General features: G+C 41.5%; 1 protein-coding gene and 1 long non-coding RNA gene across 3 annotated transcripts; both read right to left on the bottom strand.

The window, feature by feature from the left end:
• Positions 1–38,325: 38,325 nt before the first annotated feature.
• On the bottom strand, positions 38,326–133,079 carry epha7 (eph receptor A7). 2 transcript variants are annotated; one of them, XM_062411225.1, is made up of 17 exons: positions 132,934–133,079; positions 131,266–131,330; positions 129,976–130,645; positions 111,325–111,480; positions 102,819–103,154; positions 59,472–59,596; positions 57,674–57,842; positions 55,126–55,234; positions 52,350–52,405; positions 49,666–49,791; positions 49,021–49,206; positions 48,598–48,659; positions 48,168–48,377; positions 47,431–47,580; positions 44,303–44,496; positions 43,521–43,676; positions 38,326–42,629 (listed from the first exon to the last, which is right to left on the bottom strand). In XM_062411225.1, the coding sequence occupies exons 1-17, from the start codon at positions 133,025–133,027 to the stop codon at positions 42,515–42,517; spliced, it is 2,979 nt and encodes a 992-aa protein (XP_062267209.1). In that variant the 5' UTR covers positions 133,028–133,079; the 3' UTR covers positions 38,326–42,514. The 2 variants fall into 2 exon arrangements, with proteins under 2 accessions (XP_062267209.1, XP_062267210.1); XM_062411226.1 differs by having other exon boundaries at positions 49,666–49,779.
• Positions 91,521–94,723, bottom strand: LOC133973393 (uncharacterized). Its single transcript, XR_009924571.1, has 3 exons — positions 94,248–94,723; positions 91,829–91,905; positions 91,521–91,623 (listed from the first exon to the last, which is right to left on the bottom strand). It is a non-coding gene; the product is annotated as an uncharacterized LOC133973393 (long non-coding RNA).
• Positions 133,080–144,179: the final 11,100 nt, after the last annotated feature.

Below are 144,179 nucleotides of genomic sequence, written 5' to 3'. Positions count from 1 at the left end.
TCCCACAGGGCCCAGGGCTGTCTGTGGGCAAGAGTGCAGCTGACAGATAAAGCATCTGACAGTGACACATTGCTATGGGGTGACAACAAAAATGACTAGAATTTTAAATCACACTTTGACTCTTCCCACTAGCCTCCTCTCCTCCTTCTCTTCTACTGTGTCAGTTTCTTTTTGCTGTTACTGCCCTTCCTTGAATTTAACATAAATAAATCGACGACAGGAAATTACATTGAGGCACAGACATTAAGGTTCTGTCTGTGGGAATTATTCCATCCTTATTTCATCTCACAGACATAATTTGGCTTATTTTCTTTCACGGAAGACCACTTTTCACTCATCCACCCTCCATAAATTCTCCATTTACTCATCATTACATTTCCCTAGAATGCTCTCCATTAAGGTTATATCCTATTGTTACCAGACTAGACAGCATGTTTTTCACCTTGTCTGCACTCACATACATATACGTGTGTGCGTTTTTGTGCGTGTGTGTGTGCATGTGTGTGTGGGTGTTTATGTGTGAGTGACATCATAGCAAAACATTGTGGAGACATTTATTCTAGCAGGAACTTCCACATGGCGGTTTGCTGGCAGGTGTTTAAATGCCTCCGTCTGTCCACTTCTCTTCTGACATTTTCTTTATTTGTGATACACTTATAAAGAAACATTGTAATTATTATTTATTAGATGAGCCTCAAGTGCCTGACCTGTAAGTAATTAAAATGAAATTGTTTCATTTGTTTACATTTCATTTAATGACTTGTGTTGCTTAATGCCACATTAATTACCTACTACAGATGATTGGATTACTGCTGCATAATATTCTCGGCATGAGGGAACTAATATAAGTTTGTCTACCATTTGAACATGTGCTCGGTTAGAGTCGACTATTTTTGTATGTGTCAGAGCTGCGTCCATGTTCTCTGGTCAGAACATTATCATCTTCAAGCTCTGCCTACATTTTGAATTAAAGCACACACTTTTACATGGTATACATATTCCTTTGAGAAGTACTCAAAACCACCTCTGTGGTACAGTAGGTCTTTTTTCCGAAGAGGTTTGCATTGACGCTCTCAAAAAAACACACACACACACACACACACACACACACACACAAGGTGAAAACAAAACCAGCCCCCCTGTCTGCAGCTGGTGATAATCTTAACACCGCTGGCAACAAAGTAATACAACCAATTAACAGACCGGCATTACCTATATGTCTTCATTCTACATCTGCTACACAAAACTGAACCCCTGATTCAAATGACACTCAGTAACATAGACGTATGAGAACTCAAACTTAAGTGTAATCTCAGGACTTCTCTGTTTCTTTTCATTCGGAAACGCATAGATAAGCAACCAGAGTAACATCTTACATCGTCTCAATTTAATTTACAGCTTTGAATAGACAAACTCGACAAAACTATATAATTTTCAAACCATTTCAAGGTGGAAAACCATTTAGTAAATAAGTCTACCAAGTGTGTTTATTCTACTGCGAAAGAAGAAAAAGTATCAAGTCAGACACTGTTCATCTCCCACCCAATAACCAGAGCATGCAAGCATGCAATGCTGTTATTATGCCTCATTAAAGGAATTAATTAATGATGAGTTCTAAAAACCAAAATGTAATGAGTTCACCAGTGTGGGGGGACTATGGCTGCTTAAAAATGTTTCATTTTCAACAATCCAATAATTATCTGATTATTATCAGGTGGACCATGGTGAACAATGAGTCATTATAAGTAAATAATAGTTTTATTTATGAACATTTTGATGCTTCTCATATGCGCAATGCTTTTAAATGACACTTACCATAAACAGTAAGCAGTATTCTAAACATTTAACCTTTTTCACACTCTAATATTTGATTTTATTTACCATCTTTGTACACAAATTTTTTCTTGGAAGATTCCCTCATCCGACTAGATGGAAAGCATCTGTCTCTCCACAGATGTTTGAAGAGGTTTGAGTCTAAAAAATGTTTCTGCCACTCAAGGAGAGTTGTGCTGACGCCACTCCAGCGTAAAACATGGCTGTAGGCTTCGGGTCACTGTCGTGCTGAAAGGTGGTTCACTGCCTCAGGCTTAGGTCATGTGTGCTCTTCAGCAGGCTCTTCCTCCAGGTCCTTTCTGTGCATTTGGCAGCATTCATCCTATTCTCTCACTTATATCATTGATCCATGTTTTGCCACAACGGTGCGTACAGAACAAACGTGGAACAAATTTGTACATCCCTTGCTGAAGAGAATCAACAAAAGCTGCAAATATCTGCCCAATAGCAGGAGAGGATCTGGAGGCTCAGTTAGCTCAGGGAATTTGAATGTTTTCTCCAGGAACTGTGTCTGGAGGACTGTCCCAGCGCTACCTGATGCTTACCAGTGGCCAGTTGGGAGAACGTCCACTCCGATTGGCTTTCAGGACATTGTGTTCCATGAATCTTTTGCTCAAGTTCAAATATCCCAACTCGAACCGGTGAAGCGAATACACATCAACTTCAGATCGACCAAGCCTGGTCATTGCATTGACTTTTTATGTAATGTCGTTTCTTGGAAATAGTGGTTTGGATTTGTCACACACATCTGGACCTTTCTAGAATGTCCAGTCAGCTCAATTTGCCACAGTTAGACTCTAATCAAGTCCTAGACACATTTCAAGGATAATTACAGCAAAAATGATGCACCTGATCACAATTTGGAGAGACACACTAAAGGATCTGAATATGTTTGTAAATGAGAGATTGGATTTTTTTTATCTAACTGATATTCTATAAACTTTCTTTATTTCTTAATAACAGGTTACTGGATGTAAGTTGATGGGTAAATTAAGGCAGTCTTACCCATTTAAAATCTGCATCATATTAATAGGTTATGCAAAAACTTTAAGGGTTTGAATACTTTATGAAGCCACTGTAAAACATCACAATAGTTTATATAGCACTCTGATTGCTCTTACTTTTCGAGTCATAGTTCATTATACATTATTTACATACAATGCTAATTTTTTTTAAAGTGATACATTATTGTTGTTATCTTTGGATGTGTCCCAATGTTTTTATTCAATCAATCAATCAATCAAATTTTATTTGTATAGCCCATATTCACAAATTACAATTCATCTCATAGGGCTTTAACAGGGTGTGACATCCTCTGTCCTTAACCCTCAGCAAGAGTAAGGAAAAACTACAAAAAACCCTTTTAACAGGGTAAAAATATGTAGAAACCTCAGAGAGAGCCACATGTGAGGGATCCCTCTCCCAGGACGGACAGAAGTGCAATAGATGCCACGTGCAGGACAACATCATCAATAATCAAAGTCTCTAGCAGGATTGATGAAGCACAGTCCATGCTCAGCAACCATCTAGACCACGATCCACCATCCAGACCAGACGCCACTCCAGTCCTCAGTCACCGTCCATCGCCGCCCAGCAGGAGGGCCCATCACAAGCCACCACCGCAGTCCTGGTCCACCGCCCGTGCCCAATGCCAACGCGACACAGGGTCCGCCACCAGCACCACGATCAGCCCACATGACTCAGAATCCGCCACACTGGATCCAACACCGCGACCCCCGGTGCGCGATCCACAAACCGCAATCCATGGTGCGGCCACAGAGGCCCTGGATCTGCGGGTGATAAAGCAAAAACAAATAAAATTTGATTGATTGATTTATTCTGGTCTGACATTTCCAAGAATGATTGTTTTAGCAGCCCCCACAGACAGGACTGTTTGCAGTGCAGACAAAAAAGTATAGTAAGTAACTTCCACCTGCTGCTTAAAGTCAAAGAGGAGAGAATGCCTGCAAGTGTTCATATTAAAACACAATTAGCTTCGGAACTTTGGATTGGTTTAGATTGTCCTTTAACTCCACCAGTGTGCAGGTGCAGGTGTAAAGTAGCAATTAGGTGTCAGATTAGTCTTAGTTTCATTTCAGCCCTGCCAAATAAGCACTGTATCAGTCAGCAGTCAGTTGACAAGGTTAGCTCGACACGGCGCCAAAGCAACGCAAGTTTCTCTTTCCAAAATGTAATCAGTTTGGAATTTGTTTAATCCCGGATTCATAGGGCGAATAGCAATATGTCTTTTCCTTAATCATTGTGTCTCCAGCAGAGTTCAATAGCATGCTACATTCCTCCATCCGACGTCTCAGCCTGTGTGCACAGAAAAGCCTTTCATTCCCTGTCACATCACTCTGACAACAGTGTAAAATGCACGGAACATCGAAGCACAGCCCGGCAGTCCCACACAGTGTTGGTTCAGCCCCAACAATAATCCACCTCAGATCCTCCTAATACTGTTAAAACAACAGATCAGGGCAGCCACGTCTGACGGGAAGATTTCAACAGCTTATCTTCCAACTTTCCTACGATAGATGAAATGCATAGCTCCCTGTTTTGTATTATTTGAGTTTGTATGCCTCTCTGCAGGGATTCACATATAGTTTGCAAGTTCTGCATACATTCTATCGAGGCAGCAGAGTAAGCCGCTAACCCAACCATACACTTAATGGTGCTGCCTGTTAGCACATTAAGCCGACACAGAGCAGCGTTAGCATCTATGTAGAGTTGTGTTTCTATGGATATGTTAAAGTAAAGTAAAATACTTTCCTTGTATCTCTCGTTTGGCCTCCACCAACTCCTGAGAAAAACAAATGGTTGTGTACCTGCTCAATGCTCCACTGTGTTCACCAACTACAGGTATGGATATAATTTGTAAAATGGAAAAAATGAGCCTAAAGAGGATAGGGATATTTTTATAGATTTATTTATTATCAGTCAAATGCGATTCAAACAGGTATAATAATAAAATTTCGTGTTTTGCAAATATCACAGGTATCATAAATACTGGTCTATCTTGACACCCCTGAAAGTGTTTCACTGTGAGATCTTTAGTTAGATGGTTGCACTGATGAGTTTTCAAATGTCGTGTTTCCACTTTATTTTGCATTCCATTCAATGCCTTCGTAGGGTTGCAAAACCACGAAAAAATAAGAAAACAGAATGGAGGATTTTTTTTCCCCGACTTTTTTTGTATTTGGGGTGAATCAACACTTTTGTGGTCAGAACAGAAAAATGTTAATTGTGAACAGCAGACATACACAGACATGAAATCAGCCCAGATTAACCTGGATGTGTTCTGTTGGTTTAACTGATTGCATCCATATTTTGACTCACAGCCCCTGGCATCCTGGTTCCCCTCCCCTGATGGAAACATTTTCTCTGTGTTTGTTCTCATGTAGGATCCTGGATTCTCTCCACGTTGTTTCAACCGTATGAGAATCAAAGCTGAATAGCACCTCAATGCACATGCAGTGGACAGATAGAGAAGCTGAATGTTTGTCCTGAAATCCAGTCCTGTTCATAACCCCTCCTCTCCCTTGAAAGAGGAATTATGTCTCCTAAGGGGCCTCTAACTCTCCAAAGCCCAATTACTGTGCAACCAGTTGATTTATGGGTTTATTTTTAATGCTACATTAAAATGCAATTAGCATCTGTGTCCAGAACAAACTGTGTGCATCCAATGAAGGACTTTCAGATAAAAAAAATGACATGGATTCCCTTTCACTAGATCTCCACCAGCCTCTTCCGCCTCGCAGTATTTTAGCCCTAACTTCAGATGAAACAGCATTCAATTGCAGTCTATTAATGCCATGTATATTGATGTTATCTTACAGTAGAGAGTAGGAGCAAAGTCCTTCAGACGAGAGTTATCGCAGACTGCAAGCAAGACAGATTTATTTGGCCGACATTCCTCCTCTTGTTCTGCTCTCCTCTGTAAATCAGCCACACATACACTGTACAATTAATCCGTATTGGCCTTGTCCTGGCACCCTGATCTTTTTTATAATGTATTCAGACCAAAAATGGACATCTTACATCCAACCATGACCTCAGGAAGTGTCACTGGATGTAATATGCCTTAGAACTCTCTTGTTTCTTACTGTGACTGACCCACAGAGCACTGTAGAAGACAGTGTGCTTTAGAAAGTCAGCTTTAGACAGCAGAAGGCAGAAATAGCAACGAGATCAGCAGCATGCTGTGCCGAATGCTGATTGAGCTGACAGTATTGTATTCTCATAAAAAATGGATATGCTTTACTCAGGCCAACAGATAATTATTGTCCTTTATTGTTTAAGAGCAGTCGTATGGGCCCGCTGGTACCACTTCAGATCCAGGTTGGTTAACCACAACTAACTTAAGTCTTATGTCCACTTTAAAGCTGCTTTCAGACATGCACTGAACTCCAGATAATCTCTTGAAAATATACAGAGGGGCTGTCTTTGCTAGAACGCAAATGTCTGAGTGAGTTGCCGCATATTGTTGAATCTGCATCAACTCACTCACCAGGATCTTTCTGGCCAGGCCCTTAGTACAACTATAATAATGTCAGAGTTAGCCCATGTGTGAACAATGATGGACAATATAAATTGATGAAGTTTCTAACATGCGACCGATGCAAACCTGAAAAAGAGACCTGAACGCTCCAGAGTTTTTTGAACGGTTGTGAAGGCGTCTGACCCAAAGTTTTTCCTGCTGTGGCTTCATACTGTATGTGAATGGCAAACTCTAAACAGAGTCTAGACCCCATTGAATGGACATATCCTGGAGTTCATGTCTGAAAACAGTTTATATTGTTATTATAATGTCAATTATGTGGAAAATTCAATTCATCAAAACTCACCCATCCTCTTATTTGAAAGTTCATCAGCAGATTTGTGGCAATAACTGATCATTTTTAGCCCTCAGTACCCTCAGTGTAAGGGCCATCGTGTTGTTGCAGCTTTGCCAGTCATTACAGCATGTCTGCACAGAAGGCTTAGCGTGATCAGCAGCAGCCCCTCTGCTCCGTTTGTCTGCACAAGCTGCGTTCAGGCACAATACTGAACAGTAGGTCACCCGCGTTGTGGAAACACTTAGAGTCTGAACACATTGTCGCTAGAAACACAGGAACATTCATTTAGAGCATTACAATGGGTTTCCAGTCATCTCCATGGACACACAGCATGAGTAGACCTCCTGCCGCTGCACAGTTTGAGCAGACAGTAAAATAAAGAAAAAAGGTGGTTGTTCAGACTATGTTCCGACCCTTGATATAGAAGACTGAAATACACTTGAGAAGCATGTTTACTGCTCTTTGAGAGAGTTCATGTTGGTGAATTGTCAGTACATAGGGCCGCTGTTTATCATTGATCACGCAAGGTCGACTGTTTATCATCCCTAATGAGTTGTTAAACCCTGATAGCCCAATTATCCATCTCCTCCATGTGTTGTGTTTAACTGCCATCGCAATGGAATAAATCTTGTTCATGTATGATGTTGTCTATCTGCCGCCGCTTGTCAACACAACCTCAACAAATTGTTCCAGTCCAATTGATAACATAATGAAGAAGATCATTTTCAACAGAAATAAAGCTATTTTGTTAGTGTGTTATTGGGAAAATTACAACAAACAATAATCTATGGGATTATCCACAAGGAGAAATGAAGGACACTGTCATAACTAGCTGTCTTGCTCCCTCCAGGTTCAGTTGATGCTCCTTTGCTGGAGTATAAAGAGCTACATGTTAAGAGATGCTTTTTTGAGAGAGGTAAGACACAAGGGTTACATGTCTTGTTATATAAATGTAATGTCCGTTTAGCAAATTAACTTTGTAACCGACCCTCAAGAAGCTTGCTATTGTCTTCCTCTATAACTGTTAAATCATGTACATGTCTACTTTAAGGTTAGCCTATTAGCTTTTATTCTCCAGCAACTGCCGTTCACCACTCTGCCTTGCAAATAGCGATTACTGCTTAGCCTTGAACTAGCACTGTATATTCTGTGCAGAACTTAGCTGTGCTACTTTCTGGTCTAACCAGCCATTACAATGGCAACTTTACCTTTGGCACTGGGTCTTTATTAGACAGTTGACAATGAAGATATGCTAATACATGCGGGCAGGATAACCGGGACCCAAGGTCCCTGGCTGGACTTGAACCAGAAGGCTCCAAACAAAGTTTGCTTTGCTGCATTTTTCCATGGGAGGTTCACCAGATCAGTCAGCTTGTTACATAGAAGTAAACAAAGGGAGTTTAACACTGCCAACAGTGCTGTTGCCATGATGAAGAATGAGTCACCTCCCTGAAAAGATACAGTCTTATGAGTAATTTACGATAAAAATATATCTTCTCCGTGTTCACTCATAGGCACAATCATTCTGTTAGGCTACAGCAGCAGGCCTATTTGGCTGACATCTAAACAAGGGGAAGCATAATCACACATCATTGGAAAAAGAAAGAATATGAGCGACCATGAGGAGAACGAGACAAAGAGAGAACCTGGTATCTCTGTTGCATCGTGTGGGTGTCCTCAGAGGGACAACATGGGAGAAAGAAAGAGGGGTTGTAGCTTGATGTAGCTATGGGCAAGGTTCTCCCACATCTGTGCTTTCTCACAGGCTGCACACCCTCTGAGGAATGAGTTCCACGTCTCAACTACTTCCACTGTTCATCAATACTGATCCCAGCTGAGGTTCTTAAAATGGAAACCTCCATCTGAGATCAGTTGGTTGTTTTTATCTCTACCAAGAGTTCTTTTTCTAATATCACAGAACTGAATACAATTTCACAGCTGAACAAGCTAAAAGAAGCATTTCGGCCCATGTTGCTTTCCGGTTCTTTGAAAAGTCTAAATTAATCCATGAAATATCTTGTTTCTTCTGCGTGAGGAGCGTTTTCACACAACCCCACATAATATGTACAAAATACAAACAGATTGGTCAGGTAATATGTCCCTGTAATCCAGATACACACTTTCAATCAACTGAGTCATGTTTGACTTCTCATTTACTGGCTGCATGTGTGGAAGATAAAGTTCCTCAATGTCTCCACTGATTCGTTCCGCCTTCTCTGATCTGAGCCCAGCACATGTGGCCACATCAGGTGAGCACATCATTTGGTAAAAATGAAGCGTATCATTCCTGAATGAGAAATCCACCCTTTGAAAGAAAGGAATGCTACAAAAACCCAAAGACATACATGAGTGAAGGAATAAAGATTAAGGGAGATTTACTCCTAATGGAGAGATGCAACAAAGACCAAATTCAAAGAGGTTTTACCAGCAATCAACAACTTCAAAATGTCTTATTTGTAGTATTGCATTATGAAACATTACTTTAAACTACTTCATCTACCCTGATAGATGCTATATTTGACATCCGACATTAATACCAGCCCATTAATTAATCTGTTTAATTAAGTCTAGTATTCATGCACTCATACAGGGTCAGTTCAAATACCAGATCTCTGTTAAAATCTTGGGATAATTATTGCTGAAGTCAAAATATAATGGACATTGAAAAAGCAACTGAGTACAACAATGTTGAGAAATGCTCAGAATGTCTGAAACTATTTAATTTCTCCATTGTCTGCCATTTCTGGAGGAAAAACTACCTTCTCGTCAATAAAGATGCTGTCAGTCATTACCTTAATCCACATTGTATGTGTAATTTGTAATTTATGATTTGTTTGTGTTGTTTTATTTATTAATGTGGATTGTGTGTCCCGTAATGTTTTATCTTTTTCATTTGTATGTGCTTTGGTGGTAGGGGGCAATTTGGTGGTAGGGGGCAATTCTCTGTCTGGAGTAACAACAATGATAATAAGCTTTAATTTTGTGGCTAATTTCATATGAGAAATGCAGCGCAAAGTCCTTTACAATAAATGATGTGCACAAAGTGCTTTACAACAGAATAAAATAAAATAAACAGTCCCACAACTCATGTAAACCAATATGTAAACAATAATGAGTTCTGGCTCCGCATGCTTGAGAGGCCTCCCTCAGACTTTTCAGAAAACCATCAACACTAACCTGTGACGAAGGTCATATAAACAGACCTATGTTATACAGCAAAACATGCAATACATACAACTCAACTGTCACTTCAAACTGCAGCTCTACCTCAGAGTTAGCTGTTAGCAGGCAGCTATGTATACATCCCAACCTACCCATACAGCACAAGGCTGGCTTGTACTCTGAATACAACAACGTTCTACCAAACCACACCAATAGGTGAGCTTTAACTGGTGACCTTCATCATGCAATCATGTGCAACACAACGGCCTCTTTGTCCTGCATACACACCTGAAATGATGTTAAAGAGGGGACATACAGTATGCTGCTGTTGTTTATCTGAAGGTGACAATTTCAGTGGTTATCGGAAACAAATTAGATTCATCCAGGAGTAATAACATGGGTGAATGTGCAGGAGAGCCAGAGGATCCCCACACAGCTGAGTTAGTGTGTGGTGACAGCTCGAGCAAGTGGACTGACCTGCTACAAGACAGCAGCGTCAGCGGAAATGACATGAATGCAATTGATCTTGGCTCCGCCGCTGGAGCCACCTTGTGTATAAAGTCTGACAAAAGGTCAACAGCTTCTTCCAGTGAGGGGCATTTTGCTCTCAGCTCCAGAAGTAAGAAAAAGAAAATAAACTAGACAAAAAAAAAAACGCTGCATTGTTAGATTTGAGAAAACACTGCAGGGTGCTTCCCCTGCGAATGGAGCTCTGTCTTTAGTCCCAAATCCCCCTGTGCTATCATTAAGCAATTAACACAGGTGGAACATAAGGCTGCCGCAGACTAACGTAATCGCTTATGCAAATGCACAAAATCAAATCCGGAGGATTAATTGCAGCCCGAGCACGTGCCGAGAGAGATGTCACAATCATCCCGTGTACAGATGGAGATCAAGGTAATGTTTGTCTCACACGATCACTGTGAAACAGCCCCCACAAAGAAAAACTGCACTTACATATGGGATCATGGTTCAGTTGTATACGAGTAGAACCGACATTCATCTTGTTAAATAATAACAAAAAAATTGAATATTTATAGCATAATAATGAAAAATCTGTCCCTCATGAATACAACTGTAATGTGATTATCCATGCGGTTCAGAGGGAGGCGGACTTAGTCAAGTAGACAAATGCTGTCGGTCTGAGAACTTAATGTTTTTGATTTTGAGCGGCGAGTGCTGCTTGTGTATCTAATGAGGCGCCATCTTTAGATGTTTAAGGACAACTGTTCTACCCATTGAGCTTCTGGACTAACTGTGTCCAGTGAGAGTAGCACCAAGTTCTGTAAATCAGATTCGCAGAGCAGGAGATTCCCCCAATAGATTCACCATGAGCAAAGATAGTTTCAGGAGAGTTTGTGGCGATAAGAGCCGACAGCGGTGCAGATGTAGCTGTAAACAAAATCACATGTTCTTTTTTCTTTGTATTTATTTAGCGCTTTTCTATTCTTGATGACCACTCAAATCGCTTTACAGTTCATTTCTACATTCACACATTCACACACACACATTCATACAGTGCATCTATTCGCAGCACTTTATTCTATAGGGGGCCATTCGGGTTCAGCATCTTGCCCAGGGACACTTTGGCATGTAGATGGGTCAGACTTGGGATGGAACTGCCGACCTTCAGGTTAGGGTTAGGGCGACCACTCTACCCCTCAGCCCTTACGTCACATCCTTCCTCTGCCTGCTGCTGCAGCCCTCATATGAATCCTGTAGATTATTTGTTACTGCTGTGCCGAGAAAAAGGAGAAAGTCCGGACCCAATTCTACGGAGATCCTCTGCAGGACGTGTCTGAAAATGGTACACGAGTCGAGGAAGAATCCCAGGTTATCGTCTGAGAAATCCATTGTTTACCTCCCATCTTCAGCCACAAAGTACACAAGAACCAATCTTTGTTCACAGACTCTGTCCATCAGTCATCAATATTACCCCTCACCCCTCAATATTTATGATAATGCAGCCAGTGACACAGCCCTAAATATACAGCCATTCCTCACCTGCTCTGATGGTCTGACACACACACTTCAGGAAGATGCCAGCGTCCTCTCATTGCTGTTCACACACAGCATCCTCTGGCCTCTTATTGTGTGTGTGTGTGTGTGTATGTGTGTGTGTGTGTGTGATTAATGGTGGTGGTATTATTTCAGTTGTATTACCCCTATGCTTTTGCAGTTCAGGTTTGAAATTGGAATTCTGTTTGGCAACAGATGCAGTGAGGTTGTGTTATGTTGCAATTATTTTTGCCTCAGCTAAATCATATTTTTCTACAGCAGGTTCATACTATCCAACATCTAGATTTGGATATTGGTTCTTCCTGGGTGGCAACTGAAGTATTGCTCAGGTGTGAGAGTGAAACTGGACATGAACCCATGCTTGTTTGGCTGCAGGAACATACAGTGTGTGCTCTGACTGACCTTAAAGTAGAATGAATATGAGATCAACTTTAATCAATAGACAAATCAGACTTAGTTTTGCACTTTTTATGAAAACCTATGTAAGACTAAGTGCTTTACAGAATAAAAGCTGTAACAATACCCACTCCCCACACTAATCTGCATACAAAGTAAAATTATAATAACGGGATTGGAGGAAGCGCTGTCTAATTAATTTATTCATTTAATACCTCAACAGAAAGTATTAAAAATAGAATGATCAAGTTAAAATAGTAAAATTCTAAAAGAAATGAGAAAAATATTTGGTTCAATATTAAAATACTAGATAACAAAGGTAATAATACTTGAGAGAAGGAATAAATCAGGAATAAAAAGAGAAGAAATAAATCAAACCAAAATACCAGAAAATAATACAAGGATATCCCAGTAACACAGTCCAACATGTATGGAACAGTTAAAAATCAATTAAAAGCCTGACTAATGGGGTCGGTGTTCAGGGAGGCTGTGCCACAGACATGAACCATATTAACACATTCCTCTTCTGACTTCGGGTTTAATTAAGAGGCCAGGACCAGAAGACCTGACGGGTTCTGGGAAGTTCATCGGGTAAAAGCAAGTGGGAAAACTAGTGTTGTATCAACACAGCAGCACATTGTAGGTACCACACATTATCAAAAAGTGATACATGTCAGCTCAATGATTTCTTATTATCATCAAATTTCAGAAATTCAGATGTTGTTCAACTCCTTCGTTAACATTCTTCTGATACAGATTAATACATCAACAATATTGCAGGTCAGTAAACTGATCTTATTCTTATGCTATTTGTTGTTGTTTATTAAGCGAAACTGAGCTTTGAGCTCTTTTATAGCAAAGCTCTGGAATTCACAGAGGCTTGAGGGATATACAGTATTTGATATGTGATAACAACCACATTGTTAATAATGATAAGACAATGAAAAAGTCAAATATAAGAACTTACCAGCAGGCATGTCCTTCAAGGACAACATTTATATGACACCAGTAAAATGAAAAGAAAAACCAATAACAAAAAACAGCAGCAGTGTCTGTGAATCTTCCAAAGCACAAATACTTTACAACAACCAGTTTACAATGCTCAGTATTCACCTGAAGAGTTTCAAGGGATAAAAATGCCTCAGTGTGTTTGGTGACAAATGGATTTGAGTCTTAAGCTCACCCAGCAATGCCATCTACCTACTAATTCCACAAATGACTCTCTGTGTGTCTTTTCAGGTATCCATCACATGATATGTGTAGTCAAACTGTTCTAATTCGGAAGTGCATTGCAGATTTTGGTCACTTGATACTTTGAATATTTATCAAAATTGATCAAAGAGGCGACCAGCGCTCTGTAACGATCAATAAGTAACTCTGAAAATCTGACTCTGTAGATAAACTACAGCAGCAGTCAGCTACTGGGTAAAAAATTGCTATCAGAACGTTTTGATTTTTTGTCAGACTGATACAGACAGTCAAGGGTGAGAGGGGTGCTGAGGTCGGTAGTAGGTCCATCATAGCAACACCATCCAGTTTGGCAATTTGTCTTCAAAATAAATGGTAAATGGTCTATATTTATGTGACACTTTTTTAGTCTTGATGACTCTACATTCACCCATTCACACACAGACACATTCATACAGTGCTTCTATGGGCATCACTTTTCTTCACGAGGACGCAGCCCTCAGGGCCAGTTTCGGGTTCAGTATCTTGCCCATGGACACTTTGGTATGTAGTATGTGGAAGACTGGGATTGAACTGCCCACCTTCTGGTAAGAGGACGACCCGCTCTATCCCCTGAGCCACAGGCACCCCGAAAGTGAAAGCGCGGTTTGTTCCGTTACTGCAACACTTTATTTTGAGTTGAATGACAGAGCTTTTCTTTCAAAAAGTTGTGAACTTGGGTCTGAACATTGTATTGATTGCTTAACAGACCACGGACACAGCCGACGTGTAATGTATGAACAAACAACAGCAGTTAAGTGAATAATGACAAATCGCACAGGGACAACAAATCAACCATACAATCTTCATCGCAGATAAACCAGGTAGGGTGAAAACATGATTTCTAACTTCAGTCTCCACCATAGCCTGTTGGTAAAAAGCTCTGCACACACACACACAAAAGAGATTATATTGTAGAACAGTTTGAGAGGGGACAACACCTCAAAACTGTAAATAGAAAGGAGGCAGTGTCTGATGAAGTTTAAAGTTATGAGTTCGAAAACGGCCCTCTGTAATAATTAGGGTTGCAAAGGGGCAGAACATTTCCGGAAACTTTCCGGAATCTTTCCATGGGAATATTCAGCTCGGGAATTTTGGGAATTCTGAAGGGAAAAAAAATTACACAAATTAAACGCTGAGCAGTAAAAACATCATTCAAAACTCTATTTTAAAGATGTATGGAATGCAACACACGTTGCATGTTGAATTTCAACCCTGCACTTTGCATTTCTCCATCACATGTGCAGATAATTCCAAGCATCATGCACACTATAGCAGAGCTATTTAGGCCTGCTGTAGTGTGCAGGACTAGTCAGGTAAGTTTCGATGATATTATTGGGGAAAATACATTAGCATGCTGATTGAGGATGGTTCATCTAGCCTATTTCTATTCATTTATCCATCAATTGTAAAATATTTTTAATGACGATTCCAATTGGCCAACTATTTATATCTCTGGCATTGCATTAGTGTTTTTTTACAAGCTTTTTTCTCATCTTATTCTACAGAACATTGCCACGTGCACTATCTCATGTGTGGAGACATTTCACCCCAGCCAATGTAGAAGGAAAGGCTGTGTGCATTTGCAAATACTGTGCAAAGACCTATGTTAAGAATGACACAAAGATCCAGAAGCATATAGTCAAGTGCCCAAAGTTTCCTCAGGGCTCAAATCAGCCTATGATAAAACAAAATGTTTATATTTATGTCTGTATATGAAAAGGTAAATACAGTTAGTATAAATTACCCACACAATTTACAGTTTATTCCTGTTAATTCCCGTTAATTTTCGTTAATTCCCGTATATTCCCGTTAATTCCCATGGAAAGTTTCCAGCTTTGAATATTCCCGGAATTTTGCAACCCTAGTAATAATGCATACAGAACTTAAAAATGTGAAGGGTGCTGCATGTGTATACTAAATATCACCATAATCTAGGACTAATATTATAGTGGGTTGAGCATACACAATGTATTTTCTTGGAAGAAGCATGACCTTTGCTTTAAATGAAAGCCTCTCATTGAGCAAACCTTGGAGCCCATTCATGGACCAAATACTACAGAAATAACAATCGCAGGTTCTTGACCTTTCATTAATTTGAGACAAATTGAAGTCTGAAGATTTGTCAGAGCCTACTCCACAGATGGTTCACAGGCATAAAGAATTGTACAACATGCATCAAAATATGCTTTAGGGGCACATATATCATCAACATACAAAACAATGAACCTTCCATCTTAAAACGCCTGAATTAAAGTCTTTCTGTTGCATCCCTGCAATATGTCCCGATACCATTTGCAGGATGTGTCATCAAAGCCCAGAGGCCAGAAGTAGTCTGTGATCAACAGCGTCACAAACTGTTAATAAATTGATAAACAAAACTGCACAGTGTTTTCTATAATAAAGAGCAGAGAGGACAGTTTATAAGCACAGTCGCTGCTGTTATGGTGCTATGACCATCTCCAAACCCAGATAAATAGATAAATAGGGGCCTAAACTATAATATACAGTCAAGAGAGTCCAGAGGAGTTCACTTCCAAAAATATAATTTTATTTTTTATCAGGAAATGGGAGATGGTTGAATAGTTATTCAGAGCATGGGTTTCACCAGAGGAGTCACTAATGCTGCTTTTTCTTGGAAGTAATCGTCCTCTTTCTCTGAATTAGTGCTACAGACATCATCTTGAGCCTCTAGTGTCACATCCACACCAAGTGGATTCATACACGGCAAGTCCATGATTTGTTAAAGAGATCATTAAAATGATTTCACATTTCTGTTTTATCAGAGATTTGTGTTTGTTCACAACTTTGGAGTCCAGTACAATCTGTTGAGGGAGGATGGTGAAGTTATGAGTCGAGAGATTTGGACACTTTCCAAAGTTTTACTGATTCATATCTGAATCATAAATATCACTGTTTAACCACGGACATTACGATAATATCAGGTTGTGGGTAACATCCCAGATTTTGTGTGTATCCATCTTTGGTTAAAAGGCTTCTTGCACTTAAATGCACAATCCCAAGACCTATGTGTGTTTTAAAATGATGATTCCAAATCATCAGAAGTACTCTGGAATGAGACTTCTTGTGTCCCTCTCAGGCTTCACTAGGTAGGGGTGTATAAATGAGACGCTGCTCTTCAGAGTCATGCAAAGAGTCTGTCTTTTGATATAGGTGAGGGTGTTCATGGTAGATCAGTTCTATTTTTCTGATAACCATTTGGTCCAGAGACCATTACGTTTATCCAGGGGTACCTGTTTTAGGGTGTAAGATTGATTCAGATTATGAAGCGGCCTGAGAAAACCAGTTGACTACTAGATGCAGGCATCAAATTTCTGGTACCAGTCTGACATGGACTTGGGCAGTGGAGGACATCAAATTATAATGGCCATGGTTACCCTATAGCTCCCTGGCTGTTCATATATCATGGCTGTGCAACAGCCAGGGAGCGGTGGAGCATGTGAGCTACAAACAGTGAGACGCCCCTGTGTAGGTGAAGGCCATCGTTCACACCACAGGTGACGTGAACCCAAAACAGTCATAAATCAAGTGTGGGTGACACAAAGTGAGAAGAGGGGTGCCAAGTTGAAGTTTATTTCCCAGTAATACAATGACTGATGTACTTCAGCCACCTTGGGGAAGGGGTGATACTGCATCCTATGAACCCATACTTCTACCAGTGGGTACAGGAATATTTCCCCAGCTCTGAGAATTTCATTAAAGAATGCTCTACATTAAATTTAGGAATGAAAAAGTTCACTCCATAATAGTGTAGCCATTTCCTCTTATCAGTTAGAAATATGTATTTTTAGCAGTTTGATATGGGCCCTGGAGCTCTGGCATTAGAACATTTCAAACACCCTGACCTTCTGCACAGTATTAATAGTACACTACCTTCTCAGTGGCAGTGAGCAGCTTCAACAAATGAAAGAGTGCAGATTGAGTTTCTGCAGATTGGCTTTTGCAACAGATCTGACTAACAGCAATCATTTAATTTAAAACAGGGTATGATAAAATTTGCGAAAATACATTTTACTCGATTAAACATTCAGGTCCGTTTTTACTGCGGAACAAATTTTTCCTTTCAAACTAGTACAAAACAAAGAATGGTATTTATGAGGGTTTCACAGTTGTCAAATCTTTACTCGGATATAACAAATCATGTTTTTTGCAAAGGCTCTGCATTTCAACAGCGGTGTCTGTGCATTGTGGACCGTGGAAAGAAAGTACTGGTTCCATGACTGTCACACTGTAGTGAAACCTGCTGGAAGACATGTACATTTACTTGACCTTCCGCATAAATCACAGCCGAGTGATTAAACTCTGCAGGATGTGGAAAAGTTTGCAGTGTGATGCCATGAGTCTGTATTGTGTGTTGGAAAGTATCTGCTGGCAGTGGCTTGGTCTCCCTCCTTGCAGATGTGCACTGCAGCTGACAGCTGTGCAAGTGGCTGCAATAAGAATGAGTGATTTCAGGGACACATTTCTTGTTAACAATTGTTAACAAACAGTTGAATGGTGATCTGAAGGTTAATTTGTTAATCAGGGAATGTGCCGTAATGATAGCTGCAGTAAAGAATGACATTTATCATTGAATCAAAATAAAATAATGTTTCTTGAATGTCAATTATTTAAAACTGAACATAAAACATTCAACAGAAAGGTGAGAAAATATTAAATAAAATATGACATTTGATTTTTTTTGCTTATAATTAACTATGGTATCTATGATACCATAGTTAATTGCCTGTTATCTCCAACAGTTGATATTCCAAATAGGAATAGAGAGGTTCACCTTGATTGAACCTTGACCTCGTTAAAAATAACAAAGCTCAAGCCTTATGACTACACTGATATACAGTATACATTACCAAGCACTTTACTAAGGAACACCATACATTATGAGTAGTTCTTCCCTCAGCTGAAATCCAGATTCATCCGACCGGGCAGTTACTCACCAACAGTGTATTTCACCCCAGAACTCCTGCTCATGAGATTGTCTGTAAATGTATCACAAGCCACAGTTATGGGAATTGAGGCTTATTTTAAATCTAGTTGTTTTTTATTGTGGGTTGGGACAAAGCATGATTATAGTTTTCCAAAAAGCAACCAATAACAATAAATTGTGACTGCACCCAAACTCCCTGCTTCCCTATGCATGTGACACATTACTTCCTGCAAGGCCCCAAATCGTGCACTGCAGAACTGCCACATGAACCTCTGGGGTGATATGTGCCACACAGCCGCAGAAGTGCCTCAGCTCCCAGCATATTTGCCACCCAAGACCAATCAATATCAAAACAAGGCTGCCTGTTTATCAGGCCTTAAGTCCGACAATGACCCTGCAGAACCATATACCACGGCTACCACACGGGGAAGTCTAGTTTACATTCAATAAACTGCATCAAGGTCATTGGGGTAGGTGTAGGCTATACATCATACAGTAGCTTGTGGCTGTGAGCAGTTACTCAAAGGAGGGAGCAAGGCATTCAAGGACAGCATTTTCCACAATGAGCCTCTTCACTAGATCTATTATTATATTAGCTCACCTCTCAGTTCTTAGATAAACACCTTTCAGAAAAGTTGTGTCAGTCTGAAGGGCATGACAAAGTGAACATTTCAGCCCTGATGATCCAAATTCCGAGAGTGGAGAGCACTCTTCCTGTTTTGTTGTATTTCAGCAGTCCTTTCCATTAGGCTCATATGGTGAACACCATGCTTGGATCAATACAGGCCCCATTATGGACCCCTATCGGATCTGGCTTTGGAGCATCGACCCACCGTACCTGGTCGATGTAGTGACCATAACGCTGGGTTCACACCGGACGCGGAAGCGACGCCGAAGCGAGGCGGTAGCGCTAATCCCTAAAGCGCCGGCGCTTGGCGGTTCACACCGGGCGCAGTAGCGACGCCAAAGCGCCGCTGTTATCAGCCTGCAGTAAAAACGGCATTTCATATTTTTTTTCAAGCATATACTTACTTGTTGCTCCGAAATTAACTGCAACAGCGTCCCAACATGTGTCCTTTTTAGTGTTGTCTTTATACAACATGTTCCGAGGATCATACAACTCACTGTACTTCTCCACATTATTAATTTAATGTCATCCATGTTGAAGAACTTCGCTGTTTGCTCCGTAAAAAATCGGGGGTCGGGGGTAAATTACGTATTCTCCACTCAAGCCTATGTGGAGAATACGTAGCCCCCCCTCTCTCTCTCTTTTTATCTGTATCACTGCTTGTGTGGCTGTAGTGCATGGGCAGAGGGGGACATTTAATAATGTGGTCGGTAAAAGTGGTAAAATTAAAACTCCTGGACAACAGAAGGTGAATACAAAGTATGGGATGCATATTTGATCTTTTATATCATATAAAATATGTCGTCAATATCGTTTAAAATCGTTTTTCAGTGTGTTTCCTGTCGCGATACGCTCGCGTCAAGCGGAAAAAATAGACTCGACGCCGAAACGATCGCTTCACGGCGCTAGGCCGCCGTGGCACAACGCTACGCTTCAGCCTCCGGTGTGTTCAGCGCTGCGGTTTAACATGGGAGTGGATGGGAGCCAGCGGATTGGCGCTGCGCTTACGCCTCGCTTTGGCGTCGCTTCCGTGTCCGGTGTGAACCCGGCGTAAGGGCCCCTCCAAGTTCTGCTGCCCATCTCTCTTAACAGCTCAAGGTGCATCACACGCATTACTAACTTTCTGACTCGTCCCCAGTTATTATAACCGTAATTACTGGATAATTTGCGAGGCGCGTTTATCAGCTGTGTTTATAAAACGAAATCAAGCTTGGTGTGAGAGGACACCCAAGCAGCTGTTTGCCAGTAGGACCAGACTATTGAACATTGAGTGTAAGACTTGTAATGGATTGTGGCTGATTTGAAAGGTGTCAGATGTTATCTGCCAAATGTGTTGTTGCAAAATAAAGGACAGAGGGGACAGATGTTGACAATTGCTGTTCCTTTTTTTTGAAGATCCGCACTGTCTAATCATTGCTGAAACAATGGTGTATCATGCACGTTATACATATCAGTTTGTGAGTTATCTCCAGGCGGCTCTACCACTTCAGCGACTGCATAAATACTCATCTATTGTTCTGTTTGCCTGTCTCCGCTCACCCAAGCCTTTGGGATCCTCCATCTATTCATTCACCGTGAATAATGTGGCACATCTCATGTCAGATGGAAAGATAATAGTGTCACAATGCCGGCTCCACATCTCCTCATCAGCACAATTTACAATAGGCCATTCTGCCACTCCGTGCCTCACATAGCTGCCCAGTGAGAGGGTGATTTGCAGAGAAGCACGTGCTGTCCATACACAGGCATACAGCTGGGCCACATCACTCTTGTTGACCCGTGACCACTGATCCCTCCTGATTGGACGGCTTTGTTCACTCCCTGCCGCTCTGATGGCAAGATGCTGAATACAGTGCAGCCTTAAGAGGGCTCCTCTTTTTCTGTCACACATCATAATGTGTGTCTGTAGTGTTCTCTAATGTGCTCCTCCCAGCACCGCACCGTGTGATACACTGTGAAACTGTGCACAACACAAAGTATGGCTCCTGTGTTGCTTCTCTGACTTTATCCTTGTTTTTCAATTCAATAAAGTGTTACCTGTCCCACACAGACCTGAAAGTGCTGACTCAGCAGAGGAGGGGGTTTCAGAGACTCACTTAAAGTTTGAACCAAACCAAACACGCAGCGATTGTAATTAGAGTAAATATCACCACATAATCCAGGGGTTTTCAACCAGGGTCCGCGACCCCCTGGTGGTCCGCGATGGCATTGCAGGGGGTCCGCGAAATGTGCTTTGATATTTCAATACCTTTCCAGATTACTCTTGAATATCATGAAAAATATGTAAAATTAGAAAAATGTCTAAAATAATATGAAGGTGATTAGGGGAACCTTGAAACCGTCTTGACGCTAGAAACTGCCAGTAGTTTTCCAATGTGCATGGGTGTTAAAGGTAGATGTGGAAGAGCGGTTGTGCTAGGTAGAAAAACTCTCAGGAGGTGTTGGAGATGTAGTTTGTATGATGGGAATTTTATTTACCCAAAAAGAAGGCCCAAAAGGGCAGAATTAATAATGAAAATATTAAATAAAACAAAAGAGCGAAAAACAAATACTTTGTAATAAGAAAATTGGTTTGAGGTTTTTGGATAATACCAACATGGAAAACCAAATGTTAAAACTTCCTTCAATCCGGGCGTGGGCACATCAATGGGCCACGGATTACTTTCTAGTCAGAATGGTGGTCCCTGGGACAAAACCAGTTGAAAACCCCTGACATAATCTATTGAGTTTTCCCAAATGTCAGTGCGTTATTGCCCCCCGAGTGAATCAGTTGAACTTTCCCAAAAATCACCCTCTTATTACCAAAGTTTCCTAATCCCACCATCAACACACACTGCTGCTTCGCAAGCTGCTGGAAGCTGGTGAGTAAATAGGCAGGAATATGTGCACCGACTGACAGCACAACAAGATGTATCATCGCTTAACTACACAAATCACTCAATCAATCCCCCCGTCCAGCCATCACTGACTTTCGAACACTTATGTTTTGCTGCTACAAGTGAAATAATTGTGTTTCCGTTGCAGCTAACACTGCTCTCAGGGTTGTGGGATTAACCCGCATGAGCTGCTGAGCCCCCATAACTCCCAGCATTCCTTTTCTCCTCTCTGTAAAGTGTGTGCGCTTCGTCTGTGGATGAGAAGTGACCTGGCCCCAGTTTTTTTGCTGTGTAGTAATTTGATCAAAAGCACAAAAGCATAACGCTGAACTAGCGAAGCTTTAAAACTAGATTTTGACACAGGGAGCGAAACTGGACATCATGGTTTCAGGATATGGTAATGACATAGGACCTGACTTAAGACCTGTGTCCTCGACATTGTGCGATTAGAGATAAAGTTGTCCCTTGTGCGCAGTTTGCAATTTAGCCTCGGACACATGAAATATTTTTTTATACAAGTACACACACACACACACACAAATACTAAATAATAATAATAATAAATAGTTTAAACATTGAGCCAGCTTTCCATTATGTTAAAAACTATCAACTTATCAATGAGTTAAATGTAATTGTATTGATATGCTCAGCTTCACTTCTATGTCCTGGGAGAGGGATCCCTCACATGTTGCTCTCTCTGAGGTTTCTATGTTTATTTAATAGTTGTTTTTTTTACACTGTTCCGTGGACCTTCATCAGGTAAACAGTGAAACAATGGCCATTCAAACACTTCAGACAAATCAGAGAGAAGAAACTATCAGGCCCTCAGACCCACTGTCTGTTTCCATTTATCTCATTAGAAAAGACGACACTAGACTGTTATGTTGTCCTTGTGTTTTATCATAAGTGGATAAAACAATCGGAGAATTCACAGAAATACGCAGAAATGACCCCGACCCTCCTGTTGCTGTGCACTTTAATAAAACAAAAACACTAATTCAACTAGGTATTACCCCTATTTTTGTAGGGGTATGTGCTTTTTACACATTAAGGTGTGATACCTTTAACATTTCTGATAAGTGACCTTTATTTCTTGCAGAATTGTTTTGTATGGTTTGACTGAAACACATTTGTTCTACTATTAGCTATGCATTGTCAGATGTGACTCCTGTGTGTATATATACATATTTCTAGTTTAATAATCTTTTCTCTTATCATTATTTATAAAGTTGCTGCTCACAATATATTCTATTGTGTTTGTTGGTGTTACTTAATGATTCCGATTCCTGATTGTACTTCACTCTTGTCCTTTAGGAGTAGGGAGTTTTTGGGTAAAAACTAACTTTTACTTCCTAGTGTTCACAGAGTTTGATAAAACACATATAGTAGCCAGGGGTTGAACTGAAGCTGAGGCCCACTGCAGCCGAACCCTGCCTCCTGACATCTAAATGGCAATCTGCCAGAGCTGAGCTCCGTCTCCTTGAGCATCACAGCGTTGCCAACTCTGACACTGCTGGCATAGAACATCCACCTTGAGACGCAGTCTCACACTGACCAAACAAAAGAGGAATGTCAACCCTGTCTCCTGCAAAGGATATTTCTATAACTGCAAAAGCAAATATACTCTGAACATTAAAAGGTGCATGACATCAAGCAGTTTTTCATATCTAGTCCGTTTGTTTGTTTGTATGTCTGCTTGATGACGAACAAACTCCCATACAGATTTCCAGAAGATGTGGTAGACGGCTGGGACACGGGCCCAGACTGAACCCACAAATCTTAGCATGGTCTGGACAAAGAGGCAGATCCAAGAATAATTCTTCAGTTTAACATTGCAAGATTTGTTGACATTTTCCCCAATTTCTCAGGGAACAATTCATTGATCTTGATTGGAGAAATAAGGAGTTTTAAGTGATTGTGTGAGTTGGTGCAGCTTGATTAAATCCAAGTAGAATGTCGGGTCTTATCAAATGTATGTGCTTAACTTAGTGATATTCTAGTTGAATATTTGAACTTTTAGTCAATATGAGGCTACAGGGAATACTCTTTCTACATTTTCCTGTAAAACAAAGCCTTGGCACTACCAACATCAAATTATTAATAGATGGGGGCTTCTATTTATATTATTTCCATGCAAATGATATTACAATTGTTTAGTTTTGGTAATTACATACATTTTAGTTGTTCATTAGAAAATGCAGATGTGTCACATCAGTCAACAGTCATCTGTAAAAAGATGACATCTCCACGTGGTGGTAGCAGTAAATTAGGCTCATCGGCCTGTTCTCCATCCTGCTGCTGGGGGAAGCCACACATGCTCCACAGCCACTCGGCGTTTCCACCCCAGTGGATAAATCACCAAGCGGTTGGTCTGCACCATTCTCTGCCTCAGCCTTCATAGCCTGCCTCCAGCTGCTCAGTGGTCATTCTTTACACCTCTGCAAACCAAAAGTGCTGTTGTAGCTAAGTGGCAAAGATTCTTAATTTTCGTCCTTTTCTCTGACTTTGTTAAATCACTGTGGCCACCGCACAGCAGCAGGATCCACGTGTGTGTGTGTGTCGTCCAAATTGCGAAAACTGCTGTGGGCAATAAAGGCATGTGGCAGCAGCTTAACCTCATTAATTATTGAAATCTTTAGAAATGACAGTACGATCTCACAGAAACCTTATCGAGCTGAATGCTTTCCTGCACAGCAAACAGGTAAACTGTTTCTCACAATGGGACTCACAATATCTGCAGTGAGATGTGCATGATGAGTCCAGCACATTTTTGTTTGTTTCCTCTGGAGAATCCCGGTACATTTTCCCAGTGTGCTGAGTGATTTATTACAGGGAGTTGTCAGTTTGAGTTCAGTTTAGAAAAATGCATGAAACCCAAACAACATGCTTTCCACGAAGTTTAAACACGACCACCTAAAAACTTATTTACACAAAAAATAGATTTTCAAAAAGATATCTTTTGTAGTGCATTATTTTTCATGTTGTTTTTTGTTTTTCAGGCGCCTCTCATGAGCTGGAAACAGAGCTGAGATTCTCTCAGCAAGCGGCGAGCTAATAGCGGCAACACCATCACTCATTCCGCTCTGCTGTGTCTTTGAAGAAACCATTGTATCTGCCAAATCCATCAACCTTTCCCACAGAGGCGTTTGCCAGCCTGTGAAACTGATCATCTACCTTGGGGACTGAGGACCATAGCAGGGGGAGACATATTTTACAGCCCCCTTAAATATTTGATGCAGAAAAGTGCCATGGGCCCAGCCATAAAAAGTTGGCCAGGTCACTCTCAATCTGCCCAAAGCATCCTGAGACACTCTGAACACAGACATGTGATGAATCTGACTGTGGCTGCAACACTTAATCAAGATGGAATTCTGTTTCAGGAAGAGAAGAGAAATGGGACTGCAGTGTTCTTCAAGGTAGGACGGTCAAATTTGCATTAGAACTACATTATCTTTTTTAGATTTGCCAGGAACAAACGATTGTAATCAAGTTGTGGAGCACCTATCTGTACGAGCCTGCATGCATAACTATGTCTACTTTAGGTCAAGTCTCCCACCAGGAAGCCAATATGTTTCTGGACCATGATTTGGATCCTACGACCGTGTAGCAATTTGGACATTCAGGCCTGAGACAGAAGTTTGCAGCTCCTCAAAGACCTGCAATCAACATGTGTGTTTTACTAAACTCGCTACTGCCCCAAGTCAAGTGCTACTACTGTTGGTGCTGTTTTCATGAAGTACGGAATGCTCTCCTGTTTGCTCACACTGAAAAAAACTCTTGGCCTCAAATGTTGACTTAATTTATTTCAATTTCATATATGCTAGTTCCAAGTTACTTCGTCACATAAATTCAATGTAAAGGAAGTGTTTCCTGTCATGTTGAGTTTGTAAATCAAATCACATGAGAGTGATTTGATTAAATAAAGTTAAACTATACAAAAATGTATGCATTGAACACAATGTATTGAAACAAAATTACATGGAACTTTAATATGTAATTGAAATACATGAAGTCAACATTTTAGGAGCTGATAGCAACACCCTGGAACAGTCAACACTACTTTGCAAGTAGAACAGAAGAAAAGCATGTTCACTGTAGTGGTAATGTGAAGTTAGCATAATTTCATATTCATACTCTTTGCATAGCAGGGGATGGCATTGCATCCATTGAGAAAAAACAACCTGGGTTAGGTTTTGCGTTAGTAAATGTTTTTAACTAAATGAAATATAATTGTGGTGCCTGCCTGCTGGATAGCTATGATGGAGGCAGACTAACACATACAGTTGCTGGTTTTGTTCCGAACTGATCCCATAGAACTGAGGTTTTGTGTTGGACCCTAGATCATGTCCTAGATCTCTCGACTGTAGAGTAAATGCTTGTGAAGGAGGAGTGATTTGTCTCTCCCTCCTCTCCATCTTTTCTGTGAGGGCCTCTTCTTCTTTTGTCTTGTTAAGGTTCCAAAGCTACTGTGGTTGTTCCTCTGTCCGCCCTTTCCGGTGTAGAACAAAAGTACTATCCCCGTCCTGTTTTAGTTGCACAGTGGCAGAAATGTCTTCCTTCGTGTTGTAAATCAAGCCTTCGCCTCTCCCACATGATTTGGTATGGGGCACAGCGAAAGTGAGGCAAATAGGGAATCGGTGTAAACGCTGATGGTGACATTATTCTGCATTCTTTAATTATTCTGTAGCCATTACACTGTAAACAATAACATTTACTGTGTAATGATAAGGTAAAGCAAAAAATGTTGATATTGCCACTTAAATCGCTACTTTAACAAACAGACTGTGGTTTCCACCTGGAGTTTTTTTTATGTCTTCAAATGTTGGAACAACATGTAAAGAGATGTAGTTGAATTTTATCAAAGGTTAGTTACTTAATTTGATTGAAATTTCAGATTATTTTTACTTTTTTTATTTTGAAATCTAATCAAATGTATCGTCTTTTTCCCAGAAAAGAAAATTTCTGGGTAATCGCATATTTCCCCTCACCAGGCAGTATTGGATTTCAAACCTTTGCCTGCTATTTGCTGAATTTTCTTTAAATCTCGAGGTGCTGCTCAGATGTCCTTGTAACTTTCACTCAGGCTTCTTAATTACTTCCGCCATAATCATGGATCCTGACTTGTTGAGTAAGCGATAGAGTGGCTTCGAAGTACTTTGTGCAGAAAATATAATGTTTACCCTCATAATGATGAAAGTGGAGAGGAGATTAAGCCACGAGACGTTGTTTGATTTTCAGATTATTTTGTAGACATCTGACACATGAAGCCAGAGTGGCTCTTTACCCAGGATTACACAACATAAAAGGGAAAATGAAGGCAAAGTTCTGCTGTTTGCTGAATCAAAAAGCTTCAACAGGCTGCACTTTCAAAGCGGGAGACCTTTACTATTATAAAGACATTTTTAATGATGCAATGCATTTATTGTCATTTTATGGTTGGCCTCCTGTCACCAGAGGTCAAAGCACTCACTCGCATCCTTAAATTAAAGGAGTTCATATCCATATCTATTGAACAATTTGAAGTACTGGAGACATTAAACAAGGGTTAATTTGCATCAAATGTTCCGATCACAAGTGGTCAGAATTGACTACAGCTGTGTCCAAAGTATCAATCATGTGTTGATCTATTGTGTAGCCTCTGCCACAATACATAAACACAATAGATCAACACATGATTGATACTTTGCTTAAATTGGTCAAATCTTTCTTCGTAGATAAACTCATTAATTCAGTCCCTCCTGATTCTGCTTGCGCTCTTTCTCTCTAACTCTCTCTCGCTCGCACTGAAACACACACACACATACGCACACACGCGCACACACACACACACACATACACACACACACATACACACACACACACACACACAAACACTTGTATGGTCAAATGGGAAACATCTGTAAACTCACATCAACAGTAATGACGGACATGATTAATTACCCACAGTATAGAGCAGGGAGCCGAGAGCCGGTCACAAGGGACACATTAAGGATGCATTTTATTGCCAGGTGTAAACACATAATGCTTTCCACTTGTGATCAGATCCCTCGGGACACATGTTAATATCAGGTCTTAACAGGGCCTACAGTTGCAATCAGAAATATTCAACCCCACAAAGATTTTAAGTATTTATCAATTAAAGTAGACAGAATCTTGTTCATTGATCAAGATTCTGCTTCGGATGCCTTCTTTATGAGTTGAGTGATACAGAAAATCAACACGGAAAATGCATGATGTAGTATTTGTGTGTAGCAGTATATTTTGTTAAGATAGCCATGTCACAATTATTCAACCCCTATATAAAATTGTTGTTTTTAAAGCTGTCTGACAGTTTTTTTTGTCCTAAAGTTGAGTTGAAACATTATTAAGCCTTTGGGAACTCTATACTGATCCTTCATTTGCTTCAGCTGTGATGCTTATATAAACCCCACCCATGAAGGTATTCAAGGTGAGTTGCAATCATGGGAAAGACAAAGGATCTTACACAAAAGCTGAGAGAGGAGATTATTTCATCACACCTGAAAGGCCTTGGGTAGAAGAAGAATTCCCCAAAAAATTATATTCCAAGAGACACAATTGGTAACATTATAAGGAAGTTTACAACTGATGGAGCAGCTTCAAACCTGCCTGGCTGTGGAAGAAAGCCCAGCATTTCATCAAGGACCCTAGCAACTTAGTCAGAACAACTCAGATAAACCCCTGTGTGACTACAAGACACCTACAGGATGACCTGATGAAGGCTGGTACAAGTGCTGCAGTGGCAACTATAAGACATGCAATGAATGATAAAGGACTTAATGGCCAGCTCGAAGACGCACTCAGCTCTTGACCACAAGCAACATCAAAAGTCGACTAGAATATGCCAGGAGGAATTTGGATAAGCCTACAGACTTTTGGGTGACAGTTCTATGGACTGATGAAACCAAGCTGGAACTGTTTGGACGTATGGACCAGCGGTATGTCTGGCGTGTGAAAGGCCAGGCTTATGACCAGAAGAATACCATCCCCACAGTCCAGCATGGAGGTTGGTCAAAGATGATGTTGGGCTGTTTTTCTGCGGCAGGAAGTAGCAATCTTTATTGTGTACATGGCATCATGGATTCACAGAAATACCAGGCCATTTTAAAGAGGAATGTGATTCCTTCTGTTGACAAATTAAACCTTGGTGATCATTGGACTTTCCAGCAAGACAATGATCCAAAGAAAAATCTCCAAATCCACCAAAGCTTGTTTGAGAAAAAGATCCTGGAATGTCCTGGAGTGGCATTCACAGTCACCAGATTCAAATTTGATTGAAAATCTATGGTGGGATTTAAAGAAGGCGGTTGCAGCATGGAAGCCATCAAACATCACTGATCTAGAGGCTTTTGCACTTGAAAAATGGGCAAAGATTTCAATCGAGAGGTGTAAGAAGCTTGTTCGCACTTACCGAAAACATTTTTTAGAAGTTATAAAAGCTAGAGGATGCGCCACAAAGTACTGAAGCTTGGGGGTTGAATAATATTGCACATGCAGATGTGTTGAAAGAGTTACATTTTTCATTTGAACTTCAAAGTTAAGTCAACTTCTGTTGTCAAAATAACTAAAATACGCATCAATAAATATCTTTTGTTGTTTGATGAGGTTTTTTTGTCATTTATTGTCATTATCTGTCATCCACATCACTATAATGTCTATTGAGGTGAGGGGGTTGAATATTTCTGATTGCAACTGTAAGTCCTCTACAACCATGGCAGTCTTCTATCCTTAATTTAACATACATAACAAACTCTATTGTTCAAATGTTATATCGTATTGTATAATGTATACAAGGGGTGTAGCTGAGTAGTTAACGTCTATGAGATATATCATTGCATTTCATGCCCCCCCCTACATTACCATATCAACCTCTCCCCTGGTTTCCTGTCTGTTTCCACACATCATGTGATAAATGTATGATAGAGAAGGAGCTGAACACGTAGATGAACTTTGAGGATGGGTGATTGACAAAACTGTAAAGGGCTTGAGTGGTCATCAAGACCAGGAAAGCTCTATATGAGTTCAGACCATTTACATTCCGATGTTAACGAGTGAATGAGAAGCTCTGAGGATAAAAAGTAGGGGAAGAAATCTGTCATCTGTTGAAACTGTGGGGCTGTAAAAAAGCTCATTTAATCATTTTATCTGTCCCAGATGAATTGATCGAATGGCCTCCCTAATGCTCGTTGTTTACGCTCATTATGATAATGTGTGCTGCTTTCTTACCTGGGAATGAGCAATGACTATTGGGTTAACAAGGGAAGGCCTTGGATTTGTTTTTCTTGTATATGTTCATAATGTGTCTACTTTTGTTGCTTTCTCCTGAATCTGCAACTGCACTTTAAAATAACTTAAAAAAAACTGTCCCAACATGACATCTGACATGTCATGCTATCTCTTCTATCAATATGTCACAGACTATAAAACAGTGCACATATTATCGTCAGGTGTGTATGATATTAGCTATGCAGAATGTTATAGTCACGCACAATGCAGCTCAAGGTGAGAGCTACATTGCTCTGGCGGCTGTAAGTAATGGCGCTGTACGGGCTGCACTGTGGGGGCGTTGTCACCTTGAAAATAAATCTAATGTTGGTGTTGCTCACGTGTTTTACTATCGTAAAGCACTTGGAACGGTGTATGACACTGTGCCCTGCAACATGAACTTATTGAACCGTGGCTCTAACAAGCATGTCACTGATCTGGTTCACACAGGGTCCAACACTGGTCTCTATCTCTATATGTGTCCTGCAGGCTGCAGGGTCCAGGCAGACGGCCTGAGATCTGTGAGTCTTCAGTGCTCAATCTGGACTCAATATCTTATGACCTAATTTATGAGGATACGTATTAGGGGTAATAGAGGCAATTATTTAATGATGTTTTTGTAACAACATGGTTTATTTGTTAAAATGTGGCACACGGGATGCAAAGGTCCATTATTAATTATCTTAGTATTAACCAGTCGTCAGCTAATCTGAAACAGGCCAAAGCAAAGAGTGTTTACAAAAGCAAAAACACTGGAATTACAAACTTTATCCACAACTAAATGGATTATACATTTATGATCCCTTCCTTCAGGCTAAACCTCTGATGATGGAGCGACTGCTTTTCCTTCAGAATACACGTCCTCTTTCCCCAGGAGTCACCTCTAGTTGTCTTCAAGACAAGAGCGAGAGATGAGGCGTGAAAAGTGCACATGGTCGCAACTGTAAATACCTCCATTACATTGCCCCAGAGGACACATCTGCACTGTGCAGAGCGAAGCCTTTGTTTTCTAAATGGGCCGTGATCTGTTTTCCTTGTGGAGTCAAACAGGTAAACCATTAGTCAGGCCTCCACACTCCTCCTAATCAATTTACACACTTTAGAACCATTCATCTCCATATCCCTGTTTGACTTCTATATTAGATGCAAAATGTCAGATACTGTAATAACGGTGAAGCAGGGCTCAGGATTATTGCAGAAACGCCAAATACAAATGATTTCTTTCCCTGTTGTCATCCTCTGGCAGTCGGCCAGTTGCGGGTTTTTTTTTCTGTGGAGCGAGCATCAGTGTATTGGAGAGATTTGGATGAAGACATTTTGTACTCATGGAGATCCAATAAATGACGCATTGCAGGGAGGAAATTGGCTTAAAAAAGACGTTAATATAATTGACAGAGATCAAAATCAATGGCTTTCAGTTACATGGGGGTTAAAGTTGAGTTTCTTTTAAATTTTTACGGTCTTGACCTTTTATGAAAAGTCACTAGAGATAATGTATGTTATGATTTGGCACTATACAAATAAAATCAATTAAAGGTAAATGGTTTCTGAAACACAGCTAGGTAGCCATCAATAAATAAAAGTCTAAAGAAAAATGTAAAAGCTGTGTCCGTCGCAACATTTCTATCCACACTCCTGCCGAAGATACATCTATACTTATTAATATAATTACTATATATATATATCAGTAAGAATTCCTCAATTGTTTAGTGTGTAGGATGTAGTGACATCTAGTTGTGAAGCTGCATGTTTTTAACAAGCTGAATACCCCTGCCCTTTTCACAGAAACTTCTGAACCCCCCCCCCCCCCATGGGGCCAATGTTAATATAAAGGACTCATTTTAAAGATATTGAAAATGGTCTAAATCTCAGGTGATTATACACTAATGAAAGCATAATCACGAATATTATTTTCCATGTTGGGGCAGCACAGAGGTTCAGCTGGTTGCACTGTCGCCTCACAGCAAGAAGATCCTGTGTTTTAACCTGATGGCCTTTTCTTTGTGGAGTTTGAAGGGCTCTCTCTGGAGCTGTTTTCACACACGACCTGTGGTTTAGGTGTGGAGAATTGGGTGTGGAGTTAACTTGGAGTTTGTCTTACGCACATGCACAACGCGTTCACAGCAGCAACAAATCCTTTGCATCATTCAGGCGAGAGGTGGAGCAGCCGGAGGCAGCAGACAGAGGCAGGAAGTGGCGCATTAACTCTGATGTGTGGATCACGTGATCATGTTTACATTAACCCAACACCATCATCAACTCTTATCCCCACAAACTCTATTGACATCTTTGTCTGTGTCTTCTATATGTGTGTCACCGCTTTTCCACCAGGAGATATGGTGGAAAGCGTGGCCTAGGGGATAGAGTGGGTGTTCTGCAACAAGAAGGTTGCTGGTTCAAATCCCACTCTTTCCCATCTGCATGCCTAAGCGTCCGTGGCAAGATACTGAACCCCTAAATGGCCCCTCATAAATGCTGTGTGTTCTAAAAATGTAAGTCGCTTTGGACAAAAGCGTCAGCTAAATGTAATAATTTTTTGTTTTTGTGTCTGATTGAAGCTCGCGGTGGATCCAGCGGTGAATCCCTGCTGTGTTCACACATAGAACTCTCATGAATTTCTACGGACATTATAATTGGAGGCCAGGCGGAAAAAGTCTGCAGAAACTTTGGAGCCTTCCACTCGGACATTTGTGTTCGCACATCGTTCTCCTCTGGAGAAAATATGGAGGATCTGCAGAGTTCAATGCATGTCTGAAAGCTGCTTGTTTCTATTCGGGTATCGTCTGCGTTTCTCAACAGTTCAAAAACATGCAGCGTAGGTCAATTGGAGACTTTAAGATTTCCTATAAGCTCAGCCATAAGCTAGTGACCTGTCAAGGGTGCCACCAATATAGTTGCATCTTTGGTTGTCATGAAGCCACGCCATACTGCTATTTCATTACAAAGTGACCAAAGATTATATTTTACTAAAAATAGAAAAAACATAGAGTTTGAGTTGTTAGGGGAGAGCAGGGTAATGTGAGACATTTTTTACATTTGCTCCCATCTAGGCGGGCTAAAATTATATATCAGTAAAATGTACACATTTAGATTTTAGATTAGATTTCTTTATTTATCCACACAATGGGGAAATTCACTTGTTACAGCAGTAATAGAAAAACAGAATTAAAGTAACAGTGTCGAAGCACTGTAAAAAAAAAAAAAAAAAAAAAAGTACACTTCTAAAACTACACATAATAGGAGTATGAAAACAAACAACCTGCAAAAACAGACACTGTACAAAAAGCAGGTGCTGGGGATAAAGTGGAATGATGTTAAGTGTTATTGTAATGAAAATAGAAAAATATGAAACAGTAGTGACCATGATACAGAAAATAATTAAAAATAATTAGAAAGTAAGTGACCATAATATAAATAATACTACAAGATAGCATACTGGAAATATGAATATTGCAATGTAACCATTTTAAGTGACCATGATATAAATATAGATGTTAAGTATTGAGTATTATGATGTGAGAGGTTAAGTGGAGAAAAAGATAAATAGACAGGGACTACAACATTATCAGGTGGTGCTGGTGTTGTAGAGCCTGACTGCAGCCGGGATGAAGGACCTGCGGAACCTCTCCTTCTTACACCGTGGGTGTAACAGTCTGCTGCTGAAGGAGCTGCTCTGGGACCCCACAATGTCATGCAGGGGGTGAGAGGTGTTGCCCATGATGGACGCCAGCTTGGCTAACATCCTTCTGTCCCCCACTTACTCAAAGGAGTCCAGAGGACAGCACAGGACAGAGCTCGCTCTTCTTATCAGTCTGTTGAGCCTGTTCCTGTCTCTGTCCGTGCTACCCCCCCTCCAGCAGACCACAGCGTAGAAGATGGCTGAGGCCACCACAGAGTCATAAAAAGTCCTGAGGAGAGCCCTGCACACTCCGAAAGACCTCAGCCTCCTCAGCAGATGAAGGCGGCTCTGGCCCTTCTTATAGAGGGCATGTGTGTTGTCCGACCAGTCCAGTTTGTTGTTGAGGTGAACACCCAGGAATTTGTAGTTCTTCACCACCTCTATGTCCAATCCCTGGATGTTCACTGGTGTTAAGTTTGATGCTTTTTTCCGGTGATGCTTTTTTCCGTATTTCCCATTAATTCAGGATGTTTCCTAGCAATGGAGACGATCAGAATGTCTTCAGGACAAAGGGCAGTGAAAATATGATATGATGTTTTTTAAAACGTGGTCTTGTGTCTCACTTTACCCCAGCTAGGGGGTAAAGTGATCCACTTACTTTATTCCACTTTAAAACTACCATAACAACACATGTTGGTGGCATGGTACCCCACAGCATTTGTCTCGCTTTACCCCACAGCCACCATTTTAGAAAAAACTAAATCTCTTAGCAATTCAGGCTAATCTTCAGCCCCTGTAATGTAATGTAATGTAATGTTGTAATAGTTAAAAATCCTGACAGCTAGATTGACAACCACTAATATCGGACTAGTAACAGAATCATGGGGATTGGTCAATTAAGCACATTTATGATTATTATGATTCATGTTATCTCTTGCACACCCTAGCTTACCTGCACATTGTGTCTCTGTCCAATTGGCATGGACAGGGATATTGTTTTTCTCTGTGTATTCAAATGCCAGTTCACGGCACTTAACTGGAGCAAGGCCATGAAACTGGTCAGCTAGTTGTTTCAAGTGTTTGGCAAGCTCCTCCTCCATCTCATCTGTGAATATTCTCTTTACCTCAGCTACTGCACCCATACTTCCCCTTTCTCTTTTTTCAAGGACTTCTTTCCTTGCATGACCTCAGCGGCTGCACTCTCCATCTCTGCAAGGGGTTGTGAAGCTGAACCCCTCGGTTCAGCTTCGAGGGGTTCAGCTTCACAACCCCTGAAGCTGGCCCCAGGTTGTCTTCCTAGTGTATAGTTTCTTGGCATGATGGCTTTTCTACAATGTTTATGACATTAAAAATAAAACATATATAATGTAATATAACACTAAAATATGTTTAAGACTAAACTTAACTTGTGCTTCATGTCCCACTTTACCCCACAGCATTTGTCTCGCTTTAACCCACAGCCACCATTTCAGAAAAAACAAAATCTCTTGGCAATTCAGGCTTATCTTCAGCTAGCATCAATCACATGGTTGTATATGTTGGAAGTTCACCAACAAGTATGATATTAGTTTTTCTACCTGATTCAATTTGTTTTGTAACAACAGTTGATTAAGTTCAAAGCAAGAACATTTACTTGTACATGCAAATGGTAAATATAAATATTTGGATTTTTCTCAATCCAAGCTTCATCTATTGAACACTTTTAGATCTATCGGATAACAGTGCCTTAACTGGGCTTGTACCCACATGTATGGAATAACGATACATTAGATCTCTGATCAAATGATCGCTGCCACTGACGACTTTTGTCTGGCCCTTTGTTATGAATGAAGGTGCGTGTGTTGCTATTGAAGTAAGTGGCAAAATAGACTGGGTCCTGCTCAAACAAGAATAAAACATGCAGCTGCTGGATAAGAGTTCAAAGTTCTGCATGAGCCGCCAAAGTCATCTGTTCAACAAGGTCTGTACAGAGCCATGCAGGTGTTTAATGGTAAAAAAGTCCTCTTTGAATTTTACGTATAATAAATGGATTTAATTTTTACCCTCAAATTAATCCTTCTCTGCATTATTCATGCTTTGCAGGCTGCTGGTCTTACCATATTTCTGCTTGGACCAAATTCTGAAAACCTGAAGAAATAAACACCATACAAACACCTTTTGTATTGTATGTGCTCAATTATGAATATGAATATGAACTTGACGTAAAGTAACTTTCTCATTGCAGCATTTCGAGATGTGAAGGTGTTAAAAACTCAGAGAACAACATGATAAAACAGGTTTTCTTAAAAATGCCTCCAACACAGTCCAATATGGCTGCGGGACAGAAAGATGACAACTGATCCAGTGGGAGAGGATCAAAGGCACTTGCATGGCACGGCTTCATGTGGTTTTGCACTACAGTCACTCTGAAGTTTGTACAGCTGTCATTGAATTGAATGATTAGCATTGCTCTCCCTTCTCTCTGTTTGCATGGTTGTATGAGTAGATTTCTACAGAGACTATTTAGTCCCTTCAAAACTTGATGAAAGTGCGTTCGTCAAACTATCCACTCCAACAAAGATCGGTCATTGGTAATTTCGTTGAACTGACCCTTTAAATTTCTCGGCACCCAAGCTGCAGCTCACTTTTCTCATCCTGAGATTTGATCAGACAGTAATAACTAAAGAGGAGGCACATACAATGAGTCCCACGCAGTCCCAGTTCAAGGGTAACCACTGACTATTAAACTAAGTATCCTGCTTTGGATTTTAAAGCCAGGCTGGAAGACAACGCATCACAGAATGTTTTCCTCCTTGCAGACTCTTACTGTAATAGCCCTGAAGATGATCTCACCATTTAAGCAGGATCAGGCTTGTAGCTTAAAGTAATGGAAAGTGTGGAGGAGCCACAGAGAAACAGATGGAAGGAAGCCAACATCATGCAAGAGCCAAACCATTGCTTAACAGAGACAGCTGAACAGGCTTGGAAACAGCCACGTACTTCCCAAAATAAATATCAGAACTGCTGAATGATGTGATCAGAAGAAATCCACCCAAGCGCCTTCAAAGCAGCGGCATTTCGGCAGGATTCAATTACAAAATGGCAACGACTGTTTGGACACTGCTGACGGTCTTTGGACATGTGTGCATGCACAAACAAGTCTGTAAGCCTGTGCACACAATTGTTTCTCAATAGTAGCTGTTGGATAAATGATGGGAAATACTTTAACAGGATTAGTGTTCATTTTGTTGTTAGTAACTGGGATGGTAAGATATTCACAAAATGAAGCAAACATCATGAATTAAATGATAAATACTTCCGATCATCCTCATGTTTTAGCGAGTTAACCCTCACAGTATCTTAACCATAGTTCGTTTGTCACAACCATTATCATTTTATACCTTAACTACACGGCAGTTGTTATTCACAGACAAAGTAGAAAGTGGTGATTTAAAAAAGGTTGAGATGTAATCCTGGACTTTTCCAGAATTGTCTCCGGTCAATGTTCTTCTGTCAGCAGGGACACAGCAGTGCAGCGGCACCAGCGCCCGGGCTGCGAAGTAGCTCCATCCTACTTCCTGTAAGAGCTGTGTGGCCAATTGAGAAGGTGGCCGATGAATAAATCACAGTAAGAGCAGAGCTTGGCAGAAAAAAAATGGCTTGTTTGCTGTGATGTCGGGAGGGATCATGGGATTTGGATATTATTCGGGTCTGTAGTTCTGAAAGAATTTTATAAAGGTTTCTTCAAGGTGTCGGGCTTTGTATTAATTTTGTAAAACGCAACACATTTTTTCTTTTTCAATTTGACACAGTAGAGAATTAGAGAAGTACAAAATACAGTTTGTTAGAAAAGGGTTAGGGTTAGGGTTAGGGTTAGGGTTGTGATGATGTCTAGCTTAAGCATTTCCAAGAAAATCTCCTTAGCTCTTGTTGTCTCTAGATCTTGTTCTTCTTCACTCTTATAGTCCAGTTACTATTACCTATATCATTGTTTTATGTGACGTTAAAATGTATTATTTTATGTGGTGTCTGTTTGAGACTTAGGGATCCTTTCCAAAAGTTGAATTTACTGACTTTAAAAATGTTTGATTAATAATATATAAACCTCTACAATTAAAAGGTTGCCAGGTTGTGAAAAAAATCCCTCCTATCGTCAGCTGTAGTCGGTAAATCTATCTTCCTTTCTACTCACGACTTGTGAGTTGATGCCAAAGTAAAGTTAATATTATTACATTTTGTTCACAGAGCTCTTAGCATCTCTTAGTAGTATAAGCATAAACACATACACTGATATCATCGCCCACCGTTGTCCATTGTATCAGCTGTATCACACTTCATCAAATTTAAATCTTGGATCGATCATCAGTAATTTAATTAATCCTTTGTTAATACACAGCACTTAATTAATCAAATACATTAACTGAATCATAAATCACAGCCTCTGGTATTAGACTGATCAGATCAGTATCAAAATGTCAAAAGATGGTGCCCCCCTCTAACTAAATTCTTATACCTGTATGGACTTCTCATCACAAGATCATGAATGTAAGGCTACATCCACGGTACTAAGTTTTCATTTGAAAAAAAAGCAATATTGTTGGGCAGAAATGGAGATGTTATGCTTTTGACACTCGTAGCTGCTTCCTGATTGGGTATTTTTGGGCACAATATGGCCTTCACTGATTAGTCAGGCTCCTCTCACATTAGACCTCTTCTGGAAAACCATCTTGCATCACGTCCGGGCCACACCGGACTTAAACTTACATATTTGCATCACTTCCTTCACCCCTTTAAATTAAAAGCACTCCAGGCTTTCTTTTGATTGAATCCATGATGATGTATCCATGCCTAAGAATAGGTAATGAGATTAGCACCAGCCAGATTGTAAGAAGCACAGCAAAGGACACACACAACTTCTATAGAGATTGTATTATATTTCCAAAAATATATGTACAGTCTATTACAAAGGTTACAAAGCAAAAAGAATTGTCTATGTAACAAGAAATTGTCTAATTAAATGATCTTCTTCCGTCGGGGAAAATACTTTTGACCAGTGAATATTCTCAATACTTTCATCACAGAAAAATAAATAATACATTGACAATTTGTATTACTGTACAACAAACTAAAAGGCAAAAATATAGACAAAGTCAAAGTAAAGATGGAGATCCTATCAACTGTCTTTGGTCCTAAATGAGAAATTATGTACAACTGAAATCTTGTGGGTGACAATAATTCATCAGCAAGATATAAAAATATAGTGCATTTTCAATGTATTCAGAGCTCTCTACTGAGTAATATGTGTAAAAAACAATATAAATAAAATGTACAAGTTTTACAATTAGAACATATACAAAGATTCCCTCACATCTCGACTCTGTCTGACACAATCAACAGTGCTGCACTCTTTGGAACTATCCACCACCTCGCCAAGGTGGTGAAACTCAGTCCAACTGCTGTACCACGAGATTTGAAAAATAACTTCATACTCTATCAGCGATTCCTGATTCCGACCAATGGCCTACATCCTGCAGGTTCCTGTGTTTTATCTTTTTATGTGATTATGTGTGTGTGTGCGTTTTGCTAAAATACAGCCACAGCAAAACCTGTTTTTGTCCAAAGCTGAGTAAGCTCAAGAGAATGGGGGATGAAACAGGCTAAAACAGACAGTAAAGTGACTTCGCTGGTGAAGGTTACAGGTGACCTGGACGATGAATCAATTTAATCTCAATTTGGCCAAAACTTCTGTTTCTCCCAGCACAGGGGGAGGAAAGAGGGGATCAGAGGCATTATACCTTAGGGTGTGAGAAGCCTCAAGGGGCCCGGTTTGAAAATCAGAGCCGGGATGGGGGGTGGTGAGACAGAGTGCTGCCTGTGAACTGGGGAGTTTTGTGCTGACTGAATGACTTTATGCTGGTATTCAATTCAAAGATCTGGCTAAGACCCAATTGCTGAGCTTTGCTGTATGGATAAAGTGAGGATGTGTGTGTTTGTGTGTGTGACACGGGGTTCGGAGCAGCTCAGCGCGAGTCCCACGGGGACAATGGATCTGAAGGTGCGTCCATGACAGGCCGATACAGTTTGAAGCTTCCAAATGTGCGTTCGAGCGTGTCCAGGTCCTTTGTAGTGGACCAGTCATGCAAAAACACCTGTTCAATAGAACAGTTGAATGTTTTTTGGTGGATTCTAATAACTGGTTTCATTTTGAATATGGTTCTTAATTAAATTCCAACCTGTGATCGTCACAGGACAAGAGGCCACATCACTGGACAGCAAAGTTTACACACATGGACAATAAACATTAACAGAGTTCTACATGTAGTCAGGGCAATACTGCACTGAAGTCAAAGAGTGTTAATAGCCTGTACAACACTGTGAATTACTGTGGTGGTTCACTGCTGGCACCTAAACTGCTTCTGCAATTCAGCCATATTTTAGATGAGAATTTAGATGAGGTTCACAAAAATTTTAAATTTTAAAGGTCAAAAAGCTGAGAGATCAAGAAATGTTCATGTGCTTTGATTACCTATTTGTGCAGTACACATTAAACTAACACATTTATTGTCACGACAATATTTGCAAATTTTTTCGTATTAGTTCAGCTGTACCCACTTCCAAAGGTGTTCAAATTGAACTAGAATTTCGTGGAATTTAAATGTAAATTCAAAAAAGAACTTTAATAAAATTACATCATCTGTGAATATCTAGATTTATATCTCGGGCTGCAGGAGCAATACAAGAAATTGCAAATGTTTTTTTTCTGTTTTACTGTGAAGTGTTTTTTTCTTATTGAAACTGCACAAAAAACACACTCAACATGGAAACACGCCTTTTTTTGCATGTGAAGTGGAGACAGATGGCACCAAATGGGTTGATTGGCTTTTAGGACGACGTCTTCTGCAAAACCCCCTCGTCTCTATTTTCAGTACACACCGTGTGCGTATGGGAGAAAAGAGGAGCAATCCCAAGAGACACTTTTATGCATGTTCCATCTATGCCTGTGAGGGATGAGCGGTGGAGATGCATGAATAAACAAAGGTGGCTGCATTGGGCAGTGGAATTAAGCGACACGATCAGTGCTTGACACACGCTCCCGCACTTTAACACCCAAACCCTGAAGGGGCACTTTGATTTCTGGGCGGCGCGTTGGTGTAAGATAATATAAGCGAGGCTAATTGGCACCTTTCTTGTGTTTCGAAAGTTGCCTCTTTCATCTCTGCAGCCACTCAGTTAAACATTTCCCTGCCATGTTCGGTTCTCATCAAACCTTCGGCTTATCATAGTGGCAAAGTACGACATGATTATTTCATTTGATGACTTGGCACAGCAGTTTCTTCTTTTTTTGTATGTGTCTGACCGCATCCCAAAACCGTTCTTAGGTTAAAGAGGTACATCCCTTTCATTTACAGCGGTGACTGAATCTTTCCAAAGGGTTTTTCTCAGCACAGCACTCGCATGTGTTTATACCTAGCACCTTAAAAAAAAATCAGAATCTCAGGTGAGGACCATTTCTACCTGGTAATTATTGCTCTGTTAAGATCATCTCCTCTTCGCTGACTGTGCCGCTTGTGGCGTTAAACCGTGTCTGTTCAAGTTCCAGATAGAAAGAAAAAAAAAATGAATCGCAAAAAGCGTTGCCATTGAAGTGCCAAAAATAGTGTCAAAATGAATGTAACGTATTTTAAGGCAGTATTACGTCTACACCTTTCTTGGATCCACCCTTACAAATTCCTGTGTGCAACATTTTAGGCAAAATCATGGCAAAACAATATGCGTTGGCTTCAATTTCAATACAATCTTTTAACAGTGCTAAAACATTCTACTCAACAACCAAGTAATGGTTTGTGTGTTTCCTGTTGTGAACACTAAGACAAAGGATATTGCTACTCGGATAAAGAAAAAGAGTCTTGTGATTCAAAGAAGAGTTCACATCTTCCGTCTCCTCGAGTGTTGCACTCTTGGCAAAATTACTAAATACAAAAATGTGAAAGGTTGACACCACGTCAAAAACTCCAGTCAGCCGCACACAAGCATGTGAGGATAGCATGAAAACACCAACCACTGCAAATAGTTCAAACAGCCCGGCGTGTCTCGGCACAGACAGGGACGTTGGGATCTGTGCCGAGAGATTTCCCTCCGTGTTGGATAAAAGAGGAGTTTACCCTGTTGTCAAGTCTAGATAGAAGAGCAGAAAGCATTGCTGCATGCGCCACAACATGTCACTGTGGCAGATACAAAGAAAATGAACAGATAGAAAAACAAAGAAAGTGAAACCATTGCAAGATGTTTGTTTTTGTTCTCGTGAAAGGAAATCCATGGCCGCGGTGCGCACTCAAATCACTCATTAAGTTCAAGGAACATCAGCGTCCAACTCCTTTCCGATGTGCCATTTGATATGTGGTTGAGTCTCTAAGCGCCTCATAAACAAACAAGAAAAGAACAAAGAAAAGTATTGTCCAGGTAGTTTCTTTTTTTGTTACTGTTTGTTTTTTTGTTGCCCTTTTCCTCTCTTTAGTGCCCTCAGAAGATGCGGACCACAATCCTTCACTGAGGAACAAAGGAATGATTTCACTCCGGACACAGCCGGAAGAGTCAGACATAACAGATGCCTGTTTACTTTGAAGATCCTGGTAAAACGTCCCAGGCGCTGCTCCAGGTACGCTCTGTTTTACGTGATCACCCCTGCCCGAGGTGGCCCGGTCCAAGTCACACCTGGACACCGGTGCCGTGGAGATGGAGCATCTGGGCCCTCATTGTCTGTATGCTGCTCATGATCTTTTTCTGATGGCCCACCAGCGTGATCCCCAAGCTCATCACGTCCCTGGAAGAGAGGACAACACATCAATCAACCCACTGGACCACAGCACGGCACAGAACAAGTGAGATTTACAGCTTCAGGATTTTCATTATGGTGAGTAAGGGGACCAGACAGAGGCAGACAATCACACAGGTTTGGCTGTGAATTTCAATAATGCATTTTAACACCAATTTCAAACATGATGCAGCAGGAAAGTGTGATCTATTTTCTTATTATTGCCACAATAATCATGTCGTGAATATCTGTACATTGATAAGCCATTGATTTCTTCTGGCATGTGGTCTACTGCAAATTAATCCTGATATTTTCTTCACTGTATTTTAACTTTGTGTAAATCTTGACTCTAAAAGTGAAACAAGGAAATGAACAACGATGCCCTTTGAACCTTTTGAACGACTTTAAATGTGAAACATGTGTGAAGTGATTCAGTGACATTTATCTACACAGCAATGACACAGATATAAAGCATTGAGTAGAGCTTGACCCTGTTTTTAAGGTGATGGCATTCTTTCTGTGGAAACATTAACTTTACTGAATTCATCAACACAAGTAAACATGGAGAAAGTGTTTAGTTTGCATTAAGTGCTAATTAAAGCAGGAGGCGCAGGAGGATCAATACACAGGGAGACTTATGACTAAATTATGATTAAGTAAAGTAATAAATCAGGGAAGAGCTTGTTCTCTCTGCACTTTGGGTAAATAAAGGTCGAAACCAATATCTGAAAATTACCAGAGTTACAGAGACATCAAGTCAGCCATGACGCTGTAATTGAATGTAAAGCAGAAAAAAGTAGATTCTGTTTACCGAAGTTCAGAAGGAACGTGTAAGTGAGATCACTGGCATTAATGTTCTCCACTGATGCTTAACCCCTTGAGGACTTTGTATCTACTCACTCGATTGACATCCTGGCCACAGATTCCAGGGAACTGTAGCCAGCCGCTGTGAAGTTGTCTCGGTATCGTTCCATCTTGATGGCTTCCAGCCACTCTCCCACCGAGCGGAAAGCAGTGAAGTCTGGTGTGCTCTGATCTAACAGTGGACTAATTGGTCTGTGGGATGAGCAGAGAAAGATGTTTGTGTCGAGTGGGAGAGGGAAGCGTTCCGCTGAACAACAGTCAAACCAGACAAAACAACGACCATAGGCGTCCGACTGTGTGGTCAATTGCAAGAAGGGGAGAGGCAGCTGAATGGAGGCTTCCATCAATACAGAATTCACAAACAGATGTAGCTTGTCACCTTTCTGCTTGATAAATATTTTGGCCAATATCTTTATACATTCCCCCTCATACAGTCTCTATATTGTTAAGTGCCTTTTTAACCAGCTCTAACCTCCAGAGACTCAATCCCACCTCTGGAAAACATGTTCTGACTGCAAATAGGATTCATTTGACAGACGTCAGAGCGAGGTCTGGAGTCCCCGCTGCACTTTAAAGTACCAGGAACTCATTATAGAGATTGATTTAAAAGCCCTGCTACTGACCATAAAGCCATGGAAGCTGCTTTGGGGTATCGATCCCTGGGGATTTATCTTTCATCTGTGAACTACAGACGCTAAATCATAAAGTGGACACTTTGGATCATCCGCTAATGCACTTAAAAATAAAAGAAGAAGTATCTTTTTTTGAATGACAACACATTTTTAAAAAATGAATCATACTAGGCTTTGTTTCCTTACCTTGTACACGTTCCCACTGGGGTTTTCAAGGTGTTGGGGTTGCGGATCATCTTATCGAGGATGCCAACTATCTGATCAAATTTGGGCCGTTCGGCTCGGTCTTTCTGCCAGCAGTCCAGCATTAGCTGATGCAGCCCTGCCGGACAGTCCATTGGGGCTGGAAGACGATAGCCCTCCTCTATCGCTTTAATGACCTGGAGAATGCAAAACAGATGGACTGTTGGTGTCAGCATTAAGTATCACCCTAAACCCCAAACTTTTAAGGTATTAATCCCCAGCCATAACCTTTAACAATCACCCAACCACTAAACCATTAAGAATCAGCCTTTAGTATCATGCTATGTCCAACCTCTTTAGTTAAAAACCTTGAGTGTTTTTACCCAAAGGAACATAGGGCCGAACTGGAGTGGATGATTAAGTGCAAGTTGTTTTATATAAGTAAAAGTAGCTTCACTGATCAGTAAGAGGAGTAATTGAGGTTGAGGGCAGAGGAAGTTGCACCTTGTTCTGCCCCTATGATTTGTGAATATGGGCTATACAAATAATATTTTACTGATTGATGCCTGATCCCATCACACCAACACACCAATCGCATACTAAGTACATCCGACTGGTTTCTCTTCCTGAATGATGCTGCCGAGATTTTTCTACTGTATGTCTCCCTGCAAGGACCATGGCTAATGATTTCCATTTCTGTTTGTGAAGCCCACTTGAAACAAAACTACCTGAAAGATAGTTGCTTTAAAAGCCCACTTAACCAAGTTTATGTTTTATGCCATGTCATGGTAATTTCTATCATTTGTGGTGACATTTGATTTATCAGTTTGAATTCTGAGCTATGGATTGTTTTCAGGTGGAAAATGGAGTCCGAAAACAGTAAGCACATTTACTGTCACACATTCAGACAAGTTTGGAACCAATCCCCCTGTTCAATTCTAATTAACTGGACCACTAACTTGGAAGAGAATCCTTCCAATGGAGCCAGAGTCTCCACAATAACAGTCAGTTATGTGTCTATTGTTGTAAAGCTTTGTCTGACTAGTCACAATGTCCTTACGTACTGGCTCTGAAGCTGGTGAGAATGATTTGTAGATGTTTACTAAGATACTGTATATGTCACAATGCCACAGTTGTTTTACCTTTTAATTAAAAGTATGGTTTTTCCCACATTGTTTATATGTCTAAACAAAAGCCTCTGATGAATAATAGAACCACGATTTCTGTTGTTGATCCACTTAATGCAGGAAGTTTAGCAGAGAGTTCATTAAAAGTCAACACCATGACAAGAGTATGTGCAGCGGGCACTTTGATTTGAGCCCTTCCCTTTCCTTTTCTGTGTGGATGAGTGGCTGTGTGTGTGTTTGTGCACACTGTATATTCATCAGCTATTCCTATCAGGACCTCGCATACAAGAATGAGTCGTGGAGGGAAAAGGTGTCAAAACACTGAAACTGTTGGGGGAAATGCAAATGATGTTCTCCCAGCATCCCCGGAGGATGTTTGCTGACATCTTGACAAAGCACAAACATTTCTGACATTGATGTCTGTCAAGTACTGGAGTGGCAAAACACCACATACTCCATTCCAATGCCCCGACATCTTGTTTAGCATTTCTTACATCTGATTGTTCAATCAGCACGCCACTGCTCTGGAGCACCAAAGAATCTTAATCATGTTAAGCCCCGGTGTTGCGGGAGCTGAATACCGGGGCGCCATGTAGGAATCTTAAAGGCCACAATCACTCGCCTTCCACCATCAATCAAAATGTGTCAAGAGTCAGACGATGGGAAAAAGCTTCAAGTGGTCTGGCGCGGTTGGACTCCATCAGCTGGAGTTAGCTGGGAAGTGGCGGCAACAGCACTGTTTTGTGCTTTGATTGTATTAGAGATACAAGCAATAGGGATTCTAACATTTCAACAAGACTTATTGTCTTATTTCTTCAGGATACAAGGGCAAGGGGATGTTGCTGAGTCATCTTAGGGTTTTGAACTCATCCAATATTAAACCTGTACAATGATTGCATTGTTTGACGTACTAGAAAGAAGATGTAAACTAATTCCCTTGCAGGGAATGAGTGTGCTAAATATTTCATTTAGAGGTGTCAAAACAACTATAACCTAGGCACTTAAAGAGGTACTGTATGATTTAGTATTGTACTTCCATAAAGTTGGGGGACTCAAAAGGGCCAGATAAAAATAATGGTCATACTTAATGCTGCAGAGAATGATATTGTTGCTTGTTTGGGTGTAGCTCTGAAAACATAATCTGGAGCATACTTTCTATTAAAGCTCATCTTTTGCGTCTTTGTGCTCAGGCTAAGTTCAGCCTGTTGACATCACAATGTAGTCAGCAGGGACTCTTTCCTCACACAGAGGACATCATGAAGCTGTTTTGACAGGCTGTGTCATACCCTGATAGGAAAACCTGATATGTGAAGTAGCACTCTAACTTCAGAGCTTACCTATGACTTCACAAATGTTGAATTCCACAAGGGAAACACAATCAGCAAAGTCCGGGTAAACTTCAAAATGTACACAAGTTGTGTGTTCTTGGTTCAACATTGCCACTCTCACTTATTTCCATTACCATAAGTCATTATGAACTTAAATTTGAATCTGAAGCATCCTGCGTGACAAGTGCGTTCCACTCCTGTTCTTCATATTAATAGCACCATCAAACCCACGACATGCATATCTGCCACAGTACCACCACTGGTTTGTCGTTTGTAAGCAATACATTTTCTGATGATTCTTAAAGAAACTCAGAAACACGAGACCCCACATTTTTTCAGTGTCTCTAAATCTGTCCATGTATACACTATATCTATTAGAATTACTTCTACGATAAAATTATTGATTGCTTTGTCTACAAACTCTCATAGTGGAGATTTCAATTTTCTGGACCAAAAACAACCTCTTCATAATGCATCTTTTGTCTGACCAACGGTCCAAAAGGCAGATAAATCACTTTTTGTTATTATGATATAAAACAAATAAAAATTTACAAGATGACAAGTTATTTAGATATAAAAAAATAAAATGCTGTGTGGTAATTTTCTGAGAGGAAATACAGTTTTTCAATATTTGAAGATGTAGAACATGAAACATTTCTATGGGGCAGTAACTCACATCTTGATTCGACATGTCCCAGTAAGGCCGTTCCCCATAGGACATCACCTCCCACATGACTATACCATAACTCCACACATCACTTGCGGAGGTGAATTTGCGATACTGGATGGCTTCGGGGGCGGTCCACCTCACAGGTATTTTGCCGCCCTGTCCATAAAAACGCAGGTCAGTGGCTGGAGCAAAGATCAAATTCATAACATCCTGCATCTTCCCCTAGAACATCAATTGGAGAGAGTGTTGAAATTACACACAGGGTCAGAAACAGAGTGCATTTATAAACACCTTGGAAATGTTCACAACTGCAGGATTGTTTGCTTATTGTAAATAAAAATTAAACACTTTCAAATACTAAACTAAGAACCTACCATCTGTAACTTAAAGACAACAGATTCTACTTTTTAATATTCATCTGGATGAACTCCAGTACAATGTTAAGATGTAAACTAAAAACTCGACTGGAGCATTGTTTTTATATGAAACTCAGTGTAACCTGCGTTTTTTATTATCAATGGCTTATAACTTATCATTTGTAAATGATGACTTACATTAGTAAAACATTAGCTTAAACTTAGAAATCTTTTATAAAATGCTGCTTTATGAGAGCTGTGTGCTTAAATATAGGCGGTGCAGACTACTAGGCAAACCCTGGCATTTCTGCCCTATCTTCATGCGCAGGCTGTGCTTTATTTAGGAGTTTTGATAAGTAGATAGAGTTATTGCTTTAATTGACTCACAGATGTTGTATAGACAGCCTCCGGATCATCGTCGATCACCCTGGAGAGGCCGAAGTCCGACACTTTACACACGAGATTGCTGTTGACGAGGACGTTTCGCGCAGCCAGGTCTCGATGGACGTATCCCATATCGGCAAGATATCTCATTCCCGCCGCAATGCCCCGCAGCATCCCCACCAACTGGATGACTGTGAACTGACCATCGTGTTTCTGCAGGGTACAAAGAAGCACAGGCGGGTCAGCCATCTTCGCTGACCATGGGGGAAATGTAGGTCACAGCATTGCAGCAGCTCCAGCACAAGATTTATGATATTTGTGCGATGCACAGATCCTACTGCAGACCGCCTGCTCTCTGGGACACCCTCTGATGTAAAGACAAGTTATACAAGATGCTGCTATGAGCCTCCTGTGCCTCTAAGGTGATACTCACCCTGAGGAAAGCATCTAATGAGCCGTTCTCCATGTACTCAATGACAATCATGACTGGTTTTCCTGGAGAAAAAGAGACAAAGAAGGAGAAAGAACCAGAGGGAAAAAAGGAGATGATTACTTTAATTATAACTGCATTTTGTTTGTTTACAAAAGGCTTAACAATAAACGTCTGCGCTGACACAGCTTCTAAGTTATTTTTAGGTGCGTGTTTCATTGGCTTTTAATTAAAAGTTACCATCTGTTCCTTTTATTACAGTGTCTGAATGAGAACATATTAAACATGGAGTGTGGCATATTTAATCAGATATAATGTCACTCTAACTTTTGACGCTTTTACCTTCCAAACCCAAACATGCACTGATTATGAGATTTTAAATAAGCATAGACTTTACGTTTTCCTCTTGCCTTTGTGCCTATTTACCTCTTGTCACAACACCTTCCAAATGAACAACATTGGGATGGTCAAACTGTCCCATGATGCTGGCCTCGCAAAGGAACTCCCGCCTCTGCTTCTCCGTGTAGCCCACTTTCAACGTCTTGATTGCCACCGACATGTCCCGCTTTCCTGGCAGCTTGAGCCGCCCGCTGCACACCTCCCCAAACTCTCCTGTTGGGGGATGAATCCGTTTGTGAGTGAGCGATCGGCTTGGGTAGGTTGAAAAAATAAAAATCAAGCCCCTCACAATGACAAATTCATTAGTGTATTTTGAGACAAAGGAGCTGCGCTGAGCTGGAATACAAATTGGAGTGCGACATCTTGTTATCCTCAGGGGAGTGTAACCAAGCCCTATAATAAGACATGCTAGAGATGCATAGATACTGTCATTGACCGCCTCCGTAAAACCCATGTGGCAGCAATTTTTCAGCAGCGGGAATCTCTGCGACTGCCTCCACCAGGCCCACATTAATTGCAATGAACTTTTTCTCCTCTTCGCAATTGCACTATCAATATACAACGCATGAAGCTGTGTCCCTACTCAAGGTGTAAATATTTGGCTGTCAGCGTGATATATGAGAGCGTGCAGTGACTAAACAGCACAGGCTGAAAGACACAGGATGGGCTCACCTGCTCCAATAACCCGCTCGATTTTAATGCAGGAGGCGTCCAGCTCCTTGGCAAATTGATGGACAGCCCTGGTTGGGTCCTCGTACGTCTCAGGGTCGATGTAGGTTTTGGTGCCTGGAAATTTGACTGTAGAAAGGTAAGAGGATTACTGTTACGATTAAATATGCACACTGTGCACCATCGGGCACTTGATAGGCAAACGATCGCTAAGACCAGGGATTCAAAGGGAATTGCTGAGCAGTAAGCGGCCGGTGTCAGAAGGGCTTTCACGCAGGGAAATTCATCACAGAGGGGAAGCAAAGGTTTGAGTAACCTGTATGAGGGGCCTTTTTTATGAGGCTGCGAGTTACCTTTCCCCTTACCACTGCACTGTGGAAGAAGAAGCGGCCTCACCTGCAACACTACTTCATGTGCTCGGAGTTTTTATACTATATGATATCATTCAGGGATGCAGAGCTGTTTAATTTTCTCCTGAACCTTGACAGTGTCTCATGTTGATAAAATATCAATGAGTTCAAGGAAATAAACTGTACAAGCAACAGTGATTAAATAATGCTTTAATGGAAGCACACAATGAAGTGAAGTGACATTTTAGGTTCTTTGAAATGTTAAAATGTGAATTGATACATACTTATTTGACTTTTCAGAATTAAAGTATGTGACTGAAATCATGTTAAGATTTGTATCGTTTGTTAAGGCTACGTCCTTTGTCCTGAAGCAAATCTTCAAGGTCACATGACATTTTGGGGTCTGACTTTACTCACAACGAATACTGTGGAATCTCCCATTAAAGTTTGTGAACCAAAGGTGTTGTGTTTGCAGATAAAATAGTATTCATGAATTTGTCCCACATTTGAAATGAGCTTCTGGATACTTGCAAAGATCAGAATACAATAGATGTTGTCCAAGTTAAGTATTCACTGATTTTTTTCATGTCATGCAATATGAAGCTATGAAATGAATTGGTCATAGGTTTTGATCCCTCTCTAGCAGTGAGTTCAAATCCTTAGAGTATTTTCCTTTGGCGTGACCATTTACATCTGACTGGTGGTGGTGGTTGTTGAGACAATATTACAGCAGCAAAATACCTCATAAAATAAAGAATTTATTCCAGAGAGTATGTTTATTTAAAGATGACAATATGTAATTATTATCTGACAATGACGCTAGAATTGAGCACTGGTGACAGATAAGGTAATAAAGGATGGAGGTCTGCTCAGTACAGATGCTGCATTATCTCTCATGAAGTAACTAAATGAAACTAAATGAGATTTTGTGCGGGAATGAGGGACTGTGTTTTAATTCTTTTGCCTGACTGATGCCTCAGGCGAGGCATTTAGGACTTTTCTTTTTTTTTTATGAAATCCATGCAATTTCAAACAACACTGATATGGGACTGGTTCATGAATATCCATGAGGTAGGAGTGGGAAGCAGTTTGCAAAAAACCAACAAGGTTAGATAAAGGCCAGAGACGGTTGAGGGGGTTAACGTTTTGCTCAGTTCCCCAACTTAACAGCAAATTACAGTATTATGCACTATTTACTGAACATAAAACCCATGGGTCCTATTACACTGTGCGTTTTAAATTTCACTGATAACAATATAACCTGTCAACTTTAAAATGTAATGAGCACGGAGAAAAGAGTGCAGCCGGAGCACATTGAAAAAAAAAAGTGCGCAAAACAGCACTGCTGACGAGCGAGCTGGAGAGAAAGTGCTCCTCTGTATACAGGATAGACGTGGTGGTGGCCGAGCCAACAGCGCAAATAGAACGAATGTCTCCCGCTGTGGTGAGGAGAGATTTCACTCTACTTGCTCCCATAATTGCTTTGTCCATTCCAGATGTCAGCGGATCTGATAGGAGACGTCTTATCACGACTTCCTCGCCGCGACATGGCAGACAAATTGTGTCCATATGTTGAACGCGCGCGCTATCTAGCCTCTGTCGCCCCGGCAGCGTCTCGTCATTTGACATTGTATGGCAGATCCCTCCATTAAGCCCGACACTCATCTTGTTTGTGTTTTCTCCTTTTTTCCTCTCCCTGTCTTTCTCTCCTTCCTCGGCAGATGTGGCCTGTGGTGAGCCGCCGAGGTGGATCTGTCAGACACTTAGCAGTAGCCAACCTGGGCTCGCCAGCACTGCCACTGCTCGAGCTGTACGCCTTGTGACACCCCTGACCCTTTGTTTCCAAATCAGCAGTTTGCCTACAGCGTGGATCATTACGGCACCACTCGGGGAAGCTGTCTCTCCAGGGGCATCATTAGGGGTGGTGTATGAGTGTTTTAAAAAAAAACTCTTGGAAGCAGTGTACACCATAAACTCTGTCACTCGCTAAAAACCGGCCAAGTTATGGCTTTTACATTTTGAGAGAACACTCCTCCCTCATGGGTCAGCCCTTTACTGCCTCCCTGACGGTTGTCACATTCATGACTTTGAAGTTTCCTGACTTCTTCATCTCCATGGACTGAATCCAGCCAATCAGCAGCAGATGCCGGCCGGATTGTTTCCGGCTTCGACTCAAATCAAATGAACTGGGATAAAAGAGTCATGCCTGTGGGGGCTAACGGGTTTAAAGGCACCGTTCCTGTGTGTGCTTTATACATAGACATAGACTTATACATAGACAGATACCGTGTGTGTGTGTGGGTGTGTGTGTTTGGGCTGATGAATGCAGGCACTCACACTGGAAGTAGAGCTCCTCATCTCCCTCCTGATCCGCTTTGCTGTACCCGCAGTGCCTGCGTGGAGGGGGGGAGAGGAAGAGAGTGGCAAAAATCAACTGATTGGTGCGGGAGAAATAAACACCTAAATTACAAGAACTTGAATATGGCAACTAACACTGTGCATGACAAATCTCTTAAGACTCCCAGCTGAGCAGCGAGAGGCTGCGAACCCAGCAGCCGCAGCCTGGGAAAGTAGCTTGAGTATCGCCTCATGCAACACATCAACTGCAAATGACCGTTCAACATGTCTTTTAATGCAAATTTATAATATCAATGTGTTGAAGGTTCCCTCGAGCAGGTGGCAAGACGCACGTGATGGATATGAACTTACTGTGGATGAAGAAAAGAAGAGGGAAAAGCATGTGTTCATGCTGCATTCTTAACTCTTGCAGCCCCATCCTGTTTGTACTGCCTGCGCTTACAGCCACTGTGACTACATTTATTAAATCAGCATGTCTGGCTAGTATTTTTTCTCATTTGATCTCTGGAAATGGCCAGAGAGTGTGTTTAGATGATTTTATCAGAATACAATTATTATGATTATTATGAATATTGTTATCAAATTGGTTTAATTATTAAGATATAGTTATAGTAATTATCACTTTAATTTATTAGTATCATACTATATTTTCTTGAAATTCCCATCATATTCTCTCCACAAAAAGGTGATGGTATTAATACTAATCATAATAATAATTATCATTAGAATTCTATCTTCCGTTTTTACAGATAAAAAAAACACACACACACACACACAAACACACACACACATTACATTATACAGTTTTTGTCCTACTTGTATAGTTTTGTCAATGTCTTGTCTTTTGCCTTGTAATGTAAAAAAAAACTAAACTATGTAGGACAAACAAAAATAGCAAATTATTGTCCCATGATGTTTTTTCTTTGCCATACAAAATAACTACAGAATGTATGATCTGAAACTTGATGCCCTTTCAGGCTGATCGTGGGTTGTTTTCCACACATGCGGCAACTTTGCATTTGCCACCTCAGTTGTAGCAGTTCGGGGGAAACCAGGACTTGTGGGTAATCGAGCGAGCCTCCTACAACTTTCCAAATGATCTTGATTCATTTCAAACACTCGTGACCAAAAGTAAACACAGACTGTATCTGCTGGGTTCGCTCGTCAAGCTCAGACTCATATGGATCCACATAAAAGATCTGGTTTGCTGGTCGAGCTAATCACCCTTTTACTCCGCTCTGAGCTGTCACTTTCTTTTTATTTTGGGATTTATCTTTTTTAACTGGGGCTAATTATCCAACACAATGAGCATTTTCAGGAATACAACCAGATGCTAGTGTTTGTTGCTGGTGTTACAGCACTTAACGTGTTATATTTGTTATAATTTTCATTCGTCTGTGCATACGGCCTGTGTGTTTTCTTCAGTCGATTTTCAGGAGAAGAAATAAAAGCTGTAGCGACGACAATGTTGGTGAGCACTGCTGGAGTTACAGTCAACAACATTTCTCACTCTCTGCAGCAACACTTCTCCTCCTCAGTCGACTGTGGAGAACAGCAACCGCAGGAACACAAGCAGCTTTTTGAGGCATGTTTTCTCTGAGGACGGTTTGGTTTATCCCCTCATCTGTTTTTCTACTTTTCATATAAATACGATGAACCATCACCGTGAAATGACTCATGCTCTTACTAGTCCACCGTTGCTTTTAGCTTTTTAACAGTCTGCGGAACAGGTTAGGTCGGCCCCAGACCCAGATATAGTTCCGTCAGCATAATTGCCTTTCTGGGCATCTACAGTCTGTGATCACATTTGTTCAGAATGGGACAGTAAGTAATATTTGAAAAGTATTTGAAATGATTTTAAATTAAAAACAAAAAAAGTGTACAGATAAAAAGCTTACATTTATGGGAGATACACCAGGTTGCAAAAGGATCCTTTAATGAGAGACGTCAACTCTTACACTCAAGGTTAAAAACTCCACTACAGGCGGAGCTCATGGTGTGTTGAACGTAATTATTAATATCAAATAAAGAAATTCATGAAACGGGAATTTACAGTGAATTTGGGGATGAATGCCAAGCAAGAGCAACTTTTAGGGCAAATATTAGATTTTGATAAACCTTACTTTGAAAAGTATTGTTTATAGTTGTTTTTCTTTTATATGGCCCAACATAGCTTAAATTAATACGTTATTGACTTGTACTGTATTTTGGGGAGAAATGGTCGGCATTATCTGCTTTAAGCTCCAGTTGATCTTCTGTTTTTATATCATCTCTACACAGAGTGTGCTAAAACTGATTCCAGAGGGATGTGCCTCTGAAAAGAAGACGTGATGTGTCCCAAGTGGAGGCATCTGGGGCATCTGGAAGATCCACCATTAAAACAAGCTCTGATGAAATGCCATTCGTGCAGATGAAAACACAGATGAATGGTGCTAATGACAAGGGGCAGGGTGCTTTGTGATCAGTGCCACACTTCATCCTGCCCGAAGGCTCTCTCAGTCACACAGGACTTCTTGCCTCATAATGGTTCTGCAAAAACAGCCTTAAAATGTGGTTTGGGCTGGAGAAAGAAAAAAAAGATGCATCACAACCCATTAGCACAGCATGCCACGAGATGATGGGTGCACGTGTGTGCATGTGTGTGTGTGTGCACGTGACGACGCCACAGACGTGGAGGCCTGTGAGTGACAGAAAGGCTTATTGACAAGCGCAGACTCACAGGAGCGGAGAGTCAATGGGGCCCGCGAGAGCGTACCTTCTCCCGATGATGAAGCCGAACACCATGAACACCAGGATGATGGTTCCCGCCACGGCGACGACTGCTATGATGATGACGGGGTTCTGCTCGCTGGAGACAATCGCAGCTGATGACACGGACAGACATGCAGAAAGACAGAAATGCACAGTGTGAACGTCAGCACATCAGAGAGTAAAATCTGCAGGGCATAATTGAGCCCAATGAGCAGCATGGAGATTGATAACACCCCCCCCCCACCCACGCCTTCCTCTCCTTCCCCTCACAGAGTGGAGGAGGGACGCTTCTATTTTTGAGCCGTCCTTATACACACGGCTCTACTGTTTCAGAAAGTGGGCTTAATAGTCCCAGGCGGCAACGGCGATGCCCTTCATCTCAAACAAAGACACATTCAGGTTGGATTGTTTCCCATTCAGAGCTCTCATAGTGCGCAGATTGTTTGCATTGACACGCTGCCGATTGCCCAGAAGAACGGCTCGCCGTATAAAGTCAACGCAAGCGTGAAAATTCATGCATTTTAAATCGAGTGGATCTGAGGCGAAGGAAATACTTGGGAAGATAATGATTTTTTTTTTTTTCTTGTTGTCTTTCTGAGGAGTGGGGATGAAAAACCCTGGTGACATTTGATCAGCTGTTACTCAATCAACCTTCAGTGTTTCACCACCTGTCTATTTTGGGAGGAAAGTGCGGGGACTCAACTGTCACAGTCACACGAGCAGGTTTCACTCTTGAGGCTCTCGCGGAGGAGACTGCTGGTTCCCTGTGCTGGTCAAGGACACTTTGACTAGACTGCAAACTATAACCTTGTTACAGGGCACACTCTGCGTGTGGTATGAGTAATTAATGTGTCCTTTTGTGCAGAACTGTGGGCTGTGAGGAGGGGGGGGGTGGGGCGCAGTATGGTGGGCAGGTTGGACGGTGGGCCTCTAAACTAAAGAAAAGGGGATTCAAAAGGTGACTTATAGGGGAGCAAATCCTATTCATTATCCACTCGATTACATTTGTACCAAACTCTGTATTAATGAATCCTTAACATTTGTGACTGCAGATAACTTACTAACATTTGCTGTTACTAAGTACTATAAACAGCCTGGTTTGAAAGAAAAACAAAACATATACAGCCTCTAAATCCTAGTAATTAACACTGTATGAGCAATTTGTTTGAGCCCCACGTGAACAGAACATGTTAAAACAAAATTTTGTGGTTTGAGAAGGAGTTGGAAATAGGAACTCTTTCTTGGCAACCACCGGCTGAGCACGGTGACTGTGCACAACACCCCGGAGTCTTGGGCTGTGAATCATTCCCTTGTTCACCGGTTGCCTACATCCTGTATAATTTACACTGAAGAGTTTAGCCTATAGCAAGGGTGAAGAACCTTTTCCCTATCAAGGGCTAATTCAATTTTTATAACATCGTTTGATGGCCATACTAAATTATTGTACATATATATCAAAGTGACTTCTCTCATGCAACGGCTACTGTGTCCTGATTACAACACACATATATGAGACTGTCAGTCCTTTGTAGTCTGAACTTTGACAATCCTACTGTTGAGCCTCACAGTATCTCACTGAGACTATAGAGCTAATGTAACTGATTAGCTTTAAAAGAGTTTATCCTCCCGACGCCACAGTAGCTTGTCCTTATGCTTTGGAGATTTTTCCCAGGATGTCTTCTCAGCATAAAGTCAAAGCAATTTGTGTTTCCTTTGCTTCCGAGACAATAATTTCCCTGGGCTGTTACTGTAATGAGCGGAGACATTAACAGGTGGTTTTTCCAGAGAGTGATGTGCTGATATACTGCTGCGGTCAAGGTGCAAGCTCGCGAGGAGAAGTGGGACGAGGTGAAACACGATGAAATGAAAAGCACAAGTGAGACTGAATTACAATGACGCATCAGTTCTCACAGCTAATTCTCACCATTTTACTCCCTAATAGCACAAGCAGATCAGAGACCCGTCTTTGTTGCATCCATTTGCTTCCAAAACATTGGGTTGGATCACATATGCAAATATAAGGTTTTTTTTTGCAGCCATGTGAAATGAATGAAACACACCTGACATAAAATCAATGGAAAAGATGGCTGGACTGAGTATGACATTCAATTGATTTTGAGTGGTGAGAGTGGAAAAAGAAACACATTGATCTAGTTTTCAGCAACGAGTACTCTGCAAAAAAGCTATCGATGAAACATACGCTGCATTAAGGGTCACACAGACTTTAAAGCAGGACATTGCAACACTGCATCTAAACTGGGTCTGATTTTGCAGTTGGATCAAACTAGATCCTGAGATGAAAATCACAAGTCGTTTTCTCTCTGGACGGGCACAAATAACCTGAAACCTAATGGAAGGTCATTGAGGACAAACCATGTGAAACATCTGGATCTGAACTGAACATCACGACACAGATGCTGGATGCTGTTTACATCTGCTCATAGTGGAACATATCTGTTTACATCCCTGCCACACATGAAGCATATAATGCAAAACTGTAGCAGCAGCGGAAAATGAAAAAGTGTGTGCCCCTGCTCTGTTTAGCCCCCTACCTGTGGCCTCCTCCTTGGTGGTTATCTCCAGTCTGGGGCCGAAGGTCCCATAGCCCGCATGAGTGAAGGCCCGGATCTGGAAAACATAGGCCGTGCTGGGCTTCAGGTTGTTCACTATGGCCGATGTGGACTTGGACCTCACCGTGGAGTAAATCTTATCCTTCTGATCCTGTGAATAAATCATTGTATTATTCCCAAATGATTTTCGGCAGAAAAACAAACAAACACCAAACTGCTGTGACCCCCCAGCTAATAATTGAGTCCTATTGAAGTGTTCTTATCTCAACGTCTTTCAAATATACAGCAGATAGACTTCAGAGGATGTAATTACCCGCACTTTGCAAATGGAATGTGTGTGGCTTCACAGTGTCCATTGTAATATTCAGTCTGTTTACTGTATCATCTAAAATAGTGCAAAGCTTATTATTACTTTATCTATGGCTGCTGCTGTCAAGCTTTAACAGCAGACAGGCTTTTCTTCCCAATGTTCCCTGTTTTAGCTGAATTATTCAAACTTTAGTGAGACGCATCCATGTCTTCTGCTGCTGCTTTAATTTGCTGTGGATGCACCCCGAATGCTTCCCCTGTGTTTACTTGTTGTGATGAATAAAGCATAACGTGCAGTATATCTACATGCATTTCTACAGCACTAATTTCACCTGCACGACAAGAGAGTCATGTCACTGCCGCGCTGAGTTACTGTTTTCATTCACTATTTAATTCCAGCTGCTCCTACCATGCTGGTTCTTTTAAATTGCTGTTAAAGCCACCATCAGTGAGAGGTAAGGTTTCCTGGATAGATGCTAAATATCAAAACACTTTCAGTGGCTTTTTTAAGTGGCCCCTTTACTTGATTGATTTGAGGAAGAAAGGTGGATTGACGACAGATTAAAAATAAAAACAAGAAAGTTGAATCAGTTGGAATTGATAAGCTAAAAGGACACCAGTATTTCTGTGAAAGAATACTTAGTGTGGAAATCTACATTATGCTGAAAATAGCTATAATCTATACTTCCCAACCTTTCAATCACATATTTGAGATTTATGATGACTATGTATGAAATTACATTAGCATTTCTTTCTCATTATGCTTGCTACTGACTGTAGATTGCGGAAAACCTCTTATTTTGTATTACCATTTGATGCACGGCCACATAAAGAACACAAGCACGTAGGAAAATATCGTCTCCATAAAGGAATCCATTTGGATGCACAGGCCACACGCATTGTGTACTTTGTTGTTGAACTGTAAATGCTTTGCTCGGCTCAGAGCCCAAATGGAATGCCAGGGTCTGTTAGGGGTGTAGTCGTTGTTTCCAATTTTCCACTTTTACAGCTGGGCGGACCACAGCCACAGTGTGTGACACAGGAGACTGATTTGTCAGTGTGTGTGTGTGAGGCTGTGGCCAGCAGGACTGGCATCGCCCTGCTTTTGATTTGCTGGGTTAAATTCGCTCCATTAAACCTTGCTGTAAAGAGCTGATGTGTTCGAACTGGAAACACAGGGAAGTAGTCGGAGGGGAGAGGAGAGACTGCTAATTCTGGCCGTGCAGCAGCCACGGATTGTGCGTGTGCTAACCTGAGGGGTGGCTGTGGAGGACTATAGCCTGATTAAAATCTTATGAGCATCTCGTTCATTATTGCAATTACGAGACGAAGACGGTACTTGCAGAATCTTGTGAATTCCACTCACAGCAGCATGCTGACAGAATACAAAATGAAGAGTCGGCAAAAGTGTGTGGGAACGGAGAGATGGAAGAGAGAGACAAAGGCACAGACAAATCTCCTGCACACTCACTTTTTCATAGTATTTGATTTCATATTCCGTGATGACGCCGTTGGGCTGCTGCGGCTCCTGCCAGGAGAGCTGGATGCTGCGCTGTTGCACCTTCTCCTTGATGACCTCGCTGACCTGGGATGGAGCTGTTTGGACAGGAACATGTCAGTGAGTGAAGGGCGAAGCCTCTGCACACAAGTGCTCAGAGACACTCACTAGCGCATGAATATTCATGGGTTGCTTCTAAATGTTTGCCCCACCCTGATCGAAATTTCAATTACAGTGCACACAGCGGAAGATAGCGTAACCCTAGGTCGTGGAAAACTGCAACATGTAGATTATAAACGACAATTCACTTCAATTAATTCCAATATTTCCAGTGGAACAGGCAGGCATTTACTCTCCCTGATGACAGAGCCATTGCAAAAGCCTGTTAGAGGGAGAGGGGTGTACCTGTAACCCCGTGACACCAGTCTTCTGCACACCAATTATCTAAGGCTCTTTGAATGTCTCATTTTAAGTGTCTGGCTGCCAGATTAAGTGCTATCACATTTAGATTTGCAAAACAGCTCACATACAAAGTTACATTTTCCAGCTGTAGGTAAAGGGCTGTACTGATCTTATTACATGACACAACTGTGGGTTTAAGCTTGGTTATTGTCATTCATTTGATCTAATCCTAATGTTACCCAAGGACCCATAAATTATTCTCTGTGAAATCAATGACAAATTTGGGAAAACTCAAAGAGAGAGAAAAACATTCTTGATCTGAGCATTTTTGTGTAATCAGGCTAACAAACAGACCCTAACTTCTTTGGCAGCGGTAATAACACGGCTACAACTGCTGCTCTTGCTAAGTGTGCTGCTATTAATGCTACCACATTCACTGCTAATGCTAACTCCTCTCGTAACTAGTAAATCCACAATTACATTCCCATGCAAATCAAAGAAGACAGAGTTAGAAAAAGACAAAACAATAAATTGTATACGATCTCAGAGATGCTAAAATGCTACATCCAGCAACGAGCAGTCATAGAATTGTGTGTGTTTGTCACTGAAAAGGACACAGCTCATTCTACCTTGTGTATTGTTTATTGGAGTGATTCCCGAAAATATCAACACAGCCACATGTAGGGACCAAGTCAGAAAACACAGAAACTCCCCTTTAAGGATGTCAACTCTATAAACAAGTTTAAACAGAGACTTATCAGTTAGGACCAGGCTTTATAAAAACCAGCGGGTGAATCTGGCCCCTGCATCCCTGTTGTGCAGCTGTGCTTGATGCTTCTAGAACAAATTCCATTACATTCCCGTCATTACCATCATTATCTTAATTGTAATCAGCATCATTTGTACAGCACTATTCTTAAGGATCCCGGAGAGGAAAAAGATGGCAAGCTTTTTGGATTAGCAAACCGCACCCTGAGGAGACTATGCTTTCAAAAGATATGCTTACTGCAAATCTGCACTCGAAACAGCCCCAAATCTTTTCTGTAAACACAGTGTGAAAACGTGATGACTCATGCCGCTCGGGGGGGATAAACGTATTAATTAACATGTCTTAGCAAGTTTGAAAAGCTGTCCCGGGAACGACTTGAACTCCCAGGTAGAAACCACTACATGTCATGATACAGCAAAGCACTTTAACATGAAAAGAAAAGATTATGAAGGAAGGCTTCGCACCAAAGAAGATCAGGATCCTCAAATGGCAGTAATCACATGACTTCAGTTAATTATCTCTATATGTATGAGGTGGAACATCCAGCTTACTCGTACCAACTGACGCACCATTTGGCAGAGTACCATGTTCCAAAACCTGAAATTTCACACTCTTAACCACGAGTCATGAGACAGCCATATCCTATAATTGCCTTGATACTGAACAACAACCGACAGGAGACAAAAGTTCTTTTTCCCGGACGAGCACAACCTGCTGATGGACTGAAGTGCCGTGCTCAGTGATCCAATGGGAGAGGACCTCTGCCGCCTTCACGCAGCCTGACCCCAGGTTGTTTTAAGATGGCCTGCCACTAATAACTCCGGCTGGATTAAAAGCTCATTAAGCCTCATCAGCATTCCTGACAGTGAAGCACACAAGAGCGGACTACCCGAGACCTTGTCAAAAACGTGCTGTTGTGACATGTCCCACTGTGATCCACCCAAAACACAGGAACAATGTTGCCTTTCTCAGCGGCCGGTCAAAGGGACGATTGAGCTTTCTCTCCAGAGTCATAACAAGCAGTTATTGCAGCTTAACTCCATCCAATTTGGCTGCCCACTCTTCCCCCCGTCTAGACCGTGTCCTTGAAATATGGACCATTCTCTTCCAGCATCTAATTCTGGTTGTGGTTTATAGGCACTAAATGTTGATTCTAGTCTGTGTTTACTGCTTTAATCTGACATTTGCTTTCATGCCCTGCAGATGTATTTGTCTCCCCTGCATGTGCATAAATAGACACTAGTTCAGGGTATATATTTACACTGTTCAGAGCTCTTGGACTCATTGATATACCTTGCTTAAGTCTTCCCCGGGGTTATGGAGCTTCTTTCACTGCTCTTTCTCAGGTCGATTAGTTAGAAAGAAAATCATCCACGTGCTGTTTTAACAGAGAAAATTAAACAATGAAAAAACATTGATTCATCCCAATTGTTGATGAAATCCAAAATCTCTTTTTAATTTATTAAATAATATTTAATCCCTCCAATGTTATATCATCACTGTGAAGTGAAAGGGGCAAACTCTAGCAATTAAGTATCGAACTTCCATAAACTTGGAGGACTCACAAGAGACATTTCATGCAGCAGTGGCAGTGAACTCCTTTACATGGGACAGGCTTCAAACACCCTGGACAAGTTGTGACCCTTTGAATACCCTGACATAACCTCACTTTCAGTTCCTAGCATGGGGCAAGTTCCAAAAATGCTGCACCCCATTAGCAAGTTGGCACTGTCTCAAACTAACGGACCCTGAGACAGATCTGGATTTCAGGTATCCGGAGATATTTGATATATTAGTACACTTCACTTCAATTAATAATTAAGCTCTTTTTCCATTTTTATTCGGCAGCAGCCTCCACTGATTCAAGAGGCAGCAGTGTTATTGCCGGAGATGAGCTACTTTCCCACAGAGATTGCTCCTTGAAGAGTGTGACGCAGGCTCAGGCACCAGATCTGCCCCATTTACCCCCCTTTGGCCTGCAGCTGTAGTAGCACTGGCTCGCCCCCTCCTTCCTTTCCTTACCCCGCCATGGGTGACAGGCAGCCGGGGCCCCTGTGTTTCCACAGAGATCATGAGATCAGTGAACAGTATTAGCAGACGTGCTGTTCCACGGGCTAAAAAGGGGGCTCATTCCGGGGAAGGTGATTTTCAGAAGTCGTTCTCCATCCACAGGCTGCCAAAGAGGACCAGAGTGGTGTGTTCACTCTCCAAGAACCTGCTTCTCTGGCTCTCTCTGTCTCACTCAGAAGGCAGCGCGCCACAGCCATTAACGACTGATTTGACATTAGGCCACTCTCAGACCTGTGGGGCTGGAAGCTGTATAATTGCCATGCAGGTCTTAAAGAGACTGTTTGGATAATGCATTTGTGCATTCATTTTGCAATATTAGAAAATGTGTCAGTGACCCTGAAAAGCACCTCCTTTAACGCTAACTGAGCCAGAAGCCCGTCTCCACCGTGCGCTGCATTTGAATATCTTATGAATACATTAGGCAGTGCGTTTTTTAATATCCTCTTCTTTCACTCAGCCGCCTGATTCGTCTCCGAGGCAAGAAGCACAGAGGAGGTGGTTCATTACATAAGCGTCTTTCTCCGCCTCCGTGCTCGCCTCGCAGACCGTATCGATGCTTTAAACCCATAAATGAATAAGTCCTATTTTCAGGATGCGCTCGTGTATGTTAACGCCTACGGAAACCATCTGTGTTGAGGTGCAGAACATTCTTGGTGTTTTCAGAGTTTTCTTTCATTTTAACAGGTTTTAATTCGAGTTAGAAAATGGCTATGTCTCTAAGGAAATAATAATAATTAAAACAACATCCTGTGAGGCCCAAATGGCACACAAACAAACGCGTAAAACAAATTTCACAAATCAATGAAAGTTTGTTTATCACCATAAGGCTGTGCAGTTCTGTCTCTATCAGAAATATATGTTAACAGTTATATCAAGAATTTTGCCCATTGACATGAACATACATGTATGGTTCCATTCAGTTTCTTGTTCCATCACAGCAGAGCCGAGTAGTTACAGTTCAGTGGAGTCTGGATATTTTTCACAGCAGCCGGTTAAAGAAGAAAAGGAAAGCATGGCGATGTTTGGTCCCGGGCTGGGCTAACACTAACGAGGTATGACACAATCAAGATTAGTTCAACTTGATGTTGTGACTCCCTCAACAGAGTCGAAAGTGACTGATGTTGAACGCTGGCAGCTCAGGAGAAGCGTTTAAGGAGCGGTCTCCTCCTGATAGCCTAGAAATGCTGGCTACTTGTTGTGGCAGCCGGGAGCATCTCCTCGCCCTCGCCGGTATTTCTCCAAGCCAAAGCCAAGATAATCCTGATGACATCAACGGGAGTGTTTTTCTTTTTTCTTTCTCAGACTTGGAAAGTGTCTCAGAGGCCACAGAAGAACAGTAATCAGACTTGCTTGTCTTAAATTGATGCAATTTCCCTTTTAAAGTCGAGGCCAGGCAGTTTGGTTAAGTTGTGCTCATGGTTAAATGAAAAAACATTTTGTGTTGAAAGTGGAGAAATTTCTCGCGTGAGTTGAGAACTGCTCATGGGTCATTGGATTTAAAGGAAAGTTTCACACACACACACACACACGCACACGCACACACACACTTTCACTTTCCGCCACTGTGTTTCAGTGTCAAAGCGCCGCCTGCTCCTTGTCGCCCGCTCTCCGTGTAATCGTCTCATGGCGGGGAAACGCTTGTCTCTCCTTGCACCGAGGATGCAATTTACATTTTAAGACAGCGCAATCACTTTGCCAAATTTCATGTGACTTCAGCTGGGTTGTTTTTTTACAGCTGGAGCAGCGCCTGTGCATGTTTGTGTGTGGGTGAGTGGGTGTGAACATGCCTGTGTGAAATCAGGAGAAAATATGTGCTTGTGTGAGTGGGTGGAAGTGATCTACCCCCAGCTACTGTGCACCTGTCTGACTGTGGAGATGGTCATACTGTCCTACACTTTCTCTGAAGGCCATTCACCCACTCAATGGGCAACGCACCTTAAAAATGTAATTATAAAGGTATATATTTGTGTATTTATCATGTCTGCCTGTCTCCTTTCCTCATCAGCTGCTCATCAGTTCAGACTTTGAACTTCGACCCTCTGTGTATTACTCAGGACCAAAACAAGTGCAGTGTCAATCGTGAAGTATTTTGGATGAGTCGCTCTCGAGAAACTTGAGTTAGGGCTGGTGTGACACCTCCACACAACAAACGACAATGATTACGACGAATAAAGATTCCCTGTACAACAAGCTGCAGCGATACAACTTCACACAGGATCACCATGTGTACGCCAGAGCTCTACAGGGCAACATAACATTTATATCAAACAAAAGCACTTTTTCTGATTCCTTTCACAGCCGCCAGTGTTTGTACAGCCTGTATATAGTTTCACATATCTTCTTTAATACATATGACTGCAGTGATGAATGAAACCCACCTCATAGCCCAAATCCAGCTCTTCAGTCAAAATAGTGATTCTCCAGTTCAGGAGGTAACTATGACACCTGCCAACAGGCTCACAATTATCAGTATCTTATAACGATCAAACTTTAATTAATTACTTGACGAAGGTGTTGATTTATTGTAATGGCCTTTTGTTTTACTGTAATATCTGGAGCTTTGAAGAGCAATGGATTATTTTGGCATACTTAATTCATATAAATGCAGTGAACCAAATATTAGCAGGGACTCTCTATAAAGATGAATTGCAGTACAGCTCAACAGCATCATAAAACTACTTAACTTAAGTACTTGTATAAAAAGCAGAATTGCCTTTACTATCCTGCATGTGCACTCGGAGTAAAGGATAAAGGACGGTGAAAGATGAACGTGAGGGGGAACTGTCAGAACTGCTCTGACGAGTTACTTGCTCCTGGACGACAGAGCCTGTGTCTTGCCAGTGGCATTGAGGCATGGCTGTTCACATGCCACTACCAGGCGGTGCCAGGTCACCTCTGCTTGGACCCAAACAGCAGGAGCAGGGGAGGAAAGAGCCAAGATTCCTTTACTGTGAGGGGATTGTGGCTTTAACAAAGATGTCGAGAGAGCTTTCTGTGACAAGGGCTGACAACGGTGTTGATGTGCTGTAAATAAAAACATGTGATCTCTGCAGCAGAATTATTCGGTTTCATCCTGCCTCTGCCGTCTGCACCACAGTGAACTATCTCCTGCTGCGGTGTTCATGTGTGAAAGACAACCTCTGTAGAAAGTCCAGACCCAATTCTGCGAACATCCTCACGAGTTCATGTCTGAAAACGGCTTGTGTGATGCTAGAGGGGATTGTTCAATATCATTCTTTACCAAATGTTGCCTGTTCTAGCTCAACGTGTTTTATTCCTAAATTCTTAACTCTGCCCCCATCTCTATTTAAACCAAACTTACGCCCATCATTGTAATTCCTTTACAATGGTCACAGACAGCAAAGGCTTTGTCCTTCCAACAAAGAATGGCGGTATCATCCTGATGATTCCAATTCATCAGTGCTTCAGACGAGGGGCATGAAATACCCTTGAACCAACTGTGAAAAAGCTGAGCCTGGCAGAGAAAGCAGTGCTCGCTGCATAGCAATGCGGGTCGACGGCGGGGACACCTTTGGTGACCATGCAGGGCAGGTCAGAGGTGGCTCTTTTTTGAGAGCAATTAGCACGGCCTGATTTGACAGGGACCTGGTTGGGATGCTTCATGTTCTGTAGGGCTGACAGCTCCAGAGGTGATGAGGTGATTATTAACACAACTCCGATGCTTTCACCGCTGACAGCTCAACACAGCCATCCGAATTCCCCTCATTATTTTCCAGTTCAAGGACCCCACTATCATACATTCACATCGATTCCCCAGATCAGCAGAGAGGTATCAAATCCCCCTCCCCCCAAAAAATATGTCTTCAAAGTGACAGTCAACAGTGAGGTCTGACAGAAATGTGCTAATCAAATGATGCTGGGATGTGTTTGGCCGTAGACAAAGCACATTAGATGTCAAAAGGAATTTTTTTCAGTTGATTGAATCCCTTCTTGAATTCTCCCAGCGCTCAAAGCAAGTTAAAGCATTTCCCCCCCTTTTTTTTTGTTTACTTACAGCATAAGTATAGCCCTGCTCGCAACGGTGAAGCCAGGAATCAGAATCGCAGTGGAAGGTCAGCGAGGGGAAATTGCATTCATGCTACACTGACATGAATACACAAGGCACCACTGTGCATGATTGCTCCTCCAATGCCTCCTGACAGTGAGTTCATTTGAACGTGCAGTGGTGCTCCATGCTGCACGCTCACGTATGACATCAAAATGCCACTCGGCAGTGTAACAGACGCAGAAATCACTGGTCAGCTTTTTTATATAATTGTTAAGCCAGCGGGGAGTTATTTAAGAAGCACTCGGCTTTCCTGTGTCAGTATCCAAATTAGGGAGCAGGGCTGGCAGCCTATCATCAGTGGCTCTTAGCGCACTCCCTTGATTTCTAAAAGTCAATGCAATAGCCATATTTATTTTCCCTCATGTAGTGCAAGAATAGAGTCATTTCCAGTCCATTGTACCGTGGGCTACATTTACATAATCATATACCAGTGGTGGAGAAATGACGGGCCTGTTCACACTGGGCACGGAAATACTGGGCTGATGGATTCAAAACACATACAAACAATTTCCATGAGTTTTAAAATGGATGAAGTCTTCTATTGCTGTGTGTGTCCTTTTAAATCACAGTCAGAGTCCAGCCAAAACTAGCCAATGGATACTGACACCCAACATCAAAATGTCAACTGTGCTCATCTTCACTACTGATACATGGATACCGTTATTCCAGAATTAACCTGATTCTAGGCCAACGGTCTGAATAAGAAACTGCATGTCAAATAATAAATAATCAAATTAAGATGTGTGGAGTATTCTGACCTCAGTCGTATTATATATTGACCTCTATAGGTACTATTGGTATTACAACATTTTCACAGCATTTCGCAACATCAACATAAAGCAGTTAACCTCCGCTGAACAACACATGAGTTGTAGTGTTTGCTAAAATAACAATAAGACAGCATCAAATGGAATATATTAGTGTCGTACAATAAACTATTTCCGGCTGTTCTTTTAAAACTGGCAGAATAACATCAGATGCAATGAGTCATAATCAGACTATGCTCTGTAACTCATGTAAATACCTTAATCCAAATTATGTCTTCTTCTAAATAAGGTAGTCAAGATATTGGTGTCCTTGTGGTGTCCAACATACTCAATGGTAAATTTACTTTTTTTAAGGATTGTGAAGAAATGTTATCATTCAGTTTATGTTGCATTATAGATCATTTAAATGACAAACAGTAAATAAATAAATATCCTCATGGGAAAGGCAGTATTTGTAACTAATCTAATTAATGCGTCCATCATTCATCAAAAACAAATCTGTATAACTGATGTTTAGTCATAAAGAAGTCCTGAATAATTTCTGAATAAGTCCTGAAGGGCTGTATATAAGCAGAGCTATTCAAGTGAAATCCATTTGACGAGTTCAGCTAATTCTCTGACGGTTAAAGAATTTCATTGGTGGATGGTACATATCCTGAAATCACTCATGATAAGATGAATTTTCACGTATTGCTGACAAATATGGGGCCCTCTTGTGGTAAGGAACATTTTTATTTCACTTCAAATTAAATGTTTTTTAGAAACCCACAGGGGCTGCATATGATCTTATGGAACAAGCCAGACTCACTCCAACGTCTCAAGTCCAATCTGAGGTGCTCAGAGACTCATGTGCCCACACAATGCTGGCTACAGCAAAACCAAGGCAGCCCTCCCCTCTGGCTTCGCTCTCTATTCAAATGTATGTTTTCCCCTTTTCACAGTCTTTCCACAGAAAGCATAAAATACGAGCTGTGAAGCAAATGTGATCACTGGCAATCAGCTGAGACCTACTTTAATAAAGCTAGGTGTGAAATGTAATTTCCTCCCATGTCTTTCTGAAGCCAGGCCATGTTGTAGATGGTCACGATCAGCTGGGCAGATGGAAACCAGCAATATGACTTCAAGAACAATGACATGGAACATAAACTAAATGTGCACTGCAGCTTGATTAAGCCAAAAACACAGATTTACCACAGATATAAAACTGAGCCTTTTAATTTAAAATGCTCAACTGTTCACATAAGCAGCCCAGTTGTTAGTAATGAAACATCCCAGGCTGCCAAATTAGAACATTTGTTGACTTACTCTGGCAATCATAATTATTGTGACAGTACACAGCAGGCCGGCATGTGTGTGCAGGATGTAATGCAAGGTGGCGTGGCGGGACGGACCTAAACGCTTTGAGATGCAGATCAGTTTCCGGGAGGTCGCTGGAAATATATGACAGAGGTCAACAACAGAGGAAAAGCTCTTCGGGGGTGTAAATAAACCTTTTTTTTGTTCATCTGAACCCACTTAATCAGAGTAAATCCCCAAGTGCCTGGCCGCTTGATGCAAAGCCTGATATCCTCGCCCTTAATTGCCGAATTTCCTGAAATGTGCAGTATTGCCTATGCAGCCTGATGAAGTCATAAAAACATGCCATGCTTGTCCAAATCCCTTTTGCTGGTGAGCTGTGTTGTAATGATGCTATCTAACTCCAGCCCAGCACATGGCCTGTCGGAGAGAATACACTGTGAAACATATAGGCGCGGGCCAGATGAGAAATGAAAGCACTGGTACTTGTTATAATGTGCACGCTTGGCTTTGCTTATCCGCTGCCTCGCTGACCTTTTTGCTACAAGCAGCTGCAAGGCATGTCTTTTCAAATACATGACCAGGCTAAGCAGAGATACGCGTGAGCATACACAGCAGCTTTTATCGTTTATCTTAATAAAACAAAGACTATGGAGTGAAAAGGCACAGAGCCGATTACGGCACAAACCCGGTGCGGTGACTGGGGATATTTACAGGGGCTGCTAAGCAGCCAAATGGCCTTCCACCTCTCTGCTTCCCTTAAATGTCAAAGCACAGCCTGAGGGCCCCGCGCTCCAATCTGAAACCGTGATTGGACATCTGAGCTCACCGGGGACAGAAAAGTAAGATAATTCACAAAATGCACTGTGCCGCGCGCACCGGGTCGGAATCCTGAGGCACTGCTATTATTTTGAGGTTTCAACCTCTATAGTCACACTTATCTGAAGCTTCACGCAGAGGCAGCTGCTCCTAACGCCGCTCTCAATCCCTTATCATCAGGAAATAAATCTAATGTTTGGCACGCGACAAGAGAAATATTTAAATTCCAAATTAAACCCATCACCGTAATTTTGCAGAATGTGGGTGCATAGCATGATCACTGAGGTCTGGCATCGTAAACATCCATTTATTATAGGAATACCTCTGTCATCAGGGAAGATGATCATATTAATCAGTGCTCATATGCTCTTTAATCACAGTCTTGGACAGGCTCCATCCCAGGGAAATCATATCCAGGGCCCCTCCAGCCGCCTCTGTAATTTAGCACAGAGCAGTCTGGTCCAACAAGCTGCTGATTGCCAACAGATCTAGGGCAGGCCTGAAGCTCTCCAAGACACTGTACTGTTGAATCCGATCAGAGTCTGAGGCCGAGACGAGTCCAACAAGCACTGAAAATGACCCCGCTCAACTGCTGTGGACAGCTGTGGAAGGTGCTGAAGGTGCATCCCTCTACCCGAGTGCCAGAGTCGGGTTGCCGAGCACTTTGAATCTGTCAACGAGCTCAGTGCGCCGCCAGATAAAGTGTCAGTATTCCGAGTGTGGTCAGAACGGTTTGATGTTTGGATATGTCAGACTGAAAACAATCTCATCGATCACGTCAAGAGGGACGAATCTGCAAAAGTGCTAACACAGGCTGAGAGGTTGGCCCTCATCCCCACAGTCAAAATAAGCAATGCTGGAAATGACAACCGAGAAACAGACAAACAAATAAAATAAAATAAAAAACACAGCTCCACTGGCCCTTCAGTTCAAGTCTGAGTCTGATGTGTTTTATCATTCTTTTTGTTTCAAAAATTCGCAGTTGGAGATCAAATGGAGCCGGAAAGTGAGGATGATTTGTGTTCCTCTCACACAAAGAGAGAAAGATTGGGTCCATCTAATCCTGAGAGGCAGAAGAAATGTCCTTTTCTGATCAAGGAACTGCAAAATTATCCTGATCGCTTCCAGGTCTACGTCTGAATGATAGGACTCCAGTATGATACAGCACTGCTGCACGTTAAATTAATAACATAATAACGTAATGTTGTTTTCAGCAAATCATTGGAAATGTTCTGTCTGCATTAAGTAAACAAAGTTCCCTGTGACTCCAGACTCCAATATTTGTATTTGTCACAAGTTTATGTATATTTATATGCCTGTTAGATTATATATGTAAATTCATATGTTTATGTTGCCAACATGTTTATATAAATATGTTTTTGTACATGTATTGTACATGTATATGTTCTGGTTTATTATGACTATGTCTCTGTATACTGTATGTGTTTGTATATTTTTCTGTGTTTTTATAAATATATATATGTGTGTATGTGTATGTGTATGTGTATATTTATATGTATATGTATATGTATATGTAGAAGAGGCTTAAATCTTTGAGTTTTTGGTTGTTACTTGTATAAATCAACCAAACTAATAGTGGAATAGATTAAAGATTTTAAATATTTCCTACATTAAACTGTCAGATTATCAGTATTTTAAAAAGTTGCATCCACACCCAATGTTTGTGCGATACTTGCATGGATTAGGAAGAGGCCAACAGGATCGGGTCATTCTGGCCATGGGTCCTGCCCTAGCCTCCCGTCCACAACCCAATACAGAGTATACAGTGTGTGATAATAACAGTAAATGGAGAAAGGTTATGTTAACAGCCTTCAAGATACTTAAGAGGAAATAAATGCTGCAAAACGAGGAGGAAGGAACATCTCCAGTGAGGCATTGACTCCTCATGGCCTGTTAAAGAAAAATAACACGTTCACGGTGCCAGTCATAAGATAAAAAAAAAAAAAAAAAAAACTTTGCTTTATTTTGAAGAAATTGTACTTTCTTGATTCTTGTCGTCCTTGGTATGTACCCTCGGTTTGAATGCACTTATTGTAAGTCGCTTTGGATAAAAGCGTCAGCTAAATGAAATGTAATGTAATATACACTCAGACACTTTCTAAATCCCACACTGATCCAATAAAAGCCTGCTTCAAACCTCCACCTACCAACACCCAACTCTGCATGAGAGAACAGAAACTGAATGTGGATCATGGCCTAACACGCAGAAGCATACCAGTCCTTGTAATGGGCGTTCGGTCTGAGTCAATCGCATAAATGTGTGGACCCGGAGCCGCGCACGGGCGGAGCGAATGCACCTGGTGATATACCCAGTCGACTCAGCAGCAGCCCTGTAATCAAGGGGACAGCCTGATGCTGGCAGCTGCGCTCGTGATGAGTAAACCCCAGGCCAGACACTCCAGACAGGCCTGCAGCCAGACTGCATGTGGAAGAGGAAAAACAACAATGGCCTGCTTAGTGGCTGACAGTAGTTCTGGGTATTGCCTCTTTTTTTTTTTGTGCGTGCATGTCTGTCATCAGCAGTGACCTCTTCCATCGCTCATCTGTCTGCCATGAGCTCGCCTGATGTCTTCTTTATGCCCAGACAAAAAGCAAATGACAGGACGTGACGGGAACCAGACGGCAGCACACGACTGGGTGTGTCGCTCGGCACTCGACAAACACAAACATCAGACATATTTTTCCTAAAGAATACTTTTATGGAGGTATTAGCTCATGAGTACCGCTGTGTCGAATAGTGTCGATCCTTTAGATGAACGCCCTCCTGACTCACATCATTTCATTTTTATATTCTGTTAACTTGCGGACGCAGCTAGGTGAGGAAGATAAATGACTGTTTAACACAGAGAGAGACAGAGAGAGAGAGAGAGAGAGAGAGAGAGAGAGAGAGAGAGAGAGAGAGAGAGAGAGAGAGAGAGAGAGAGAGAGAGAGAGAGAGAGAGAGAGAGACTAGCAGGGACTCAATCTCTGCGGGGCTTGTGGAAATTGTGGGTTTTAAAAAAAATATAGATACATGGCGCTTTTGAAACAATTTCAGAGATGGTTTGCCACAACTCATTGCGCGTAACATTCTGTTAGGATCGAATTCATAACTACGATTTATTATGGAGTGTCTTATAAAAGCTGTTTCCAGTGCTAAAAAGCCATAGAGTCCAACAAGAGTATTCTCAGACTCGTACCAGCACAGCCGGCCTACCAACGCTCCCGACCAGCCTCAACCGAAACTGTGCTGAGTGACGGCCTGCATGCAGAGACAAAGCCGGCTCTCAGGTTGCCCGGCTGAGCTCGGCCCAGATCGGCTCCCTCTGCCCCACAAAGGCATATTCACTGTCCTTTGTCCTACCTGCCCCCCTCCCCACCACCGTAAGTAACTGGCCCGGTCGCTGGGCACGGAGTCAGATCCGCTGCATGGAGATAGACCCGGTGATGCTGCTACACCGGCACTAAATAAACACAGGGGCTCCAAAAGAAAGCAGGGGAGCCAAAAGCCTCTGTCTGATTCTCTTGCGGGGAAAAAGGGAAAATAAACAAGACCAGGTTTTTTAAAGATGACCAAGTATGACATTTGAACTATGTGGGCGAATTTCAATTTTGGGATTTTTAAATTCCATTGCGATCACAGGGCTCTATGGGTGGAAACAAATATAATCCTCATTTGTGGCAAATGTAAATCTACATTTTGCATTATTTATGAATTTTTATTTAGTGAATTAATGACCTGAGAAAAACAGCAGTGAGTTCAGCTTTGAGATGAAGTGTTGGTTTCAAACGAACCAGCGAGTTTTCGTGCTTTATTTGTTTGTTTTTTCAAAACAAACAAAAAAAGGTTTCAGGACCAATACATGCACACTTCATCTTTAGTTATGCATAAAATGTTTTATTGTTTATGGCTAATCCAGTAAATCCAACACCTGAAACTCAAATAAAAATCTATTGTCTTCGTAAAACTGTCCAGTTCATTTATGAGCAACATAATCTACAATTGTCTCATTAATACATCATCTCACAGCATCATTAAATCCTATAGGACAGATCTTCCAATATAAGGCTGTGGTTTTCACAAATAACCTCATACATTAAACAAATGTTAACACAGAATTTTTTTATGACACAAATAACTTTTTTTATGACGCCATATTCAACTCACATTTTCTGTTGCTCGCCGGTTTACCTTTTGTACGTGAAAAAAAAAAAGGTCAGTGCCAGCGTGGTGGGCATAAACAATTCTCCTCATGAAAAGCTGTCATTGTGCACGAACAGTCAATGAACAACCCAGCTGAGACATTCAATCACCGAGGAGACAGAGTTGCCGCTCTCTCCAGCCACAGACACACACACACCAGACTATTTCAATCGGGGTCATGACTGACTTTACTTTCTCTCGACTCGACTTGCTCTCGACTCGACTTGCTGTCGCCACCTGTGCCTGACACCCGAAGCTGGCAGCGGAAGTTCACACCCCATCCCAGCGGGCTGTGAGGAAATAACTAATTTAACAGTGAATATCCCAAAATAAACATTTCATTAAATATATTCATAGAATAAATTAACAGTCGTACCGGACGTGAGTGCTGGTGGAGTATCTGCGGGTGGTATTCGCATTTAAAGCTTAAATCTCAGCAAAAATGTGAATTTTAAATAAACATAACTAGAGCTTCTTTGAATTTTCCTTTTATGTGAAGAAAGTGTTGTAACTTGCTTCATGTTTGAGTGTCGTGTAAAAAAAAAAAGCTTCTTTCTCAAGCAACCTGAGCCCTGGCTCACTACCATTATAACAATGTCATTATTGGGAGATAATTAGCCTTGAAAATGTATCTTGGGAAACAATCTCATGGCTTGTACTTTCTCCTTCGAGCAAAGTGTCTGTGTTTTGCTGCCAACTATATATTGGACTTGATAATGACTCTTTTCTTCTTCGGCTGGTTACAGGAATTTACCTCACACTATCCAGAGAGATCACTTTGCCTTAGTGCGAGTAATACGAATAACAGACACTCTAATGAGATGTCAGAGATCATCAGCGGAGCCGGGGAGAGAAAATGACGGTGATATTGAGGAGGATTTCAAAACGCTGCTATGAGCAGAGCAACATAATACACCCAGCAGGCTCAAGGTGGCACCTTGTGGCATTAAGCAATCCACTTTTTTTTTTTTTATAACAGCTCTATTAGATGTATAACATTTTCTCATTCTGGCTCTTTCATGACTTTGTTGCGAGCTTAAAACGGCAGAAGCAGGGAATGGTTATACAGAAATGCAGCCTGAGCAGACCAATCACTTTCCCCTACTGGGTAAGAAAGAAGCCTTTGGAAAGTATTGTACCTCCTTGAAGTCAGCAAACTGATTAAAGTTTGGAGACTGGCCAGACGAAATGAAAAAAAGGCCCAATCTGTGCTTAACTATTTTTTTTTTCTTTGCTCAGAATCATATTTCTATTTGCTTTGAGACGGAGAGGGAAGCAGGTACAGCACAAAGAGAAGCTGACAAAGTGGTTCTTTACAGAGACGAAATTATACGAAGGAATAAAAAGGCATTTTAATCTATCCCTGCTGCACATACACCGAGCTTTGGTCAAATAAATTCTCAGCCTCCGCATGGAAGCAATCAGCAGCCGATGCCATGGACACATTGTGTTGTCTCCCTTAATGCCCAAAACTGCCATTAGTCACATATGGACAATTAAAAAACTGCTGCCCCGGTCCGTCCTTTGTGATTCTGTCTGAATTGCCTTAATCCTTTACTATGAAACTCAAGACTAGTTGGTGGGACCATTCATATCTACATAGACGGCTGCGCTGTGCAGAGCTGTGTGGATTCAGGCTCAGAAAGAAGCAGCAGGGGGCGGGTGAGGAGAGTGGGTGAGTCGGTGGTGGGGCGGCTAGTTTGTTGTTTGTGATGCAGATGCCCTACTAGAAGGGGACCACCAGCAGTGTGGAACACACACACACACACACACACACACACACACACACACACACACACACACACACACACACACACACAAACACACACACACGCACACAAACACACAAGTTACTTGGGCTTGTCAGTATATCGGGCCTAGCAGAAGTCATCTACCAGCCGTTCAGTGCTGTTCCCTGCTGATGTCATTTAATCAGATTCATAATCCAATTCATAATTTCCATATTATGTAGAGTATGTACACTACAGCCATACAGGAATGAATGGGTGAAGCGGCCCGAACTCGGTCCCCAAAGTGTGTAACAGCAGCATGAGAAACTTGGCTAAACTTAAAAGTTATGTAAAAACCAAGTCGAGGGACGGAGAGCCTCCAAATTGAGAGATGAAGCCAGACGTCTTGATTAAGACCCGGCAAGGTGTCACATCATCTTCAGCCTTTGTGTATTGGCTTACAGGATTTGCCATTACTGTAATTGGTGATTTTTGTCTGATAGGAGGCGAAGGGGGCTTAAGACGTAGTGGGACTTGGGGGGGGGGGGGGCATGCAAGCATTTGCTTTTCAGGGTGCCGAGCTCCGTCTCCCAAAACCGCTTCCCAATTACCCCAGGAACAATGACAGACAGCGGCTTTTGCCTTGTGTCAGACATCCGGTGTGTTTACTTAGCGTATCTCCAATCCACTTTGTCACCAGTTAATTGGAGAGCAGCGACTTATTCTAATGCAAATGCCAGGCATGGCATTGGGTTGGCTGGAGGTGACAAAATAACAAAAAGCGTGTTGGCATTGCGTGGGAGGAGTCTTTCCCTCCCGCAGCACGCCCTGCTTGGCTTCCACTGTGTCGGGGCCAGAGACTCTACAGCTTGTGCTTGTCTCCAGCAGCTGCCACACTTTGGACCTCCAGCCTGAATCCACCTTGTGTTATCAGCTGCGATTTAAAGCCAGAAAAGCACCGGATGTTACCCGTAATTTGTCCGATTAACAAGCCCGTACGGCTGAAATACACCCAGTCAGTGCATTAAGTCACCGGATCCTGCGAGCTAGATGTCATTTTATTTTGCATGGCAGACAAAATCAAATAACGTCTTGACATTAATAAGTGATTATCTCTCTTCACTGGAGGTGACGTCTGCTGCCAAAGTACACTGGTCTTAACGCATTGTGACACACTTTTTGGCAGCGTTCGATGGCGAGTCACCAGTGTGATAGGGAGATGATTTGGGAGAAATTTACAAATTTAATTAACTTGGTCTCTAAGGATACAAGCTCTTCCAGCTTTCATTTAGATGTAATCTTTCTTCGGAGAATATATTTGAACAAAGAAGAATAGCTCTCCACGGCCTCTGTGCTTCTCCACACGCAGTACACAGCCGCTGCTTAGTTCCAGGGAGTGTAGCGTTGAGAGATACACAAACCCACCATGAACAACTCTGCAAAAAAATGTATAATGAAAAAGAGATGCAATGGCATGAAAAATTCACATACGTCAATTCGGGATCACAGTTAAATATTGGTAGAGTTTGGTTGCACCACAATTCTGCTGTTCCTTTTTCTCTTTGGTGAAGAAAGAGCATCGGCAGAGGACAGGGTAATTCCTGGACGAGTGAAGCTTGTGCTCAATTATTTGATACAGAGATGAAGAAGTATGTTTCACCAGATTTTCTGAACAAAATAAGGTCGCAAATCCTTATTTCCTAAAAAGAAAAGTTTCAGGTCAAGTTTTATCTTTCTATCATACAGGAATAAACCAATCAAAGAAGATGTCAAGGCATCAGGAAGGAATCCTTCATATAATAACGAAATAACAACGCAAATAAGAGACCCTGAAAAAACATCCAAGGATGCAATTTTTTCACCAAAATACAATAAGGAAATAAACCATGTTTTTTCCTCCACATCCTCCTTCAGGTCAGGTGTTTCTCTCAAGGTTACATCTTTGTGTATGTATACGTTCTACCCTCACACTGTCAACAAACCCTGAATCGCTGTAGGTTAAATGAGCATTCATATTCTCCCAGCAGGACCCGACGGGCCTCATTCCGATCTGGACACTTGCAAAGCAGCTCTTTGTCCCAGCTGTCTGAGGCTGAGGCAGAATGAGCGGAGAGGACGGACGTGTGAAGGAGATCATCCAGTACAAAGGGACTGAGAGACGCGGCCACGCCGCCTTGTCACAGCCTCCCGCTCGCCCTCGCTGACTCCCTCAAGCCCAGATGTGAAGCACCATCTGCTCTGCGTCTAACACCAACGTCCTCTCAGATCCTCGGCTGCCATCATCTTTTTCTACGGTTGTTTCATACCAAATAATTAAAAGTAGCCCACCAGATGGCTGACACACACTCAACTCTGCTTTGATAACGAAAAGGTTTTGGCACAGCACTGGTTAAAAGCAGTGGAAGTACAGCTGAGGGAGCTGGCAGGTGTGCAAGACAAAACCAGGTCCTGGTCAGGGCCTGAAAGAATTTGAGGCCACAGCTTTCGGGGGGGTCAAAAGGTGGTCCGTAATTGCCAGCGGCCTGTTTGAGTGGAGGCAAATGGACTTTCAGAGTTTCTCCCCCCCCTCCCTTTCTCCAAAGCCAAAGTGGTCGGCCACAAACTCATTATGATTTCCAAGTCTGATGATGATCTGACTAAAAGGGGAGGGGAGGGTGAGGGGTGAGGCAGGGGGTCGGAGACATAATTAGTTTTCCTCACTGCAGGAGACAGTGTGTTGATGAGACAATGAAAGAGTGAAAAAAGCCGAGCTGTCAATCTCCCCTCGCGATTCTCTCATCTCACAAAGCTCCACTGAGTAACGTTCATGGACGCAAATCTCTGCCAATTCCGCAGCAACGAACCGTTTCATAGACGTCCGCAACCCGAGAGGAAAAAAAAAAACGCTTTGATAGAGCAGGCTCTCCGGCAAACAAAGTCCAGGTCGTGCTCAGTCAAAGTGCTGGGAATGAATGAGAAAACGTTTCAGCGCTGCACATTTCCTTCCCTTTCTACAAACATAACTCGAAAATAATGCTTTTAACACACCTTCGGAGAGCAGAGGTTCTTCCCTGTTTGTAAAAAATAAGAAACATTTATCATGCGACCTATCCCCTTCTCACGGCATAGTGTAGGAGCAGCTTTTCACGGATCGCATGATTAATTACATGTACGTTTCTCACCGTAGGGGGAGCCAACCGCACACACAGATTCAACAAGCTCATTCTTCTAAAGCACTATGTCCTCTGGTTCATTTCATTAGACTGATAACGTTTACAGTTGCCATCAACACAGAATCAGCTAAAACAATCCTATTCTCAATTACACATGTTGCTTCAGAGGATCCATCGGGCCAAAGGACCAATGCTGTACTGGTCATTAAGGAGGCTGAGTTGCCAACAGGACTATGTGGGCACCCGCCCAATTTCAATTATTTCACAGTCTAAGTCCTCTGTGTAAAACAGATTGTGCTAATTTGATTAATAAGCAAATGGAATGAGCAATATGCCCGATGGGAGCTGAAATTCAGGGGCATCTGCTTGAGATCTTTCGCGAGGGTCTGTCCTGAAGAGTGACTGCACGTCCTCATAGCACAGCAATGCAGGACCCCAGGTTCGAAACTCGGAGAAGCTCTTTAAATGAAGTAATTGATTTTTCAGGGCCACGTGCGGCCAGCTGAACAAACTGACAACTCAACACCTGCGAGACAACATAGCATCACCTAATTAAGTTGAAGAACGGTTAAAGCGAACACGCTCCCTAGTTGCACGTTAAACAGACACAGAGCAACATTAGTGTTTATTTGCTGTGGTAATTGTGTCCTATTGACAAATGTAAGAAAAATAAAGTGATCCTATATGGGGATTTATCAGGAAAGGTTGCTTAAACCTAAAGAAATAAACTTAATCTGGTTAAACGATATTAAGTCTGAGGGTTGATATTCTCAATACCTACAAAGCCTCTTCACAGTCGAACAACTGTAAGAAAGTATAGGTTGTTTAAATGAAATGGCCTCATAACCACTTAACTCCAGGGCCACCTGTTTATTTTACACAGGTTCCAGTAGCAGCTGCTCTCATAACATCACTGTCTGCTGTAGTAGTAATGTAATGGGTTGGCTGTGGCCCAGGAGGTAGAGTGGGTCGTCCACTAACCAGAAGGTAGGTGCTTCAATTAATCAATCAAATCTCAACAAACGTCTGATCCCAGTCTCTCTCATTCTGTGTGACCAAGTGTCCTCAGGTTAGACACTTGACCCAAATTGCTGCATGAATTTGTGTCTGAATGGATGAAAGGCAAAACTTTACTGTAAAGTGCTTTGTGAGGTCAAACAGACCCTATATCACTTCATAGAAATGAATAATCATAACTTCAAAAGCTGATTATTAAACGTTAAGGGCTATTTAATGTCAAACTCAGAAGGTGACTGAGGGTTGATTTCAGTCGAGGACTCACTGTGAAACCAACCTAACCCTAACCCATAAGTTACACTGAACCAAGTCAAAAGGTCAATTGCTGAAAATAGCAAAATGATCTGTGATGAAGGCCGCTCGGATACCATCACACAGATACCCATAACTATACTTTTAAAAAAGACCAAAACTTTGAGGAATGGTGATGTAAGAGCTCCGATGCTCAGACGCCATGACCAATATGCAGTTGATGTTGATGCTTTCCTGTGTGTGATAAGAGACACGTGCCCCCTCTCACTAACACGCTAACACAGTCTGGGCTACGAACAATACATCTACACCACCAGACAAAACACCACTGCCTGCAGGAAACAGCCATCAAAGGTTAGCTATTGACTTGGGATTGCTCTGTGTGTGTGTGTGTGTGTGTGTGTGTTTTGACCAGTAGGGGGAATTAGTTGCTGTCGGGCACCTACGGAATGCAGCCTCGCTCAACTTTTTACTACCCTTGGAAGTCCTTTTAACTTCTTGGGCAGGAAATGAAACACTCGAATGGCCCTATTGCAAAGTGCCGGAGCCATTTGCAGCCGGGGCCGCGAGATTCCCCAGCATGTGTTCCATATCAAGAGAAGCTGTGGGAGTCACAGGTGCACGCTGACAGGGTGAGTGCGGTATGTGGCTGTGCGTCTGCATGAATGTGCACAAGAGAGGAGACGGAGGGCAAGCGACTGAGTAGATAAAGAGGGAGCAGGAAAGAAAGTATTTGGGTGTTTATTGAGGCCTTACATTCACCCATGGGCTGAAAACGGAGAGCTGCTGCATTCCGTTCATAAAGCCAGCTGCGTTCACTGACCGCTCGACACATGAAAACACACACGGCATCTTTGAACATGGACGCTAGAGTGGGGCTTTTTTCTTTTTCAACGTGTCGGAGGGGGGAGGAAGGACGGACACTGTTGGTTTCTACATTTTCAACATTCAACTGAGCAGCGTAACCTTGTGGGTGTTTGGAATTTTGTTTGACAATTTACTTGAATGATTAATATAAGATCAAAAATCCATAGCAATTCATTTTCCCAATGATCACGTATTTGCTTCATTGGCTGTTTCAGCAGGGTCACTATGACTTGGTAAAGAACAGTTGGAGTTTTATCTCAGTTTTACATGAGAGCTTTATCATGTGTGTGACAAACACTGAGAAAACCCTGTAGACCAGTCAATGGAGCTGAAAGCACCAAAAGAAGCTTGTAAGTGGACTTTAAGTCTTTAATACATTTTTCTCAAACAACTGTTTCCAGACACAACGGAATATTTTCAAGATCAAATCATTACAATTATTCCCCACAGTCAGTGATATCACAATATGGTGATGTTCATGTATATTAAATATACATGAAAAAATGAATCTGACAAAGAAATTAACTAAATTCCACTGTCAATTAGACAAACAACTTGTGTTGACACCTTCCCATTTGAATGAAAATTCACATGACGGGCTCATATCATCACACTGCCAGATTGCTAAACTTAAAAGATTTCCCCAGAACTTGGCCCCTGTGGTTGAAATGCAAAAGACTTTTATAGTTCCTGGGGAATATAAACCACAGCTATAGTTGCATAGTATAGTTGCATAGTGACGGAAAATTCTATCTTTTGGGTTCGCTTTGCAGCTGATGCATTTTTACTGATCTGTAAGGCCGATCACTAAATATAGCATCTTCACCCCCTGGCTTCTGAATTTTTCCGATTATTACCAGACTTCCTTGCTAGAAATGCTCATTGTTGGAAATAAAAAAATCCAGTTTAAGGAGAGTAGATGACTAATCAGGAGCATCCCGGTGCTACAATGTGGTCTTTTTTGCTCAACCTGAGAACACTGTGTGCTCCGAGTGCTTCACAGCGCTGCTAAATATGTACATCCTCAATGCAGCTCTTTTGTTCTGCAGGTCACACTGTTATTTGTCCCACGCCTCATCTGCTGCACCAGACTGACTACCTCAATTAGTGGCACTCTCGCAGAGACATTAATATGTGTCCAACAAACCTGAGACGGAATATATTAGAGTTCCATTTTGGTCGACAGTGACATTTCTCATCAACTACCCCTCAGGTCTGTAATTTCACTGAGCGACTACTCTCTGCTTGTGATCTGTCACCCTGTGGTGGCGGGGCTGGGAGGGCTCAGGCACTCACACCTTAATCTGCTTATGTGCTGCTCCCTCATATATGGAGAATACGGTCCTAACGAAGGCAGCAGCATGGTTAGCTGATGTTTATTCACACCGCAAGCTTATTTAAATATATTAAAAGCTGGTTCACCAAGATTAGGAAAACAAATAACCTATTTTCATCGAAATGTTTTGGTATATTCATATGCACCTAAGGCCCAATACAATGAAAGTGAATATTTTCATTTTTTTTCTCCATTATATTCAACGCTAGGACAAATTTAATATACATAAAATTACAGAAAAGGTGTATACAAATATGGTGTCAACATCTTTCATTATCAGAAAGTAGTTCCACCTAAAGTAGATTTGACAAAATGTCCCAAAAGCTAAATTCTGCCTGCCTGATAACAAGAGATTCGCAATGTTCCTAACTTTACAATTTGAGGTGAATTGTCCCTTTAACATACTTACTATCACAAGCATCTTATTTGCACATTATTAAGATATGTTATTAGTTTTGTGTGCTGGAGCATTTAATTGCATTTTCACAGCTATATCATTGGGTAACATGAAGAGTCCAGAGCAGAGAATGACACATGCTCAGCTCTGGCGCTGCCTCTCACGGAGCTGAATTTAGTTTGCTCGTAAAGAGAGATTTACTAATAAAGGGATCGTATTAATCTCAGACCTGCTGACAAATTGATAACTTGGCACATTTCATGCATTTAGCTCATTCGCTTTACGCAACAGATTAACAGACTGCTCTGTGGGGTGGCTTCAGGGCGACGTCTGACTCTGTGGGCTGTCACCCTCATCGCTCGACCCGCGGGTCACCAACATGTAAACAGGCAGTCGCTTCCAGTCAGCATTCTTCAATGTCTCAGCTTCCTGGTTTTTTCCAACAGAGGATCCTTGTTTGTTTATAGAGCAGTTTAAGATGTCGTGAAAACACACACACACACACACACACACACACACACACACACACACACACACACACACACACACACACACACACACACACACACACACACACACACACACACACACACACATACTGGTTTCCATGGTTTGCGGGGCGTGCACTTTTTATCATAACCTGTGGGGACCACCCTTTCTAGAGGTTGTGGAAGTATGAAAAAAATCAGGGACACTAAGAAAAAATCAGTTAGTACATACACACCTTAAAATATCTAAATTCATGAAGTAGTGTTTTGACTGTGCAAAATGGGGACCTTAGAAAAAACGGGTAGGTATGGCTGATGGGGACCTCATTTACATATCATTTGCATGACTCACACAACTTGTTATAAGACTAATGGGGACCATGCTTCAAAAAGCATTTTTATATACATTATTACTGATACCGTAAGTCCTTCCATTATTACATTTGTTAGAGCTGTTTGTTTAAAACTAATAAAGTCTAGCAAAAAAGAACAAAAGTTGTTGATAGAAAATGTAGAGATATAACATGATACCTGTAAATGGTGATAGGGATGCAAAGCATCACTTTGTACAGAAAATCTTGCTGTTCATGAACTACGCCTTACAATGAAGCAGAATTTGATAGGACTACTAGTGTAATGTGGTTGAAGTGAATATAAACTTATCAAACAGTGACGGGCTATCTATATCCCTACAAAGAATAATTCTTATTCAGTCAAATTTGTAAGATATTTTTAATTTCAGACAACCACATAGCAACCGCTTACTGGTGGTAATCTTCCCATTATTTACTTAATTTCCTCTTGTTGGCTGTAATGCGGTTATATATGTAGAATTTCACATTCTGCCAGCTCCGGTCCTTAAGAGCTTCTGGATCAGCCCTTAAACACTTCTCACAGTCAAACTTTGCTGGAGCAATACAAGATGTGATGAATCGATTCATGTGCCTTTCCACTGCCTTCACGTCTGTCTCCTTCCAGGGTGTTTTCTTCTTTTGGGCAGTTGTACCTTTAAGTGGTCGGAAAAACACATTTGTAAATACAAGGACTCCAAAGTGTGTAAGAGTTATAATCCAAAGTTACAAGTTCTATAAAGTATAAACTAACTTCTACAGTATAAGAAAACTAAAATATACAATTAGTCTGCCAAGAAAACACTGATATGTGCATTCTGACTGAAATTGTCAGTGGGAAAGAGGATTTTGATGCCATTTTCTTATAAGCTGAACATGCTGTGTTATAATAACAAATAAACTGTTCATTCTGATCAATGACATGGACTCACATTCACTGACATAAATTTCTCAAAATTGTCATGAAGAAAAAACTGTATTTATAAAATGTTGGATCTGTTGGATAAATAAATACAATGTACTGATTCACTCATTAGTCTAACTAACTATGGAATTGTGAGGACGTAGGACAGGTGTTTGGTATAGGGACTAGTTGTTGTTTGTATGTTTATACTATTAAAACTGTAACTGTTATGAGTCCTACTTTAAGCACCTAATAGACTCTAGAATCAGCCAAACAACCCTTTATCTGATTATTGCAGGCATGAATATACAGATAAAACTACATTAAATGGGGGCAGCAACAGTTATGCGGCAAAGGTCTGAAATGACAAAGTATTGGTGGCAACATGTTAAGTTGGCAACACTGACAACAGTCTCTGATCTGGCCTTTTTTGTATGACTGCTATCTAACGATGTCCTTTATAGTCTGACTTGACTGGGGTTCTTCTACTGCTCTTGGGGCTTCAGGTGTAATGTTCCAAAATCATGTTGTCTGGTGTTGTATAATCGCAGACAGTGGGGCCCATTGAGCTATCAGGATCATTAAGAGGCAGAAAAGTGTTCTTAAAGTTTAGTTGAACTGAAGCATCACTGTCACTGTCACTTTCGGAGATGGTATCTGGTACGTGATCATCTGCACTCTCTCATGACGAATCAAATAGTTCAGAATCTTCCAGATCTGTGTCTTTCATCTAAAAAAATTAATGAAGAGATTATAATTATGTAGAGCTGTAACAGGTAGATGAGAAATTATTCTTTGTGCTGTTTTGCAAGTTTTGTGTCATAATTTGATTATTTTAGCAGTTTATATTATAATAAGCAGAATATTTTGACTGTTCTGAAAAAAAAAAGACTATATCGAATTGCAGCAACTTGAAAAATTGAAGTGCAACTGAAAGTTATTGTAGGCCGTCTTAATTTTGGTACAAAAGTCTCAGTTTCATTTTTTGAAGTCTATAATCTGAAAATAAAGGCACATATGCAATAAATAATTTAGTAAAAGTGCATATAAGAATTTTTGAGATCAAAGTTGTGTCTGCTCTGCTAAACTAATTCTGAATTCACAATCTAGAAAAAACATGTTTCACACATTTTAGACACAACATTAGAGTTCATCGTGGGGACCAGTTTTATCTAACTTTTCAAAAACAGTTACTACTTGCACACTGTCAGAAGGTGTGTTGTGGGGACCACGTGAATACAAAATGTAGAGTGATAGTTTATCAAGAAAAAAAATACTGTGAAGTTTGAAATCGACCATGAATATACCTCTACCACTAACCTTCAAGATGCCATACTTGAAATGTCATTGTATACCAATTTACATAACTTCTGACCAGTAAAGCTATTTCTCATTCACACAACTTAACACATGCTTTGTGGGGACATTTTACACACAACATTATAGTTCATTGTGGGGACCAGTTTTATCTAACTTTTCAAAAACAGTTACTACTTGCACACTGTCAGAAGGTGTGTTGTGGGGACCACGTGAATACAAAATGTAGTGTGATAATTTATCAAGAAAGAAAATACTGTGAAGTTTGAAATCGACCATGAATATACCTCTACCACTAACCTTCAAGATGCCATACTTGAAATGTCATTGTATAACCAATTTACATAACTTCTGACCAGTAAAGCTATTTCTCATTCACACAACTTAACACATGCTTTGTGGGGACATTTTACACACAACATTATAGTTCATTGTGGGGACCAGTTTTATCTAACTTTTCAAAAACAGTTACTACTTGCACACTGTCAGAAGGTGTGTTGTGGGGACCACGTGAATACAAAATGTAGTGTGATAATTTATCAAGAAAGAAAATACTGTGAAGTTTGAAATCGACCATGAATATACCTCTACCACTAACCTTCAAGATGCCATACTTGAAATGACATTGTATAACCAATTTACATAACTTCTGACCAGTAAAGCTATTTCTCATTCACACAACTTAACACATGCTTTGTGGGGACATTTTACACACAACATTATAGTTCATTGTGGGGACCAGTTTTATCTAACTTTTCAAAAACAGTTTCTTCTTCTAACCAGCGAAGCTCTTTCTCGTTCACACAACTTAACACATGCTTTGTGGGGACATTTTACACACAACATTATAGTTCATTGTGGAGACCAGTTTTATCTAACTTTTCAAAAACAGTTACTACTTGAACACTGTCAGAAGGTGTGTTGTGGGGACCACGTGAATACAAAATGTAGTGTGATAATTTATCAAGAAAGAAAATACTGTGAAGTTTGAAATCGACCATGAATATACCTCTACCACTAACCTTCAAGATGCCATACTTGAAATGTCATTGTATAACCAATTTACATAACTTCTGACCAGTAAAGCTATTTCTCATTCACACAACTTAACACATGCTTTGTGGGGACATTTTACACACAACATTATAGTTCATTGTGGGGACCAGTTTTATCTAACTTTTCAAAACCAGTTACTACTTGCACACTGTCAGAAGGTGTGTTGTGGGGACCACGTGAATACAAAATGTAGTGTGATAAGTTATCAAGAAAGAAAATACTGTGAAGTTTGAAATCGACCATGAGTATACCTCTACCTCTAACCTTCAAGATGCCATACTTGAAATGTCATTGTATAACCAATTTACATAACTTCTGACCAGTAAAGCTATTTCTCATTCACACAACTTAACACATGCTTTGTGGGGACATTTTACACACAACATTATAGTTCATTGTGGGGACCAGTTTTATCTAACTTTTCAAAAACAGTTACTACTTGCACACTGTCAGAAGGTGTGTTGTGGGGACCACGTGAATACAAAATGTAGTGTAATAATTTATCAAGAAAGAAAATACTGTGAAGTTTGAAATCGACCATGAATATACCTCTACCACTAACCTTCAAGATGCTATACTTGAAATGTCATTGTATAACCAATTTACATAACTACTGACCAGTAAAGCTATTTCTCATTCACACAACTTAACACATGCTTTGTGGGGACATTTTACACACAACATTATAGTTCATTGTGGGGACCAGTTTTATCTAACTTTTCAAAAACAGTTTCTTCTTCTAACCAGCGAAGCTCTTTCTCATTCACACAACTTAACACATGCTTTGTGGGGACATTTTACACACAACATTATAGTTCATTGTGGGGACCAGTTTTATCTAACTTTTCAAAAACAGTTACTACTTGCACACTGTCAGAAGGTGTGTTGTGGGGACCACGTGAATACAAAATGTAGTGTGATAATTTATCAAGAAAGAAAATACTGTGAAGTTTGAAATCGACCATGAATATACCTCTACCACTAACCTTCAAGATGCCATACTTGAAATGTCATTGTATAACCAATTTACATAACTTCTGACCAGTTAAGCTATTTCTCATTCACACAAATTAACACATGCTTTGTGGGGACATTTTACACACAACATCATAGTTCATTGTGGGGACCAGTTTTATCTAACTTTTCAAAAACAGTTTATTCTTCTAACCAGCGAAGCTCTTTCTCGTTCACACAACTTAACACATGCTTTGTGGGGACATTTTACACACAACATTATAGTTCATTGTGGGGACCAGTTTTATCTAACTTTTCAAAAACAGTTACTACTTGCACACTGTCAGAAGGTGTGTTGTGGGGACCACGTGAATACAAAATGTAGTGTGATAATTTATCAAGAAAAAAAATACTGTGAAGTTTGAAATCGACCATGAATATACCTCTACCACTAACCTTCAAGATGCCATACTTGAAATGTCATTGTATAACCAATTTACATAACTTCTGACCAGTAAAGCTATTTCTCATTCACACAACTTAACACATGCTTTGTGGGGACATTTTACACACAACATTATAGTTCATTGTGGGGACCAGTTTTATCTAACTTTTCAAAAACAGTTTCTTCTTCTAACCAGCGAAGCTCTTTCTCATTCACACAACTTAACACATGCTTTATGGGGACATTTTACACACAACATTATAGTTCATTGTGGGGACCAGTTTTATCTAACTTTTCAAAAACAGTTACTACTTGCACACTGTCAGAAGGTGTGTTGTGGGGACCACGTGAATACAAAATGTAGTGTGATAATTTATCAAGAAAGAAAATACTGTGAAGTTTGAAATCGACCATGAATATACCTCTACCACTAACCTTCAAGATGCCATACTTGAAATGTCATTGTATAACCAATTTACATAACTTCTGACCAGTTAAGCTATTTCTCATTCACACAAATTAACACATGCTTTGTGGGGACATTTTACACACAACATCATAGTTCATTGTGGGGACCAGTTTTATCTAACTTTTCAAAAACAGTTTCTTCTTCTAACCAGCGAAGCTCTTTCTCGTTCACACAACTTAACACATGCTTTGTGGGGACATTTTACACACAACATTATAGTTCATTGTGGGGACCAGTTTTATCTAACTTTTCAAAAACAGTTACTACTTGCACACTGTCAGAAGGTGTGTTGTGGGGACCACGTGAATACAAAATGTAGTGTGATAATTTATCAAGAAAGAAAATACTGTGAAGTTTGAAATCGACCATGAATATACCTCTACCACTAACCTTCAAGATGCCATACTTGAAATGTCATTGTATAACCAATTTACATAACTTCTGACCAGTAAAGCTATTTCTCATTCACACAACTTAACACATGCTTTGTGGGGACATTTTACACACAACATTATAGTTCATTGTGGGGACCAGTTTTATCTAACTTTTCAAAAACAGTTTCTTCTTCTAACCAGCGAAGCTCTTTCTCGTTCACACAACTTAACACATGCTTTGTGGGGACATTTTACACACAACATTATAGTTCATTGTGGGGACCAGTTTTATCTAACTTTTTAAAAACAGTTACTACTTGCACACTGTCAGAAGGTGTGTTGTGGGGACCACGTGACTCCAAAATGTAGAGTGAGAATTTATCAAGAAAGAAAATACTGTGAAGTTTGAAATCGACCATGAATATACCTCTACCACTAACCTTCAAGATGCCATACTTGAAATGTCATTGTTTACCAATTTGCATAACTTCTGTACGGTAAAGTTATTTCTCATTCACACAACTTAACACATGCTTTGTGGGGACATTTTGCACACTACATTATAGTTCATTGTGGGGACCAGTTTTATCAAATTTTTCTGAAACAGTTTCTTCTTCTGACCAGCGAAGCTCTTTCTCGTTCACACAACTTAACACATGCTTTGTGGGGACATTTTACACAAAACATTGCATTTCCTTGTGTGTACAAGTTTTACCTAATTGTTCACACACAGTTTCTACACAAACTCGGAACAAAGAGTGATCATATAATGATAAAACAGTGATGGACATGAATTTACCTCTTCAGGTGGTGTCTTTGGCCCAAAGGCACAAGCCATCAGACTCTCTGAGTGGACAGGATCTGAATCATCCTCCTCCATGGTGTTAACAGTGATGCTGGTCGTCTGTAAACAAAAGTAAAACGTTCCCAAGATTTACTTTATATCTTTACTCTATATATTATATTCTAATATTTCTATTCAGATAAAGTTTTGAGATTACATCCATGTCATAAGCAGGACTGGATACATTTGGCAAATGACCCTGATTCTTTAACATATAAAGTGATAGCATTTCAATGCTTTTTAATTATGCCCAAACCCATTACCCTAACACTACCCCTTGTTTTCGAGGGTATTCGTTCCCCTTGAAACAGAGGTTGAAATCTTCCCCATCTAATTGGGACAGCCCTCCAAGAGCTGTTACATAACCAGTGGTCATCGCAAAAACCTGCAACGACATCAGTAGTCTTTGATGTAAACACAAGCGACAAAAGGTTTTGCTGGGTATGTCATTGTAAAAACATTATTGAGATCTCTAATGAACCAATGCTATTGTTTGCATTCACTAAAGTGACAAACCTATAATATCCTAATATCATCTATGCTAATGCAGGTGAATCAATGACTTTTCCATTCATCCAATGGAAGTTGAAAAGTTTGGACACTCTGCACTATTTCACATATAAATCAAAATCAGAGCTTCAGGCTGCTTGCAGAGGTTTGTAGACAACCCTGCTAGGATGCAGTGTTAATAGAGGATCATTCAGTTCAGTAACATAATATCTATAATGATCTAAACTGACCTTCAATAGCTTCTTAAAACTTTTGTAAATTAGATTCCTGTTTGTTATTTCATGTTCCTGTTATTTTCACTACACTAAGTGGTCGCTCATACATAGCAGCTTAAAGCAGGTTGTGATAGGCAATCCTGGTATTTTTTGTATATGTAACGTGTACATGGTTATAACAATATTAATACAGCCAAATTAGGTCCACATATTTCTCATTCTACTATTTGTTGTGATACTTGACTCATTGTATTTGCTGTGTTCTGTGCTACATACCTGTGTTTGCCATGGGCAGTCTTCACCTCTATAGTTATAGGCGATTTCTTCTCCTTCTTTGATGTCATCCAGGGCAAATAAACAAAGGTGGGGTTCTCCATTAACACCAATTTTTTTCATTTTGGAGTAAGGACGTCTGTGTTCATCATTGAGAAAGAAATTGAAAATGAAAAAGAAAAAATACAAATGTCACAATATATCACAATAAAACCAGAGCCCCACTTAGTATAACTTAAAATAGTATATGGAGTGTAGTTTAGGAATTCTTAAGTTCACTTGAAGGCAAACATGAATGCAGCACATCAGGGGTGGTAAAGTTTTCTCCTTCTCTGGGATTCTGCATCACTTATTATATCCTTAAAATGCAGATGCAGATTAAGATGCATTTATTAGTCCCAAACACATGCACAGACATGCAAAGGCACACTCATGCAGGTAGGGAAATTTAATCTCTGCTTTTGACCCATCTGGTGCAGGATACACAGAGCAGTGAGCGACCATGTACGGTGCTCGGGGAGCAGATGTTGGGGGAGTAAGGTGCCTTGCTCAGGGGCACTAGACAGGGTAGGGAAACTCTTGGATTTTTGGACAGATCAATCCAGGTTCATCTTTTGTTGTTTCTCCGTGGAGACGAACCAAAGACGAACCAGAGACGAACCAGAGACCTTCTCTGCCATAGTCCAAGTTTCTGCCGATAGACCACCGCCTCTAGACCTCCCCCCTATATATAACAAAGTCTCCTTTGCAAATTGTACCCTTTGCAAATATACCACATCCTGCAAACAATAAAAACATTTTCAATAAAACAGGAGGATCCATTAATTCTATTCCTTGACAATGAGTTTATGCTAATATATACTACAAAACAAACCAAAACTGACCACTGCAGCATTCTAGTCCCTATTAAATGTACTCTGGAGCTTTTCTTTTGATTTTAAATGATAATTATTTATTGATTATTTACAGCAGATACCACCTTACCTTTTGCTGCATAAATATACTGGACCTCTAATTTGCAGATGTGTATCATGTTGAATTGCTGATCCGTGGTGGCATTTCTGAAGGAAAAGATTAAAACAAATGAGTTTACTTTAAAATAATTGTTTGATTTGTTTGCTTAGTAAGATTTTGTGGTACTACAAATTGTTGTTGTTGCCTAAAACCTCATGAGGATTGTTTTTCTTGCAAAATTCAACTACAGAAACATTCTCCTTCACTCTCTGTCATGAGTAACGTTCCTGCCTACAGGATGATGCATACTCCTGTGCGTTGTTGCATAAACTATACACATCTACAAACATATATGCACCGTATATCTGTCTTGTGCATGTGTGAAAGCTAAACCGGGTCAAATCTAAAGCCAATTCTTTAGATTTTACCTGCAGGTCATGCCTGAAAACACCTTAAATGAGAGATGATTATGTCTGAATAATTATGAAGGAGTTTGGCTTTCACATATAAAGAACACAGCAGGAGAATTCAGACAGGAGGAGGCGCCTGGGTAGAGCAAGCCAGAGGCCTGACATGATGATAAATTCAGTATCAGAGAGCATAGTATTTTTTTTTACAGCACATCAAAGATGATGGCAAAAGAATGTAATTGTATTTAGTTTTGCATTTACACCAATGTTACAAGCATTTGAATATGTCCTCATTATCAACAAAGAGTCAACAGGGAGATTTTTCATGCTGAGATATTTTTATTATCCCAGTCTCACGTGTGTGAGCTGTTAAAAACACTATGAATTTGCCTACTCGCCGGCTCTGAATCCTCCGGATAATCTCCTACTGTATTTTCTCAATGGCTTATTCGGACAATCTGCAGAGTTTTTACTGGGGGGGTGACAGAAGAAACTCTGGATTATCTGGAGCGTTTGCGTTTTTACAAACTGCCCCTATCTGGATAGTCTCTTGGTATCATCCAGATTGCAGTGCATGTTTAAAAGCAACTTAAAGAGAGTAAAGTAAGAAGGAAAACAAAGCAGCAGCTATTTTCTGTTGTGATTTTATACGGGAAATAGATGCATCACTATTTAACTTCATTTAAATTCAACAAATGTGGTGTTATTCCCACATAATAACTGGTAGTGTTGAGACCTTTTCTCTTATCTACCAGGGCAACACAGAACAGAAGTGGGTTAAATGAAAACCATGAAAGAATTATCCATAGACTATTCAATATTATTAAGATTAAGATTAAGATGCATTTATTTGTCTCAAACACATGCACAGACATGCAAAGGCACACTCATGAAGGAAGGGAAATTTAATCTCTGCTTTTGACCCATCTGGTGCAGGACACACAGAGCAGTGAGCGACCATGTACGGTGCTCGGGGAGCAGATGTTGGGGGAGTAAGGTGCCTTGCTCAGGGGCACTAGACAGGGCAGGGAGACTCTTGGATTTTTGGACAAATCAATCCAGGTTCGTCTTTGGTTGTCTCTCTGTGGAGTCGAACCAGAGACGAACCAGAGACCTTCTCTGCCCACAGTCCAAGTTTCTAACACTAGACCACCGCCTTATGAATACAAATACACCTTTCAATTACATTGACCTCATCACACAAGAACTTCTCTCTCCCCTGCTTTAGCTGTACAAACACTTTAACTTTCTATCTGCAAAAAAAGTAATATTCACAGTAAAATTTCTCAGCTTTTACCTGTTTATTTGCCTGACGTTAATAACCTACTGCTCTACTTTTCTATTCTAGACATTTTATCATATTAGTGACTTGTCATTTGTGATTGTAGCTAATTTAACTTAACTGCAGGTTTTAGATTTAATCTTCTATCATTTAATTCCAGATTTATGCCTCTGACCATGTTTCTTTAATAACCTGCTCTGCCTCTTCCACATGAACCTGCCCATGTTAAATAAGAAAATAAGTTAAAAGGGCCGGTTCATAACCAGCTTCCAAATAGAGGTTATCCAGAGCAGCCAGGTTACACTTCCTCTGTTGTTTAAAATTTAAAGCCCCTCAGCGGAAGCTACAGTCAGACTTAAATTATTCTGTATAATGGTACTGTGTAAAATGAGAACAGCTGTAATTTGAATTGTCTGAATATAGTCAGAACCTGTGCTCTATAATGTTCTCTATTAATTAACTTAAACATACTAAATATAGCATAACAGGGCTTATATTGATCTTAAGTTCATCATAACAAAATGAGACTCAAAACTCAGAAATGCTTGACTTGATTGTCTCCTTCAGTTTACATAAACTCCTACACATATGCATCATGCATGCAAGTAGTAATAGAAATGCAGTAAAACATTTGAGGTCTTACACTTAGCCTTTGTAGCTAATCAGAGCTATTAATCATGCTAGCTAGGTACAAGTAATACATGCAATTTGAGGATTCAACACTGCTTATAATTATTTAAGATACAACTGTGCTTACCTTATGCTTTACTTTTGCTCCTCTGCACATGTTCTTATCTTCTTAGCTAGTTTCTCCAGCAAATAATCTTCTTTTACTGTTGATAGCTACCTCTTGATGCTGAAAATGTCCTCGCTGCTTGAATCATTCCTAATGGGGACAAGGAAGTGGGTGGCACCCAACCATATTTGGAAGATGTGTGTGTGTGAAGCAGTGGGTGCAGTACTAACTAGAAACAGTAGGGCCACCAATGAGCAATGCTCACACACTCACACTCACCAAAAAACATGTCGTATGGGCCAATGCTTAAAACTTCACGGGCACCTTCAGAGTAGCTCTAGTAGTCATTTAAAAGGGTTATCCTCATGGGGACCGGGATTTTGGTCCCCAAAGCGCAACCGGTCCCCATGACGTGACTGTGTAAACAGTCAACGGTCCCCATCGCGTGATGATTACCAGAACACACACACACACACACACACACACACACACACACACACACACACACACAAAAATGTAATATCCTAAAATGTTGATAAGTGCAACAAAGCTCGGGGAAACTTGTTTAGCGGCCGACTTCTGCAAAGAATGAGTTGTCAAATGTCTGGGCTGAAAAATGAGATCGGCTGACGGTTGTGAGAGAAAAAGTAATGATTTCAGAAAGGTGAGACTCTGACTGAGAAGTTGAGCTGTTATGTGGAAGGTAAACACCAGATTGACTGCCAAACCCCAGAAAAAGAAAGAAAAAAAAAAACGCTGCCTGAGTCTCTTTCTGCTGCCTCGCAGAGGTCTGAATAATTAAAGCCGTGTCTGTGTCTGTTCTGGGGGAACATTGCCTATAGGATGAAGCTGAATGAGAATCAGCGCTCCCTTTTCAACTTCCATATATTCCCAGCTGAGCCAAAAGCATCACAATGTTGCAGCTTCTCTGACAGTCTTCACTATGAAATAATATCGCCTGCTAAAAATGTTCCAAATTAATAACAATGCATCCAAACACCAATAAACAGGGCTGGAGACGGGGTCCTGGAGACAGACACAAACACATGGACGAGGCACAGATAAACACAAATCCAGTAAATTGAATTCTAGTTTTAACTAGAATAAATAATAATAATGATAATAAACATCCATAAACAGTAGGTATATGTATAAACACTTTATAACAGTCACATTATTATGTGGATATTTGATCTGATTTAAGTTTGGAACAAAACAATAGTTTTTTTAGGAGACAATGGAACAATGAAACAAGTTCACGTTGTTTTTGTGTATAGGAACTGAACATCTTCAATTTATTATTATTGCTAATGTCGTGGTTTTTTTTTTGGTACACAACTGGTCCAGATCCTCTGTAATATTTTTTGACACATCTGCATTTGATATTTTCCATTATTTACCAAAAATGAATTAAATTGGACTCAATTTGTTCTGGTAGGGGAAACTAGATCTGGTCTTGGGACCTGATGATAGTTATGTGAGCCCATATTGATATGCTTCAACCCTATTCTTTTTTTTCCGTTTTAGATGAAGGCTAAGTCTGTTTAATCCACCGTCATTCACTTATTTAGATGGCTGCAGTAGATTCTTTTTTTTTTTTTAAATGCACAAAATGTCAAACTTTAAAATAAAAGAACCATTGCAATCCACCTGAAGGTTCCTCTCAAATTCACTAATCACATCCATGGTCAATGCTAAAGAGAATCTTTGACCTTTACTCTAATGATGCTGTCAAACTAAAACATCAACTTTAACAAGTTATAGAGTTCTCATTAATGACATTTATGGGACTTTTCAACACTGGCTGGAATAAAATCAAGCATGCGCACCCTGAATTCTTAAGGTATAAAATGTCTTCTTTTTTTTAAACATACAAAGCTGGTTTTATTCTATATTTTCTACAACATCAATATATTCTATGAATACTGTGGGAGGTTTTTGAATGGCTCCCAGACACATGGTATACTTTCATTTAAAAGAGGGTAACAACTAGACACTCGCGCAAAGCTATGGATAATAACACAATACTTGTTTGAAGGAGACATATATTGTTTGGTGTTGTTCCTTTATGAGACTTGTTGACAGTAAGGAAAACAGAATATCACCAGCATATCAGCAACCATCAGCCCTCTAAACCCGTATTAGTCTAGGCCTATTCTAGACTACAACCCTGCATGGATGTGTCTGCCTGTGTCCTTTCCAAGGCGGTGAAACAGCCCATTGCTCTGACAGGCTTCCCTGCGCCGAGAGAAAAGGACTGTCCAACGGCTGCGATAGGGACCAAGTGAAGGGGAAAGAGACAACACCAGCTTCTATGAGGGAGGACTCATTCAAGCACGGCAGATTCAGGGGGATTTAGGGAGCTCGTCTGCCAGCAATAAAAGGCTGAAACAGGATACTTGGTGAGATTAATTACCTAGATAGGCCATGATAATGCCATTTAAATGGGAAAGTAATTAAAGTGCACCTTCCATGAAAATTATTCATTGCTGACGGATTGGGTGACAGACAAATCAGGAGGCATTTACGGAAAAGCTACAGGTTAAGTGCTCCGAGCTGCTGCTCTGAGACCACCACAGTTTTATTGCAGCTGTTGAATCTCAGTGCCTTGCCCAGCTCTCATCAAATTACTGTGAGCATGTGGAGCGGCTGGTGGGTGGTGGTGGAGTGGCTGTGGTGAAAAGAATGGGCTCCCAGGTAACGTAAAACCCGGGGACAAATGCTACAAAGGAGGATCCGCTTAACCAGAAAATTACACTGGCTGCCACTGGTCACTGGGGACTCCTCGGAATCAATCAATCCTTCTGTTTAGGGCCACCATGGCAGATCAGAACACAGAAAGGGATAATCAATGGCCTTATTGTTCCCCAAGTGTAACTTTCACAAATGTAATGACTGATATCCATTTAGAGACGATAAAGTGTCAATAAAGTGGCCGTATCGATTCCTACGTAGGAGCTGGGTTATCAATTTACACCAAAGATCAATTAATATCTTAATGAGTTGCTCCCTTGTTGCAGTAAATTCTCCTTCTATTTGAACTCCAGACACTAAACTGCTGGAGGACAGCGGAGCAGACTTTGACAGAGGCAGGGAAACTATTCGCTTCTCCTGCAATGTGAGGGCACCGAGGCTTTTCAGATCAAAGTCAAATGCTTAGCTTACATTCTTGTGTTGTTTTTTTTCTCTCTTCCTTTTGCACTGAGAGATTGAACCAAAGGGAATATCCTGTTTTTCTCTTTGAATGTGTAAGAAGGTTTGTACTTGAGGGGGACTATAGCACCATCCTGCATTCTGCAGTCGGCGTAGCACAACAACTGAGGCAAAGAATTGCTAAAAATAAAATCTGATGATAGCTCTATTGCCAAATTCTGCCGGTGTCAACTGTGTGACGCTTGTATCTCACACAAAGGCTGATTAAAAATTCCATATCATGACTTTCTTATCAGATGGTTTGGATTGATGGCCTGGCATTCAGAGACAATCCAGTCAAAGTCACCGCAGCCTAAAGCTCTTCCCAGACACTCGTCCGGTTACGTAAGTGTGATGGCACTTTTCACATGTTGCTCCCAGTGTCTGAGGTTAATAAAAGATGCCTCAGGCGAAAGAGTGAAATGAAAAACCAGCCGATAAAGCTGTTGCATAGATAACTAAGATTCTATAGGTTTGAATGACCATCCAACGTTATCTGTTAAATGCATCGGTTCAGATAGGGTGAGGACAATGGAGCAACAATCTGAGCTATGAGAGTGGTGGGGGCGCCTGGGTTAAACAGTGCAGTGTTGGTGTGTGGCAGGGGTCAAATGCTTCTTTTATTATTTGTGAAGGGGATGTGTTCAGGCTGAAACATGGGGTAGTAATTATTTGAACAGAAAATCAACTGTTATAATATACTTTTCATACAAACTAGATGTCTCGATATTTCCATAAATGCCCCTTAATGATATTTACATTATGGATAACAAAGACATATTGTCATTGAACAGACAATTGCTGGTGTAACATTTGTAAAGAGGAAAGAGCTACATCAATAGCCTTCCAGGATTAATCCATTATTTTTCACTACTACTTTCAATTTGCTCAACCTAATGAGGATTGCAAGGTTTTACTGTTTTATCATCTACTCCGATTCGACTCCAAACAAATTGACACCGTTCCGAGGAAGCCTCTCTGTGAAGGCCTTTTGTTAAAATGGCTGAAGAGTTTGAGCTTGAATTTTACCAACAGCAGTTTGTGTATCACGGCTCAAAAACAACTACAGTCAGCTAACTTATCTGCATGACGAAGCTAATGCTTTCTAATGCTTGAACCTTGAATTAATATGTTTTTTTCCCTAAGACCAATAGATGTAGGTTGTAGATAATAGCCAAATAGAGTAGATTTTCTTTTACTACAAACTTAAACATTTCTAATTAATAGACATAGTCGGAAATATAATCTGAAATTTGACAGACTGTCTACATTAGCAAATATATTTTTCAAATGACAGCCAAGGCATTTTTGGCAATCCGAAACATTTCAAGTCAAAGTCACCACCATCTAAAGAGCGACATCTGGCTACATTACCCAATATTTCACTGTTGAATATTTCACGGCCCAGCCTAACTTTTGTAAAATTTGCTACCTGAGTGTAACGGGTTTGTGCTGCTGGCTAATACAAGCAGTTAACATTAAAATCAATTTCCACAGACTCTTCCTTTCACTCATTGTTTGTACCTCTTACTGATTGCACCTAAACCCCATTCCACCGGTCTCAAGTTGAATATGTACACAGAGCATGTGCACACACACACAAACACACACACACAGGTCTTCTACCCATAACCAATTTCAAATCCTATTTCTGTGCCCTTCTCCACAGTGATTTCTTCTGGCTCAGAGATGTGAACACCCGCTTGAATAAATATTAATAGTTATTCTACACGCAGTGCCCACTCACAAGTGTGCCGGAAGAACAAAAGGCCTTGTTTACGAGTGCGCTAGAGGAAAGCTAAAGCAGGGAGGGCCCTTCGGAGGGTGGCTCTGTGGCACTGTTGACTCACAATGGAGTGCTGACTGAAACGCGCTCTTAACTTCCAGCTCATTGCAGCGGCGAAAACAGCAAATATCCTCAACGTGACGAATTTCTATTCCAACGCAGTGTTGACGGAGAAATAAAGCTTTTAAACTCATAGCCTCTACTTAAAGTCATTTAAGACAGAGCTGAGGCGTAATTAGGTTTCCGGGAACAATAAGCACTCAGCACCTTGTGAAGCTCCAGCCTCGCTCCAGACATTTCCTTTAGTGTAATTAGATGAGGTGTGAATTCCTCATTAGATGGAGCACCATCTGCATTCACACCGTGTGTGTTCATTCCTTCACTCTCCAGCTACAAGCCCTATGTTCATGCTGACTATCATGCGTGAGGTGGAGATGGGAGGGATGGAGGTGAGGGCTTCTCTTTTTTAAGGTTCTCTCAGTGCAATGGGGCCCCGACGGTCGCCGCCACACAAAGGTTAATCAATTCCGAATGATGAGCCATAAAAGCTTTAATAATGCAGTCTTTTTCAAATGACTGGTCCTGCATGCTTACTCAGGAAGAAACGTTTGTTTTAGGAATAACCAACCTACCAATTACAAAGCGCTCAAGCATTCCACAACAAACAGAGAGCGCTGGACACAATGATGGTCCGGTGAGCGGGACAATGAGCCCTGCAGCGTGGAGCCAAAGTCTGCTCTACATGGGAAATAGGAGAGGCCGTCACACTGCCATCGGCAGCAACGCTGGGTATTGACCTGCCTCAGAGTTCATGTAGAGGAAGCTGGGATGGATGGATCAGCAAAGCCAACTGAAGGTAATTACCAGTTGTTTTTAACTATGGCTGCAAATATTCACTCAACTTTGAACCGTTTAACTATGACTATGAGTACTTTCTAATTATATTGAATTGCATTTATTTGAACCCAAATCATGACTTTTTCCCTCGTGAAACTCATAAATATTTAACTCACATCATCAGACATTCATAAAAGCCGTGTGATATGATCTAAAAGCTCTGGAGAAAGATGGTAAGTGGTCCCTGAGTGAAGGCCCAACTTAATCTTTTTTGTTCTGAAACCTACCCATAAGGACCAGGAATGGTCAGTAAGTTGGTAATTCTTCTCCATGCTTCTCACACAAGTTAAACGTTTTGACAGAAATCTGGTAAACCAGTCAAACAATCCCTCAGGGTTCACTTGCCATTTGGCTTTAACTACGGTACAGATAAACTCAGTCATGCTATGCATAAAAAAGCATGATGTACCAATGCTTATTCTCATTCAGCATATTCAATTTATTCTTTTTAATGCGGTCTGAACTTTCAGCCTTCATTTAAATGTATTATTGTGTCCCATTGAACAGATTGATTGGGTTGCCCTGACTTGAAAAGCTTCTAACCCTGAAGGAATTTAATTAGCCTGGGTCTCAAAGAGTAGTTTTAGTTTTGCATCATGCTCTAAATACTGTTTCAGAGACTGTTCCAACCTTTTACCATAAAATAATTCCAGAAAGCAAGGCGTGTTCGCAATTAATTACATGACAATGATAAAATGTATTGATGACTGGCATAAACTACAACGTATCAAAACTTAATGGAATCGGCAAACAAAATTTTCAGCGACCTGTTTCAACCGGGTCAATTACACTAATTATACTGTTATAGCAATTTAAATGGTACTTACTTCAAAGTGATAAAACATGACACTGTCTTGGCCGAGCATGCTAGCCTCTTTCAAAATAGCTAAAGACTAAATATTCAGCTGGGTTAACAGGGTAATTGTCTGTTGTCAACATGACAAGTATAATTATGAGCGTCTCTAAAAGAGCATGTGTTAATTGTTTTAGTTTTTTTTCCTTCACAGGTCGTCCTTCTGCTAACGCCCTTATGTCCTTGGCTGGGAAACCCTTCGGCACATTCCAGCTCACGTCACTGTCATGAACCGAGCTTTGAGAAATACATCATCCCTAACACTGTATCCCACACACATTTACTCAACGGTGCATCTCTTTCTCTATGTCTGTCCCTCCTACACATGCACACAGGGAATACACTGACGTGTTTATTGTGTAATAAACTGTTCTTGCTAACAAACAACAACCTATTGAAATGTGATGAAGAGAAAATTGGCACCTGAGCACCTTTTCTTTACAGTAACACTATAACAACTAAACCATGTGGAAGATGTAGGAATAATTGTCTGTGGCATAATTAACCATCACATGCCACAGGGACAGGTGTAGTTAGGGGAAAGAGAAGTTATTCATCCAGCGAAGGTTCTGTGATCAGTTAGTAGCTTTCTTTTTTTTAGTTTTCAAATCATAGTCTTTTGGACCAACTGTGTTATGGATGCCTGAGCATGACAAAGGACTCTTGTTGTGTGGATCCATAGAAATAATGAACAAATAGTGGCTTTGGAGTCACAGCAAAATACACCATTTTAATTACGGTAGATCCCCTCAAGACTGAGCTGCAAATACTGTATTGGCTCTTTAGGGGCCACTGGGAGTCTGCATCATTGCCGAGCTAATAATGTTTACCACTGTGATATAAACATTAAATTAATCTGGGTAATATGCCTACTGGAAACATTATGGCTCATTTCAGACTATGGTCATTAATGCTAATGGAGAGGTTCTCAAAATGAAACCACCATGCTGCTAATGTCTAATGCTCTCTCAGCTGGAGCAAAGGTTGAGCCCCATGTGTTAACTTAAGCTCTGAGAAGACACCAAGGAAATATGGCGAAATTTTTCTGGATCAATCAACACATATTATATACTAAACTGACTTCAGGACATGGTTAGCTTAGTAGCTAATACCTCTAAAGCACACTTATCAACATTATTTACCTTGTTTGGTTAATCCATCAAATGGAAATTAAAAAAGAGATTAAGGTTTTGGGGTAGATTTAAAAAAGGTGACTTTCACTATACTGATACTTTTTAAGGAAACTTTTTAAATTTAAATTTTGCGTATAGCTTAACATTAAAAACTAGTCTTCTCATTTCCAGTCTTTAGGTTATTGCTAGGCTGACTGATACTTGGCTCCACCTTTGTACTTAATACACTCACATGAGCATGTTATCAATCTTGTTAGCTAACTCACGGAAATAAAGTGAATAAGCATATTTCCCAAATGTTAAGCTATCTCTCCCAAATGAAAGAAACAACTTAATGCTCTACAAGATTTTGGAATCTGGGTTGGCTGTAGTAGGGACCTGGAGGACCTGCTCATAACATATTTTTTTTATTACCTCTGCCAAGGAGGTTATGTTTTCTCTGTGTCTGTTTGTTGGTTTATTATTTATTTACCAGCAGCATTATGCAAAAGATCCTGCACTGATTTGTACCAAAGTCGGTAGAAGGATGGGGCACAGGCCACAAAAGAAACTATGCAATTTTGGTGCAGGGTTAAAAGAAAGAAATTCAGGATCATCCCACATTGTAATGTGCTATACTGAGTGCCATTCTAGAAACTTCATTTCAATAAAAAAATGCTGTTACCCCACAAAAGAACATTGGAGAGAAATTTTCATGCTCAATATAATCATTGTAAATAAACACGCCTTACCTGCTTGACCAGTCGCGATGCTCACCGCTGCAAACAGCCTCTGTGTGCGGCTCAAGTCCGAGACCCCGTTGACAGCCTCCACCTCAAACGTGTAGTTGGCATGGGCAAGCAGGTCCATGATGGTCACGTAGGTGTCCACTAATCCTGACTGTGCAGCAGAATATCCCACATTCTGCCCGCACGGAACACACTCCTCAGGTTCCCAGCTGCAGCGCCGGCATATTACCCTGTAGGTGACATCATTGCGGCCGCCTGTGTCGGCCGGCGGGCTCCACTCCAGGCTAACAGTGGTCTGGTTGATGTTGTAGACCAGGTTCTGTGGCGCCGAGGGAGGTCCTGTCAGAGGTGGACACGGAGGAAACCAGAATTAAATAACTGAGTGCCAAGGAAAGTGACAGCCAAGACTGTGCATTGACTGGATCTGTGTTTTCTCTGTTCTCTGAAAGAAGCGAAAATACTGTCCGGGACATGCCAGCTTCAGCCCTAGAGCCAAACACTGACACTCAATTATAATAAGACTCAGATCCAGAAAAAAAGAGGTTCAGGTACATAGAGAGGAAATCAGCTCTGGCAGACACCAAGGTCAGTGCAAAGAAGGGTGTGAAATCCTCAAGTGGAGTCCAGAGTTTCAAAGGGAGAATAACTCTAATAGTCAGAGTAGATTTTATGTAACTGTCTATGATAGATAGATAGATAGATAGATAGATAGATAGATAGATAGATAGATAGATAGATAGATAGATAGATAGATAGATAGATAGATAGATAGATAGATAGATAGATAGATAGATAGATAGATAGATAGATAGATAGATAGATAGATAGACTAAGGAATTCAATTGTACATATTATGTAATTGTTATGAGAGCAGAGTGAACCAATAGATCTATAGAGCTGATGTTTGCTATCATTTTCCTGTCAAGTTAACAAGAGCTATTGTCAATATGAAAACAATGATTAGAGCAGCCAAGTATTTTGATTTGGAAGCAACCTAATGTTTTTTAACAGTGCACTCGCACATGCAAACCTAGCTGGTGATTCATCCAGATAGATTATAAAGGCTTTGCTCGCATAGTGACTGTTAACAGCATGAAATCTGCAGCTGCTGGAAATGACTGAGACATGGTGACACGGTCAGACAAATGCTTTGCAGGGAATCAGAAGCCACAGACAGTCACTCTCGAATTCTTCCTGTCCTCCAAAAATACTATCCCCCAGCTGGAGGAAGGGGCTTTACTGGTTTTCTTTGGAAAGGTACTGTATATCACGTTGACAGCAGGACACTTAAAATGAATGCCTCCCAAAAAAAGAAGTGCCTGATCCGAGTTTTTAACCTGGATGATCGCTGTCCTGTAGCTGCCATATACAGTTTCACTTGACATACAGAAACAACCAGCGCTGCGGCATCGAACGTGTACACGGCCACACTGACCATTTGCCTGTAGACGTAACGGCAGGGAGATTAGCTCATCTCGTAAAACGATGAATAACAAATTGCTGCTTAGATCTTTCAAATTCCAAGCTGTTGGCTTTTATGACCCATATGTTGATATAAATAAACTCCCTGTAACACAGTAAAGATTTTATGACTTGTATTCTTTGTTTATGAAGGTGGTAAAGAACATCTTGGTTTTGTTCTCTGGGAGATTCATGGAAATCGTTCAGTTTTCTCAGAAAATATTCTTTGAGGGAATCTCGGGGAGGGACGTCTCAACTCATTAAGTTTGTCACATTAACTAACAAAATAGGTCATGCATATGCACCAAACCAAAGCTGCTATCACAATATTCATTAATGCAGCACTTGGTTGTTTTTCCTTGTCCCCCCACCCCCCAACCCCCTTTTAGAAGTGAGGCCTCGATGGAGACATCCATATTCATGATTATCGGGTAAGATAAGAGACAGACTGTGGAAGATGAAAGTGCCACCTGTGGCAGGTGAAGTGGAGAGGAGTGACTGCCGATAGCGCCACTCGACTTCAGCCTTGGCATTGACACTCTGAGCCCCATGATCTCAGTCTTTGTTGCAGACAATAGGGAAGGTGTGCCCTTTACACATACCTACACACACACACACACACACACACACACACACACACACACACACACACACACACACACACACACACACACACACACACACACACACACACACACACACACACACACACACACACACACACACACACACACACACACACACACACCTCCCACCTCAAGTCCAAGCCTCAGGGGTCTTTTATTCTGCCACAGTTGGTAATGATAGCATCAATTTCCTTGTGCCACTCACTTTTAGGTCTCAGGTGCCAAAGATCAAAGTGCTGATTTCAGAGCAACAAGAGACAAAATGAAATTAGATTATACCGTTCCTTGATATATGTAATCTTTGTATTTTGTCTTGTTTTCAGATGCACGCTATACCCTGCAAGTATTTGTTCTTCCCTCACCACTATCAGTATGTCTGAAAAGAACTGCTCTGATAGCAAGAACAAGGGCTGGGTTTGACAACTACCCAAATGGGTTGCATGAAGAATAGTCTGACACACAGGATAGAGACTCTGAGTATAACACTGCAGCAACCTCTGAGCTGCTCCCTGTTCTGGTGTTCCTTCTGCAGGGCATTTGCCATTTTCACCAGTGTTCGCTTCTTCTTGTGCAAGTCGTTTTTTAGAAATGAACTCCGGAGAAAGTCCGCACAATGGTTTGCCTTTCACATACCAACAACGCATCAAGAGATTCTCCGTTCAGATGCATTCACCACAACACAGGGATTTCTGACAACAGCACTTGCGTTGACCCTTATTGCCAAACCCTTTGAATCTGGCTGTCTTTCTAGGTGGACATCTTCATCATATCTTCTATATGTATGGCCCCTCTTTTCTATTTTTGTTATTTTCAGTTGTTACCTGTAAGGAACGACATCAAGGCTAAAATCTCCTGCCATTTTCTGACTAAATCTCGCTGGGACATTATCTTGAGTTTATACCAGATGGCTGGCAGGAGTGTCAGGAGATTCGGTGCAAGTCTGAAAGCAGCTCAATACAAGTTCAGCCCCACCACTGATTTGCAGCAGCACAGTCACTGCATCCGGGGTTTAGCGCCACCCAAGATGATCGTGAATAGTTTATTCTCCTGTCACAGAATGACAATGGGTGTAGCCAGTCCATTCTCCAGGGCTGTAGAGATAGAAGACTTGCTGTTGGAGACTTGGTGAAGGCTATAATCATTAAATACACAAACGTCTTGGAGAGAGCTAAAGGGAATGGGAAAAAGTAGGTCTTCTACGCAGCCACAAGTGTGCCCACTTGTGAAAAGGTATACACTCTTTTCCCTTCAAACCATATGACACATCGTACAACCCAGTTTGTTTGAAGCACACCCAATCCTTCAGCTCTCTTTCCTCTTCTTCGTCTGCCTTGGCGTCTCTTTGTTTCTCCAAACAGCCTCTGTCTGAACTCAGGAATACGAAACTCTTCTGCCCCCAATTCACCTGCAGCACAGATTTCCGCCGTATCCTGAGCCCTCCACTGTCTGTCTGTCTGCTCATTCTTACAGCTCAAGGGCTTGTCGCTCTCCCTCTGCTTTTTTCCTACCCCCCCACCCCATTCCCCACTCTGTCTTATCTTTCGTGTTCGCTCCTCTCACCCCTCCTCCCAGTCAAGTTTCATTTCACGGATTAGCCAGCCAGCCCCCACAGCCTGAAACGTCTCAATCACTTGCTAGCTTCCTTCCAACACTGGCACTGTGACCAAGTATGAGTGACCATGTGTGTGTTGGTAGATTTGTTTATGTGCTGGTAAATTTGTTGATGTGCATACATATGGAATACGTACATGAACAGCTTATGGTTCGTGCCTCAGAATTTGTATGGTTCAGATTCAACTCTGAATCTGTGGAAAAGAACTTCCCTGTGTAAAAGGTTAAAAAAAAAAAAAAAAGCCCACAGGGTAACCACTACATCTAATAATCTACCATATAGGAAACATACCAGTCGTTTTTAGGTCATTATTCAAAGCCTATCTCTACTCTGTGCAGAGTTGTGAGACCTGACTAAATCCAAGCTTAGGAGAGAAGAATCCAGCGCTTATCGGCCTTGAGATGTGCTCAGGGCTGCCTTAACCCTCCACAGCCTATTAGCCGGCTGTGCTCTAATTGGGGGGGGGGGGGGGGGGGGAACGGTTGGAAGAAGGGCGGCCGGGGTGAGTGGTATTCAAATCGCCCATGAGGTAATCCTCACTCTACAAATGTGTGTTGTGGCCCGTGACCTAGCCTCTAATGATGTTGCTGCAGCAGAACCTGTGTGAGGCTGAAGAGGAGGGCTTGAAGAAGAGTTGTTTTTTTTTTTTGCTGAAGGGCTTCCGACTGCTGTTGTCATGATAACTAAAATTTCAGGACTACTTCAACACCATAGTGATTTCAATATTGGATATGCAACTCGCACAAAGATGAAATTCCATTTCAGCCTCACTCTCTGGAGGTTGTACGATGGAATGCAGACGAAAACAAAAAATGTAAGGAACTGTCACTAAGACTCTGTCCGAACAATACACACACGTTTGTGCACTTCAGCTGCATAAACTAAGAGCTCTGAGAATTCCCAGAGAAAATATATGCAAGAAACATGAGTTTTTCTTTTTTATGACATTTTTCATTTTATGAAAACACTGCAGAGCTACAAGCTGAGAGGGGCTCTCTTGCCATGCTGGGGAAACATTCAGCCAATGAGAGAACAATCACAGAATCTTTGCGAGTACGATGTCTCCATATACATTGTTAGTTGTCAGTTTTAATTGGGAGTTAACAAACAGCCTTTATGTTTGGATCAGCCTCATGGCCAATCTAGATTTAGTATCCAATGCATATCACATTCCATTATTAGAATGATTTCAATTAAAACATTCCCCAAAAAAGGTCCCCACAGCTAATTTTCTGCCCAAGGGTCACCTTGCTGGTAAATCCAAAACAAAAAGTTTCATACGCTTTTTTTGATAATGAACAAGTTTGGATATCTGTTGGCAACACTAGCCCCTACATTCTTCAGCCCTGTCGCAACCACTCCAGGCACGATGGGCCATCTGACAGATATCAACTTGTTGAGGTGGCACATTTTTTACAGCGGGGGGGGGGGGGGGGGGCGAGCACTTGCGCCTGCTGCTTTCAGCCCCCTGCTAGTTCCAGCACTGCTCCCAGCTGTTGCATGATTGATGTCCACTCCCCAGCTTGTCAACAGCTCAAGCCCTGTGCCTCGGCCCCGGTGAAAATGCGTCCAGCCAGCCGTTCCTGTATGTCTAATTTTCTCACAACTTTGCATATGAATGGCCTGGACAAATATTCGTCAGACAAAGCACTTCTCTTTTTTTCTTTCTCCGCCCCCTCTCGGCACATATCACTTGGGAAACAATGCATTTGAACTATGTTTTTGGAACTTCTTCCCTCATCTTTGTTCAGCGTGGATTTGGCTTTTCATGTCTCTACATTACATCTCATTTCCTCTCAAATCCACATTCTTAATCTCTGTGTGGCAGAGAGCCCTCTCACTGTCTTGCTAAGGCCTCCAATACCGTAGCTTTACAAACCCCTATTAAAAAAAAAATCTGTCAATCAAGCTATTTGTTCAGGCAGTGCAAATTCATTTTCAATTACTATTCTTTCCTGGTCTGGATAAGGCTTGAATAAGGAAATCACAGTGACTATTGGTCACACTGACTTAATCCAGCGATGAATGAGGAAATGCACGAACAGAGAGCTGTACAAAAATTGCACTTGGTGAATGAGGAGGATGGTGGAGCTATTCATAAGTTAAAAATACATATTTACATATAATGGTATGGGGTCATCAAGTGTAGACCCCGAGTTAATGAAAATGAATAATGGAAAGTGTGCATTAGCCAGCTTCAGTAATTACTGCACTACTTGGCCAAGGTGATTACCCAGAAGGGAACAGTCAGAGGACACTGAGAAGAAGTGGGAACTTTTTCCAGTTCTATCCACTGCCCTTGATTAGTGGGAGATGTTGGAGTGTAGTGTTAACATCCGATTAGGATGGCTGGAGAAGTGAGTAATGGACCTGTCTTTTACAACAAGATCTGTATGGTTGAATGGAGGTTTGTGGTCGTTTGCCGACCTTAGATTTGCTTAGCCGGAGTTATTTCCTTGTTTGTTTTAGACAACAACAGGAATGGATTCAAAACAGACAAATCTGAGCTAGGTAAAGAACTTTTACAGCTTCGAGTTGAGCTCAATAAATTTCTTTAGGTATTGTCAGATACTTCAGTTATGCTACAGGGCATTTCTTGAATGTTTGAAATGATCAAATTCAATCATGAGAGGGGATTGCGAGACAGGGCTTCATGGTAGCGTCACACCATATCTTATGTCCTAATGTACTTCCTATTTTCAACATGATTTTGTTCTATATTTTAACAGGATACCACTGGATTAGCATGGCAAGGGGGGGACAGAAGCTTTGGGCACCGGCTGACCTCCCTCCCCATCCCACTCTGTTCCATTCTCTGTCCCTTCAGAATTAACTATAACTTTCTTGGAGCTCTCTTCCCATTGAGAATAATCCAGGTGTTCCAAACCGCATCACTACAAACCTGGTAATTTCCTTATTGGTCAAATGTATCTGAGTCCGGGACAAAAAGGGAAATATCAAAAGAAAGTGCCTCAAACCTAATTGCTTATTCAATGTGAGGCCACAGTTTATTGTCCAGCTAGCTGCTCCTATTACTATTGTACAGGCTGCCACACTTTGCATGCTTTGATTTCACTGAATACCAGCATTTTATGTTGTATTTGTTTTGGTCAGTTTGGCACAATCCATACTCAGAACATAATTAGGATAAGTGTTCAGTATGTGATGAAACCCAGACAGTAAAATATGCAACTTTTTCTGTAGAGCGTGAATCCAGAAACAAAAAGGAAATGTCAGAGTCTCTGAACAGGTCACGAGCTGATGTCCTGAGAGCGAAGTTGTGGACAGACCCACAGAACATTACTTTCATATCTGTCGAACATGGAAGCGAGAAACAGCCGACTGAAAAGAATAAAAAAAATAGGCAGCTGATGTTTAGAAGATAGATAATGGTTGTGGGAAATCAGCTCATTAATAGTGAGAGGCAGATAACTTTCTTATCGGAGTTGCAATCTTTTTTTTTTCAGACAAACCTCTATCTCACCCTTTGTTAAAATTAATATATTTTTCCTATTAATAGGAACCTCCAGGCATATTTTTCTTCCACAAGAGTGGAATTAAAGAATCTTATGAAAAAGTTGAAACATTTGAGCTTTGCCAAATAATTCATGACCTATGCACACACACGCCTGGCAGCATAAACACACCTGTGCACTGAGCATGTGCCGTTATAATTGTAAAGGGCTGAAGAGCAGGCATAAACAGAGATGTCGCTCAACCCTTGATACCAATAAATGACAAACATTTTTTATACATGAAATTTACAACCTCAAATCCAAACTCAAATCCTTATAATCCTCGCCGATTCTCAGATTTATTGCACAGACGTCAAGCCCATGCAGTTCTATAAAATTATAATATTTGCATAATATCTCACCAGCACTTCTTGTATCTCTCACACACACCAACTAAGACATTAGAGCTTTTTACTTGGCCTACTTTGGGTGTTCAGGGGGGAGAAAAGCAGCACTGCTCAGGATGTGAACCAGGCGTGCTGATTTTCCTCCATGTGCATATGTTTTTTTTTTTTTTTTTTAATCAGCAGATAAAAATGCTACAAGATAAATGAACAGGATCCCAAAGGTTAATTTATCTGCCTTTCTTAATAGATATATATTAAAAAAAGGATGACAGGAGGTGTTTATCAGGCAGCCAGCAGGTTTATCCAGGGTTCTGACACATTATCAGAAGAACGAAGGCACACAGATAAGGTGCGGAGATTCTGTTTAGGTTTGCTGTCTACCACCAGATAAAGCAGGGAGCTTACATTGCCCTGCTGGGTTGTGCCCCACCCGTTGTACGTAGGCAATGGAACAAGAAAAAAAACAGAAGCACCTTGAAATGAATAAAAAATATATATGTGTTTGAGCTTGGATTTAGAAGCGAATGAGCACCAGCCTTCAGACTGTGTAAGTAAGCCATCGATGGCTGTCACAGAGCTGTTACACTGGCCAGGACAAATGAAGACACAGGGTGCTGCCTGGGCTGCCGCTGCTGACTGTAATTGCAATCTTTCAGACGGGAAATGGCAAATTGCTCCTCTCATCATTAGCAACCAGCTAAGGCAGAAAACAGACATCCAAGCCTGCAAACATAATTATAATGACATACTGGGAGGCAGACGAACTGCTATGGAACACATCTGGGGCTTTCATGAGGCCACTGCAGACTGACTAAGCAGGACTGGCCTGGGGGGGGGGACCAGGGTGTGTTTTTATTTTTTTCTTCCCTCGCATGTGTGACTGTTTAAATTTGGATCCCAGCAAGTGGTGTGCGCTGTGTTTACCTAGCAACGGCATGGCAGACTTACTTGTGCAGGCCACAGACGGAGGGTCAGAGAGTGCTCGGTAGTAACCGTCCTCGCAGTCGCAGCGCCAGGAGCCCTCGCGGTCGTTGAAGCTGTGCGCCGGACAGCGAGAGCACTGAAGGTCCTGGGAGGAAGACTTGTAGAAACCACGACCGCATGCTGTGGAAAGAAGAAAAGGGAAAAGAAAAGAAAAACATAAGAGTCGGGCCCCAGGAAGAAGAGGAGAACAAAAACAAAAACACGGTTATAAACCCTGTTTGCACAGAGCGGATAATGTGGGGATCTCATGCAACTTATCAGTGAACCACAAGATCTCTGCATAATGAAACTTCAGCTGCAGTGAAGTGTGAATTCCCTGCAAAAACTTTGATCTGAATAATTGTTACAGCCAAAATAATAATAAAACCATCTTCTTTTAAAGAAATTGTAATTAAACTCATGTTTAATCAATTTAGTGGCAGTCGAAATCTCCAGCAGGAGTCAGAGGGGCCGATACAGCTTATTTTCACCCACGGGCTATCCGATGTGTTATTACCCCCATGCTATGAACAATCATTTTCAAAAGAGACAACCAGCATCAAATTCAACAGGCACCTGCAATTCTTTTGTTGAGTAAACTCTGGTTCAAACAGGACTTTATCCACTGGTGATTTCAGCAGTTACAACCGATCACTGAGTGTGTCGGGGGGTGATATTAGTCTTGTGCAAACACATTTTGAAGAAGTCGTCGCTTTGCTCCTGAGTTCCCATCGCACGGAGGGCACGACAGCACAACACATTGTGTTTCACTTCATGAAGCAGCCGGTATTTGAATGAAGATGCCCCCTTATCAAAGCCGTGAAATGGCATCACGTTGAGGCGCTCACACAGGGATAAACTACTACCTCTCACTTTGAGCGGGGAAAATAACAAGGCTATTTTTATTCTGGTGAATTCTCAGGTCAGCAAATGGGCTCTGGCATGTTAAGAACAACAACTCACGTCTCTGAGAGGAAACATTCGTCTGCCGAGCCCACAGATAAGTGCACACAGCGAAGGCATGTGCATGGATCATTTCAGCATTTAACCTTTAACAAATAATTCATAGCAAACCAGAGACTTATACGACTGATCAAGAAAGACCGCGTTGCTATAAATTCACAATTACAATTACAAACCCAGCTAGTTAACACAATTGTCGTTTTTATGAAGTTACTATTGATTGTCAAGTCCCAAAAGAGCCACGTAAAGACAAAGACAGAACAACCTCAGTGTGAATCACATCTGTTTGTCGAGTTAATGATTAAATTCTAGCGAGGAGTTAAATGTCTGTTCTGGGTCTGTCTAGTTTAGCCTTGAAGTCAGTTAATTAGCACTGACCGGCTGTGTGTGCCGAGCAGAGCAGCGGCACCTCAGCAGAACAGCTGCAGAACTGCAATGATTTCTGAAACACTAAATAGCTCTTCATATAAACTGACACGTGCATTTTTCACGAGCCACTTGGGAAGAAGAGCGATGGTTTTCACACTGGGTTCCTGCCATTCCTGTTCTCCGCTCTGCTCTGCACTTTTTTTTGCCTGAGGTAATTTGACCACCATCTCTTGTGACAGGTCAGGAATGAAAAGCACAGATTTTCTCATTTTAACACTTCCAGGGCAGCCTGATGAGGAAGCTGAGGATCAGGGTATCCCCGTCTCAGCTACAAGAAAGCCCTGTCACTCTGCATTTAAAACCTAGCAGCAACATTTTCTTATTCCCAAGAGGAAAAAAGTTGAAAAACAAGATTTTATCTCTAATCTTTCTTTGCCTTTTTGAGCTAGTAATTGAAAACAGAGCCGTGAGGGGGCTGCGAGAGGCGCTCACGAACGCTGGCCAGGCGAGGCACTCGTTCTACAAGTGCATACTCGATATATATTTAGCTCCTATGGACTATGTGCAATTCCGATGAGTGATAATGTTGGACAAACAGTGAAGAAAACCATGTCCATTCCCAGTATGTGATACTTGAGTAAGCGCTCCCCCCATGGATGTTTATAATGACACTGCAGGGCTATCTCCAGCAGGTTAAAGATTGGCTAGATCCCATTTAAGAAACTGCTTTCTCCCACCATGGCGTGCTGTTTAAACATTCTGATAAGCCAGCCAGTCTGTTTGCCTTTGGGTTTCTCAGAGCTCATCTGCTGGGTGGCCAGTGTGCGGAGGGGGACAGCCTGGCAGGGACCTGAGCTATCTTCACCGCATCCTCCACTCCACAAAACCAGAGGATCCACAGTGAAGATTAGGACAAGCAAAAAGCCTGGGAGGGCCACGGCCTTGTAAGGATTTTTATCGGTTGAGGTTGCTTTTTCTCCCTCGGCCACACAAGGGCCATTTAAAAACTCAAAACATCAATTCAAAACGATGACAAAAGACTTAGTTTGGTGAACTGAGATCAAGAAATGTATTGCTTTTACCATCATTGTTGTCATTGCGGTCAGCCTCTACCGGTTAGAATTCCTTTAATGTTCTGTATCGCTCAGGAGACAAATTATGCTCAGAGGTCTCCTCCTCTCAAAAGCAATGGATTCAATCTGGTAAAATCACTCGATGAGCTTCATGTAAAAAATCTGTGTTACTTGTTTGAAGGCCATCTGGGAAGAGCTGAAAACCGAGTTGGTGCTCAGCTTGTTTATCTTATTTCTTAAATTCAAAAGTCCAAAGACTTGAATCTTTTATCATACAGTGAAAAACCACAACGATCTAAAATGTGTGTAATAAAAATGCAACTTAAAACTGGATAAAAAGTCCATTCAAACTTTTCTGGCAGACGAAGACAACACTGACAATATGAAGCCACTGAAATAAAACTAACTGTTACTTTGATTAAATTACAGATTTCTCTTGGTTTGGAAACTGCTATAAACATGTTGGATGATGTAACTGCACAACTCTCCAAACCAGGTAAAAACAGGTCTAGTGCTTTTTTGAAATTGCAATACGGAAAAGTGACATATACTATATAGCTAATACTGATTCCAATACCATCCCAATGTACTGATCCAGCACCTGTGAATTTTTTTTTTTGCTCATGCTGTGGATGTCAAGAATTTTATCATAAATAAGATGAAACGTGTGACTGCCTGTAATTTTTGCTCAAATGGACTGACACCATGATGCCACAGTCACCAATCTGGCTAATTACTTTGGTAATTTCAGTGTTACCATAATCCATGATGACCAAAAGGCCCCCGTTCTAATAAACTGCCCTTATCCTTCATGTTCACAGGCAAAGCGCAGTTCATTTTTCAGTTACAGCTCATGTTTTTATCAGTGCGCCCGACTGCCATTGGCACCCGGAAATGTTTACAGAAGCAACAAGGCGGCAAATGAGGCCTCAAAACTGGAATGCCTGTATGACATGGGCACTTCAGTGTTTCTGCAGCTCTCCCCACCACTGGCAGAGCAGTGAGTGACAAGTACAAACACAGCCTTCTATACTCGGGCCCCGGCATTCCTGTCCCAGCGACTGCACATTGACTCGCTGCTGGCGAGTTCCCGTCCCTGGCACCAGATGCCAAAGACACGCTCTCAGTCTGAGACACTGAGATGGGAACGATGGTGAGTGAGAGGCTCTTTGTCGCCCGTCCCTGCAGCAACACTTCCCATCTGAGTGGAAATATCTGCAGAGCAATTACACAGAGTCCGTTTATCCAGTGGCCTTTTAACTGACAACATGACTGACACCTCACTGGAAAACACTGACACACAAGCATGTTGGAACATTGCACAAAAACCTAAGACTCCTACTTTGACAAGGGAACTAACAATCCATTGTGTTATTGCATTTGAAAGGATGAAGCATTCAAGTGTGACCCCTTAAAAAAAAGGGCTTGTTTATGTATGTCTGGTCTTCTTCAGGCACAGATAACGAGCAACTAATGGCTTGTGCTTGTTGACACGGACCAGTTAACAAAGCTCTGTCACAGATACACCAACCGTCGTGTTTACGACACTGAGAAATTAGTCCTTTGAGAAGTGGGTTGAGGTTAAGCAGAGACAAAAGAGAGAAGTCTTATATTTCAGCCAGTTCTTCGCAAAGGCTACAGAACCAGCATCTGTAATTTCCCTTCCAGTGGTCAAACACCTTCAAGGGGGGTTCGACTCGCATTCAGCAATTTTATACAGAGGGAGGAAGAGGAGCCTGGGAAAGCAGACGACCTCAGAGTAGTGGAATACAGATAATCAAACTGTGACTGTCGTTTCTCAATCACAGCACCCACACTGGCCCGGAGAGTAAAACAAAGTCTCCTTATCTTATGCAGACACACATGCACACACACAGCAAAAAGGGGGTGAAACGGATTTCTGTATTTTTGTAACATCTTGGTTTATTTCATTTTCCTCCGAGCTGAGCTTCTTAACATTCTTGAATTACATCCAATTTCTCTCACGCTTTGGCAGTGTGATGACACTGTGGGTGAGGGACAGCCAGGGAGGGGAGGGAAGCAATGACTCCTTGTGCGACAGCCTGACATATCCCATCCTGGCCAAAATAGAAAATAATTATTTTCCCTGGTTGAGGCTGACGCCGTGGCACTTCTTTTTTTTCCCTCAGTTAATCTTGTGCCCTAGGATTCCAAATTTGCCCTTTGTGTAGTGTTCCAGTTTTTCTATGTATATGCTGGGGTTGGTTATTCAAGAAAAGAGTCAACCGAAAGTCGGTCCATGGCATCAAGAATCAAATCTGTAAAGTAGTGAATATGACGTGGAATGCCTATTGCACCTTTGTAGAAGCACAGATGAGTATATTTTGAGTTTTTAAAGTATCAAAAACACTGAGAACGAAACTTCCTTGATAACCATTCTCAAATCGAATCAGAGTTACTTTCTTCATGTGGACTGAGCTTCATCTTAATCCTGTGCCTTTGCTGAAGGATTCAATTTCATAAGTGTCTTTTGTTTTTTTTCAATGCTTTTTCTATTTTTATTCACCGGGACTGGTTGGTTCACCTTGAAAAATGTTCGGTTTCAATAGGATCAACTTTCAAGATCCATCTATCGAAGCTGACCGAGAACACTGGGTCAGGATCTGACTGCGACTCTGACCAATCTCATGTCGTGCTTTATGCTACATCGGTTGTATGAACCCATGGATGTACCCTCATGGATGGCCACATGTGACAACATTTTCTCTTGCGCCAATGAAGATTTACGAAGTATTTGAAAAAGGTTCAAGCTATAATTAGATGTTGGTTCATAAACTTCTAAATTGATGCACCTGAGATGCATGCTGAGGAAGCATTTAGTGGTCTGGGATGCTGGAAGACTGCCGACTCATCTGAGGTCCTCTGACCCGTTTACAGTTTCACAACAAACAGAAAATATTTGTACACGTCTCAATGTTTCACATACATTGATTTATTCGTGGCCACTTCCACACTATCAGCGCTGACCTCCAAATATTGATTTTGGAATTTGTTTTGTTTCTTGAGATGAGTTCATCACAGAGCTGTGTGCAGCCCCCTGTTATCTCTCACTCTCTCATACTAACACATTGACACATCACTGACACCCTTCTGTCATAGTCAGACCGACTACAACACCAAAATATGTAGCTACATGTTTATTTGCATATAAAGCGAGGAAGTGAGATCCAATCACAAGTGGCCAATGGAGACACATGCGGAGACGCATTCCAATGTTGAGTGTGAACTGACTCAGAGCTGTCCACTTGTGATCGGATCCCTCGGCTCACATGTTGACACCAGGAGTGCCAGTCCCTTCTAAATACTTGTTGATGATGATAACCTGTCGAGGTAAAACTGGAGACCTTGTGTCCTTGTATGCTTGTGACCCACGAATCCCATCAAGGCTAAAATCCTTACTGGCTTGTCGGAGCTGAGCAACTGGGATATTGAGTTTCTGCCCAACATCATCTCTTAAAGACCCTTGAGGCAATGCTTATCTAGAATCTAAGGTTCGAGCTTCAGTTATCAGAAAGAAAGGTAACAGGTAAAGTGTTGTTTTCATAAAACCCTGTCAAAAAGCTTCTGATGATTACTGTCTTTGAAACCTGGACACTGGGTGTCCTTGCCTGCTTACAACCTACAAATCCAATTAAGGTTGCAATCCCTGTTACAGCTCAGCGTGGAGGGGACTGCAGAGGTGTGGACTCGAGTCACATGACTTGGACTCGAGTCAGACTCGAGTCATGAATTTTATGACTTCAGACTCGACAAACTGTAAAGAGACTTGTAACTCGACTTGGACTTCAACATCAATGACTCGTGACTTCACTTGGACTTGAGCCGTTTGACTTGATAAGACTTGCTCTTTTCCCCAAAACACAAAGATTCAAAAGTATGTTATTAAGGAGCGCTCTGTATCTCTCATCGTGTTTGTGTGCGTCTGTGTGTGTGTGTGCAGCGCCGCCGCTCCCAAAACGCCCACTACGCGCTGTGCGTTGGGCACCAAGTCCTGAGGGGGCACCAAAAAAAAAGCAACTGAAAAATCATCATAGTTATAATAATTTTGTAGCCGAGCGTTTGGTTGTACCATAAGTCCGGCTTCAGCCGACAAAGGACATGAGAGCAGGTCATGCGCTCGGGACAGCACACCCGTTTATTCTCCGTTCATTTTACAACTTCACTCATCACAGCACCCACTTCCTTTAAAACCCCCTTTCAAAATAAGAGTCACTACCAACAACCCACTTAAAACCGGAAATACAAATCAACCCTCAACCATAACGTCATTAAATAAATTAGTTTACAATTATAATGCCGCTTTTATTTCAGTATAGAAATATTAGGTACCTTTTAGACATGTATATCACAAAAAAGGCAGAACAAGAGATAGATTAAATAACTCAAAAAAAGTTAAAGAAGATTGACCATTCTTGTTGGTAGTTATTGATGATTATTTAACGTAATCATAGAGGAGTTATGCTTAGGGCACCAAAATGGCTCGCAGCAGCAATTGGTGGAATCATACTACGTCCCCATCGTGCACAAATGACTGACAGACTTTTGGCCAATGTGGTCTTTTGCAAATGCAATGCAGCATAGGGACATATAAAAAGCACAACCCTGTTCATTGTTATGTTCAAGTATTTGTTATGTTTCTCACATGTACACACACACACAGACAATATGACGTGAGATAAACACAGGACAGGACAATGTTGTTAGCACTTTTGTACAAATAATTACAGTTGCACTTGTTTTTTCAAATGTGTTCATTCTATAGGAGTGGTTTAAAATGAAGAATATTCTTGCAAAATATGAGTTAAATGTTAAAAATGACTGGTTAATAGTGCAATAGGGAAGTGCAATGTTGGCACAATTTTTTTTCTGTAATTTCAATTTTGCACTTGTTTTAATAAATAAATACAGATTTTAAAAGCATACATGATCTGTGTAAATATATTATTACTCAGTGATCAAAAGGACTCGAAAAGACTCGAAACTCAAACTGCAGGACTTGGACTTGACTTGAGACTTGTCAGTCTTGACTTTGGACTTGACTCGGGACTTGCCTGTCTTGACTTGGGACTTGACTCGGGACTTGAGGGCAAAGACTTGAGACTTACTTGGGACTTGCAAAAAAATGACTTGGTCCCACCTCTGGGGGACTGGCTTGTCCAAGTAGGGCAGCTTTGATATTGAGTTTCTCCCCATCTGTCTCAATATTGCCGCAGACGGGAGGGTCAATGTGGGCTGCAGTGAGGGAATGTGGGAGATTCGCTTCGTTTTTCGCAGACTGCCAGAGCCACAGTGATACTGACTAGTGTGGGCCTTTCTGTCTCAACAGTCCTAGCATGATGAGTCCTGTCAGGGCCAGCCACCCCCCCACTGCCCTCCCGTCCGGCCTGATTATGTGTTAAATCCGCCCATGTGTCGGGATGGATGTGGAAAGAATGCGCGCTGAAGGGAGCCGAGCTGCGGCTGCGGAAACCCGGAGAGAGCAGCCTAGAGATAGCACCCCATTAGAGTGATAAAAGAGGCAGAGGGAGGAGAGCAGCCGACAGGACCAACATGCAGGCCCAGTCGCTGATGAATGCCAGGTGGAACGGGTCAAGCGTGATAAAGGAAACAGTTTATTTCTTATTTCCCCAAAAACACCATTGCTTTCCGCAAAACACGTCTTTGTATGTATCAAGTCTAAAAAATGGTCTTGTACCATGAAGAGCCATTGGTCTGTTGGTTTTTAATATGTTTCCTCCATGTCTCTTTCCTCTGAGGCTGTCTGACACTGACAACCAGTGCAGAACTCTCCTCCTAAGGCTTTGTATTGTTTGAAATGTTTCTATATCAATTTATTTTCAGTTTACAAGGATCAATTACAGAGTTTTGGCAAGTGGCACCTTTTTGCAATATAGATCTCTGCTCCGCAAACACACTCTATGTTTGTAGCTGAACAATTGCCAGTTGCTGGGATCAAGACGATTGATGAACCTTGACTTCAGAATGTTATAATATAGATTTTTTTTTTCTTTCATTTAACAAAAGAAGCCACACTTTTCCGATGCAGAGCTGGATTACCAACCATGCAGAGGGGACAAGTGCCCCAGGCCCTCAAAACTCCAGGGGCCCTGAAAGCCTTCATGTGTGTCAGCTCGATGTGCTAATTTGAGAATATGGACCATAAAGGGGCCTCAAAGTGGGTCTTCTTTGTTGAAGCCTGACATGAAAAGTGTCAAAAAGTTCTCCTGCATTAAAGCTGCAGTGGCCAGGTAGTATTCCAGCCCAGCGGGTGGGCAGAGAGTTCTCCTTGTCATAAACCAGGGTCAAATCTTAAAATTGTCTAAACACAACCAGTTTGGAATATAAATGTGCTTTAATAATACTGTGTGTAAAATTTGAAATTATTGAACCTCGTGAAAAACAATGTGATGACAGGAAACATAATTAAGAATCAATAGAGCAGAGGAAACATCTTCGTTGTAACCAAAATACAGTAAATATCCCTGCTATGCAGTGCTGGCTAAGAGAAAAAAAAGACATTTTCTCTTTTAAACGTGCCTGCTCACTTCTATTACTCTGAAATCCCACGTTAATACTGCAATAAACATTCTCTGACTGCTATTTCAAGATGCCCTGTGTCTCGCTGGATGTTCAGAAAACCATGAAATACTATTTAAAAACCCAGCTCCTGTGTTGTGTTTCTCAGTTTTACTTTCAGGGCATACGATTGGGACCATGGCCGTGTGTTACGATTATAGAGAAGGATGTCAATAGCTCACACAGAGCTTAGTTCTTATGCATTAATGTAGCCGCAGGCCCGTGTGTGTTGCTTTTATTAGATGTGACTTATGGTCTTTGCCTCAATAAATAGGGCCTGGTGTGGACATTCATCAGGCTGTGTTTACTGGCATTTTATGCACGCTGAACTATGGCTGCATCGCTTTTTACGGACTAGAGCCTGTGGTGTTTTCCCCAGCAATGTAAGAGGCAGTACATCTTGTGAGTAATTTCCGAGCAACGCAGGCCGGCAGACCTGGGAACATTTCTAGCTGAGTATATTTCTTCTGCTTGAAAAGCCAAAGGACAGCTCAACTGATCTCATCTTGCTGGTGATGTGTGGACTCTTCTAGCTTGCAAAGGGTTTTAAAGAAATCCACCTTGAATTTATTTCTTAACCCTACTGCAGTGCTGGCTTAACATTTGACTTCTAGCGTTGCGTTCATCCAAAGGGTATTCAGGGTATACTAATAGCGTGCTGAAAAATTCATCTTGTTCTGTATACTTTTAATTCTTCACATTCCAACATGTTTTGTTTTCCGCCTGATCACTGGCGTAATGAAGGTAGCAGCAGGTGTTTTCTTCCACTTCTTGCTCTGAGCACATTGCAGTAATCGATTTTTTTCTCCTTTGTAAAAATAGAGAAGCTGAGTTTTTGCCTGCAGACATGTTTATCTTCCACTTATGAGAAGAGCCGGTGCCTACCTCGCTCTGGGATACAGTGGCAGTGCACACAAAGAAAAGAAAAAAAAAGAACTGAGGTGGTGCGGAAAATCTGTTCACAGGACGGAGATAGAGTTTCTCAATCCTAAACTTTTGCAACGCCAACACCTCCAGCGGGGCTTAGAGAGGAAAGCAGGCTCGGACATGGTTACAATGAGGCTAAAAACAAGAGCCACTGAAACATAAGTTTGACCGGTTCAGAATCTGATGTCATATTGTGCTAGATCCTCCCTCCACCCCCACATATTTGGAATGACTGTCTGGCTGCTGCTGCTGCTGCTGCACTCTACACATGCAGACAATCAACCCATTCAGCTGAGGTACCTGTGCTTAGCAGGAGATAAGTAGCTTTCCACAAGAAACAAAGAGAAGATTAGCATTCCCTTACACCCTGTTGGAGGGCATGCAGCTCTGCCCTCTGAGCAGGGAGAACCTCAAGGAAATGCCTGCTTGGCAGTACACAGCAAAGATCAAAGCCCCACACTGATTAAGTTATACTCGAGTTGAGGCTAATGCTCCTGCTGCGGTGCTAAGAGCACTGCTGCAGCCAGTCCAGTCAGTTTACCCTGTAAGTGGGACAGTTTGGAATTAAACAGCAAACCAGCGATCAGCTCAAGCTCAAGATTACTGTCACATGCACTAATGATTTGCAGGCTTTTTGTTTCTGATCACCCTCTTTATGAAACGAGTAAGTGTTAATGAGCACAGTCACTTTGAAGGGGTCAGTTCACCACATTTCTGCCTCTAACCCGATACAATGAAGGAATAGCTGAATGCTTGTGAACTAGCTGTCGACTCTGGTTCTTCTGTGGATTTCTCAGAATAGTCAGATCAGTGTTTAAGGAAAGAGAAAAAAATATAACAACATTTGAACGTCCTCTTTTAATTTGAGCGCAAAAGATATTTATTCAGGGAGGCCGAAATCTTCAGTAGTAAAAAAACCAAACACTATCTGCATGGGGTTAATAACATATGTGATTGAGTGGACCGACCCTATAAACAATATGGCTTGAGATTAACAGACCCTATCTAAGACCAAAACCACAGGCTATCCTCCTCATACACCTTCTTGCTTTTGTCACTACTCACAGGAGAAACAACTGTGTACTAACGATGCCCCACAAATGCACTATGTATTGCTGTATGAGCAATGCTTGCTAAAAACTGCTGTGTGCTGCTTTTTTGGGGGGAAATTTATGAGCCCCTATTTAAGATTTAAAAAATATATTTAGGACTCACCTTAAATGATTTATTTGCATCTTAGTAGGAACGAATAAGCTTCGGGCTGAGCGACACAGAAATAGTAGTGAGTTCAAAGTATTAAAGACAGACTAAAGTTGGTATTGTTTTTGTATGAAATTTGTTGATGGGAAAAATATGCAGTATAATCCTGCAAACTTTACTACTTAGGACCATCAAACAAATCCATCTAATAAGGTTATGAGTGAAATATAGAGCAGGAGGTAACAGGATCACACAGAAGACAACTGCTTCAGGTGCATTGGAGTCGCCGCTGACAGCGATACAAATTGCAAAAAACAAACGCGAACACCTGTTCTCGCTTTTTGCTCTCCTGCTGATTTACTGCGTGGATCTGGAGGTGGAAAATGAAGGGCATTTTAAGATTAAACTCATTACATCAGAGAATTTACGCCCTCTCACTCCGCCTGAGCTGTATCTTAAGTCTGTGCACTAAGAGGCCTCTGCTTCTTATCATGCAGAGTGAGCATTCTGAAATGGATTCTCTCTGACAAGGAAAATGTCCCTGCCTAATCGTCTTTTGTTTAGGTTATTTAACTCACATGGAAACAGGAGAGATGGCCCTTAAGGCCAGCCAGGCAGCAACCTTCCTTTAATGGATGAGGTGGTCAGCTCTGAAAGGGAGCGGTGCTAAAAGACGATGCAGATGAAGCAAGGGGTCTACATTCTGGGGATGAAAGCACAGGGTCCAAAGGTCTGATCGATCCAAAGCCCCCTGCTGCCAAAGCAAAATCGGCACTGAAAATGTCCCCAGTCAGCAATTGAGCATTATCTCCAAATTGTGCCAACTCCTACCAAACCCTCCTGACCCAGCCCCCGCCCATTTAAATCCACACACAGCCTCTCCAGTTGCAGAGCTGTGACAGAAATATAGAACAATGTCGAACCAGCCACACATTTTAAGTTATACTTCCCTTTGCACCGGATTTAAGTGGTGGAGAGAAAAAAGTTATGTAACAAGTTATTGATTTTCCTCTTAAAGGAGGATTGAATTACAGAACCAATGGTCTGGGGCCTCCCAGATGAGCAGCTCCACTGACAACAGGGCTCTCCCTGCTGCCTCTTTAGGTGGCGAGACCCTGGGCCCCCACTCACATATCACTTTTGCCCTCCTGCCACAGGGACACCACACAGAAAACCGCAGGCATTGTCTTCTGTTGTGACGTCGAGTTCGCCTGTCTGATCATATCCCTCTCAAGCAGTCAGCTGGCACACAATTACACAAAAAGACATCTGTGCCACAGTTTGGGTAGTTAAAAAGGGCAAAAGCTTAGAAATGCAAGAGATGTGGACGAAGGGATCGATGGAGATGTCTGAACCTGTTAGTGCAAGTGGGGACGAGGGCCGCTGCACTATGGGGAGAGCTCCTTTGTCATGCAGAGAGAGAGGGGGGGCAGAGAGGTGACTCCACCGGCGATCAAGGGTCAACTGCTGCAATCATCCATCTTCCGTCTTGACAGTGTCCTGTCAGCCGGGGTGCTCACGTTACTAAACACAAGAGGCAGGCCTCCATTGTGGCGCTTCACTGGTCTGCAGCCATGTGTAAATGAAGTTAATATTCACTGACCTCTAATGTGGACATTGATGTCACCTTGGAAATAACACTATCTGACACAAAGTCACAAAGGTCTCCCTTTTAGGGGCTTAACAAAATCCTGTACCAGTACAACTCACTATATGGCTTTGTTTGTGTGGGACTGAGGGGTGCTTACTTGGATTCTGCCTTTTCATATGATGCAGCGTAGGGTCTCAAATTTGGACTGGCAGGTCCGATTCCAAGACCTTCACAATGATCTGTGCACTGTGGTGAAGCAGCATTAAATAGCTGCTTGGTGCAATGTGCATCCAAAATCACAGCTTTTCTTCCATTTGTCAAAACATTGTCCTGGACTCAACATATTTACTGATATCAGTGTCTCCAATTTGGATAGCTGTTAATACCTCTGTTCAGAAACCATAACCTTTCTGCTTAGAATCAAAACAAATCCAGTTTACTTTTGTCTGAACTTCCATAGTGTCAGCAGGTTTAAGGCTTAAAAAGTCCTATCAACATGTTCTTCCCTCACTCTCCTCTGTCCTTTCATAGACAGATGTCGGTCCTACAATGCAAAAATGTATGTTATTGTATTAGATTTGATTTCTTCTTCTAAATGTATTGTAGCACTGGCATGCCAACTGCTGTTGTGTCTGAGTCTGCTAAAAGACCACAGAAAAAGCAGATTATGGCATGCCTGGTAAAGACAAGTTGTGATTATACCATGAATGAAGTCTGCCTGTAAATAGAGTAAAGGAAATGAGCAAAAAACAAACCAACGTGGAAGAGTTAAGAGTAAAGAAACACAAGGGTGCTTGTATTTGGAAATTCCAAAAGGATGTTTTTTTGGTAACGATGTTCCCAGTGGAATTTTCTGAACAAGGCTTGTGCGCTTACAACAGTTGGATTCTAGCTTTTCCCTCACCTGCTTGATATTCATGTATGCATGAGTCAGTAGCTGAAGCCTATTAGCAGAGGGGAAAGACAAACCCCATTACCAGTGACCAGGCCCCTTCAGCCTCCAGTCCTTCTCTAAGTTTGAGCCCTCTGTGCTTAGAAGATGGTTTTAGATCCATCTTTACCTCAGTGTGACATCTACAGATGCAGAAAACCAGCCGGAGCAAATAATTAGCCATGACAGCTCTTTTGTTTCCTTGCCTTTGCTTCACCATGTGAATAAGGGCAGTTCATATGTGTATAACTTTATGAAAAATATTCACCTAACCAAATGGCTTTGTGAATAAGCCTCCCAGTGAATGTCTTCCTTAGGCAAAATGAGCCATTTGTACTTAATTTGACGTGTTGACAGGGCAGCTGGATCCTGCAGAAAGCGCTGCTGGCACCAGTTCAACTGAGCGTATCCCGGGAAACAACTTCTTGCTTTTTACCTCTTATTTTGGACGTGTATATTTAAATCGGGTCATTGGATTTGGAAGTAAAATAAATGTACATCCTCACAGCTTGCCAAATCACGATTTCAAACATTGTGCCTTTCTCTTCATCCTCGGAAAGGAGCAGCTGTGGTTGAGTCTCCACTAATGAGAGGGAACCAGATAGAGCAAAGGATCCGCACAGTAATACAGTAATAATCATCTGATCTCAGTGGTACTTCCATTGAAATGTAACACCCTTCTGACTGGCCCCTTTTTTTGTAATTTCAACAGCAATTGTTCTCTCCAGCAGAAACCTACCAATGCAATCATTATTACTAGTTGTAGTCGTAGTGTTATCATTATTATTTCGTCAGTCTTTTGGGGGGCAGAGCTGATACTAAAACTGCTTCAATGCAGGAAATCACTACAAAAGGTGAAAGGAGGAAGTAAAGAGATAAGGTCAATTGTAAAATGCAGAAATATAATGAACATCGAAATTAAACAAAAAAAGTAGGAACCCTATCATTTGAGACAGTTATACCATGTTCAAATATACACCTATATTTAGTTGAGCTAATTATTCATTCAGGAATTATTATGTAATTGTGAAATAAGGATATAAACAGGTAGTGCAAAGTTTGGTTTTGTTCTCGGTTTGCTGTGATAATATATGTAATATCTGCAGGGTTTGGACTAGTGGTTGTGCAAAACAAGACATCTGAAGATGTTATCTCAGACTCTGAGGTGCCCACGGCGATGTTATCAAATATGAAATGTGTTTTGTCTGGCCAACCGTCCAAAAGCCCAAGATATTCTAGCTCCAATAAAACAAGAGAGCAGAGCAGTAAATCCTAGTGTTGAGACACAGGAACCTGTGAGTGTCTGGCATTTTACTTAGACGAATGACTTAAACGATCAATCCATTAATCATCTTTGCACTAAGCATTTCAGTCCCTCCAAATCTCATGTCTCAAGTCCTCCCCTGAGCGATCAATTTCAGGACCCTGTCAGCTGCATTGGTAGCAACATCCTGAGCAGAGAATGGCCCATCTTTGAGCCTGACTGCTACCTGCCAGGCCAAGACAACAAGGAGGAAAAGCCATGGGCTGTGGAAGAATGCTACCATTCACAGGAAGCAGACACAGGCAGTGACGGGAATAGCTCCCATTGATCAACACATTATTTCAGTCTTGACTGATTTAAGTCCGTTTGGGAGTCCTGTGGATACTGTGCACACCTGTCATTTGCATAATTGAGCGCTGGAGCTGTTGTAAAAGACAGCATTTGGTGTATTAAATTCACACCTTATCAATCAGGGGAGCGTCAAGCTGTATGAGGACCTCCTGACTCCTGGCGTCCTGGCTTCATTTGAAATGCTAAATACAGCTTTCTGTCTCCAGCCGCCCCTGGGCCGGGTAACTGCCTGGTGGCTTCCAAACACGTCAGGTGCCACAGGCAGACCCTTACTGCCCAGCCCCTTCCCTGGGGGGGGGACTCGATCATCAATCAGTCTCCAACTAACTTCTGTCCAGCTGCCTGACAGCCAAGATGGATGGTGCCAGCTTCTACAGGATGCTGTATCCTCTCATTCATTTTCTTGTTAGCATGCACTGATAGCCGCACGGTTTGGCCTGTTTTATCGGTTTTCCAGCCCGGATACAGGCCTCTCCCTTATTGGGGCGAGGGTCAATAGTTAATCATGTCACAGGCACTGGTTATTTAGCACCCCAATGATCTGATGTGTCAAAAATCGGACAACATACATTCCCGGGATTGAGCGGCACAAAGAGACCAGTGTCCTCCCACAAGGGCCCTCTCTCTGTCTTAACGACTCTGTGGCTCCATTGCAACCAGTGGCCAGTGCTAAACAGGACCAGCGAATGAATGGGCACTATTTTCACAACACGCACTTCTTCGCAAAATGAAGCCGGCGCAGAATGCGGGGACACTTCAACTGGCCTTTTTCAGCACCCATCGCGCTGAGGCCCGCCGAAAACAGCAGGCCGAGAGGATGAGTGACATTTACTGCCACAGATTGCAACACAAAGGGTTAAAGAGGGACAGGGGGAGTGAGGGGCGTAGGGGTGAAAGACAAGGGGTCCCTCTTCGCTGACGGTGATGAATGAGTGGATCACAACACATTTCAGAAGAGGCTTTTGCATCCCCAGAGGCAGCTCCTCAAATGTCATGACCGACAGCTCTACATGCTTACTCCACCTGCACCCGCCCTCGGAATATTTCACCCGGTGACCATTTTAATAACCACAGCAAACTACCCTTAACAAATTACGGGGTGGTTAAGGACTGTCATGTGGAGTCGTTTATCAAATCTGCTGAATTCTGAATCCTGCCTCCAACGTGATGGGGAGGACACACCAACAGAAAATTTGTTTGAAAAGTTAAACGAACATGGTGCTAATCCCTAAAAGCCGCAGTACTATATGCCTCAAACAAAGTGCCTGTCGGATCCTCCAACAGGATCTAAAACCCTCAATCCAGCGTCGGAATCAGTGGGACAATATTTGCAACTTCCTGAAACCAACAATCCTCAAGCATGTCCATTTCACGCAGCCGTTGGCCAGGTGGCCGGGTGTGAAAAATCTGCCGGGATTTTTCATTCTTTTTTTTTCATTTGTCACCAAACTAAATCTCTTTCCTTTTTTGTGTACAACCAAGTGCAACCCCACAAATGCTTTTGAAAAGTGTTTATCATTATTCTTCCCAGTTTTAACATTCCGAATAAGTATAAATATCCTTGCCTTTAGACATGTTGGACGACACTTTGTACAGCCTCGTTTGTTAGAAGTACGCGGAACCCTCTACAGTGTACCATGACATACCGTTAGACAAAATCCCCTTAGCTGAACGATGATGTCCTTTACAGCACTGAGACAAGTCGGCCCATTGTCCAAAAGCCGGGATCCCCCATTTTGAATGGTCACAGCCACTTGGACTTATTGCTCTGCTGTTCAGCTGGTAGATATAGTCTGAATAGCTATTAGATTGTTCTGGGAGAAACTACTGAATGGACAATTTAATGTCAGTGGAGCTGCTGGAAGAAGTGCTGATGGTGCACCGTGATTCTCATTTTATTTAGATTAACTACCCCTTAATACAAAGGCTTCTCATGCCTCAGTAGAGATAAAGCTCCTAAAGGTGCGGCGTCAAGACTAGAACTTGATCCACATACACATTAAGGAACCATGTTCCTCAGGCTTAAAAATTCCAAAAGGTAGGTCCATTATATCTGCAGGCGTTTGTTTTAATTGACACGTGAACTGATTAGTTAATAGAGACACACAACAGTCATCGGTTCTGAGGGTTTTGCATTAAGACATAATTAGAAAAGGTGGTTAAAAATTACTTTGACAAGCCGGAGCTGTTTGCTGTTACACTGCATCAGTCTCCCTGTGGAAATAAATCACGGGCTTTCTTTCCACCTAGGGGCACAACTGGTTCCAACATCTTTGCATATTAAAACAACAAGAACAATAAAGAGGAGCTCCGTGGGGTTAAATCAGTGATAGCCTGCTAACACCGGAGACATAGCACACCTTGGGGTGGGTTGTGTTGCTCTAAATTACATGGCCTAATATATTTCATTAACACACCTCCCTCAGAGGGGTCTCTAATGGAAGACAGCGTGGCATAAAAGGTTGTCTGCCAGGGACACTAATTTGTTCTTAGACGCATTCCGTTCAATTATAACTGGCTGCTGCTCCCTATAAGCTCCTTAGAATGAGGCTGCCCTCTTTGCAGCAAAAAAAAAAACAAAACAGCTTTGCTTCGCTGACAAGGCAGGCCACTTAAGTTCTGTGACCTAAGTCATCTCCCTTTAATACATAGTCATTTTTATTTTTGAAATCAGGTGGCCGCTAAAAAATAATCCTGTGAGCATTCAGAGTGACAGAAGGCATATTATTGTTAGTGGCAGTTGCACAATGCAGCAACTCAATGTCATATACGTAAATGAGCCACGGAGAGGCTGCATTTGACCTTCCTCTTAGGCTCTTCATAAATATCCTGAGGACTAAATGCCAAAGCACGGCGGCTATTTGTTCCCCTCCCTGTCCTGGTCATTTGGCTGAGGCAGTAAGACACTGACTGGCTGGCTGGCTGGACTTCCTCAGGACTGGTGTATTCTGCAAGTGATTGTCTTGGCCCCCTGCCAGTAAGAAACAGAGCAGTGTTTGCGCCGAGCAGCTAAACTCCAATTATTTAATCCCAGTGTCAACAGAATCATGGCTATAAATTAGGAGCCTCGTAATCAATTGCCACGGATTCCAATTATAATAATCAGGATGTTTGTCCTCAATACTTTATCCATCTTTACTGCTGTCACATCGGCTTCTTTAATCCCATTTGCCAACACAAGTGTCATTTTCCTGCTTTGCATAATCAAAACATAAAACTTTTTTTCATGTTTTGTGAAATCCAGGAATCCCCTGACAGATTGCCAAAAGTTAATTCAGCAAGAAAAACAACTCCGGGAATGCTAATGAGCAAATTAAAGTAATACTAAAAATATGTTCCATTCTGATCATAGAAACAAAGAGGCACTCACGTTCACACGCATCTCCCTTCTGATGAAATCCAGCCTTGCATATACATTTCCCAATGGGCACCAGCCATTCCCCTTCGGCGCTGCAGTGCATCTTGGGAGAGTTGTCGGCCTCCTCCTCTGCGTCGCTCACGCACATGCCCTGGACCTCCACCAGCGAGGAGAACTCTGATCCCGTCACGGTGTCGGGGAATGTAGCCAGGTTCTCAATGATAGACCAACACTTCTTGTAGTAAACTTTGACAGAGACCAGGGCGATGCACGCCCCTACATCCTGGAAGGCCAGGTAGAAGCCCCGCCTGGACAGGGGGCCAATTATGCGCACTTCTGTGTTCAGCTTCATCTTCCTCTCGCCCAGGTCCCCCTGAGTGAAGCTTTCATCTGCAGCGATCGTATCGATTTTCACGTACTGGTTCTCCCGTAAGTTCCTGCCCACCTCTGAATCCGTTTCCTGGTAATACAAGTTGAACGTCTCCTTGCACGTGCCGACCACACCAGGCAAACTGTTACAATCCCTCAGGGTGAACTTCAGTTCCACAAAAATTCTCTGAGCATCGCCCTTCTCTACCCAGTTAGTCCGAAGCCAGTTATTCTGATTGGGCTCCATGACCTGGCAAACCTGGTACGTGCGGATAGGTGTGTAGTTCTCATCCAAGCCGCTGATTTCTTCCCACTGGCAAAAAAAAACATACATTTTGATGAATACTTCGATCAGGAAACCTCACCATGTTCCATTCAAACGTAACAGATGTCTATCCATCATTGCATAAAAGTCTAATGATCAGCAATCAAACCAAACGGGGAACCATTACTCTGCAATGAAACTGACAAAGGTATATGAAATACAGTCATTTCATTGCTCTGTACAATAAACTGCAGTGAATTAAGGGAGATTAGTGGCTGCATTTTTATCACACAAACACATCTTAAGAGGATGACTGTTCTCGGGTTTATCTTCCTGTGCTCACATTATTTATTTAAAAGTTTCTCGCCGCCTGCTTTTAATCAGACTAGCTGGTTGGAAGCGCTTTGCTTCAGGCCTCTGTGCTCTGAATGTCAAAAGCCCGGAGAGTTTAGTGGCAGAAACTTCCACCTGGCTTCCCTATCTCATGCTCAGGAGAGGAATTTTTTGAGCGAAGAAATATGGGGGCCCTTATGTATTCATTTCAAACCTTCTTTAAATATTATTATTCCTATCACAGATGTGGGACATCAGAGAAAGCTAGACATATATATAAATATAGATAAGGAGTACATCTGTGTGCCTGTGGCGCGCAGATCCTGCAAACTTACCCCGTTGGGAGGATAGGAGATCCACTCCAGTTCTGTCTGCTGTGCCTTGGAGTCCAGCAGAATCACTAGTGACAGGAAACCAAGAGGCAGGTTGTTAAATCTCACCGGGGCACCGGGGCTGGGTGTCGGTGACAGGCCACACATCTATATCTATAGCGCATATATGCATGACCCAATTTCTAGTTGTAGAAGCTAAAGCATAAACAAAATATAATAAGCATATACATACACTGCAGCGCTGTCTGCAGAGGGAACTTTTGGGAAATGAAGACACCGACAGTGCGCATTATGAAGAAATAAAGAACAAAGCGTAACACACTTATGCGAATGAGGAGGGAACCATTACGCACAGGTTTATGCGAATTTAATCTAATTACCGTGCTTTTATTCAGTGCAACAGTTTATTAAATAACCAGATTTAAGGGAGAAGCTTGGAAGTTGTTGTGCGTTAACGCCACAGCAGCTGCTTCCATAGCGCAAACTGGCTGCAGAAGACGGGCGAGTTTATTTTCGGCTCAAAGCGGTCATAAAAACTACATTGAAATTACGTGAACAGGCGGCATGTTTCTGCGGTTTGAATCAGCTAAAGATTTGTTTTCGAGCGGGGTTGGGGGGGATAGCACCAATCTGTTTTATGTTCTGGAAGCGAGCGAGAGCGCAAAGCTGCACCACGGCGGCGGCGGAGGCGGCGGCTTTAGAAATTAAGTTGTTTTTAATTGTGTGAAATATTATAAGAGAGAGAGGGGAGGGGGGTGCAGGAGTCAGGACGCATCGCCGTAAAATATGATGTCTCACAGGTGACTGTCTGATATGGAGGTCTGCGGAATCCCCCCCTAACACCGAGGATGTTCACTTCATATCCACGATCACATCGGCTCCTTTACTATTACTATTATTTATTATTATTATTATATTTTTATTATCATTACTATTATTATTGTAGGTTAATGTAGTTGTATCGATGAGAAAATAAGAATCGAGCGTTTTACGCATGACGTGACATTGATTTTAAGCTCAAATCCGACTAATTAAAAGTGTCATTTTAAGAGTTTTTAATTCTCCTCTTTTCTCTGCTGTTTTTATTGTTTTCTTGCCAACTTGAGCGTCCGATGCAGTTAACTCCGCGTCAGTCTTGCTGTATTTTCTGCGTCCATCGAACCGGACTGGCTGGGAGGAAGTAAACCCCCAGGAAACTGGGTCCATGCTCGGACGCGGCACACTCGTTTCCAGGCTGCAGGAGCGATCGATCCGCTGGTATTCCCCTGGTTTGCCGTAATAGATTGTTAATCTATAACCAACAGGCTACTTATCCCGACGGCTCGCCGCTGGCTGGCACCGGGGGGGATTAAAGCAGCAGCTCCTGCGTCTGCTCCTGAGTTCCGGCGGCTTTTAATCGCGGTGCGTAAAAACCCAGAGAGGTCGCGGACAAACAGCCCGCGAACAGGCACCGCAGCGCTGTCATCCCCGCGCACACCGGCCTCATCCCGGCGCGGAGGACGCATCCACATTTCTGGGTTGTTACATTTACGTGTGATTTAAAATATGATTGACGAAATAAAAGGTAACGCGGACACTGTTCACGATCTGGACACGTCTCTTGTCATTTCTGACGCATGTCTTCCAAATGCGCTGGGATGGAGGAGAGTCCCAAACTTTAGGGGAACTTACCTTCTTTCGCGTTTTGTGCGTCCCCGCTGTCCACGTAGTAGCAGAGATGAAGGCAAACTGTAATCCACACGCACGGGATGGACCTGGAGAGCATGGTGCAGCCTGCGGATTTCACTCTAGACCGTAACTCGCTTTGCCACTGTCTCGCACGCTTCCCATTGACGCCACCAAGCCCGGCTCTGTGTACAACAGTCCGCCAGTGCTCCACTCAAATAGCGTCTGCCGCCGCTGGGAGGAGACTGTGGCTTCGCTCATGTCAGTCACGGGCACGGGCGGAGGCACGGGCCAATCGCAGCCCGGAGGAGGAGACGTCACGGAGGCGAAGAGCCACTGGGTGCGGGGGGGTGGGACGGTGGAGCGCGAGGGGGGGGGGGGTACGGCGGAGGAAGTGTTGTCACAACTTGAATCACATATTTTTGGTTTTCTCTAGGAAAAGGCCAAGAGATGCTCTTGTACGCGCGCGCACATATACACACACACACACACACGCACGCAACGATGTGTGAAGCAGCTCCACAGACAAACGATCCTTTTCCTTTCATGTCACCTCTGTTAAATAGAAGCTCATCTGTCTATCACTCACTCAGACAGACAGATAGACACACAGACAGACAGACAGATAGACACACAGACAGACAGAAAGACAGGCACACAGATAGATAGATAGATAGATAGATAGATAGATAGATAGATAGATAGATAGATAGATAGATAGATAGATAGATAGATAGATAGATAGATAGATAGATAGATAGATAGATGGAAAAGCACTCAAGATTTACGGTGCTGAAATATGAGACAGCGCAGACAGAGAACAGTGCAAAACTATGATCAGAGAAGGCATAACAATACTCTACAAAATATAATATAGAACTAAACACATGAACATGAGGGCTAATAAAACCAGGTTGGTGTTGTGTGAGCAGACAGGCAGCCTCATGCCCAGAAGTCCATCTCACCTCCCCATCTCTTTAAGGAGTTCATGAGTTGTGTGTCCTCAGGGACAGGAGACACACAACTCCTTGTTTTAACAGGGGAGACACTTTTGTTCAGATGAATGTGTCATCTACAATTTAAAATTCTGCATAGTGTAAATGACAGATTTTGCCTTCAGTGGGAGGAGGAGGAGGAGGAGGAGGAGGAGGGGGGATTTGTTGGCAGGGCTCAGGATCCTGAAACTAGGCAGCACTTCTAGAAACCAACAACATAAACACATTTAAATGGCAACTGATAATCAATACGAAATCGGCTCTGGTTATTTACAAAATAAAAGTTATTTCAGATGGTGACACGGCTGAAGTCTGTACCATAACACAGAAACAGAAACATGACTTGTTGCAGGTCGTCACATGGTCTCCACAACCCAGAGATGTCTGCATGATCTGATTTTTTTTGAGCAGCCAATGAGAGTGAAAGCCAATGAGAGTGAAAATTGGAGAAAGCCTTAGTTTGAAGTGAGTGTACTCATATCCTTTAGTGAAAGTAAAATACTCACGACATTTATATTTAAAAAAAGAAAAACTACCTCATGCAATATCAGTAAAATGTTCTCACAGTAATAAACATCAAATAACTTGTTCTAATGTCAAATGTAAACAGTCACTGACACTGTGCGCCTTTATTAGATTGTAAACACTGATGTGTGAGCAGCATTTTTAGTGTGTGCAGCTCATTTTAACTGCTTCATATACACTCTGGTTTACACCCCCTCCAAACTGTCGCCAGGTAAATCCGAGGGGGCACGAGATGATTCATGTGAGAGGAGGAGAGGGAGAGGAAAAAAAGTTCTGCACCACAAGTGAGTCTTTATTTTCTCTAATCTCTGCTCTGCTGTGAAATATTTCACAATTGCAGTCAGCTCCCGCCCCAGCCAGCCACAACCTTCTGCTCTTGGTCAGTGTTTACTTTATTTTTCACAACATAACACATTGCACTACATTATCCACATGAACACTACTACTGATGCCACTGATTTAACCCACCTCATCTGTATTGTTCTATTGTTGTTACTATAAAAGCTTTTTTATCAGCGATATTTTGAGTCTTCTTCAGTTTTTTGTTACTGTATATGACCGGCTCGTCTGTTTTTTCAAGTTTTGGTGGTTAATTATATGTTGTTGATGTTGTTGTTTTTTTGACAAAGGAATCTTTAATCATTTCTATATTCTTCATTGTAAACTTAAGTCAACACAGTGGGAAATTTCGGCAGTGTCCGAGCAGGGAATCATGATCTCCAGCTTTCAGAGCCGGAAGTGTTACTGTTAAAACAAACTCTGTCAGGAAGTCTTGATAGCCTATTCAAAAATCCTTTTCTAAAGACTTCACCGTCTGTTAATTTACCTATACTTCAGTGTTACACTTGAACCTGCAGCAAGTGAAGAAAGAAAGTATTTAACTATTATTTGAATCCCCAGAGCAGGTGAATGTGAAGATAGAAGTACAACATGGAGCCTCAGAATTTCTGCATTCATTATTAAAACAAGCAAATGTATAATTATAATAACTAGTTATGGATGTTTGTGTAAAAGCCTCTTCATTCAGCTCTTGGATTCTAATAAACAACATGATTTCAGACAGAGAGACACCGCATCCTGTTTGTTTTATTTATGGAAGGTCACCTTAAGTAAGGGAAAGTCCCACGGAGACAGGTCATTCACACGACTTGACCAGATTCATCATTGCTCTGCTGCTTGAGAGACTCTGCCCATAAAGATGGACCCACCGTGGGTCTTAAATAACAAACACAGATAAACAGTGGGAAAAAAAACACAATTAAAGAGTGAAGTTAATTCCCTGCTTTCTCAGATGACTTGGCATATCACTTAAAAATGAAAGCATAGAGCAGAGCTCATTAGCCCTTTATACATACAGCGTTTGTTGCAGGTCACTAATAAATCTCCATTACCTCAGAAACAGGCGAAGCAGCGGTAATTATGGCCAACAAATGTTGATTAATAAAGAGTGTACATAAAACGGACAGAAGCAGACAAGGACTTCACTTCAAGGTTTATTTAACTCTGCTTTTTGTGTTTGTTTGTTTATTTGGCCAATTTATGATGCAAATTGTGACTAATCCTTTTTGCCCTTGAAACAATGTATAAGTAATGATTGAATTAATCTGGATTAATGTTACCTTTATCACAAAGAGTCTGCATGACACTACCACTATACACCCATATTCAGTAAAACTGTGTGTGTTTACTGAAACTGCACACACACGCCCACGCGCACACACACACAGACAGACACACAATCACACTGAACTCTTTTTCAAACAACTAAATCAACAGTATTTTAACATATGAGGTTTCTTTGCTTCATGGCAACAGCATGTGCTCCAGATATTCAGCTACAGATTTTCTAATTCTATTTCATGTTCAATCCCATCGTCTTCGCATTTTTTCTTTCCGAAAACAGTTGTATGCAAAAGTTTTGGCAGCACTCACTGCTGGACAGATTTGCATATTTTTCCTTGAGATGAGAAGAAGTTCATACCACCGCTGCAGCAAAGGGACATAGAAATGATAATCCAGTGTGACTTTATATTTTGTAAAGTTAGAAAAAAACAACTAATGGAGTTAGAACTTATTGACCAGCCTCTTTGGAAGTTATCACTGCTTGAAAACGCATTAGCCAGCTGAGAGTCTTTCTCTTCCTCATCTCCCCCTCCTTTCACAGATCACTTCAAGTGCTGCTATGTTTTTCGGCAAAAAGTTTGGACAGCCTTCTACTCGTGCAACACTCCTGAGGCCTTACTTGATTCATTAAGACTTGGGCGGCAGGTCAAGAATTGAAATTAGGAACTGTCAGCGGATGACAATTTCAATGATAAATTCTCAAACTCGTGAAACCCCTCAACTGTACAAACTGACTTTGGGTGTGGAAATGAAGCTAACAGATGCCTTCAAATCAGGGGCATGACACATCAGTGTTTCCAGCTTTCAAAATTCAACCAGTAGACAAAAGGGCAACTAAAGGAAACGGGAAGTCAAAACAATACCTGGAAGATAAAGAACAAACTGGACAGACAGGCAAAGCAAAGGGCTGCTGAGAGGTTTCGCTGATACAGGAGCCGGGTGCACCTTTCCTTTGTGCAGCAGCGATGCATAAACTGCACAGAACGGACATCATAAAATTCCTAAGAAGTCTGCAAGGAAACATCTGAATGAGATTACATGTTCTGCAAACAAGTTCCATGGAAAGATGAAGTTAAAATTGAGCTTTCTGACCAAAAATCACCAAAGTTGTTTGTGGAGGAAAAAAAAAACAGCAGCAGTGTTTGATGACAAGAACAGTGTGCTTACTGTTCAGAGTGGGGGTGGAAATATTTTTGCTTTGGGGTCTAGTACCAGCCAGTGCCACAGGAAATGTGTACAGATAGAGGGAGGGATGAATTGATCCCAGGCAGAACCTCAAAGTTCAACAGGAATTTCAAGAAGCTTTTGGATCCGCACGTTTTTTATAACTTTGATATTTTATTCACAGAGGCCCTCACTAGATTTGTTGCAGTAATAAATTCAAACATTTGAATAGAAGAATAACCTTTGATTCATGAATCTATGTCAGAATCACAAAAACATGATTGTCAATTTTGTGTGGCCTTTCTCTGGAGTTGCCATGGCTTCCACACCTGAACCACGCAAAAAGGAGATTTTCTGCTCAGACGCATTTACAACAGGAGAGATATTTCCAGAGCCTTCAGGTGAGGGGTCGTGCAGCAGGTATGTAAAGTATTAATTGTAATAATTTAACCATTTATAATTTTGTTTACAGCATGAACAAAACTATGAACCGGCGGGCGTCTTCATCGTGTATGGCATCGCTTGTTCATCTCATTCTGAGATATTTGTTTTCTTTTGGGGGCTTTACATTTTGAGTCTGCTACATGCCAGAATCACATCAACAGACCCACTTGCTAATGATGAATCCTGCGGAGGCCAAAGAAACAACAGATACAGACTGGAGGTGTTCACTGAGAAATTTGCGTTCTCACATTCAGCCCCTCCAGAGAATATCAGCAGATCCGAAGTTCATCCGTAGTTCAGTGCACGTCTGGCAGCAACTATTGTAAGCCACCCATGACTTTACCAGAGCTGAGGAATTTGTTTAACGAAAGTCGTGTTTCCTAAAACCAGCTTTGAGCTTTATCATTATCATCATCATCATTATCACCACCAACTGACATCAGATGCCTCACTCCACAGAAGCGGTTCCAGCCGACGCATTAGAGAGGTTAGTGTGCTAGGTTAGTCTGTTCAATATGGCCCTTGAAAAATGTTGTAAAAATTGAAATGGCTCTTGATAGGACAAAGGTTGCACATCGCTGCTGTAATGTACACGTTGTCCACCAGTTGAAGTGCTTTTTGGCTCTAATCGAAAAGTCCATTCCTGGGCAGATTAAATCCTGTCTTTTTTTTATTATTAATCTGCGGCACACTGTGTTCATATTATAAGTCGTGCCGTAACAAATCTTCGGAGCTGTGTGATAGACATCGGATCGCCAGGCTGCTCACTCTGTTTTCAGTGACACAGACCAACAAGATGAAGTCCAGCACTTCGTCTTTCAGAAGCTCTGACTTCTCACTGCTTGACAATTGTGAGATATCTCACTGAAGAAGAAGCTGTTTCCTTCTCATCACTGTAGCGGACCTACACAAGCTCAATGCTGCAATGTCCTCCTCTAATTAAAGCATCTCTGTTATCTTTTTATGGAGGTGACATTAAGCATTAGAAGTGCTATTATCTGCGCCGACAGTAATGAAGCTGCTATTGTCGTGCCTTGTTGTTTCCAAACTGATTGGCCACCAGAGGAAAGTGTCAGTGTGCAACATGTCAGAGGGTCACTCGCAGGCGGCTGGAGCTGTGAAACTCTGCATGTCCGCGTGAACCGGCTGTCTGTCAGGGGAGATGGTTTAGGTTCAGTGGGCGATCTGCCATAAATGGCAACAGCAACGAGGGAGAGGAGGACACGGCTGTCGCAACAAGACGCTCTGAGCCACGCCGCAAACTGCAGACTGACACTACCCAGTTCATTTGTAGGAAACGCCTGATGGCACTGACATGGACACAACTTCAATTATAACCACCACAGGACCAGTTCACATCTCTGACATGTTTTTTCTGTTCTTTTGGGATATCAAGTTACTATCACTATTGATTTACAATCAATTTTCAATAATGAAACTAATGGTATTACATTACTTTGTCACATACAGCTTTTAACCTATGGTTTTTTATTCTGTGTTTGATTGACCAGTGAACAACTCACTATCAAACATTGTTAAAAAGTGTTTTAATTCAGTTCAACTTTATTTCTATTATGTAACCTACAGTGAAATATACTCTTGTCCTTGAAAGCATCCTGCTAAAATATAGAAAAAGAATACAGAAGAAAACTTTTGAAGCCTAATAAGTATATTACAAGTATACTGCAATAACAACAAGATAAAGGTATTTAAGGATTTTGCTATGAATATGAAAATAATCACAGGACACAAACAACAGAAAAACACAGCTTCAATAATAAGTATAACAATAACACTTTATTATCGGTTAGTGTTTGTATTTCAGTCCAAAAACTATTTGAACACTAAGAAATTTTTTGTTTTTTTAGCATTTTTTGTAAAACTTGATCTCATAACATGGACGTCCAAGTGTTGCTACAACCCTCTCATCCCCACAAAATTATTGAACAGAGGTAGGCCTACTGAATTAATTAACTGTAACATGATTTTGTTGGCCTAAAATGAGTAAAAGTTAAACCATGGGTATGGGTAACAATGGGCATGTTGAAAATGATTCCATTAGAAAAAAAATACTGTGCTCAACCTGTGATATAAGTTGTTTTACTATAGAATGTGAACTACCCCCAGGGTACAGAGGATAAATACAGAAGACATGGTCAGGTTTGTTGATGTGTTTTCCCAAATTTATTTCAGAAAACAAGAAAATAAGGAATACAATTAATAAAATGATTGATGTGCTTTTCCCGAATATTAAAACTATATTTAATCTGCACTGATTTGACTTAGTGGCTGAATTTGATTTACAATTCTCATCATAGGTTTCTGAACTCAGTTTGCTATTAACCAGTCATTGGCTATCGTAGTGATCCCTTACACCGTACCAGTCATCCCCACTCAGTTTGAATTGTTCAGCAAGTTTCCAACCCACAATTGGATTCCTTTCCAGAGAAATCTGTTAAACATTCATCCAGCGTCCTCATCAGCAGGCAGCACTTAACTCCTCTATCAGTGTTTCCTCCCCCAGGCTCAAATTACATGTCTTAGACAGTGTCTCTCAGACTGCTGCAATGTGTAAAGAAGTTGGAAATACTTATGTACACAGTTGTATCTTGTTCCCATGAACCTCTCAGGCTGTGTCGGTAGGTAGCGAACGAGGTGACCACAGCCGCTGGGGCTGTGTGTGTGTGTGTGTGTGTGTGTGTGTGTGTGTGTGTGTACTTGTGAAGATATCTTTGTGAGGACAATTTTGAGCCCACAGGCTACAGAGTGAGGACATTTTGGGAAAGTGAGGACATTTTGGCCGGTCAGCACTTTTTGACCCTCTATTAATGGGCTGTGTCAAGGTTAAGACTTGGTTTATAGGGTTAGGTTTAGAACTATGTTTGTCTTTAGGGTTAGGTAAGGTAAGGGGCTAGGGAAGGCATTATACCAGTGAGTGTCCTCTCTAAGAAAAGTGTGTGTGTGTGTGTGTAGGCTGTTCTCAGCAGCCACCCGGCAGGGTGGGGGCAGTCTGAGGCCTGCCTGTCAGGCCCTGGACGAAAACACCACCCAGTGCTTTAATAGCAGCCATGAGAGGCAGCGCAGAGGCCCTGTCAGATGGCGGTTTGGTTGTGCAAGCAGGCAATTTGCTTCTTTTTATAGATCAGTAATATGGAATGGCGATCCCAGAGGAAATCTCAAGTGTTGAAAATTCAACTTGTATTATTGTGGGGCAGCTCAAAGCCATTTGCACCTGACACCGTTTTGTTGATATAATCACATTCCTGCCAGAGTCGGACTGCGACTCTGGTGAAGTTTTTAAAATGCAAAGCACTCAGGAAGGAGTAATCATTCCACACAAAATTTCCCCTGTGTTTAAACTCATGTGCCTTGGGTCACAATTATGAAAATTGGTTCATCAGGAGACAAGGAAGTACACCAGAAATATGCAGTTGTATCTATTAAGCTAGTTTCTTTCTGGCATGTTGCTCTAGTTTTTAGTTAATGTGGGTACAGCAGAAGTTCGGCGTCTTGCATCTTAGTTAATGGGTCACACGATGTGTGATTTTGAAACTTCAGTGAACACAGCTTTATAACTAAATTATTTTTGCTGTAATTACAAAAAGAACAGCAGCCAGAATGTATAATGAGACACAAACAGGACTAATGGAGCCTTGAATGACTCAACATTATCACTATTCATAAATGACAAATGTGGTAATTCATATGTTCATTTAAAAAGAGACAATTTATTCCAAGACAACCCTTTAGAATTCTTGTTTGATATATCCATGTGAGTGTAAATGTATTAACTCATCGACCTTGCTCACACAAATACTAAAATGTCTGATTCCAATATATTCCATCATTGTGGCTGTTTATTCTGTTTAAACTAATACTATGTCTACGACACAAAAATGTATTTCTGTATGTAAATGATCACGATAGTGCAGCGTCCTGCTCTGATGGCTGCTTCATTTCATTTATTCCTTTTCTTTGCAAGACAACTGAGGAATTGTAGAAATCAGAGTTGACAAATGAAGCCATCCAGGCGTCCGCACTTAAGGGAGAAATGTGGTAGGTTTCACTTAACCTCATTCATGCACAGCAACGGTACTGGCTCTTCCACAGTCATTGTGTTGTTTGTTTATGTAGAGGTGATTAAAATGGCTTCCTTTAGCTTTCCCAGAATCCCACAGTAGAGCTGCTCGAAACAACACCCAGAAACCGGACATACGAGCAGAGCCAGAAGCCCGGAACTGCAAATTTTACAGTGGTAATCAAAGGTACGGATTTTATTTTGATTAATTATTTAAGCCTGCAGTGGTTTTAAGCATATCATGAGATAGGTTTTAGTGCCTAATATGTGACATTGTATATCGCATTCGGTTTTCTACACTATGTTGATGCTAGTATGGAAGTCCAAAAGGGGTACAATTGTTATAAATAAAATAAAACGGAATAAATCATAATAAAAAAATCAATAAGTAAGATTAAAATTGTATTCCTGGTCTAGAGAGTCAATTTTATTTTATAATAGAATCCATTAGCACAGCTCACAAGATTCAGATTTATTGCAAGTTTTTGTTTCCCAAGTCACTTTGAGATATGTGTATTCCCCTAATCCCACCCCCTTTCTCTCAGCCAATCACATGCCCCCAGTAACTCTCCAGCCAAAAGGTCTATGTATGCTACTCCGAATTCATTTATAGTTCTCCGGTGCTGAAAACAATTCGGCGCCAGAACAGTAGGTGGCACAACGGAAGACGAGTTTAGAGAAGCCTACCTCATGAGTTCTCAGAAGAAGTCCACGTTGTTTATTTACCTGCTCCCGGCTTTCCTCACACACAGTGTATGAAGGCAACTAAATATAATAATGTGACACCCAGCGGGTGAAAATACTTATGTTATCGTTTCTTAGCGCGGCGGTTCCCCGGCCTTGTTTCCGAACTTCGTTGCTAATTCCACAGCTTCAAGCTACAAGGAAGCAGCTAGCTTCCCCCCAGCTTCCACACACAGTCAACAGGGACTCCCGACACTAACTACTACCAAGTATTTGCTTCTAACCTGTCGGTGTTTGAGAAACAGTGTCATGATAGCTGTGGACTTAAAGTCTTGACAGCGGGTTTTTGCGCCGAACCACCGCAGTTAGCATGGTGGCTAGCACGCTAGTGCCGTTATGAAAGTTTGTTATGACCGTACATACATGCCGTTAGTGCTCTAACCAGCCACCGTCAGCCGGACAACTCTGCTGGCTTAACACAATTATTAATCGTAGAATGGTAGAATGGTAGTTGTGTTTGGGTATTGTGATATAGGAAATGAAACAGGAAGTTTGAGGTCCGGAAATGCTGTCGTTCCGAAATGCTGTCGTTAGCGGACCAATCACAGCCAAGCTAGCTAGAATGTGTGTGCATGTGATTGTAGTCAGTCCAGACAAATATCAGAATTATTATAATTGGAGAATAATTTCTCAAGCTTTCAGATCCAATAGAGCATTAGCTTTTATTTGGAAAAATACCACTGAGAAATAAAAAGACATTCAGGGTCCTTTGAAAATAATCATGAGTTAAATGAAAGCAAATTCCAGTTCAACTTTGCTCGCATTGAAAGAAGTATACTATTTTAGAATTAATAATATACTTCTAGTTAAAATCTGACTGGATAATTCATCCCAGTGGTTGCTCATGCTGTCCTGTTGAATTTTGAGTTCCGTAACACAGGAGTCATGGCACAAGTGCGAACACAGTTTAGTGATGGGATTGTTCAGCTGCTCCTTCAGCAGTAAATCTCTTTTTATGAAGTGAAATAGGATTAACAAGGCTCACAGGGCTCCTATTGGCCTGTTCAGGTACTGGACACACTATGCTGTTAGCTGTACCATACATCACCCAAATCCAAATGTAGCAACAGTGTTGTGTTACGTACGTGTCTCAACCTGAGTTAACTTGGTCAGTGAGAGCTCAGCACTCAGGCTGCAGGGCGCAGGAGTCAGTGCGGGTGTCTGTTGCATGAAAGAGAAGAAGGTGGCCCCTTTGAATGTGAACGATGCAGGGCAGTAAGGTGTTTTATTCCAGCTGCCTGTATCGCAATGCTGACAGCATCCAGTTTAGGCGATGTTTGGCTTGTGTCCCCCCCGGGCAGCCTGACCAGCGGCTGTCGTCCGTCCAGACACAGCCTTCAGCCACACTGCTTGTCTGGCTCTCCCGGCCCCTGAGAAATAAATGTCTCTCTCTTTCTTTTTTTTTTTTTTTTAAACAATTGCTCTTTAATCATGGGCCTGCACAATGGGCTGCCAGCTTTAACATGCAGCTGAAGCTGTCCTGAGCATGGGAAAATGTAATTCCGTGTCCAGTTCTGCAATCTAAAGTCTTTACATTTTGCCATTGGAGAGAAACTGAATGTTAGTGTTTTTCTCGATTTTGTAACAACAGAAAAAGGCCAATCTGTGTGAAATATTTGCATGCTCAACAGCATGCCGATATATTCATGTCCCTGCAAATAGCAGGAACATGCTGTTAA

Source organism: Platichthys flesus, chromosome 18 (assembly GCF_949316205.1).
Source record: "Platichthys flesus chromosome 18, fPlaFle2.1, whole genome shotgun sequence".
NCBI lineage: Eukaryota > Metazoa > Chordata > Actinopteri > Pleuronectiformes > Pleuronectidae > Platichthys > Platichthys flesus.
Note: the sequence above shows the minus strand (reverse complement) of the source record. Positions and strands in the feature narration are given on the sequence as shown.

Excerpts from the sequence above, each read along its gene's own strand:
- epha7 (XM_062411225.1), bottom strand. The coding sequence starts at position 133,027 with ATGCTCTCCAGGTCCATCCCGTGCGTGTGGATTACAGTTTGCCTTCAT. Across the intron at positions 59,597-102,818 it reads CATCGCGACTGGTCAAGCAG|CTCCATCCCAGGTCAGCGAG; the intron begins GTAAGGCGTGTT and ends CTGTCCAAACAG. Across the intron at positions 48,660-49,020 it reads GGAAGGTGTTGTGACAAGAG|GAAAACCAGTCATGATTGTC; the intron begins GTAAATAGGCAC and ends CTTTTTCTCCAG.